The sequence below is a fragment of the Argiope bruennichi genome, chromosome 4 (assembly GCF_947563725.1).
Source record: "Argiope bruennichi chromosome 4, qqArgBrue1.1, whole genome shotgun sequence".
Lineage (NCBI taxonomy): Eukaryota > Metazoa > Arthropoda > Arachnida > Araneae > Araneidae > Argiope > Argiope bruennichi.
The window spans coordinates 64,919,027-65,063,205 of record NC_079154.1 but is presented as its reverse complement, the minus strand read 5'-3'; the positions used below and the strand labels follow the sequence as shown (position 1 = coordinate 65,063,205).

The window sequence follows — 144,179 nt, the reverse complement described above, 5'->3', positions numbered from 1 at the left end:
GCGCAAGAAAAACTGCTGAAAGAATAAGGTATTCTTTTTACTGGCATTCCATGCCAGTAAAAAGAATACCTTAGAGACAAGGTAATTGTTCTATTACCTGATTCTAGAAACAAGCTTTTAGCTAGATGGCAAGGTCCATGTACCATCGAATCACGAAAGAATGAACATTCATTTTTAGTGAAGATGCCTGATGGTAGTCTGAGGCATGTGCATCAAAATAAAATGAGAGAATTTATTGCTAGCTCCGGAAGTGTGAACGTCATATTTGAAGGGGAAGAAGAATTTGGTGACATCGAAAATACTCCATTGAAAGAAGACTCCTTTTGGCAGGAAGTAAAATCCGTAGCCTCACCTGACTTATCAACTACGCAGCAGACAGAATTGGAGAAATTATTAAAAGAATTTGAACCCTTATTCAAAAGACCAGTGCAACCAGTTGCAATCGGGGAGCACGTGATTGAACTTTTGCCCAATATTACTAGACGGAAACCGCATTCCTACAGTGTTCCAATGTCTTATAGAGCAGAGGTGGACAGACAAGTGAAAGAACTGTTGGACTTACACTTGATTGAACCTTCGAATGCAGACATTACATATCCTATAGTATGTGTGGCAAAGAAGGACGCATCCATTCGAATGTGTATTGACTATAGAGCTCTTAATGCTGTAACAAAAGTTCCTAATTACCCCATGAAAGATACACAAGAATTAGTTTTTACTGCGGGGATGGCTCAGTGGTTATCTTGTCTAGATTTGCTAAAGGGATATTACCAAATTAAAATGAATGATGAGAACAAAATTTTAACAGCTTTTTCTACTCATAACGGAGTATATCAGTAGAAGGTTATGCCTTTTGGTCTGTCGGGAGCATCGGGTACATTCCAAAAAATAATGAATAGTGTTCTTCGAAACCATTCTAGTTATGCTCAAGCTTACATTGACGATATAATAGTGTACTCCAAAACATGGAGCGAACATTTAATTCATCTGAGAAAGGTATTGCAGGAATTAGAAAAGACAGGGTTTTCTGTAAAATTTAAAAAATGCACTTTCGCGGCCCGAGAACTACAATTTTTAGGCCATAAGATAGGAGGAGGTAAGCATGCACCAGACGAGGGAAAAATTGCGGCAATAAAACGACTAGAAAGGCCAAAGACGAAAAAGGAAGTAAGATCTGTGTTAGGACTAATGGGGTTTTATCGATCATATATTCCTAATTATGCGGAAATTGCAACCCCTCTAACTGAACTAACCAAAGGGAAAAAATCAGGAGATGTAAATTGGGGAAAACGCGAAGAAGAATCGTTTTTTAGATTGAAGAAAGCTTTATGTGAGGCGACAGCATTAAATGCCCCTGATTTTGGTAAACCTTTCGAAATTCACTCAGACGCTTCTGACTATGCAGTTGGTTGTTGTCTAACCCAAAAAGATGGAAAGGGAAATTATAAACCCATCGCATTTGTAAGCCAAAAATTTAACAAAACTCAAAAAAATTGGTCAACCATTGAAAAGGAAGCTTATGCCATTTTGTTTGGATTAAAAAAATTTGATAAATGGTTGCATGGAACTACGGTAGAAATCGTAACTGATCATAATCCATTAAAATATTTAATTGAAAAAACTCCAAAAAGCCCTAAATTAACTAGGTGGGCATTGGCTTTGCAACGATGGAGTTACAAAATTACTCATCGTCCTGGAATCTTAAACAAAGACGCTGATGCTTTATCTCGTCTACAAACTAAACATTAGTTCTTTTTCTTGTTAAAATTAGCTCTCAATATCCATTGTGTTAATGTATGTTTTGTTCAGTTTTTATTTCAACATATGTACGCTATATTCTTATTGTGTTTAATTGTTTTCAATATATGTATTCATTTTTATTTAATATATGTATGCTATGTTCATATTTCGTTTAATTATTTTTCATATATATATATATATTCGGAGCTTTCATTGTTATTTCAATATGTGGATGAGATGTTCTTATTTAGTTTAGTTATTTTTCCTTATATGTTATTAACTTTGGCCAAAGGAATCAGAGAAAAACTTTTGCCGTTTGAAGACCAGTTTTTCTCTTAGGGGCGGCGTGTGAGGGCGCTGCGGATGTTTAGAACCAGAAAACGAACTGAAGGGAAGAGGGTGGAGAAGAAGAACGGCGGGAGAGACGCGGCCGAGAGAGAAGAGGGATGGATGTTGGAAAGTTCTATGATGTTAACGTACTAAATTTTGTAATAGTGTTCTTATATGTTATGTTTCGTCCTACGTCAATTAAATGTTATCAAAAAATTTAAATATGGTGTCAGGCCAATTATTTTCGTTTACATTTATTTACTAAAAGGGCAGTCTTTGCCTTATTAATTTTTCTGATGAGAAATAAGAATTAATAAAAAAGCTCGGCAGCGCCGACACTAATACTATTCAGAGTTTACTTAAAGCGAAGAAGTAGGAAAGAGCAGTTGTTGGACTAAATATCAGAAAAATGAGACAATAAAATTTTTTAATCTAAAATGAAAGTTTTTCAAATTAGTAAGTAATAACAAGATTTCTTGAAATGGGAAGGTATCTAAATTACCAATCAACTGTTAGCAAATTTAAAGATATTAAAGTAATGTTAGCTTAAAAACTTTTTTTTATCCTTCAATATGAAGACCATTGATCGTCCTCGGAGAATTTTCTATTTGCAAAAGACATACATACAGAAGAATCTTAGTTCGATTCAACCTTCGAAACTGCAATCGGTCATCTTGGTCTCAGTTAAAACCAAAGAAGGAAATGTCTTTGAATCGGATTAAAAATACATTCATTAGGAGATGGAGAATTTGCTAGATCCAAATTTTAAATCAAACTTAGATTAAAGATCAAAGTAAAGTTGCAACTTTCTATTCTTTTTTAACTATTCGGATATATCTCAAAAAGTCATTTACAAGCATTAAACGTTGATCAGGAATACAAGGGATTTTTTGCAACATAAGATGGGATCAGAAGCTCACAGAAAGGGGAAGGGTGCTTTATAAGTGAATTATGTAAAAGAAACTGATATACAAGGTGATCAAAATTAAAACAATCCTACTCTGAGCATTCTATATAGCGATCTACTCAGTGTAAAGCCTCCAAAATTGGTAATCATACTATTCAAGACATGGAGGGAATGGATTGCACATACACACACACACACACAAAAAAAGGTTTTAGAAACTTCGATAGATGGCGTTGTTCAAAAGAAAGCATGCTAAAAAGATGCAAATAATCAGGGGAGGGATTTTTTCTTTCCAATTTTTATTGCTAAAAAAAAAAAATGAAGAAACTGAAACTGAAATAATTGCAATTTCGCAGTGTAAGCACAAAAATTTGCATAAACCCTTGGTTTGCTGCTACTGTTCTAGGGATAAAGCTGGGAAAATGATGTCATCCTTATCAACGATTGCTTCGCGCTTTGCTTGTGAAGTTGTTTTATGAAAACAAAGGAAATGCTGCAGCTGCACTTCGAGAGCTTCGTCGACTTGAGAATTTACGAAAAGGACCAGCAGGTGCCACAATATGCTCGAAAACTTTTCTGAACCCCAAATGCAACAGCGCCAATGTCTTGATTCACTTACCTTTCTGCAACAGGAAGCGCCTCCACACATTGGACTCTGTGCATAGCAGTTTCTTCGGCAACATTTTAGATAGAGTAATTAGTCGTGCGTTTCCGGTAATCTAACTATCTCGTTCATCTTTACATCTTTTCAGCATTCTATATGGTTTGTGTTCGAACTATAGTAAATTCTTGCTGTGCGCCGCGCTTATTCGCCTCGGATTCGAAATACATCCGAATTCCTGCTCGTTGTTGCAACTCATAAAAATTATTTTAGGTAAAGAAGAAAAAAAAATCGATTTTTGCGGGAACATCGAGTATTTTTAAAATTTATTGTATTGGATTTCTGAAAACTTTCTTTTATAAAACTTCCTTAATTTAGTTTCTTTCTACATTCATTTTATATAGCTTCCATGGTAAGAGTATACATTTGTCCGTTTAACATGATATGGCATTCTAGCGCAATCTGTGTTTTTATTTTAATAATACAATCTAGAAGGAAATATAACTATATTTTCCCCAAAATTAGATCTCAGAGCGAGTAAATATCAAGAGTCTTATAAAAAAAAACACTAAAATATTGACAATCTTTGGATGGTCAGCAAAAGAAACTGATAATTTTTTACAAATAACTTTGTAAATTTTAAATAATGAAAGAAGAGCTTAGTATCCGAATTAAAAAGCTAAATAATACTTAATTTTCTTTAATTGAATGTAAAAATTAATTATTATGAATTCCTTCCAAGCCAAATTAGAGAAATTGTGCTCGCCCCCTGTCGGATTTGTCTTGTCCCTCGTCGGCAAACCTCTGCCGCCGCCTCTGCAAGAGAGCATTACTAGTCATGTGCAGTATGACAGATACTGTTGCGAAATTCCCCGGTGTTCGTTTGGATAGTGGGAGGTATATGGTGTGGAGAACGCTCAATCAGCAGGCGGCAGTAGAAAATAAAACAACGGCGTTTATTTACACGAAGACACACAGGACAGCACAAGGACGACAACTATATACAGCACAGAAAACGGTAATCTTCAGCCGAGACGTGCAGCATACAACAGACAGTAGCACACAGCTCAGTTCAGCACTAGCTTGACTCCGTCGCTGCTACACTTACCTCTGGAAGGCCAATTCTTCACCGTCGCTTCCGACTACTCTTCGACTCCACTGGTTCACGACAACTCTTCTCTGTCTCTTCCGACTACTCAATTCACCACCGGTTCACAACTACTCGGCAGCTACGGCTGCTTCCTTTTATAGGTCTCATGAGGCGGGGATAGAAGCCTCTCAACCAATCAGGAACGTTCGAGGCGTATCTCCGTTCCTACTGGTACGGATCGGGAAAATTCTCGATGTTTCGGGTATAATCTATTTTGGCGCCAAAGTCGCCAAATTAGTCGCCAAGTTGCCAAATGGTCGCCAAGTTTGTCGCCAAGCTCTGGAACCTCCCATGGAACCAACTATGCTGGAAAGCCGCATCACAGATTCGTAACAATACTATAATAGGCAGAAGAGTACTGAATTAACAACAGATCATTGGAGTATTTATTCAATGGATAAACGGCACACATTTCTTATGTTATTATTCATGGAACTGAATTGCTCTGCTAGGGTAAATTTGTATTCCAATTAATCGGCATTGTACATTTTATCAAGTACAAAATGATCAAAATTATAAAACCCCTACTCTGAGCTCTCTATAAAGCGAACTACTCAGTGTAAAGGCTCCAAAATTGGTGAACATACTATTCAAGACATGAGAAAATGGATTACGCAAACAAAAAAAAAAAAATAGTTCTAGAAACACCGATAGATGGCACTGAACAACTAAAATAGGTTGAAAAGACTCAAAGTACACGTTTGTAACATATTGTTACGAAATTTCCCGGGTTCGTTCGGATAGTGAGAGTTATATGATGTGGAGAACGCTCAATCAGCAGGCGGCAGTAGAAAATAAAACAACGACGTTTATTTACACGAAGACACACAGGACAACACAAAGACGACAACTATATACAGCACAGAATACGATTATCTTCAGCCGAGACATGCAGCAACAACAGCATACACAGCAGCATACAAGACAGCATAAACAGCAGCATACAACAGATTCTACTGCAGACAGTAGCACACAGCTTAGTTCAACACTAGCTTCACTCCGTCGCTGCTCCGCTTATCTGTGGAAGGCCAGTTCTTTACCGTCGGTTCCGACTACGACGACCCTGGCAATAATGATATGTTTGACGGAGCGCCTAGCCCCTAGGGTTTAAAAGACCTGGCTTTCAGTAGTTCACGTGATCATCTTCGCAAAAAAGTCCGATGAACTGGGTTACAGGAACAGACAGGAGATGAGAAGTGAGGTGCATGACGAAGCTAAGGTTACTAATGACTGTCAGGATGTGATAAGAAGTGCAACATGGATTGGGAAAACGCTGCCGAGCAGTTTATGAAAAATAAAGTTAAGTAAAAATGAGAAGTAATTAATATGGAAAAAACAATTAGATTAGGGAGGGCTAAATCAAAATATTACGAGGTATTTTAATACGGAGATTAGGAATATATTTAGGAATATCTAGAACTTCTTTGTTATCATGATTGTCAATATTTTTGAAGAATTTTTCAGCAAGTTTTTTAATAAATTTTTTAAGTGGAGGGTAATCAAGTTCTTTACACATGTTGGTGTTTGGCATAAACCAATGGCAGTTACAAAATCTTCTGATAAGGTTGTTTTGTTGAATTTCAATTATTCTTAGATTAGATTTAGCAGCGTATCCCCAAACCGGACATGCGTAAATTAAAACTGGACGCAGATAGGCAGTGTAAATAAGTATTTTGTTGTCCCTGCTCATTTTGGAGTTTCGAGAAATTAAGGGAAAGAATTTACGAGTTAGGTCTCGAAACTTATTTTTAACATAAATAAAATGGGGTTTCCATGTTAGTTTATTGTCAAGAATGACACCTAATTATTTGCATTCCTTAGACCACGGGATGTTTTGATTTTTAATTTTAATTGGGCGGAATTCTTTAAAAACTTGATTTTTAGTGTACAAACATGATAGCTTCAGTTTTACTAGGATTAATTTCGATTTTCCATTTATTGAACCAGTCTTCAAGAGTTTTGAGATGTCTAGTGAGTGCTATTGAGATGAAATTTGGATTTTTATTTCTGGCTAGTATTGCAGTGTCGTCGGCATACATGCAGAGCATGGTATTAAATTGTCTTGGTATGTACGAAGACCCTGGCAGCCGCGGCCTCCTCCTTTTATAGGTCTCAGGGGGCGGGGCTAGAAGCCTCTCAACCAATCAGGAACGTTCGAGGCGTAACTCGGTTCCTACTGGACGGATCGGGAAAATTCTCGATGTTTCGGGTATAATCTATTTTGGCACCAAATTCGCTAATTTCGTCGCCAAGTTGCCAAATGGTTGCCAAGTTTTTCGCCAAGCTCCGGGACCTCCGACGCGACACACGGACTCCGTCCAGTATAGATGACTGTAAAACCTTCTTTCCGATGGTTTAACCAACTATGCTGGGAAGCAGCATTACAGATTCGTAACAATATTTTATTCGAACGTATCAAACATTCAATCACAAGGACCTTATCGATGCTTACCAGCTTGTTCAACTGCGGATTCTAATGGGTCGATTGAGATGCTTCTCACATACAGAGTGATACTGTCTTTAAAATACGCCAATGTTACCAGACGTCCTCGATAAACAAGATTTTTCAAACGTCTCCAAAGTCAAAAATCGCAGGCTTGACAGAAGACAATTTTTTTTATTAATTTTAATTTACTGAAAGAGCGCTCAGCATTTATTATAGTAATTGGCGATGTAAAATTTTTTTTAACACAGTTAATACATTTATAATTATTAATTAATATATATTGCAATATGTGTTCAGGCGTTATTTACATGCCTTTTATTCAAAATCAAATCCTGATTTTCAATTTGGATTAGATTTTCATCTCCATCGATATTATAAATGTTACCAAGTTTTTGGTATATTTTTCTAATTCATGCTTTTCTAAAGTTTTTATATCAGTGATGAATTTAAAATACTTTTAAATTTATCTTCTATCTACAGAATAACAATATCAGTTACAGAGTTAAAAAAAATAGCACTTAAATTCCTCAACCGGGTTTGTTATAATTTCATCTTCTGCTCGAAATTTAATTTCTCTTTCTTTCTTTTTTCCAATTCGTTTTTCAGGAAAATGTTCTGAACGATTCAAATTACACGCTATCGGGTTTGTGTCGTCTAAAAATAAATTAAATTTTATTCCTAAATTTTAGATTTCAGTTTTAATTTTATTGATCAAATTAAAAGCCCAGTAGAGAACAATTGTTTTCATTTTAAATAGTTTATTGATAGCGTTAATTTCTGACAGTATTGTATGTTTAGCAGTATGGTTGTATACTGTTAAGCATAAAATGTCATTTCTTCTATTGAATCCAATAGGCTTTCAGCTTCAGATACCGCCATTATTTGCATTAATAAATTCTTCGAGGGTAACAAGTTTGTTTAAATTGTATATGCACTGCTTTAACCGTATCTATTTTGGTTTCCCAATGAGTGTGGCATAATGATTTAAGAGTAATGTTTAAACACCTTTGTAGAATTTCTCAATCTTTTTGTAGATACAGAAAATAAACAATATAAACGTTGAAACATCCAAACAAAATTACAATACATACTGCTGGAGTGGTGCCACAACAAATTAAAAAAGTGTCACAGACAAGGCACATAAATTGCATGAGGGTATAGAGCAATTATTTTAGAGTCTTGACACCCAGAGGATAGTTCCTTGGCATGAACATGATTAGATCTAACAATATTATATAGTATGGATTATAGCAATTATAGTATGAATTATCAAGATAATATATGCAATTTAATCTAGTAAGGGAGCTAAATGATGGCATCTTATGTTTATAATATGTTGCACACTTGCACTAAACTGTAATATATCTGTAAAATTCGTATATTTCCAAACCCATCGATTGCTCCAATTAAATTTCTTCTTCTATCCTTTTCATCCCGCTATTACTGTTCAGAACTTTATTTTGGAAATAAATAAACACAATTTTTATGGAAATCACACATGAAAGATCAAATTTTACAAGCAAAGACTTACCATTTCGGCAATCATTTATTTTTCTTCAGCCTTTATAACTCTGCACTTCTTGATTTATTTGAAGTTCAAAATAGTTTTCTTAGAATGAATCGAAAAAGGCGTCTTCTTTTCAAACAGTATTTTGAAACTCTGAATGGAAACGTTTCAATATTTAGCAAATAGTACTTCTCTAGTATTTATTATTTGCTCAATATTAAAAATCAAAACTTCTTTTAGAGATTAACTATATTTGTTTGTCATTTCTTGATAATAAGACGAAATTCTTGCACGGAAAAAATATTTTGGGTCCTTGCAGTCAATTGGCTAAAATAAAACAAGAAACTCTTTACAAATACATTTACAATAATCCTTTAAAAGTATATGTATTTAAAATGTCATTATTACTTTAAGGAACAATAAAGAAAAAAAAAAACTATACCATGTTACATTGCTGTTAATCATTAAGCTTCGAATTCATTCTGTTTGCTTATATGTGGATCGTATTCAATATCTGTTTCTTTATACTGTCACATTGAAATAATAATCAAATTATCATGCAATTGTTATGCAACCCTATCGTTATTGCATATTCAGTTGACAATCTGAAGCCAAGAAATGTGCATGCACTTGTTTTTACACATGCTGGGGAATAATTGGCTAAATAAAAATATTCTGTTACATCATTATGTATCATGTGACCAACCGAAATACTGACGCCCCCCCCCCAAAAAAAAATGTGCATGCATATATTCTTATCTAAGGAGAAAAATCATCAGATAGGAAGTTTTATTTCTTTATGAGGCCACATTGGAATAGTTAAATGGAATTGGAAATATAGTTGGAATAGTTAATAGGAATTGGAAATGCATGACATCATCATGCATTTATCATGTAACCCTATCGTTATTGCATGGCCAGTTGACAATCTGAAGCCAAGAAATGTGCATACATATGCTTTTACAATGGTGGAAAATAATTGGCTAAATACAAACTTCTGTTACACCATCGTGTACCATGTGACCAACCGAAATTATCTGATGCAAAAAAAGAAAAAGAAAAAAATGTGCATGCAGATATTCTTAACACTTTCATCTCGGCAACGACCACGACCTTCGTAAAACAAGGCCTCACAAATTATTTGTGACGTCACACTGGTAGGATGATTGGCTGCTATGAGCAGAATCCCGCCTTGATGTTTAAATATATTTTAAATTCACTTAAAAATAACTTATTAATATTAAGACATTTACCTTGCATAAAATTCAAAATTATTTATTTTTTCCCTGTGTGAATAAAAGAAACAGCATGGTAGAAAATCTTAAGGTACTCTATAGCTTATTGACCATTTAATAACATTCAAACTTCATTTAATAACATCTAAATCACAATGTAAATTTATTAGATATATACATTGGGGTATTATTGTTAGTTTTCTTGTTTTAATGGAGATTTTTTTTTATTTTATTAAAAATCGTTTTGTTTTTTCCCTCGAAATATTTTTAAAGCTTAAAATTAAATTAATCTAATACTTTTTAAAGCTTTTGATGATTTTTTTTATTGTAGTGACAGGTAATACTTGTATTTTATAAGTTAACATAAAATTGTTTACTTCTCAAATTACTTATGAACTTTCAAATAAAATATTAATGTATTTAATATAAAATTTAAATTTTACACCAACTTATTCTGCTGATAAAAAAGAATTACTTTCACATCTTGTTTTTTCACATTAAGAATTGTTTTCATTTTATATATTAGTAATTCATACAATTTAATAAACTAACTTTTATTATATCTGATTTTACATTTCAATGCATTTATAATCAATTTCAATTCAATCTGTAGAAACAGTAAAAGAAAACACAAATAAAAAAATCACACACTATTTGAATCACAACAATTTATTTACAGAGAGACAATAACAAAATACATTTTGTTTTCCAACTTTATTATAAATTTCACATAGACAAATGAAAATAATTATAATATTAAATAAAATTAAAATACAAACTTACAAATTACTTCTAATTTGAAAGAAATTAATAAAGAAGGACTTACCTTAGGAGCTTGAGAAGTGCCTAGACAAATAAAAATTATTTTGTTTTCTTTTTGAATTATACTTCATGTATTTGATTTAAAGTTTTTAAATTTTAAAATTAAATCAGAAAAAGTGTTGATTTTTTTCTATCTCCCCTCTTTTTGCTATGTCCTGGAGACTGCTATTTAAAGCTGCTTTTAAGTTTTCTCATTTTTTTTATGTGTTACCCTATCCATTGGAGTTTCTCTTCTTGCTTTTGATTCTGAGGAAAGTATGAGGGTAAATTAGGGAAAATTGAAGGTACAGCATCAGGTACAAGCCTAGAAAAAAAAAAAAAAAAAGTGGAATTCTTTAGATAAAAAAAATTAGTAATTTATTAAAACTTAAAATCAAAAACAGAATAGATATTTTCTTAATACATAAACTAAAAGCTAACGTATGTTGGACAGTATTAACCCTTAACTGGGGACGTGCGGTCTGTGAGACCACTAGCGATGGATTTTCTGTCACCCCTTATTCTATTTTTAGCTCAATTGAATGGGCTGACCCTGTAGCTTCCTGTTTTGTGACCTTCAATACGCGTGCACTTTTTCAACCGATTTGAGCAGATGCTTTTAAAAAAAATTTAGTTATTTCTTCGAGCGCGGTCTCTAAGACCGCATCTCCCTGTTAGTGTCCCAGTGATAAACAAGGCTTAGCAGATGGCGCTAAAACTTGGGCCCTGGAATATGATCCAGTTTACTGATCCTATTATGAAGGTTTATACTAGTTATAACCTATATGTTTAAAATGCCCTAGAAAACCGTGCTATGAAAGTCACACAAGCCAATAAAAAAAAGGCCAATTTTACCTATTGTCATTTTTTTATTTTTCATATAATTGTTGAATTTTACATTATATTGTCTTCTATATACCTTCATATACTATAAAACTATATATGATTTAAAATGTAAAAAGTAAAATGCATTTTCAAGAATATTATTTATTGTAACATGTAATTTGAGAAGAAAATGTATGTTCCAACGCATTTACTTTTTTCAATGATAATATATTTTGAAAAATTTCTAAAACCTATCTATATATCAAGAAAAATGTCTGCAAAATATATTGGCAGTTTTTCATACTAATACATTCATTAGAAAATTTAGTTTGAATGTAAATGAAATGCGGTCTCGTAGACCGCACCTCCCCAGTTAAGTCCTAAAATTGCACCTCCCCAGTTAAGGGTTGAATAAAATCATATTGAGTATTAAATCATATTGAGAATAAAATTTAAAATCAACAGAAACATTCATTCATCCAAAATAAATACCTAGTTCAATATTATGTTGGAATATCTATAGTAATTATTTATACTACCATTCAAGTAATACAATATTCTACATGAATTAATCAATTAATTTTACACGGTATGAAAAATTAATTAACAGTAACTTTTCATTACTTTTTTTAAAAAAAGTTTCAAATATTTTGTAAAAGTTGCATTCATTTATAATTAAAGATTGTGTATAACTAATGATATTTAAAAATAATAATAAATATTAATTGTTTTATATATAATCTGATGATTTATAGATAAACAAATAAAAACTACATTTTCTAAACCTATATGAGCATGCAATTCATATTTTATTACAACTATATCTTACTACTTACTTATTATATCTTACTACTTACAAATATCATTCATATTGTTTTTACAACTATATCTAACTTTTTTACATAATATTTTAGAATAAAATATAAGTTTAATCTGCTACAACCTATAGTCATGATATATATAATTAAAAATTAAGTTTTATTATTCATTAGATGATTTTAAACTTTTTTTATAAGAGCATAATAACAATAAATCACTTAAGTACTTTATAAGATTTTGGTGATAATTATAAAAAATTTCTAAAAAAATTGCCTTTTACACTCTAGTGGTACTTGAATAAGTTCTCCTGTACTGGTATTAAACGCTTCTCTAACTGTTAAAAACTGATTTTCTTGAAAATGTTTAGCACAGACCTAAATGTTAGCGACAAATATTAGACCTAAATCAGATTTTAAAAAATATGTATGAAGTATAATTAAAAAGATACAGAAACAAAACATTTTAAATATTAGGAACAAATAAACAAAAGACTATGAGAAGTAACAATAAAACAAAGAAGTTTTTTATTTAGCTGAAGCAAACAATACCAAAGTAATTGGAAGCATAAGCAACTAAATGTAGAGCAAACAAAAATGACAGAAGATAAATGAAAGTTATACATAATTTTAAATGTTTCGCATTTCAAAAAAATTAATTAACTAAAAATTGTACCAAAAAAATCAAACTTACCTTACTATACTTAGTTGGTACGAAATCGCCCCGCTTTATTGCAGAGATCCATGCTCTTCTAGTGTTTTCATCGCTTGGAAACGAAAATACAGAAACATTGGAGCTATTTTTTGTGTAATTACTTTTACAATTGGGAACACAGCACGCACTAGGCATCTTCATTACGATAAATTAAAAATAATATGCAAAAAGATCAGAAAACTTTCAAATAAGCCAATAACACATTTCCCGTTCTTCACTACGATAACGACTACCGTTTTCTACAGAATTCATCCAACCTCATGACGTCACGGACTGAAAGCGTTGGGAGTTGTGAGGCCTTGTATTACGAAGGTCGTGCAACGACGCGCCTTTGTCCCACCTTCTGCGCTAAGAGTCTGAGCCCCAGTGTCTTATATAATAATTAATACTCTGCAGCGTCTTATGTAATAATTATATATAAGACGCTGCAATAATACATAAAAACCTTAAGTAGAAGGTGAGTTATTTCATCCCTCGCGCATAGCGAATATTTGTGGAAGACGAGTTATCTTGTCCGTCGCGATGTAAGTGTTAAACAAGGAGAAAAATTGTCAAACACGAAGTCTGCCTCCCCATCGATATCACATGGAAAATCGGCTATATGACGCCAAAGAATGGGCTTGCACAAGTCTTTACACACGGAGAAAAATCGCCAAATACGAAGTCTTGTAAACATGAATCATGAAGGTAAAGAATTCGTAGGTAAAGAATTTGAAGAAACATTTCACAAGGTCAGTGATTAAAATTCTTGAGACAAAACCTAACGATAGCTATACAAACACCTTCAATAGCTCTCAATCTTTTACTTAGAAGAAATTTCAATTTTTCTGACGTCTTGTGGTTTCTAAGGGTTTAAGACTGAATTCAGGTATAAAGCTTAAAGGGTAATTGTAGGAAGAAGGTATACAAATTATTTATATCAGCATTTTTCAAAATATTAATTTTTTAATGTACAGAACAGATTCCTAGTTAAAGATTAGTTTAACAGGACATGAAAAAAGCTACAAAATACTAATTATATTAAATTAATACATTCTATATTATTAAGTTTTAATAAAATGTATAATTACATTTAATTTCCCAGGTTTTGAACATTATTTGTGATATTTGAAGATTCAATTCCGTTTCTGAATTCTTTTTACAGTGTTGTTGCATATGGCACTTGTCATGGGCAAGCCAGCTGACGAAGTCAACGATTTTAAGTCGAGTTTTAGCGTCTCTGGTTTCAGTAGCGCCATCTAGGTCCAAGGATATGCCTTAGCTACTCATGCGTCACAGCCCTTTTCACGGGGCGTGCTTCATTCATGCATTTCATTCACAGGTCGTAATTTAGACCTGAATCAAAGAACAATCACCTCTAATCCAGTACCTCCAGTGATATTATCTCTACTTGGAGAACTTTGTGGCTACGAAAAACTTATGCCATGTACACGAAGTTACATGGGTTACAGTTTATACCATGCACATGGATTACATAGTTATTACACCGGTCACACGACAAAATCAAACATGACAAAATCGTGCCAACTTATTGAAAAGTCAACAGTCAATCAAATAAAAATGAGTTGACGGGGTGTCTAGCCCTGACTTGTAATAGTTTAAAAATATAGTTTATATATAATAGTTTAAATATAATTTTATAGTTTGCATTTATAATAGTTTTTTTTTTAAATCGAACTCCATATTTTACTACGTTTTAGATCGCCCAAAATTCGAGAAACATATTTTTCTAAAAAATTACGCCTATGAGTGAGTACAATTATTCAAAAGCATTTTCATCTTGATGGGTGAAATTTTGTATATGGTCTCTACTTCAGATTTTTAAATTTCTATCAAATTTTGAACGAAATGCATTCAGAGGAAATATGTCAATCCGGTGGTCCGAATATAATTTAACACGATTACAACAAAACGAAGAACACTAAATGAATAATAATTGATGCACAGATTTAACATCTAAAGTATAGATATGTTTCAAATTTGGAGCCAAATCCGCTAAAGGATTAGCCGTCTGTCGGTCTGCACGTTCACAAACGTCTAAACATGGTAACAGCCACTTAGATAAGTTAAATCTAATAATTGATCTTATTAATAAAATAGTTTGGTGTGGAGTTTCATTTGGTTGACAAGTGAGCGTCCAAAATGCAGACTTGTTTTTCGCCATTATACAACGAAGGACTAAACGCTCATGTACCAGACTTTAAAAATTTGCAGCTTTTCGTGCATTAGTTACGCGTGTATTTTATTTTTCAGTATATTTTTGTGCTTTTCTTCTTTTTACTTTAATTTTTCTTTTACCTTTCCATTTATTTTGCTTAACTAATTATTATACTTCTAATATGAAATGATAATTTGCCTGTAAAACAGCATAGAGCAGAGAATTATTTCTTAATTTATTAAGTGAAAAGGAAATATTGTTTTCAAATTTTACTCAATACATTTTTTACAAATTTTATTTAATTTCAATCTCGATCGATAGTATTCGTTTTCAATCCCACATGAAAAATCTAGTTAATATTTGAAAAAATATATATATAAATTAAAACCCACATAATTTAATAAAATATTAACTCCCCTCTTTGCCCCCTTCTAGTATTCTATGCTTGATTATTAAATTTATTCCATTGTTAACTTAGTAATAATCATTGGTTAATATTCAATTGTTATTGGATTTAGAAGGTTTCAACAATCACTCTTATTATTGTTGTTAGCAGAAATATTACTGTTTAATGTTAAACAAATGCACAAAATACAAACAATCTAATAGATGAAACAATGAATCCACCTTCTGCTGCTCTGTTAAGAATCATTTCTCTTTTTGCAACTGATCGTTGTGTGACTTTTTTTGCTGAGCTATGCTTAGTGCGTTTTTCGAATATTTCAATGAGGCTACGGCCGTCATTGGATGGATCGTCTTTTGGACGATCTGGGAACTGTTGAAATATTACATGTTCCCTCACTTACCCTCTATCGGAGATCTGTTTTTCGATCCCGATTTGGATCAAGATGTTTATATACCATCTGATCCACCTGCGACTAGAGTGGAATCCGTTCCAGTGGTTCGCTCCTACATGGTATTTAGGATTTGCCAGGCTTTAGAACTTCCAGCAAAACTGGCTCCATCTGCAACCCAGAAGTCTGATATCCCAGTTGTAGAATCCTATATGGTCTACAAGCTGTGTTCTGCTCTGGGTTTGCCTGCACGGATGGCTCCTGTCGGAGTGCCAGTGGTAGAATCCTTTGAGATCTACCAGTTCTGCTTAGCCTTGGATATTCCAGTGAGATACCGGTCGCAGAAGGACGCAGTTTAACATTCAAACTGTTGTCGGCTGCCCGATGCAGTTTTCTCATCAGAACTGTCTTCGGATGCAGCGGTGGAGGGTGGGTGGGCGGGGAACGAAAGTAGCCCACCTCCACGTGGGTTCCCTGGGCAACGGTGCAGTTCTCTGGAATTGCATCAGCTAAGCGGCTACTTAAGAGTGAAAATAAATAAATAATGAGCTTATTTTCGAATCTTTTCAATTCTCGGAATTCCCACATGCACGAGGATCCAGCATAAAATAATTTAAAAGCCCTTCTAGATAAGTTTGTCATACAAATTAAAATGTTGAAAAGCAAAAGATGGCTACGAGCTGGTAAAGATGATAGGGATTCCAGAGTGATGAGTGAATCATTGAGTATTTTATAGCTATCTTCAGAACAATCCCAAATAAACGATAAAACTTTTAATATAGCAGTTACTTCTGCTGTAAAAAATGGAACAAAATGAATGGATTCTATTAGCTATTTTAGAATTTGAAATAATACAAGCGAAAGAAGTATGATCGAAATCTCTAGAGCCATTTGTAAAAATAGGTTTAAATTGACGATATTTTTGACGATGATCAGCTAAGATTTGCTGATAAATGATATCGTCAGTATTTTCTTCACCAAAATGTTGAAAGGAATTAAGCATTTTGCTATCATTAGATTTCCAGGGTGATAAGAGAAATGATTGTTCAGTAACTATTTGTTCCTTCTCTAGATGCAGTTCTGAAACTCAGCCGGCCTTCTCTACGAAGGGGCCCAGGTGCAAGAAACCATTTGAGGCCCTAAATTTTTTGTTAAATAATAAAAAAAAACACGCACGAACAAATATTACTATTGTATGTTTATTTAATTCGTGATTTTGTTTTTGCTATTATTTCCGGAAAATTACAATTTTTTGCAATTTTTTTTTCGATGCTTAGTGTGGCAAGTGCATTTAAGCATTGTGCACACATGCTTGATTGAAGGCAATTCTTTATTAATTTTAATTTGTTGAAAAATCGCTCAGAATTTATTATAGTAATTGGCAATGTAAAAAAAAAAGATTTTACACAGTTAGTCCATTTAGAAACGAAACATTATAATTATTAATTAGTCCATATTGCAATATGTGTTAAGCGTTATTTAAATCTCTTTCATTCAAAATCAAATACCGTAGCAAAGCAATTATTTGGATTAGGTTTTCATCTACATTGTTATCATAAAAACGTTACAAAATTTTTGGGTCATTTTTCTAATTTATGTTTTTCTAGAGTGTTTATATCAATGATTAACTTAAATATTTTAAAATCTCTCTTTTATATGTACAATAACAGTATCATTTACAGAGTTAAAATATAGCATCAAAATTTCTCAACCGGGTTTTCTATAATTTCATTTTCTGCTGTTTCGAAAAATAATTTTTCCCTTTTTCAAATTCGTTTTTCAGAAAAACGTTCTGAAAGATTCAAATTACATGCTATCGTTTTTGCTTCGTCTGAAAATGAGGTAAATTTTGAGGTAATTTTTGTTCTTAAATCTTGGATTTTAATTTTAATTTTTTTGGCTAAATTAAAAGCCCAGTTAAGAACAATTATCTTTACTTGAAATAGTTTATTGATAGTGCTATTTTGGAAAATATTGCAGACGATACTGTTAAACATAAAATAAATGTCATTTCTTGTATTGAATCCATTAGACTTTTAGCTTCGGATACCGCTGTATTATTGCCATTTGCATCAATAAATCCATTACAAGTTTGTTCAAACTGTATATACACTGCTTTAACCGAATCTATCCTATGTGTGTCACATAACTTTCCTATGTGTATCACATAATGGTTTAAGAGTAATATTTAAATCCTTTGTATAATTTCCTGTCTTTTTGACGAAGCATAAAATAAGCAATATAAAAGTTGCAATATCCATAAAAATTACAATATTTACAGCTGGAAGAGGTATCATAGATTAATAAATTAAAAGAGTGTCATAGGCAAGGCACATAAATTTCATGAGGGTTTAGAGCAATTATTTTAGATAGTACACCTTTATATTTCCTTTTCATGTTACTACCGTTGTCGTATGCCTGTAAACTACAATCCATAATTTCTAAATAAAACTCACCTAATATTTCTAATAGAAATTTCGCTAGTCCTTCTCCAGTCACATCAGTAACTTCAACAAAACCTATAAATGTCTCATTTATACTTAATCTTTTCTCTTAAAAATTTACATACCTACTAAAACCGAAGTTTGTTTTTTGTGGGAAAAATCCTGTAGAATCCACCTGGATACTGTAATATGTGGCTATTTTTGTATAGTCTTTCATTTTGTTAGGATCTTCATTTCTTAACGTAGGAATAATTTTTTCTTATAACGTATGTGCTAAATCATGCACAATTCTATTTAACTAGAATTGTGCATGATTTAGCACAATTCTATTAACTAGATTTTTCATGTGGGATTTAAAACGAATACTATCGATCGAGATTGAAATTGAATAAAATTTGTAAAAAATATATTGAGTAAAATTTAGGAACAATATTTTCTTTTCACTTTATAAGTTAAGAAATAATTTTCTGTTCTATGCTGTTTTACAGGCAAATTATCATTTCATATTAGAAATAGAGTAATTCTTTTTTTTGTTTGTTTTTATTGTTTTTGTATATGATCCATAAGCACAGAGTCGTATTTACTCAATAATTCGAATGAAAAATTTCCTTCATTAGACGTTACTATTGGATACTATTCATGGTTTCCTGGAAGAGGAAGATTATTGCATGCTAAAAATAGAATCACATCTACAATTCTTTGAGATAACAATTAAAGTCTTCAGATTCCTTATTTATAATGATTTGTTTTATTAATAGTCGAGCGTAAATTTAGTAGTTTCAATAATTATTTCCAAGCAGTAAATGAATTAAGTGACAAATAGAACACTCATGATATTCAATTGCAATTGATAGCTGTCTCCAGTTGTTATAGACACCTATAAATCGTGGAACCTATAATTAGAGGAATTTTATTTCCTCTGGAAAATAATGTACAGAAAAAACAAAATACCTCTTCTTGCGTTTTTGAATAAATCAACCAGCTGCGAAACTGCATTTCACCATTTGGCATTTAAAAAAAAAAATAGCAAGTAGTTGAAAATAATCTACCGTCAGCATTCTTAACAACTCATTTGTGTCGCACAGGTTTGTTTATAGCAGAAAACCTTTTAAACTTAGCAGTTATAATCCTTGGTCATAAACCTGAATTACTTATATGCACTTGATCACATTAGTTAATGTCATTTTCGTCGTTATTTTCTGATTCAATCATATTTGTATAAATATATGGTTCTTCAAAGGTTTTCACAGTTTCTACTCTTTCATTGCAAGATTGTGTAGTTTGTGAGGAATATTCTTTGCCAGTTGAAGCTTGAATTGTAACTTCTGAAGTCGAAGTAATTTCATTGCCAGAATTACTTTGTAGATAAGAAAAGAGACATACTCATGACTTTTTGAAATTTAGCCTTTCTTCTTTTTTTTCTTTTTTTGAAGTCAAGTCTCGACAACTTGAGGGATACTTCCTTGGCATGGACATGATTATATCTAACAATATTAAATATTTTATACTATGAATTATCAATTTATAAATGCAATTTAATTCACCCTATAGGTGAGGTAAATGACCGTACTTTAAGTTTATACTATGTTGCACACATGCACTAAACTGTATTATATCTGTAAACTTCGTATATTTCAAAACCCGTCTAATGTTCCATTTAAATTTCGTCCTCCTTTCTTTCCATCTCGCTATTACCGTTCAGAACATTATTTTAATTCTTGATTATGTTGGGGGCCTCTCAATCGCGGGGCCCCGGTGCATAGCATCCGCCGCACCCCCCAGATGGCCGGCCCTGGTCTTACCCAAGGCCCACTTTTTTTTGAGGAAGAAGACCTTTATTGGAGATTATTGAATTTATGAAATTATTGAAAAGGCAAGTTGAAATTCATGAATCATTGGACCACATATGCAACAGATGGCTTTACAGTTCTTGGTCTTACCAAGGTCTACAGTTATTTGTGGAAGAAGCGATATAAGACCTTTATTGGAGAATATGCGAGAAAGTTTCGAAGAGACCACTCCACTGGTGCGAAATTTTTGCTGCAAACCTGTTGTATAGTATACACAAATCATTGTAATTTTAATATAAATTGTCAATAAATTATTGTTATGGGTAACCTATTCACCATTAAATGTAAGTTTGGACATTTTATCCAATGCTTTTATTTTTAAATTTTTTTATTTATTTATTTATTTTACTTAATTCATTAGCAAATAATCTCTTTTTTTAGGTACATTGTATTTCCATTCTCAAATTCTATTGAAAGAACGAGTTGCTTCTGCATAACTGAATTAATCATAAATTTTATAAACTCCCTTTCAAATATTCTATAATCTTCCCAAAGAAACTCATAAGATAAATAATGATAAAAAGGAATAACTAATTTGTATTTAATTCTGGATATGTGCTACAAATTTTATAGTAATTATTTAGAACAAGATAAATATTCTCAATTTTTTTAGTCATTACATTTCGCAATTTTATCCTAATAATTTATAAATAATTAGCTTAACTTAGCTTTTCATGTCTTACATCGAAACGTTTGTTGCTTCGAAATCAGTATAATATATCAAAAGTTTTTTATCATAAAGAAATCTATATATTCCATAGTCTAAGTTCCACTTACGCGGTCACTGGCTTTTTCTCTTAAATTCGGTACAAAAGTTTGTTTACAGAATATTGCCACTTAAGTTCACGTGATGACAAATTGTTTTTATAAACTGAAATTCACGGAGAAATGACAGAAAACTTTATCAATTTCATCATGTCTGAGAGTTTGTTTAAGGAATGCAGTAATGTTTAAACGCATATTGATCATACTCTGGTTAATTTTTTGATGCCACTTTTTTTTTCTTCTTTTCAGTTTACTGAGAGTCTTGCTTCAAATTTATTAAATAAGTTTGAAGTAACCTTTTTTATGAATTAATAGACAATTTTTACTTTCACGTACGCCAAATATGCAAACAGACCTTTCTGAATTCAAAAACTCCATTTTTGGAATTAACCAGAATTTAACCATGATAATTCAAAATCTGTTTGAGATATATGGATGAAATTTGATATGTAATTTTTAAACCAAATTTGAAGAATTTGGTCAAATTTTGAACGAAGTTCTTTCAGAGGAAGTCTGTCTGTCCAGATGTCTGAAAATAAAATAATACTGTATCTAAAAAATGAAAAGAGTTTGATGAATAAAATTTGGTATACTGGTTTAACATTTAAAGTGTATTATTGTATCGAATTTGGTACTAATTTCATCAATAATTTGATCGTCTCATACTTTCACAAGCATATATATATATATATTGTTACGAATCTGTGAAGCGGCTTCTCAGCATAGTTGGTTCCTTAATCAGAAAGACAGTTTTACAGTCATCTGTATTAGACGGAGTCCGGGTGTCGTGTCGAAGGTCCATGAGCTTGGCGACGAATTTGGCGACTTTGGCGCCAAAATAGATTATACCCGAAACATCGAGAATTTTCCCGACCCGTCCATTAGGAACCGAGATACGCCTCGAACGTTCCTGATTGGTTGAGAGGCTTCTAGCCCCGCCTCCTGAGACCTTCAAAAGGAGTGAGCCGCAGCTGCGATCGGGGAGTAGACGAGGTAGAGTAGTCGGAATCGAAGGTGAAGAGTAGTCAGGATCTACAGAGAAGAGTAGTCGGAAGCGACAGAGAAGGGTAATCGGAATCGACGGTGAAGAGTAGTCGGAAGCGACAGAGAAGAGTAGTCGGAATCGACGGTGAAGAACTGGTCTTCCAGGGATTAGAAGAGCAGCGACGGAGTCAAGCTAGAGCTGGACTAAGCTATGCGCTACTGTCTGCAGTAGAGTCTTGTTGTGTACTGCTGTTTGCACGTCTCGTAGCTGAAGATAATTGTTATATATATATATATATATATATATATATATATATATATATATATATATATATATATTGAGACATAGACATAGAAGATAGATTCGAAGACATAGACGAAATGCTGTATTTTTAATTCTCTTCAATATCCATTCCGGTAAAGCAATTTATTTACAAGCAGACGCAGCGCGGCACAAAAGCAGAAGTAAGAAAGAAGAGCCGAAACAAATGATCACTTCTTATATAACATAGGATTTCCGGTCACGTGCCGATGGAATGACCTTTGACAAGGGAAAAAGTATCACTTTCATTTGATACATAGTACTGATTATAGCATTATTTTTACAAAGGGATTAATTAACCGAAAGTGGAATTGGATCACGAAATAAGAGAATATTTTTAGAATGAAGTTACTAGTACTTTATTCTAAAAATTACTAAATTAAGATAAAATCTTGTAATGAATTAAATTACACACACACACACACACACACACACACACACACACACACACACACACACACACACACACACACACACACACACACACACACACACACACACACACACACACACACACACACACACACACACATATATATATATATAAAGTGTCAGACATTAAGGCTCTGTTATTTTAATTTTGCATGGTGTCCAGCCCCATACATAACTGATTCGAAAGTGTCTACTATAATATAAAACTCTTCGAATTGATAAGTAGGCGTTTACTATGTTACTCAAAAAATTATCAAAAAAAAAAGTAATGAGTTAATATAATTTTTATTCCCATTTTCTCATTTATATAAGAAGTGTTCTTTAAATCTCTACTAATAATAAAAATGAAAATCTCTCTCTTTGTGTGTGAGAGTTTGTGTCAGAGCGGACCATTTGTCTTATAGCTATCCAATTTGGCTCATATATATTGGAGGATGGAAGAGTGCATCTAGGAGCGATATTTTGAAATTGTAATCCATTAAAAATTAATGTGAATATTGGCATTTTTCGTCATAATTTCCCAAAATATAATTACATAAAATAAATTTTACACCTTTTTAATTTTTTAAAAAAATTGGCCTTTTAATTATATTAATTTAATAATCGCATAAAATTTTCCTGAATTTCGGCGATTTAATTTTTTTTAAAAAATTGCCTTTTTAATTATATTAATTTGATAATCACATAAATGTTTTCCTAAATTTCGGCGATTTAATTTTTTTTTACCTAATGTCCATTAATAGATTACATTGTTATCCTGAAATTTAAAATGTGTTTATTGTTTCATAAAATATTTAATAACGGAATTTTCTTCCCTTGTGGGAAGCTAAAAAAAGATTATATTTAATTTGTATAATTTAATCTGTATAATTAAAATCTGTATAATTTACAAAATGAATAAAAACAATAGCTTTACAGTTATAAAATAGATCACCGGACGTTTATACCTTTAATAAAGCTGCGATGTCATGGTAGTAGTCTCCATTAAAAAGGTTCACAATAAATAAATAAGACAAAATAACATGGTCTTAATATAAGACAATTTGGCAGAATCATGGGCATGAAGTTAAACTTAAACGATTGACCGGAAATTAAATATAATTAATATACTTGGCAAATCAGCTGGTCACCTATGGTAACTAATAACTAAATAGAAAAAAAAACATTACACTTTCACTAAGTTATAAAAATAAATCATTTGCATTAAGCAAATAATGCGCTTTAATGTGAAAATAAAATATGCCTCGGACCGGAAAATGATTAAATTCACTTTTGAATTGCTGGTGATAAGAGGAATTAGGATTTTATTTTTTCAAAAACACATTTTAAACTGATTTTCTACGCGCTTATTTTCTAGAGATAACAAATTCTGAATTTCCGCGAATCTAGATGAATTTTTTCCAAGGAAAAAAGTAATGTTTATCAAAAAAACGGCAAGTCATGCACTTTGTAAAAATGAAGAAAATATTTATTCCAACAAGTTTTTACTTAAGTTACAAACCTCTTTCGAATTCATTCAAAAGAAATATTTGTGTTGAAAGCGACGACAGATATCATTCGAAGATTATCGCTGAATCATGAAGAGCTTATAAAAACTCGATTGATTTTTTAAGCTACTTACACTGATGGGATGAAATGCATGGGAAGACTTCAGATAAGTAAGCTATGGCCAGTACTTTTTTTTATTTTCTTATAAAAATGAGTGAAACCTATGAAATTTTTAAAATGCTTCTTTAATCATGAAAAACGTTTTAAGAGGCATTTTTTTCATATGCAAATTTCATTGGTTTAAGTCATTGCGCTTATGATTTATTACATTTATATGCATGTGACACTATAGACAGACAGACGATCAACCATTTGAAAAATTTGCTTCAAAATTTTAGTAGTATGTCAAATTTGTGTACTAAATTTTTATTTACTGAACCTTTTGCGTTTTGTAATTACGAGTTCACTTGCATTCGAACTGAGAAACAGTGAATCGATTTCGTCCAAAATTTGTTAGAAAAAAAGTAGAATTCTAATTTTTTTTAATTGAAAGTCATGATATAATTTCATAATTATGTTAAATTGTTAAAAGTGTAAAATATTATTCTTGGATTTTTTTTCATTTTTAATTTTTGTGTTTTCGAACTTTAAATACCTTTAATCAATTCTCCTCAAATGAAAGAAACAACTCAATTTAACCTTTTTGAAACGTGCAGCATAGAATTTGTGTTTCACTTATTTCGTACACGTCGTTATTGTAGTGTATTTGGTATACGGCGTTATTGTAGTGTTGCTTATAAACAATAAATAATAATTATTTTGATTTATTCCCATGGGTTTCGTATAAATAATTAAAGATAATTTTTCTATGGACTTTATGTTGAAAAATAAAAATGCCCAATTTTGGAAGACTGGCAACATAATATAATGTTAAAATTATTGAAGCGAGTCTCAAAATATATCATCATTTCGTTTCCAAAATGGAAACAATTTATTTAAAATATTTTATTTATATTATTTTTAATATAGTTGCCACCCGATAAAATACAGAGCGTTTATTTGATTATATGCAGCAAGATAAAGATTTAATTCTTTTTAACCATTTTGAATGCGATACAATTCAATCTTTTTTATGTTTGTTGGCTATTAAGTCAAAATTTGAAATTGCCTCTTCAAGAATTAGTCAAACCATATAACTGATTATTTTTTTTAAATCTTGTAAATGCTGTTTTGTCATTTTGTTTTTATACGTAATTTAAATTTTGCTAATTTCTTTCTGGACTACCATTAGTTGAAAAGAATTTTAATCCATTTCATTCGATTTCTTTCAAATTATTCTGTTTAAAACATTTCCCCCTTTTTTCCCCTTTCAAGATCGAATTCTCAATTATATGGATGTTATATTTCATTTTTGTATTAAATATCTCACAGATGTTATCTTTATCATGCATTATTTTTTCAATTCCTTGTTAAAAAAATTTAGATATTTTGGCAAAACATTTGAAAACTGAAAAAAAAAAAAACCATAATTATTTGTTTGCTATAATCTATACTCACGAAAGAAGCATTTTTGTACGTGCATATTTATGCTGTTCAGACAAAGTCATTATAATATATTACAGTCATAAAAGATGGCCATGTGGTAGTACCATATCGTAGTATCATAATGGTGACTCAATGCACCTCAAAGCCCAAATTTTTACCGAAAAACCATCAGGTGTGATTTTACCGAAACTTTCTAGCATATTTTCCAATAGAAATATTTTACCTCTTCCTTGTATAAAATTGGATAAAGCCGCGAATGCTTTACATGGTATTGGCAAAGAATAATGGAACAAATTATAGATCTCTGATGTTCATTTAATATTTTATTGAATTTAGAATGTGAATATGCAATTTTTTCTCCCAATCAATTGAAATCAAAATTTGACACCAAACCAGTTGTGATTATTATGAATTATTTCGTTTGCATTGGTATGGAAGTGCCAGACTTGTGCAATAAATATTAATTGTATAGCTCTTTTCGTTTTGTTGTTATCAAGATTATTTGAGCTTGAAAAGTCAGACAGACAGAGACTTCTTCTCAATGGAATGGAAAATACGAAAGAAATGTACAATTTTGGTGTAAAGCTCATACACCAAATTTAATACATCTAGCTTAAAGCCTTTTTCAATTATTGTGTTCTCAGATAGATATACATTATGTTCAAACTATGGTTTTCGGTCTCAGAGTGGTCTTCGGTCTCAAAGTTTCTTTATATTTCATATAGAAGACAGCAAAAAAAAGATAAGACTAGAATTAAAAAAAGATAGAACTAGATTATTTTTATTCTAATAATAATATAATTATTGTTATCCTATAATGAATAATAATATAATAATAAATATTATGTAATAATTTTTACCCTAAGACAACAGATCTCTATGACTGTGAGGGATATTGTTGCCACCATTGCGGTTGGAAAATACAATGTGTCTATCCGAAGTGTTACCAGGACTATTTAGCGGCAAAATTAGTTTAGAACATTTTTTTTTCTTCATAACGGAAGAGTAAATTCGGGCGCAAAAGTAAGATAACGGATAGGCAGTTTTTTTTTTTTTATACAAAATAGAAAAATTCATTCTTACAAGACAAGTAAAGATCTTCAGAGAACATTATTAGCTGCTAGTATTAAGGTTGATTCATTAACAGTACGACTAAAGCGCATAGAAACAGGGAAAAAAATAATAATTTTAAAATAAATATTAACACCTGAAATAAAAAGAAACGTTTATATTAGACCAGTAAAAATCGATATCGGAAGTTTTATTCTAAATTATTGAAATCTATTCAGAAATGTGTACAGAATATCATTAACGTTAGAAGAGGATAGATTTTTATCTAAATTGCTATACCATCCATGTAAGTGGCCTTATATTAATTAAATTGCATATGTGAAAATTATTGTATTGTCCTTATTAATTTACATAGTGTTGTATTGTATTGTCCTTATTAAATTACATAGTGTATTCGAGACATCCTTATAAATGAGGTTAAAAATGACTATAAGCCATAAAATAGTCTTGACATGCTGCATTTTCAATACAAGAAAACCGCCCCTCCTCTGTACTCAAAACTGAGCCATTTATACAAATTTGAATGTCCTTATTGTCTAATTATGTATCTGAAAGGTGCGATATGCTTATCTTTTCTAACAAGGGGAGGGCACGAGGTTGAAATCTGAGCTCGAGTTGATATTTAGTGTGACGATAGTATACATTTAGAATGTTCATTCATGAAAATATTAAAACGCAATGGCCAGTCAATTTGTAGAAAATGGTCCTCAAACTTTTGGAAAAGCTTATATACTGATAACTTGACTCCCATCCGGATGATCCCAATGGCGTAGTTGTCTAGGTAACAGTCTCGTATGCGGAGGATCAGGGTTCGAACCTGGTTGAGAATTTTTTCTTTTTTTCTATTTTTTTAATAATTCTTATTCAATTAAAAATTTACCAATACTTTTAATTAATATGTTTTAATTTTTTTAATTCAAAAATAAATATTTATTATCAAAATACATAATAATAAAATTAAAATTTTAAAAGAAAAAATTATAAATATATATGCATTTAAAAAATAATAAAATTATTTAAATTTAGTTAACGATTTACATATAGTTTTGATCAATATGCTACTAATTTTTATGCAAGGATAAATGTTTATTATTTTCATACTTAAACTGTAATTTAATATTTAAAAATAGTAATAAACATAACATAAATAGTGATAATTATTAATTATAAATATTTACATCTTAAAAAAATTATTCAATATTTCTGAAAAATTATCATACATACATTTATTTTCGATTATATACAAGAACCAGAACGATAATTATAGTAAAAACATTTGAAACAAAATATGTTTCGACATCTTGCACAACTGATCAATGATGATTGTCTACAAGAGCAAGATCTCTTTAAGAGATCAATGGGAAAACAAACTTCATTTACATTTAAAAATATCTCTCTTTCATCAGAAAGTTGGGCAGCGTACCATGCATACTTTATCATCTGATTATAAATTGGTGATGACAATTGATAGTGTACAACTGATTGAATTTTTATACTATCTCCGCGAGAATTATATCTTGATTATGTTCGATTTAATAAGAATTTTGTATACGCTTCATACTCTTTGAACCACCTGCCTACGCATTCAATAAATTAACACCTGCTCTCTACTATTTATTTTGATTACTGCAGTTGAGGACGTTTGCTTACACATTTAAGAAATATCAGCTGCTCTCTTCGATTTTTGATATACTAAATACAACTACGTTGAGTTAGAATTGATATATTATTATTATTAAAATACAAGAATTTGAAAATTAATTGTTTGAAAATGATGCAAGCAGGTTAAATTATCTGCAGCCATTTATGTTACGTTTTTAATTATTTTCCTTTTAAACATCAAATTATAATTTAAGCATTAAAAGAATACGCATTTATCCTTGCATAAAAATAAGTAGCATGTTAATTAAAACTATCTGTAAATCGTTAATTAAACTTAAATAATTTTTTTAAATGTATCTGCATTTATATATTTTTTTAATTTTATTATTTTGTATTTCGATAATAATTATTTATTTTTGGATAAAAAAAATTAAAAATATGTTAATTAAAAGTATTTGTAAATTTTTAATTGAATAAGAATCATTGAAAAAAAGAAGAAATTCCCAGCCAGATTCGAACCCTGAACTTCCGCATATGAAGCATTAGACAAACACGCCACTGGGATAATGCGGAAGGGAGTCAAGTTATTAGTATATAAGCTTTGCCAAAAGTTTGAGGACCGTTTTCTCGAAATTGACTGGCCATTGCGTTTTAATATTTTCATGAATGAATATTCTAAATGTATACCATCATTATACTAAATCTCATCCTGATCTCAGATTTCAACCCCGTGCCCTCCCCTTGTAAGGCAAGAACTGAAATGATCTAAAAAAGTCTTATTCAAAACTCGGACATTTTAAAACGCAGAAACATTACATTTAAAAAAATATTTAAGATATAATCTGCCTAAATTATTTTATTAAATATAATTAATAACAATGAGAAAAAATCTTTAAAAAAAATTAGATTTCGTAATTTTTTTTCATACTGCGGTTATTGACTAAAGCATAAAGAAATGATTCTTTCTAAAAAGCGTTTTCTAACAAAAAATATTTCTCTGTTTCAAACAGCTTAAAAATTAATTTCCTGGACACAATTATTTTAAAAGATATTTAAAGTTTAGCCATTCATAATCGTATAACGGTATAAGAAAGCACTGTTTTGAACAGAAAATTCAGTTTTTCATTTAGTTATTATTTTTGTATCACATCAGAAAGAAAAATATCGTTTGGCAACAAAATATATTTGCAGCTTGATTCTTGTGAAAAAAGGTTTTCCTTTCTCAAGTTCAGACTTTTCTCCTTTTGGTTTAAATAAACTATTATGCTTTTTTAATTTTTAAAATGATCTGATTCAGCTAGTTTTGCTATTTATTTAAAAATAAGTGTTACTTGTACTCTTTTTGTATTGATCATCATAAAAAATTTTTACTGATACATTGCAAAAAAATAAATAAATAAAAGTGCAACATTCAATTACATTTTTAGATGATATAACAATCATGTTTATCAAAATTTATGACGTATTAATTGACTTTATTATGTATGATAGCTGGTGAACTATTTGAATTTAAATGCACTTATAAAACATTTAAGTCTATTTTGAAAGTATTCTAACAATATAATTTATACAACATAATTGAACAAATGAAAAAAAAATCAACTAAACAATATGAGAAACATTTTGATTTCAATTTAACATTTTAACTTTAGTAGAAACATATAAATATCACTTTTATACTACAAAAATTTGAATGTCATATTGCTATTATGAAAATTCTAATATAATTTTAACATTGTCAAAAGAATTAAATATTAATTTTTACTGCCAAAAAACTGAAAAAGCAGTTTGTGAACTTTAAAAAGAATTTTGAATTTTGATTTAACTTTATCAGAATTAAGGAAGCATGAAAAGAAAAAAAAAATCTAAATGTTTGGAGAATTAGAACTTTTTCTCCCTTTTTGTTTTTAATCAGTTGTTACATCTCTGAAGAATGAATTTTAAAAAGTCCTTCTCAACAAAACCTTGACATTACTTAGATATTCCATTTAACTCAATCAGTCATCAAGACTACTTCATCAGTGCTGTTTCAAATTTCTTAGCCAGTTTACAAAATCAGATTGTTGCATTCAACGCATTTAAAATAAAAATACGACGTGTGGTCCAGAAATAGGTCAATCAAATAAACAATTTCTATACTTTTCCATATTAACCATTGAAAAGAGGTCATCACTGATTTGATTCTGGTGATGCAATTCTTTTTTGCAAGTACTTAAAACGAATTCTTTAAGAACTTCAACTTTTTTAACTTTATATAATCAGCAGTTTGATTGCTTTCTTTCTTTCTTGATCTCGCTTTTTTTTTTTTTTTTTTCATTAAGGCTTTCTACTTATCTATATAGGATACATGAACCAGAGACATTGAAGAAAGATGTAATCGAGCATTTATTAGCAGCATGAAACGTAGGATATTAAAAAAGCAATTAAGAAATAAGAATTGTTTGTTCTAAATTCCAATCCTTATAAGGATAGTGATATATCGTTTTTAATTTTAGTCAAAAGGAGACTATATTTTAAAAAGTAGTACACTTGGTGCGTGAATTTAAAATAAAATAAAAATTTGAGAATATTAATGCATTTTATTTTGTTTTAAAAATATTGTCAAGTTTTGAATAGTGAAAAGGAAATCTAAAAATAAGATTTTTTTTTTTTTTTGCAATATTTGTCAAGTATTTATTCCACATCATTATTCAGCATATGTTAGCTTTCATAATACGAAAATTCGATCATGGAAAATATTTCAAAACTTTTTAGTATGTTACTTACAATAGAATATTATACTTTCTAATTGATTGTAAAAATAAAAAATAAATATTGTAACAAATAGAAAGATAGCACTCTAGCGGCTATAGAGAGACGGCTGGGTTGTCACCGGAAATATAACGTCGTTACGATTTGTCTACATTTTTTATGTGTTAATAATGTTGTATCTAATTATTTGTGACTGTAGCTCATTAGATTGTAGTGGATTGTTATGAGCGAGGATAGAACCTGGGACCTTGTGATTCGCAGCCGAGTAACAAGACCACAAGACAAAAGTAATACTCATGTCTCGTGGCTGTAATCTGGCTTGTAACTATTTCACCACAGTACTCTCCCTCCAGTAAGACGAACGATATGGCTATTGAGGGGTGATGTATTGCTGTTGAGTCTAATGCGCCTGTACCCATTTGAGTAGCGCCAAACGTTATGGCGAGCGTGTGTGGGTGAGTAGTTGCTGTTGCTGATGCAGTTACGCCAAGTGAGTCTGACGACTTTGTGTTGCTGCGTCACGCGAGTCTGACGACTTTGGGTTGCTGTGGGTAGATGGCGGCACAACAGCTGTACGAAGATTGAAGGTTCATCGTCCGAGGTCACCAATGTAGTAGATTGTTATGAGCGAGGATAGTACTTGGGACCTTGTGGTTCGTAGCCGAGTAACAAGACCATAAGACAAAAGTAATACTCATGTCTCGTGGCTGTTATCTGGCTTATAAGCTTTTCACCACACGATCCTAAATATAATTTTATTTGAGTTAGAACTCGCCTTCCATTCTTATATAAATATAAATATATATAAAACATGCGGCGAAATGTCATTGTCTATTCTAATAAATGCATTTATTAAATACATTTAATATTTTTTTACAAAAATATTTTTATAATAAAAATAAATTTATATTATGCCAAAAATTATTATCATTCAGTAAAGTCAAAAAATATTTTTTTTTTATAAACGGAAGAGAATTTTTGAGAAATAATACAAAGTCTAATTAAATATTACGAATGGCCCTCCGAGGCAAATAATTAAAATGATTTAATATATCTATCATATTTTCCTCCTTTAGAAAAGATAATAATAATGATAAAATAAACTTTTCTGTATATGGGCATATAGTTTTTTTATTAATGAAAAATTAACTATCCAATTCCTTATCATGAAATGTTTAATAATTTTTTTTTTATGTTTTAAATTATTTGTGAATAAAATTTGAAAAGAATCCATTCAATAATTCAAATTTCTATCATGCATATAAACTATTTATGAATGTCATTCATATTTAATCAGAGTAGTTCGCATTACATTCTAATATTAAACCAGTTGAGGAGTCTCCGTGAAACTTTTTCGCATACCCATTCGATAAAGATTTATCCCCTTCTTATCGCTTAAAATTTTAGATTTTAGGTAAGGCGCGAAAATTAGCATAACATTGGCGGAAAATAGTTCCAAAAAATGATCTTTGGAGTGTATATAGAATTTTCACTGAATCTATCACATGAATATGCATTTTTCACGCCCTTTTGCTGTCAGAATGAAAAGAAAATCCCACACGGAACTACAATTGTGTAAAACAACACCGAACTACTAAAAGATCACACACCGAATTTCATTGATTTAAACCAAAAAATGTATGAATTGCTGTATTTACATGCATACGAAAGTACAAACCGGTTGACAATCACTCCTTTTTTGACAAATTTAGTTCAAAACTTAATAAAAATCTATATTTCAGATGTGAAACCTATGTACCAAATATCTATCTAGCTCTTTACATTTTGTAGTTATCGAGTTCATTTAAACTGCACGTCAGGCAAGCATCTTCTGAATGGATTTCATTTAGGATTTGACAGAAATCTACAAATTTAGTTCTAAGTACATATACAAATTTCATCCAACTAGCTCGAGGATTTTTGAGTTATCGCGTTCACAGACAGAGAGAGACATAATGCCGAAATATCCGTCAAAATCTCGAATTTGGACATTTTGGTGATTACCTTCTCGTTTTGAAAAAAATTATCCGTGAAATATATTTAGTCATGAATACATATCAATACATATCAACTAAATAAAAATAATGTCTGCTTAGCAGTCATTCTATTGTATTCTTCTTCAGCTGATTAATAATCTAATATTCTCAATAATGATTTCATTTCCAATTTATTTAGAAATAAATTTGATATTCCACTATCTTCGCTTAGATATGTTGTTGTTGTTTATAATGGCACTTGCCATGGACAAGCTCGCTGACGAAGTCAGTGATTTTAAGCCAAGGGAGCGTCTCTTGTTTTGGTAGCGCCAACTAGGACCAAGAGTACGTCTTAGCTACTCACGCATCACATTCGCTTGCACAAACCCTTTTTACAGGGGGGCATATTCACACCTCTCACAGATAGAACAGGAAGAACAACCATGCCCGAACCGAGACTCGAACCCAGGACGCCCAGGTCACGGGGAAGACGCGCTAGCCCTATGCCAGGACGCCGGCACGCTTGGATATTAACTTGTGTACCAATGCATTTTGCCTGAAAATCGGTATTCCTTATTTTCATTCTGTCTTCAATATCCGTTTTGAGCAGTTACACTCTATTTTAAGTAGGAAGTGTACAGATCTCAATGTTTGATCGTTGGTCATGTTGAAAATTATTCTATTAAGATGAAAGAGTAAATTTAATTCACGTAATGCGGATGAATTGAATCAATTTTAAAAATCGAAGGAAAACGGGAAGTATATGAAGGATATGAAACATTATACGTTTTATCTTATTTGGTTGAATGTTCCAAATAAAAGTGTGTTAAAGGTCCGAATAACTTATTCTATGCAGTTTCTGGAATGGTGAGTACTATTAGAAAGAAATCTATCCTTAAGTATTTATTCTTTTTGAAAGAAAATATCCTCTCTTTTCATTACCTAACGTTTAAAGGAAATAATACGATTAACAACACAGACAGAATATTAAAACATTTCAAGTAATGCTAATATAGAAGTTTGTTTAAAAAATCTTTTTTTTTTTTTGCTATATCAAATATACATATAAAGTATACATAGAATATAGTATAAAACTATTATCCGCAGTTATAATTACTTTATTCCTATTACGGCCGAAGTGAATGCCTTTTTCTCGTTTGGCATAACTTAAATACCGTATTTATTCTTCCACATGATCTGTAAAGAGAAACCGCAAATGTTTTATAACTTGCGTTAGAATTTTTTTTGTATCACGATAACTGTAACTTATTAATAATTTATTTATAAATTAGAATGATTAGTTAATTTTAAAACATAAAAAGGGTTATAAAGCAAAATTTACTTTTTAAAACTTTGATTTGCATAAAAAATACTTTGATTTTACTTTTCAACTTAAACAGATGCATACATTTATAAAATATTTTGTTTTCACTGTTTGTATTTTATCATTTTCAATAAAGTATGTGTGTGATGCTATATATATATCAGCGCTGTGAGTACCCAAAAGTTTCTTAAAGGGCTTTTAGCTATCAGTTTGAAGAAATATATGAATTCTTAAAAAAGAGATTTATTAGCGTATTAGTATCTACGGATGAAGCATCTGGCATTCAAAATTGTTGGCTGTGCATTAGAATTGAGGAGATTACATACTAATTTTGATGAATTGGACATAATTGTATATACAGAATGTGCTCGCTTTTCTCTTTTTGTTGTATAAATTGCCTGCAGAGAGACTGATATTGTCTTTTATGGAGAAAGAGTATTATTTGTATGCTGCAGACTATTTGTTAAATGCAAGGTTTACTGGATATATATGCAAGAGTTATTTATTACATTGAGATGTAAATCCAAGTCTTTTGTATATGCAGAAGAGTTTTTTCTCAAACTGATATATAATCCTGCAATAACTTTTGATAGCAAACAGGACTTCCAAGAAAAAAAAAGTCCTCTATCTTGAATTCCGATTTCATTTTGGTAAAAATAATGTAGTTTATTTTAAGATCGGTGGCTACGTTAAAAAGTCCATTTTTGTGAAAATATCAATTTTTTATTTTCTTAATCTTAATCAATTCTTAATTTTTGAGCAGTCTTCTTCATAAAACGGTTTGAACTGCGTTTTTAAATTCATTTATTGGTAGTTACATTAATTTTCATATTTGTATAATACTTATTTTAATGCTGTTCCCTATCTTCAAATACTATTTTCTCAAATTCTAAATTATGATTGAATTTTGTTATGAAAATCTTCTTAAATTAAAATCTAATGCATTTTTTTTAAATTCAAATTCAGACAATTTTTTAAAACAATATTTTCTCAATATGTTTTGCAGTTGCTGAACTAGAGAATAAGCAATCTGTTCAGTCAGAAATATTTCATAACTAGCCGCCTTTGGCGACCAACCGATTCGCCAGTATTAATGAACGCTAAAATTCAATTAGATATTTTATGTAACTTGGTCTCTTAATAGCTATTTCTTTAAGCATCAGATTTTGATAGTTATATAATTCAGTCCTATTATTATGTAGGCTTTAAATAGTTCTGTTCACTTATTTGTACTTTGTTCTGTGTTTTGTACTACCTATCTCTCTCTCTCTCTCTCTCTAATTTTCCATCAGCCCCCATACAATTACTATTTTAAATTAAAATGGAAATGTTAAACTGTAATTAATATAAAAACAATTTTTTACTGAAACCAACCATGTTTAAAAAAAATATGAGAATTGAAAGCAGAGTCGTTCGACATTAAAGTTGTATGTACACTGCAGAATAATATTCGTAATTTATATAATATCTCAAAGAATTATTCAACAGAAATATCCCTTATTCAATGCAAAATTCAGTTTTAGTTTTACTTTCAAAAGATTTAAATGATGTAAATAAAAATATTGTATTTTATTTTAGTCAATAAATGTACTTATTAAAAATTATGAAGGTTAAATTTTACACAGTTCTTTTGTCCTAAGGAATCATATTTTGTGAAACATTCTTGACACTTCAACTGTTATATAAATAAATAAGTGTTTCTATCTTCTGCGATCAAATATGATCGATGAGGTTTCTAGATATCAGTTTTAGAAGAATCAACATGTTCATGGTCATCTGTCGAGAAACCCTGGGAGAAAGTTGGCGTATCTTTTTTCAGACGGTCAATGAAATGGTCTAAAATCGCCATTTTGTATAGAAGAGTGATATTAAAATTTCATAAATAAGTCAATGTGATGGCAATACATTGATAAAAGCTAAGTTTTTCCCATTGACGTGCTCGTGCAGATTAAATATTGTTTTTATTTTGGGCGAAATATATTGTTGAAAAATATAGTTAAAATATTTCTTCAAAAATTTGTTAAAAATCGAATTACTTAATTTATAGTTTAAAGTATTGATATCATTAAAAAGGTAATGTTTTGAGCTTTAACTTGATGAAAAAATCAATTTTTGTGCTGTAATATTTTTGGTAGTTATAGCGAATAAACACCGAAATTTCTCTTCATTTTTAATTAAATAAAATTCTAATTAAAAATTCAAAAAAATCACGACGCGCACATTCCCGGCATCCAAGATATACATGCCCTAAATTTGGTAGTTGTAGGCAGGACTGTCTGGCCTGTAGAGCGCCAACGCGCACACACACACACATTGAGCTTTATTATAATTGTAGATATAGATATAGATTGTTTAAATGCTTTACAATACGAAAAAAAATCTGGAATTTTATGTCATTTATAAATCGAAACACAATTCTTAAAGATTGGATTGAAATAAGCTATTTCTTAGCTCAGGAACTAGACAATGTGTGTCTTAAGCAATTTTCAAAATTTCGATCTAATCATTTGATAAACTTCTAATCTTGAAAGCTTTTGTTTTATGTCTCTGTTTACTCAGTCATCATTTTTTCCAATTAAAAAAAACATTTGTTTTCTAATGGGCACATTCTGGATTCATAGATTTTTTTAAAAATCTATTTTTTCTAAAAATTCAAAATTATAACTATTTTACATTATTTTTCAAAAAAATACACCCTGAATATGATCACAGCAGGAAAAATATATTATCAAAACCTTATTTTATCAAACACTTTAAAGAAAATATTTACTTTAAAAAAGTTTTTATGTAAAAAAAGAACAGAAAAATAAAAAAAGGCACTTTGATAAGTCTCTCCAAAATTTTTTAGAATACCCTCTAATCAATGTACTTGTGTATTATCAATCAATCACTAACGACAAAAACTAATCACGAAAGAGTTTATTAACCTTCGATCCTTTGTAATCATCGATTTCTTAGAAAGATCAATCGCTGGGATCTGGAAAATACATAAGAATCTGAAAACTGAATGTGTATTTTGGACATCTTTTGTCCTGATGATAGAAACCAAAATTTGACACAGAATTATAATTGTAATCAGAAGATCACATACCAAGTTTAATTTATTTAATTTATTACGTTTTTGAGTTATTCGTTTACATGCTTATGAAATGCTTATGCTTATCTCCGTAATGATTATTCGTAAATGCTTATTATTCGTTTACATGCTTATGTTTACACGACTGACTGTCAACCACTTAAATGATCTGAATCTAAATTCATTACATATCTTCATTTTAGATGCGAAATCTGCATGCCAAATTTTATTCATTTAGCACTCTTCATTTTATATTTATCATTTTAGTTTCTATACGGATAGCAGGGTAAACAGATTTCCTCTTAATGTATTTCGTTCAAAATTTGATAGAAATGTACAAATTCAATGGAAAAATCATATTTTAAATTTCTTTCCTCTAACTCAAAGAACTTTTGAGTTATCATGCCAGACATAATTCCAAAATTACATTTTACGGACTCAAGGATGTCTGAAACGATAAGATTCGTCAAATCTTGATTTCGAATTGTTCGAAGATTAGAACACTTTGTCTCTGTATACTTCTCGTATGTGAATGCAAAAATATTTCTTGTTCGTATTTGAAATTTCACTTTGTATCTTTTTAGTTTTTTTTTTTTTAAATGTAAGTTGATTTTTTTTATTTACAAAAAATTTCACTCGCTTTCTGTTATGTTCGCATTTTGCAATTTGTACATTTTTTTTTACAATAACCATGTAACCATGCATTGTGTGAAAATTTTAATCGATTACATTGATTAAATTTTAATTATATGCTAATATATATACTATACTATCTCTCTTTCTCTCTCTCTCTCTCTCTCTATATATATATATATATAGAGAGAGAGAGAGAGCACAATTTGCATGCACATGATGATATGCGTCTGTTTACATTGCGACACACGAGAAATGTGTTTGAATACAGAGTCTGAGGATTAATTGATTGCAAGATTCCACAATATCTATGATAACGAACCATAAATTAAAAGTTAAAAGGTAGGAAATAATTAAAATAAAAAGTTCTTATTTATTATTATATTAATAAACGTGTGTTTTTGGTCATTTTAATATGTTTTTTTCATTATCATGGATATTATTAATTTCGCTATAGGAATAAATATAAATTCCTATAGCGAATATTTGATGTAGGAATTCGCTATAGGAAATAATATAAATCTTTAAATATAAATGTTTATTTTTCTATTAAGAGAGAAGTAAGCGATTGCATATTGCTTATGATACTTTCATTTAAAGTTTTAAAATATTGCTAACCCTATTTCTTGCGTTTAATACAAATACAATGGTAAGTTCAAAATCTAAATGAGTATGCGCTTTAATCATATATTTATTTTTCCCTGTAAAATCAATGTATATAAAACACTAACGTACGTGGCACAGAAATCGAGCTTATTACTAATTGTCGAACTATTACTAATTAATTTGGACGACTGGCAACAGTCAAATGTAAACAAATATCATACGACTTTTAGATTGCTTCATTCATTGGACGTTTTTACAGCTGTGCTAAATCAAATGCTTCACTTATCTAATTAATGGATTAAAATATTACTAGAAGTGTTCAGGAGATAGTTCGTCATGTCACCAAAAGGTGCATTGAGTCAGAGGAAAGAAGATATAAAAGAAATCAATAGGCTTCAAATAAAAAGTTTAATCCGGTGAAAAAATAGACTTAACTATTGCCAGATAAGTAATCGTGGTAAAATTTAGATTAAAGTATGGTTTATCGCCAAGCATGTCAAATTCATGCCAATCGTCAAAAAACTCTTCAAAGGTCTGCAAATTTGAATATATACCAGAAATGCCCATAAAGGACTTTTAAAGTTACAATAAAAAATTGCCACCATTATATTTGGAGAGAAATCGCTCCGAAAATTTTCAATTTTGATGCTCGTATATTAATCTTAAGTCTAGCTGCAATAGTTATGATTTGTCTACGGAAATTTATATTCATATTTAAAAAAAAAAAATTCTATAAAAGTTCTTTTTCTTAAAAATATTATCTTAAAAACTAAAAAATACTTTTTCAATTATATAAATTTCATTTTCGTACAATTTTTTATTTAACTTTAATAATATTTTTATATTCAGTTTCATACACTATCCGAAACAATGTTTTTAAATGCTGTGATGGAATTCCAACTCTCCAACAAAACATTCAAGCGAGTCTTTTTGTCTATCATTAAATCAGTAGTAGGATTTCCACTTCCGCTTTCGCAATACATACACTTTTAATTTGCAGTAAATTATTTTAATTGAATTCAGGTATTTTAGTAGTATCAAATTACAAGGCGAAATGTTTTTTTAAAGAAATGCATCTCATATTAATAATTAACAGCCTAAAAACTCAATAATTTTGGGGAACAAACTGGGCGCTGAAGGCGGCTAGTTCCTTATAATAAAACAGTAAGTTTTAGAAATAATAAATCTCACTGCTTCATTATGTTTTATTCTATCTTTTCTCGCTTCGAATCAAAATTTATTATTTTAAGATTTTGAATATTGCTTTATTTTTATTTATTAAAAAAAATTCCGTTTAATCTTTTAATTCATAAACAGCTTTTTATCTGTAGATACTCGTTTGATTGTTCCATTTCCATTATTAATTATTTAAAAGAGATAGCGGACATTAAACTGAATGTTAGAACACTAAACATAAGATTCCAAATTATATAACACAGCAGGTCAAACTAGTTTCCTCCTTTTTTTATTGTCTTTAGTAATAAAAATAGAATTGGATTCACACAATGTGAAAACAAGGTCAAAATAATCTGTTGTTTATTTTATTATCACTCTTCGCTATCCGTCAATTGCGGAATGCAAAATCAGTAGATTAATGTTTTTCTAGTAGTGTACACATGAAAACAAGATAGCTTTAATCAATTGTTTGATTTTAATCTCCATTCTTTGAAAAATTTCTTTTTATCCATATAAAAATGCACTGCTCTGAAAAATTAATCTTTATCATTCATTCTTGAGACAAATAGTAACGGATTAATTTGAAAAATCACTGTGCTTTACTTATAATTAGAGTATTATATTATAAAAAAATTTGAGTAGGAAAAACTTAGCTCAAGGTTTTTTTTGTTATCTTTTTATTAAAAAAGAAATTTGTCACTTCAGATTCGATAAGAAGAAATTTAATTTTCTTTGTAGTCTAGCAAGAGAGGTAAGTAAAATATTATATTTTTCTACAATCCATCTTAGTGATAAATATATATGTGATATATAAATCCTTTAATTTGGACAAGAAATAATATTTTTCACAAATGAAAACAACACAAAAAGGAAAATTTTACTAATTTTGTTTTAATTAGAAAGGATAGTATAATATATTTATGAGATTTTAAAAAAATCAAAAATTATCCTGGCAAGGATTTTTTTTCCAAATCTGGCTAATAGTGTTGAAAGCAAAGTTAAAAATAGAATTTAAATTTAGTATTTTAAGTTATTAAATTTAGTATTTTGAAGTTATGCTTAATATTAAAGTAAATAGTTTTATAAGCTCTGATAATCTGAATTTAAGAATTTTGTTGTTTGATATAAAGCTAAGTATATGTTCTTTACTCAATTTAAGTTACTATATTTAAGTCTAAGTTCTCATTTCTCAACATTTGTGGGTTTCATGTCGAATCTGAAAGTCGGAAAAAATGATTTACAAAAAAGAATTTCATTAAAAAAAAAAAAAAAAACTTGTGTTTTTTTTAGGTTGCCATGTGTGTGTGTGTTTGGCGGTTCGTTTAGTGGAGAATTTAAGAGTATTAAAATTTATTTTTAATAGTGTAGCTGCTTCAATCTTCCATTCACTATTATCTGTGATTTATGTTATTTATGGAAATCTATTTCTTGCTTAATTGCGTACAGTTATTCAGTTCTTATCAAAAACATTTTTATAGATAATGGTTCATTATTATAAATTGCATCTCTGTGTGTATATTTCATTATACAAATTTAATAAACCCTATCTTTTTTACATTAGACTTTTACTTAAATAACAATTTATATAAAAAAAATGCAAAATTAGAGCGTTCACATTTATCTAACAAAAACAGCTGTATTGCAGTACTTATACAGAAACGAATTATTTCCCAAATGATTTCTCCCTTTCATAACTGGTCCATATTAATTTTTTTATTAATGAAATTATTATTTTATCTCTATTTTTTATCTTTGCTACGTCTTCTTCGGTTTTCAAATATGTCCTAATTATTATCTCAGTAAAAAAATTTTGAGTGCAGAAAATAAAAGAAGGGATCTTTATAAATGACTATTTATTACTTTTTAAATCGCATTGCCCATTTTTTTATATATATATAACTTCTACTAATATACTTTTGTGTTCATTGAAAATGCATATGGAAAACTCCTTTAACGCAAAGTAAAAAGCCGGTTTGAAGTAATAAGCATTCCCTCCAGAGCTAATAACTCAGTGTTTAATGGCTATAATTTAATGAACAATTCAATTGCAAAAACAAATTACACATAAACAGATTCGTGCATTCACAGTAAAGAAGTTCAATCGGCGTTGCCTGAAGGCACATGCCTGCACGATACTCTCCACAAAGAATCATTAGCATAGTCACAGGATCACTGCACATTTAATGATTTATGAAATTGCAGGCATTAAGTTCTTTTCTGTATGTAGGCTGACGTCACAAGTCTTGAAGAAGAAAGAGATGCGATGTAGAAACGATTGTTCTATGACAATGCCACATTCACGCAAGCGGTCTTGTAGAAATATTTCCATGCATGTATAAATGGTGAGTGCTGTGATGTTTCAGTGTCATTTCAATATATTTTTAAAAATAAATAAAGCTCAAATGTAATTGAAGACTTTTAAAGCGATAACACCATTCCATTTCCGTAAACATGATTTGTCTTGTTACAGGAGGTGTTGATGTAAATTGGATTAAAAAAGAAATTTGAGAAGGAAAGCAGTTTATCTGGTGAGTAACATTATTTAAATTTTTTCTATTAAACGAAATAGTAGTATAAAAATTTTACAAAGTAATAACATATATATAATACTCGAAATTATTTAATCAACTTGTGTTATGCATTTTTTTATACCTTAAATAAAATAAAAAATAGTATAATGTTCGAAAATATGTTCTTTGAATTTATAATTTTTTTTTGAAAATTATTACATTTTGCTCTGATAACTCATTATTTTGGACATGTCCTTTGTTTTTTTTAGTACTTCGGTATTTTTTTTCCTTGTATAAAATACCACCCTCTTTTTTATTTGATAATAGAATAATTCAACATTTGAAGAAGAAAATTTTTTATCGCATTTTTATCAAAAAAAAATCAAGAAATATTTTTGCATTTAACATGATATCTTAATTGATTTTTCTTAAGTATTTCTCAAAAATAAATCATTTCTTCGATGTAAAATAAGCAGATTACAAATGTTTTAGATTTAAACAAGAATATCAATTGAATTTTATATTAAGGTTTTTAATTCCAGAAAACAAGTTTTGTAAAAATCTTGTGTATTTCTAATAATTTTCTAATTAAATATTTCTAGTTAAGAAAAACAGAAATCGTAACTTAAATATATAATTTTAACCATTCACCTTCATATAAAGGATGTTTCTACTTATATAATGAATATAAAAGATTTGTCAACATTATTTAAATCATACTGCATGCAATAATATATATAAATATATAGATGACTAAATACAATAAGTTCTTTTATTGTACAAAAACAAATTTTGAAAATACAAAAAGACTTATTGCATTTAGTCATTTTACTTCTTTACAAAAAAGACTTCATAAAATTTAAAACATGAAATTAGTAAATATATTTTGCCAGAATATTTCTCCGGACTGAATTGCAAATGAGATTAGATAATTGAATACTAGCAGATAGTATTTAATTATCTAATCTCTTGATTTGAAATCTTAGACGCCTTAGCACTATATTCAAAACCCAACAACTTTCTCTTAGTTTAGTTTCGCAATTAAATATTACAGCCAAGAATGTGCAAAGTTAAGGAATTAGTTTTTCAGCTTCAACTCTATATCAAAATATATTTTGGATATGGTTCCTAAATTCACAATTGAATCCATTTTAAATATTTTAATGCTAAATTCAGCAAAATTTTACTTTAATTACAAATAGATTATTAAAGCTATTCACTATTAATTTGCATAATTTATTAAATCGAAAAAAACATATTTAAATATTTTTTTGGAGAATTTTGACATTGTTTGCAGCAGGAGTGAATCTTTACCAATAACTTTTTACTATCAACAAAGTTTTTCCGCCCTACCTGCAATTTAATTGGCTAAAATTGACTTTACAGTTCTTTTTTTTATATTTGATATTTAAGAATCTAAGGTAGACAGAAAGTTGTGTGACTGTACAAAAAATATATCCTGTTTACCCAGATGCTTAAGTCTCATTACGTCTGTTTTGTGTACAAAATACTCACATATTTTTACTTACAAAATACTTATACATAATGCTCATACATAAATAATTTTTCGTTCATATATTTGCAATAGATATATAAAATATTTTTAACCTTAAATCTGTTCACAAATGAAAATCACCACATCGATGTAATAGTTATCTAATCTTTACCTACTTTCTCTTCCTTAGGAGTTATTATTAGTTTACTAAAAGGTGCGTGTTAGTCTTGATTAGTTAAAGTATAGTTAACAATATCTCAGATATGATAACAAATTTAACTAACAATAGTTATAGCATAATATAAGCGTACTACCAAAAATAATTATTATTGGTAGTACGCTTTAGAAGTAAATATTTAGTAACATTATTAGTTATGTTTTCTTACAGGGATTTTTTTCTTTCCATAATGTTAACGTACACACAAATAAAAAAATAACTATTAAAATCGGCTTGCAACAAATAGAGATCCACTGACAAAAAATAATCAGACATGACCCAACTTGGAACGAAAAAAAGAGCTGAACAAAAAAAAATGAATCCTGCCTAATATATCTAGAAGTAAAATAAGTATGATAAAATAAATAAGAAAATGAATTATTCAAAAGAAATAATCGATTTCAGGAATGATGAAATTCGTTTCCTAAAACTTTCAAATCCGCATTTCTGTGAAAATGTAATGCGAAATACAGAAAAAAAGCAGAAAGAAAATATTAATATATTAATAGTCCTCAACTCCATAACTTTTGCTACAATCCAGCATAAAAAATTTTCATAAAATTTTAAGTTTGTGAAGTTGGTTCATAAATACCTCTGATTTGTTCGCATTCATTATTCGAACGCATAAATAAAAGGCTCAGACTCCAAAACAGAAGTTGACTAGATGCCAGAAAAGTGTTATGGACATCGCTAGACGATTCTATTATAAAGAGAAATTTAAAGAGAATTTTCGAAATATTAATATCTGCTAATTTTGCAACAGGTGTAAGTTAACGATCAAGAAGTATGGATGATTGAATTTTTGGGGCACACAGTTTAATTAAGAAATATTATCTTTGACATCTGAAATAAAGAGGAACATAAGGAGGAAAACAGGGGAAGCATTATGAAATGTGGCAGAATCTCTCGCTTTTGATTTAATAAAGACCAATATTTGAGAGAGAGTTATATACCAGTCGATAATGAGTGGGTATGAATTTACTTGATATTCACTCAGCCTGCTACAAATTATAATTTACTGAAAATGAACATCTCCATGCTCCTTTTTTTAATTCCTACTATTAGCTCACACTCTCTCTCTGTATATATATCTTGTTCAAATTTTAAATCGTTAATAAAATACTTTTTATTCATCCACTCAAGTTCAAATACATTATTTTAAACTTGTAGTGGATGACACTTGATGTTATTACAATTTTTTTAATATTATTTAATTAATTAATTAAATTTGTTCAGTAATTTCTATTCGGTCGCCAAAGGCACCAAATCCGTCGTCATGTCGCCAAATAGTCCACAAGTTTGTGGCCAAGCTCTATTTTGCCACTTAATATTGTAATTCTGTCATATGTATATACATATTTATATTAATCGTAATTATTTAATGAAAAATAACTAAAATAAATTTTTTTGTTGATCTAAGTAGAAATTGACAAATTTTTTTTTATATATTACTTGTTATAAAGTAACTTTCAAAAATCATTTATCCATGTCAAATTATCAATTCATTTAATTTTCAGTTATTGTTCTGCAATGTAAGGAGAATTACTGAGGAGACAGAAAGCAGCTAATTAAGTTCAGATAATGGGAGCGAATGTTAAACGGTTAATCCTCAATTAACAATAATAAATTACTCGTCAAACGACCATATGCGATGTAATTTCATCTTTAGAAAAATCGAAACTCCAAAGGCAAAATTATGAGATAGTACCACAATCTTCCTAAATATTTCATTGAAATCTGTATTCATCTCTTTTAATTTCCGCCATTATAGATCTTATTACTTTTTCTCTATAATGCATAATCGCTAAGTTAGTATTTTTAAGTATATTACAAATTCTATAAGTGCTCTTTGTCAACGACCCTGACGAGCCACAAAACCATACAAGACGGCAATATAATTTTTTTTACCAAAACCGACTCAACTGTCAAGAGGAACTAAGTGACCTTCATACATGTTAGAATTTTTTATTAGCTGAAAAAAGAATTCGTGCGGCAGTATTGTTTCGATCAAGGAAGACGAAGAACATTAAATGGAAAAATAATGTATCGAACGACTTTTTAGCGTGTAAAAAAACGAAAACATGAATTTTAGCGTGTCACTTCTGTCACAAAAACGCTTTCCTACGAAAAGATAGAAGGAAAAGAAGGAATATCTTACAAAATAATAACTATTAGGGTAACATTTTAGAAATTCTTTTTCATCGGTAATTTCAACAAATCTTACCAGAAAAAAATAAATAAAAAAAAATGCAATTTACTAAATCGTTTGAAATAATCGCATTCAAACGATTTTCTATTTAAAAGCAGGTGATTTTAATGTTATCTTTTTCTTGATTTATTTTTTACAACTAATTTAGATTAAATGACAAATCTATTTTGTTAAAATTACATATGAAAATGAAAAGCAGAAATTAATACTTCTCTGATGGCAACGGTAATGAATGATTACAATTTTTGAAAGTAAGAATCCATTATTCGTTGAGGAATAGTTAAAATTTGCGACAGCGAATGATGTTTCTGTATTAGAATTTGTTTTAGTTCATCTTAAATCAAACGTAGCAACAAAACATTACGTTATTTAGTAGCTCGACATCATTCATTCAGCTACTAATTTTGCCGATATGCGGTAAGAGTTGTCGGAGTTTTTGAACTCGACCTTTCTAAACCTTCGAACCTTTTATCCTGACATGACAAATTCGGACAAATACATGACGGATTCAGTTATATAATCAATGAAGCTTACTGTTAAAGTTAAATACAATTTACGTAACAGGAATGAAAAGAATTAAAATAATATAACATTATATAAAATTATCAACAATATCTATTTGAAAAAAGAAACAAAGCCTGGTCGTAACAACGCAATAAAAAAGGAAACCAATCAGAATACTAATTTAGCTTTAATTTAATTAGCTACTACTACTTGTACTATATATAAATTTGTATTTCAGAGAATTGTTATAAAAGTGTTTTTTTTAAGTATTCATTGATTAAATATTATGATAATCAAAGCTGGAGGAATATTTTGTAAAAAAACAGTGAAATCATCAATATGGGTATTTACATATATTGGTCGTTCATACTTCTTATAAAAGACGGTTTTCGTATATTTTGTGGATTTATTTCAAAATATTTGCTATATTAATTGACTGCTACATTAAACGAGATTCTTGCTTTAGCGATTTTATATTCGAATTACGGATGTATCACCTTTTGGCTATAGCTCATGATCCAGTGTCTTTAATAAAAATATTTTCGAGTTACAAGTGATTTCTTTGGATACATATCTAATGACTTTTGAGTTCCATTGCATAATATCTTTGCGAACAGAACTAGAAATGTTAATATCACTGTAAAAAATGTTTATGATATTCCTTCTTAACTTTAATATTTTTTCATGGATATTTTATTAGGAAAGATTTATACCAGTGTCAGTTATAATATATTTTTTTCGTAAAGTTAATATCCAATGTATAAAAAACGCTTCTCTGTTTAAAAAAGGAGAGATTTAAAAGCTCATATTTTTTCTTGAAGACAAATGATTTAATTAATATAATATTCTAATACTATTCATTTTTCTTCACAAAATTAAAAAAGCCTATTTTTAAATAGGGCTAATTTGATAATGGAATGTATTTATTATTTTTGTACCTGTTTGTCAAAGACTGGCATATGTCGATAGGAACGTTTTAATAAATTTAATTGTTTAAGATTTGTCTTGCAATTTTTGTTACGAATTATTTTCTAACTCAACTATAAATATTATATAAATTAAGATTTGTTCCCGATAATAATAAAATATGATATTTTTCTACTTGGTTATCACAGCTATATCAGAAAATTCGTCATCTATTCATCTTAATTGTTTCTATTCTTTAAAAATATGTTAATTAATGACTCTTAAAATATATTTTTGTGTTAAAATTGTCTTGTAGGTGAAACATTAATCAATTCAAAATAACCAAATTAGAAATAACATATTATATGCAAAAATGAATTAAATAGAATAAAAAAGGAGAGAAATGATGAATTCGGTCTGAAGACTTTATCAAGGGACACTCTCAGGCAGGATTCAAAACAGGGATTTTTTTCTGTGAGGAGTGAACCCTTGGACGGAAGTCAGACCCGTCACAGAAAAAAATCCCTGCCTGAGAGTCACCCTTGATAAAGTCTTCAGGCCGAATTCATCATTTCCTTCCTTTTTATAATATATAATTCATTTTTGCAGTAAAAGATAATATTGATTTCTAATTTGGTTAATTTCATTTGTGTTTTAGATGTAGCAGCATTAGCGCTCTCTATAATACAATGTATCTTTCTTTTATTAGTTTTATTTAGGATATATTTACTTTTAAGTTACTTTCATGAAGATTGTTTTATTTTTTGATATCGATAATCTCAATTCAAAGTAAATCATACTAAACCAATGTTACGAATGTAGTCAAAACAATTTATTTCTGAAGGGAGCTCATATATTCGCTTACAAAATCGATTATTGTTTTAAATTCATTGAAAGAATTATTTTCAAGATCTGAAATTTTTATTTGACCAACAAGGTCAAGGATAGAGGTAAACTGATCAGCATCTGTCAAGAATTATCTGTTTGGGACGTTGCAGCCAAGCATTTTCTTAAGTATCAAAATCAGTAACAAGAATAAGTAATTTAATATGAAATAAATTTCTTTCATGGATGGTTACAAACCCTGCAAATAACACTTAAGAAGGAATTTTTATTTATTCCCTAAACACTTAAAACATATGCAACAATACCAGCAACAATGCCACCACTTGAAATTTGAATAATCGGAAGGTGACACTTAAAATGACTACACAGAATAATTATTATTTCATTTTGGCACATTCTTGATACCGTGTTTTTATATTCCATGTATGCATACACACTTGCTATGCAAATCAACGTGCTTAGAATATTTAAAAAGAAATTAAGAGTTCACCCTGTGTCATGTGACTGCAAAATGAAGAGATTAGTTGGAAAAAGTAGTTGAGTATCCGATGTTCATTTTCAGTTATGTAACAAACAAATAAGCTCTGTGAAGAAAAGACTTGACTGCAGAACGTTAATATCTTCTGAGTTCTTATTAAGTTTAAGAAGTTCTTTAATAGTTTGATCCAATGGGGCGAAATGCATATAAGGTAAGAATGTTGCTACATTAGTTTTGATCCATGCTTTTCTGTCAAAATTATTGAAAATTTTATCGTTTTATAATGATGATCTTTATAGTATCTGTAAATTATGCCATGTGACAATCGTGATTAAACATTCTACGGAATGCCGTGAAAAGTTGATCGCTGAATAACAGTTACCAAATTTAATAGGTAGTTATTTCTTGGATAGGAAGTGCTCACCATAAACGGATTTTTCAAAATTTTATTTAAATTTCTTTATTAGAATTAATTAAAATCATAGTATTTTTTCCCAATTTTTGTGTCATATCAAGACACAAAAAATCAACTTTACGCTCCTTCAGTATGCAAAAAAAAAAAAAAAAAAAAATAATTTTTAGTAATATCGATTTTTTTAAAACGATTTTTTAAAATTTAAATATATTTTTAAATTATATCACAGGACATTTTATTGATTAGAAATTGTATTTGCGCATACGCGATCCACTCTAAATGAGAATACATTTTAAAATTCTATAAAAATAGGCTAATTAATTTTAAAACATCGATTCAAGTTCCGAACTTGAAATTTGAATCGCTTTAAACTCCAATTTAAATCAAGTGGTGTTAATTCTAAGTAGGCCTTTATGTTAAATTTTCACATAATCAATTATTTGGAAATGATACTTCTAATTTGCACAGCTGCTACCTTTTGGGAAAAAGTTCGTAAATTTTTCAACGCTGGACTCTCATTGAAAATGTAGATTAATAATGAGTATTATCTATGTTATGTGTTTCTGAGTGTAGAACGTTTGCTAATAAAAATGGCTTTCTTAAAGATAAAATTTCTATTTGCCATTTTTTATTAAATATAAGAATATAAAATACTCTGCTGATTTAAAAAGTTTGTAAGGCGTTTGATATCATACATTTTCTTTCCAATAAACTGTATTAATCTACTAAACCTTAAATTGTACTAATACACAATTAACATGTGAAAATTAATTTTCCCAGTTTGAAGTACATCTAACCAATCAGAGTACTTTCTCATTATTGTTATTATCTCTCGAAAATGGGAATGAAAATGGGACAAAAACTTTCATATGAAATAAAAAATAAGTGAAATCGATGCATTAGTGGGGCAGGGGAATTGCTTATTCTTTTTTGTCAATTATTTTAAACACCTGCATGGTGTGTGAACTCGTCGCCAACGGTAGCTGGTAGTAGCTTTCAACCTAAACGATATCTTTTGAAATAAGACAACTATTGTCAATAATTATTACCCATCTTAACTTTTTAATTTAAATAGTAATAATAAAATAATAAATTCCCTAAAAACAGCTTTCAAATCAATTTTTTTATTGCTGAGCTAAAAATGCATTTTTTTTTATTTTAATATATTTCGACTTTTAAATTTTTAATTTATTCTACATTGTCATGGATATTATATAATCTTAAAGTCTTATTTTTCTTGCATTCTCTAATACACTTCGAGTTTCTTATGGGATCAAAATTTAATCCTTTTAATGATTTAATTGATAATTAAGGTCCGGAAACAGTGAAAAAGTATGTTTTAATCGAGGAAGTATAAATGAATTTCAAAATTCTAGCATATCAGTTAATGAAACAGAAATCGATTGCAAAATTCCCTACATTACAAGCACATGGAAAATCAAATTAAATGAAAGTGTTTAAAAAAATAAAAAAAGTCAGTCGCAAAAAAATAAAAGGTAGAATATCGGAAACAACAAGACAAAACCGAAGGAATTGGATAAATACTGAAAGGAAGGCGGATTAAAAATTTCTAGAAACTGCCCAGGAGAGACAATTCAGTCTGAAAGCAAATTCTTAAAAAAAAAAAAAGTAAGGAACGAAGATATCAAATAACTACTGAAGAACGAAACTGCAGGTGTGTGGAGAATAATGAACGAGAAGTCAACAAAGGACATGATATATCTATCAGGATGACATGATATATCTATTAGGAGAAACTTAAGAACATAATATATCTATCAGGATGAAAAAAAAAAAAAAACAGTCTGAAGGAAAGTATTTTACCTTGAATTTTACGCAATATAGTAAAAATATCTACAATTTCAATTGTGCTTATAAATCTGAACACATTATGAGCACAGGGATCGATGTTGAGTATTTATACACTTATTGACAGAAGAAAGCTGCCTTGAGGATAATCTGGAATGTGTTGCAGCAATGTAAAAATGGAATTTCTTCTGCTTCTAGAACACCTAAACTTCCGAACAGTATTTACAGGCGAGATTAAAAAAATTACTTCAACAAGAAGAGGTTCAGAAAATGTATAATTGTTGAAGAAATTTAATACTTTATTTGTGAAAAAAGGAACAAAGAGGCATATCAAAAAGCTGGATCCCGAGCTACGCCGAATTATCAACTGGCTTGATATAGATATGCAATTTTAATGTAATGGCATTATACTAAATTTCATTTATCTTGTCTATCATATGATTAAGTTATTGCGTTTTCATATGAAGGAATAAAGAAATGAAAAAAGACAGACTCTTTTACTGATTTAGGTCAAAATTAAGTACATATGCATGCAGTGACAAATTTCTGAATAAGCAACTGTCTAGGGCCGCTAGATTCAAATTGACTTCGCACATGAAGATTAAAAGATTTTATTACCCTAGTTGCCTTATAAATAAATTTGTAAAAAAATAAAATTAGTATAACATTAACATTTCCCCAATGGCGATTAATCAGATTTGAATGAGATTAATTTTTGTTATAAATGTATGCATAAACCTCGAACATTTGTTTTAATATTATTTTATATAAAAGTGACTGCTTCTTAATCATATAACATAATAAATAAATAAATGAAATATTCAAAGGAATAATAAACAAAAAAAAACCTTTAATAAATCACTAGCAAGTTGTTTAAATTAAAAAATATGATGAAATGTGAAAATAAATAATCAACAGATGATTAAAAAATGACCTGTTAGTACGTATTGCTTAAAGCTTCAAACTATCTAAATCTACCATTGGAGCTGTGTAAAGAACATTCATTAAAATCCAGTCATACATCTTACTTTAATACGCATGAATATACAAATTGACAGACAATCAATCCGTTGAAAAATCTGGTTCAGATCTGCAATTCTAATAATAAATATCTACCTAATTCCATTATCCTAATATTCCATACCTAATTCCATTAACTGTACTTTTTAGTTATCATGTTAGTATGCAAAGGACCAGACAGACTAACTGACTTAAAATGGATATATAGCATTAAAATTAAAATCCACAATTTTAGAGTAAAGGATGCAGGTCGAATTTCATCCCATCATTCCCTGATCATCTTCCCATAGACATATTTACTGAAATGTTTTTCTTCCCTCTTTCTCTTTCAGAGAGATTTGAAAACGTGGATATTCATCAAATATTTGAGGCTAATTTCTTGCTTCTCATTATTAATATTTTTTTGTAAAAAACTTATAAACCTGCACGAGTGATTTTTCAGAATCTTTTAAGTATATTCTCCAATAACGGATTTATCTCTCTCTCTTCGCATAAAATTGTAGACTTTGAGAGTGGCACGAATGTCTTCCATGTCGTTGACAAACAATAGCAGGGAAATATAGATAGATCTTTAGCTGTCTTGGGAATATGCATTTTTGATGCCTTTTTTTTCTGACCGACTGAAGCTAAACATTGATACGAATTTACAGTTGTAGTTGAGGAAATACATAACTAATTTCATTGATTTAAACCATTGGGTTTATAAGTTACAGTGTTTACGTGCACTTAGAAGTAGAGACCAGCAAACAGTGAACCAGGAGACAAATTTTGCCCAAAATTTAATAAGAATTCACATTTTAGATGCTAAATCTGAGTTTAATATATCTAGTTCTTTATGTTTTGTTGTTATCAAACTCACTTGTAAGCCAACAGCCAAGTAGTTGGGCATCCTCTGAATGATTTTCACACAAAACTGATAGAATCCTACAAATTTAGTCTAAATTCTATACACCAAATCTCATCCATTTTTTTCTAGCTGAAAGCGTTTTTGAGTTTTCGCTTTCACAGACAAACAGACAGACATGTGGCCAAAAATATGTTTCTCGGACTCATTGGGTTTTGAAACGTAAAGATTTGTCAAGGTCTCAAATTCATTTTTTTTTTGTAATACTTTATATTTCGAATATGATAAAATAAAAATGGATATAAACCTGTCTTCGTTAAACTTACTCTTGTTTCCCTCTTCCCTTGTTGTATGATCCATGATGATAATTTCATAACGTGTAAAATTCAGTTCGGTGCGCTTTTTATTTATCACTTAATAAATCTTCAGCTTCGTTTTTCTTTTCTTCAAATCCTCCCTTTTTATGTGTTAAATTTATTGAGATTTTACGATATCCCCTTCCTGTATAGCGCACAGGCGACTAAACAGTGCTGTCCAGCGTCGGATCGTATATAAGCACCAACTTAACTGAAGAACAATTTTTTTCAGAGTATGAATCCGTACATAGGAGGAAACTATTGTAAGTTACAATTTTAATATTTTAAAAGAGAACAAAAGCAATTTCCAAGACGTAATGTATAGCAAGCTGAATTTTATCATTTGAGAAAAGTTTCTTCTTCTTCCCTTTTTTTTATATGTTTGCAGTAACTTATTTATCCGAAAGGGCAGTCGAATGAATACAAATACGATAAAAGCACACCAAAAACAATAACTGTATCCACTTAACGATAGTTGATCCCTGAGGTGCCTAAAATTAGACCTAAGAAGGAATAAAATGACTAAGAATTCAAAGAAAGCAGAATTGCAAACCGTAATTTTTTTTTAAGTTTTGCACATGTTTAAATTTAGTAAATAATCTAATGTCAGTCCTTTTTTGAACTTTCACTCTTTGAGGATAAGCGCAGTCGAAAATAATATCCTTCTTTGCTCTGAATGATAAAATTTCTAAAATAATACCTCTTATTTTAGTATATATTTCCTAATGAATTTGTTTCTGTTGAATGGTTTGTAAAGCGCACAAAAAAAAAAAGTTGCAGAAATGTTAGAAACCAGTATCAAATATTTTTCCTCCATGGAATAATTTTCTGAGAGCTTAAAATTAAAAATAATAATATTAAATGAATGCAAATTAATGATAAATAACATTTTGATGAACTACACTATGCTTAAATTTTTTTCGTAATTGATAATCTTCACCAAATTTTAATATTACAGATTATTTTTGCTGCTGATATTTGCAGTTGTTATTGATTTTAATCTTACCTTACCATTTGTGCAGCTGCGTTAAAGAGGAATACAGAAAAATAACTAATAAAAATATTAGTACAATTTTTATTTCAAATTGCTTCAAAATACTCATATTTCCTAGTTAAAATTTCTTTCTTAAACCAATCTACTTTATTTCGAAAATATAATCATTAATTTTCATAAACTAATAATTAAATAATTTGAAATTAATTCCAAAATGAAAATTTTAATTTATATCGAAATACATCATTGTACAATGTTAGTAAAAGTTACAATTCCGCTTACAATACTAGAGTCATCATTGCTGTGTTCACAGAAAATTTTCTGTTTCTTTTGTTTACTTAAAAAAGATGATTGCGAAATGTTATAAGAAGAACAGGTATAATTCTTAATTCAAATAGGGGATATTATCTCATAGCCAAAAACTGCCATGTAATGTTTTTGAGTATAACGTTAAATTTTGCTATAACTCCTAAATAAACAGATTACAATGGAACGTACCCTATTTGAATTATTCATTAAGCATACAAAGCAGAAAGGAAATCTTTGTGATTTTGCCTCCAGGAATTTAAGAAACATCGGAACTTAATTCCTTCAACAGACGATTTGGGAGAAATCATGCAATGATTCGCTCAGTTAATCAACAAATTCGCCACTCGTGTTTATCTCGAAAAATAAGAACTGTTGAAGAATGATGTGAACTAATGGGACAATTGAGTGTGAAATATGAAAATGATTCATGATCTTTCACAGGGCCTATTAGAATGAAGTTATATCTGTCTCAAACACTGTAAAAATGCAAATAAAAATTTTAATGTGTTTAAAAATACACTTTTATTTACATGCTAAAAAGTGATTTATTTTATCAAAATATAAACGCATCTAAACGATAATGTAAAAAATGCAAGCCACTGATAGGAATACTATACACAAACTGGAGTTTTACTGACAATAATTTTTTTAATGAATATTTCTGAACTATTTACTTATATTAAATGTGGCCGAATTTCTTTAGCGTATTATTTTTAGCGTTTCACCTTTTTAAAAGTCCATTCATACACCCATATTTTTTTAACTACTTAGCATTTAATAACAGCGGCCTTTACAACAGGCTAGCCTATGTTTACATTATTTGTCGATTGCTTTTGATTATTTTTCCTATATTTATTGTTGATTATAAAAGAAAACTGAATAAATTTTTTTGATATTTATTTTTTACTGTTAGCTGTATTTTCATGATCATGATGTTCCTGCATTATAATTTTTTGTAGTTACTAAATATAGGTAAATATACCTCAGATTTGAAAAAAAAATTCGGAATGCACTTGTGTTCGTGATATTACTTTCCTCTCTGCTTTGAGTAGAATTTATTTTTCTAACTTTTCATTGCTTTTTTTCTTCCAAATTTTATTAAAGCTGAGTCCTTAAGTTTTTTTTAAAAACCACACGTGATTGCAAATGCCACAACTGATAATCAATAACGAATTCGTGGAAAGAAGTGTTTGCTAAAATCCGTACTATCTCAAAGTCTATCAAATTTTTCCTTAGTGAGCTTTCGACTAATTCATTCTAAAATCTGAGTTTCAATCATAGAAATCATTAATTGTTTGCAAAAATAACAATTCGAAATCGAAGAGACCAAACTCATTTTCTTAATCAGATTTATCTTGCAGGATGCAAACTACGGTCATTAGATTAGTTCTATTCTCCACACGATATATGGCGTGATCCGTTGTTGTGAAACAATTTTATTTAGAAGCAAATAACATATTCTATTGACATTCAGTTAAGCCAGTGTATATTTATCTACGAATAACATTTTTCCTTGAAAAATATATTTCCTATGAACTGCAAAAGCAGTATACAGTGATGAATGTAATTGTACAGGATCATAGAAAATTTCCTGTTCGTTAATTCCACTCTTTCACTCGCAGAATGTTATTCTACAGGTAATATTGATGTTAAAATATTTTATTTATATTTATTAATTAAATTACTAATTTTAGATTGCTACTAAAGAGAATTTTGATTTATATTTTACACCATCGGTATCTGAAGAAATTTCAGTACTCTTATCTATTTCCAAATATTAACAAAATCCATATTATTAAAGGAGAAATTTTGACAGACAAGCATAATTTATTGTTAAATTATCCTCTATTTATACCAGCCGCATTTCATAAATTATAGCTACACAGAAATTTCTTAATCAGCAATTCAGAAATTTCAAATAGACAGAAAAAACAAGTAATGCTGAAATTATGTAATTATTTTACTAAAAACAAAATATTTTTCTATATTCGTCTGTTTAGAATGAAAGTACATACAATTATTAATCACTATGCTCCTTATTTCTTTTTTTTTACTTGTTTTTGATCGAAACTGTTTACTATCTTATGTATGTAGTGTGATTCAAAGAACGTCCCTTTTAAAGAACTGTTGACCCTTATCAGTAAAAAAAGTAAGGAAGTAAGCAAAAGTAAGGAATCATATATATATATATATATATATATATATATATATATATATATATATATATATATATATATATATATATATATATATATATATATATATATATATATATATATATATGATTTTTCCATTTAAAGAATTTTATGAAAGCGTCATCAGCTCTTTTTTGCAGCATATAGCCAAGGATTCTGGATGGATGTTCTTTCTAATTAAACTTCAATAATTTTTTTTCATTGTCTTTAAACATATAAATAAATTTATTATAGCTTCAGAGAAACATGATTCTAAACCGATTTTTCAGTTCAAGACATTTTTTTTATCCAAGCTTATTAGTTTTTTTATAACTGTGAGTGAAAATAAACAATACCTTTGTAAACCACCAAATTAATGCTATCATTCAAGTATTCAACTTTCGTTCTGATTTGTGCTGATTCATGAGTTTTCCCGGAAATTTGTAAAGTAAAATAGGATCAAAACACTCTTTAATTCATTTTAAGATAAAATTAACTCAATACAAAAAACTATGCATAAAATTATAATTTATTTTAAAAGTAAGATTAATTGACATCATTTTAATAACTAACGATAAAAACAAAGTAAGATAACTGACAACGTAAATATAAAAAAAAGTAAAATGATTAACATTACCGGAGCCAATTTAATAACATGTTGACCTTTCATTGAACTTTTTATCTTTTAAAATCAGTTCAGTCCGTGAAACTGCTTCTAGAGTTCATTGATCGCTTGTTGTTGTTCCGTATTTTCTGAACTCTGATGAAAGTAAACCATTATCAGTCTTGGGGAACATTCTCGCATTGTTCAACGATTGTCAAACGATTCAATGACTCAATCTTGACATTTTGTTGAATCTCTATGCTTTAAATCTCGAGAAAAAAACTTTGTTGGGATTATGCATACATAAATGTTGGCTAACACTAACATTCATGTAAGCAAGATATATCTTAAGCTCTAAGTTGACATTTTGTTTGTGATAATTAGATCAAAAAGTTTGATTTCTATTAAATTTTTTAAGAAATCCTCGAAGTGAAGACAATGCTTGTTCATCACCCCAGAACTTTCTATCATACACTCTAATAAAGGCACATCCTCCCTCCTTTAACACAAAATTGTGAACTTTAGGTAGAGCTGAGAATGCTTTGCATGGCATTGGAAAATAATAGTTATGAAATATAGATAACTTAAATTTCGTCTACGACTACAAGTTCCATAGCCGTAGACGAAAGTCAAATGACGACAGGATTTGTTCTAAATGGAACAAATCCTGTCTATTATATTCTTCTATCCGTGTACGTGAGAAAGCAATAAATAAAAAAAAGCAACATGCAAGATATGTAAAATTTATCACGTGATCTTAACAGAAAAGTTGTAGGTATTTATCAGTGTTGGATATGCAAGGCCGATGGGAAGAGTTGTATTTGTACATATATTTCATTTTCTTTACTGTATTTCATTTAAGTTTATAAAAATATTTTAAGCCCACCAAAAGTATTCGATTACTTGTACAAAAATTGGAGAACGTCAAGAGGACAACACTCATTTTTTAATCAAGATAAATAAATAATAATTCAACATATCTATACTTATAATAAAGCTCAATGTGTGTGTGTGTGTGTTGGCGCTCTACAGGCCAGGTCATTTGACATACAGCTATCAAATTTGGTACATATATACCTTAGAGGTTGGGAATGTGCACCTGGGGTCCCTTTTCTTGAAATTTTAATTAGAATTTTAATTATTAATTAAAAACTAACTTTCCCGCCAAAAAAATCTTCCATTTTCCCCACCGCCAACTTTTCCGCCAAAAAAAATCTTCCATTTTCCCCACCGCCAAATGAGTAAGGCTTTAGATTTTTTTTTCTCCCAACAGTAATGAGGCTAGGGTTAACATTTTTCGGCGGATAATTTCAAACGATTCTATTTATTTTCTTAATGTTTTATGCATTTAAACATTAAGCATTTAAACATTGTTAATGAATCGATCCTTCAGATTCATTCTGAAGTACTTTTGAATTAAAATAACACAGAATAAAGGAAATTAAAAATGTATAATCTGCATAGCGTTACCCCAACTGGCGTAGAAAAATTCACGCATTTGCGTTCCCTTACTGGCGAAGAAAATTCACGCATGCGCATTGTTCTGATTGTTGTCATGACAACCACTATCAACGGATGATTTAAATTATTTTTAGGTTAGTTGCATGCTTTTGTAAGTAAATTGTATTTATGTTATATATTTTTTTATATGCTTATAGTTTTAAGTACATCGTTTTTTAAGTAGTTTTTTTAACCAGTTTTCAATGATTTAAATTATTTTTAGGTTAGTTGCATGCTTTTGTAATTAAATTGTATTTTTGTTAGTTATATATATTTTTTGTATATGCTTATAGTTTTCAGTACATCGTTTTTTAAGTAGTTTTTTTAAACCTGTTTTCGACCGATTATTTTAAACGATTCATTTTATTTTCTTAATGTTTGATGCATTTAAAATGAAACATTGTAATGAATCGATCTGTTCATGATGAATCTGAGAAAATTTTGTTGACAAATTCTTGAGATATTACATAAATTAAGAAAGATATTCTTTAGTGCCCATAAAGTTTAAACGCTCAGTGACTCTATTATCAGTAATCATATTATAAAAAAAAATGCTTTGTTCCAGTAAAAAATATTATTATATTAATTGCAGATTAATCATTTACACTTTAATTTAAAGCATAAATTCTACGAGGGGTAACAGAAAATTAGGGAGATACATATCACGTTATGACTGAAGGCCTTTATAATATTATGGGTGAATTATATGACTATCAAAACTTGAAGTTTTAAAATATTTTGCTGAAGAATCTATTAAAGTTGGAATTGCATAAAATATTTAATTATTAAAATTTTAACGAACATTAAGATTGGCGAACAGGCTGGTCGCCAAAGGCTACTAGTTATTAAATAAAAACTAAATTAAATTAAAATTCAATTATTATAATAAATTCAACATATTGTCATATATGAGCCACTAAAAACCGCTACAATCGATCAGATGTCGATGAAATTTTTGAAAACCTGTTGTGAGTATAATTCAATTTTTGAAATAGGATCAAAACAAAGTATTGAATGTTGCTTATTTATAATAAAAAAAACTTACAGTTATTTATTTGTAATAAGTGTTTATAAAAAAGTGTCTGGACTGAGAGAAGACTAGTGTTTAATTTCTCCATTTCTAGTTCCTGGATATGGCATGGCCTTAAATTTTGCTACTGATATATATACAGTGGCTCAAACAATTGAAAGTACACCTTACTTTTACTTGATAAATCCGACTTTCAATAAAAATAACACACTACCGAGAAGTGCAAGCATGTTTTTACTTTTACACATAACAAATGGTTTAATTTAAACTAAAAATAAAGAAAAATCAACGAAAAACCTCTAAACTGAAAGATTTCAGAAGCATTTTAAATAAACATACGCAGATTTTTGCCTCAAAAAATTGAGAATACACCAGTGAAATTTTAGTAATATCTCGCAAAGAATAAAAGTGTCAATATTTAATTGCATGTCTTTTGGCTTTTATAATGGCCTTTAAACGTCCTGGTACCGATTCGACAAATTTTTTTAGGTATCTGATGTTATTTTACTCCATTCTTCTTGCAAACTTGTTTTAAATGGTTTTGTTTCTAATTTTGTGTTTTTGAACCACTATTTCGAGTGTGGCCCACAGATATTCAATGGCATTGTTGTCGGGGTACTGTGGTGGTATGTGTAAATGTTGTTTACAATAAATAGTTAACCGCATTTTGACATTACGTACTTTCTGTTTGGATCGTTGTCCTGCTGAAAAATGAAATATCCCTCCCTCTAAACCTAAATTTTTAGTACTTTCCTTTAGATTGCTGCGAAGTATATCCAAGTAAGTCATATGACTCCTAATGCCATTTTTAAAAACTAAATTTCCTACCCCGGATGAAACGATACAGCCCCAAATCACGACGGAGTCACCAACATGTTTAACTGTAGGGTGTAAATTTTTTGGATCCAAAATAGTATTAGGCTTTCTCCAAATGGTGCAACTGGTGTTACTGTCAAAAATGTTGATTTCTTTTTTTCATCACTAAATATAACTTTAACTATTAAACTTATTGGTCTTCAATTGATGAGTATTTGTATATTATAAACGCTTTTTCTGAATTTGCAACCTGATGAACGGTTTCTCCCTAACAATTCGATTTTTATTGCCAGCTTGTCTAATTACATTTCACGCAGTTTCAGCACTTACACTTCTGCCTATGATTTGAGAAATACCTGCAGCAAGTTGAATGAACTATACGATCTCAGTAATCTAAAGGAAAGTGCTAAAAATTGAGATTAGAAAATTTCATTTTCCAGCAGGACAACAACTCCAAACAGAACGCACGTAACGTCAAAATGCGATGTTTTTTTCATTGTAAACAGCATGTACACATACCACCACAGTACCCCGACAACAATGCTATTGAATACCTGGGGACCACACTCAAAATAGGGGTTCAAAAACACAAAATTAGAAATAAAACGCATTTAAAACAAGTTTGCAAGAAGAATGGGGTAAAATATCTTCAGATACCACCAAAAATTTGTCGAATCGGTACCAGGACGTTTAAAGGCCATTATAAAAGCCAAAAGACATGCAATTAAATATTGACACTTTTATTCTTTGTGAGATATTACTAAAATTTCACTGGTGTATTCTCAATTTTTTGAGGCAAAAATCTGCGTATGTTTATTTAAAATGCTTCTGAAATCTTTCAGTTTCGAGGTTTTTCGTTGATTTTTCTTTATTTTTAGTTTAAATTAAACCATTTGTTATGTGTAAAAGTAAAAACATGCTTGCACTTCTCTGTAGTGTGTTATTTTTATTGAAAGTCGGATTTATCAAGTAAAAGTAAGGTGTACTCTCAATTGTTTGAGCCACTGTATATATATTGCCCATGAATTTTTTCAATATTTCTTATATTAATTCATTTCTTATCATTATCTGTGTGTACATCAATTATTTTAATAAATCTTAAAATGGCATATTATCAAAGACTGTGTTCTGGATAATGCCTGCAAATAAATAGAAATACGAAATGCGCATTCTTCAACCAATTTTAAACTTTCCATAAACAAATTTGACCTAATTAAATTGACTCCATATGAATATGAATTGACTTCGAAGTTATATAACGAAGTCAAAGAGGAAAAAAAGATAACTAGTAACACTATCATTCGAGACTTACCTCTTTAACATTCTATATGTTCTGTAGTTGTATTGCAGTAATTAAAACTCACAAATAAGTAGTAGCTAGTAATTCCATCACAAGTTCGTCGTTGCTGGAATATTCTGGAAGCTGTTGTATGTGGGGTAAAATCCAATTAATTTACTGCATCTTGATTTTAAAATGATATCCCTTACCTTATGAATACAGTTTTTTTGAGAAACATTTACAATTTTTAACAGTGTAGTTAAAATCACTAAAGTGCGATTACAAAATATACAAAAAGTCGTTAAAGAATAAATTTTAAGTTGTGTATTACAAGAGTGCGATATTTAAACTGAAAACGAGTTTGAAAAAAACCAAACGATATTTTTGCAACGTTTTGAAGAGTAAGATTAATTATTTAAAAGAAAAAGAAGAAGAAAAAGGAAAAAAAAAAACAGCGTCATCTGAAAGTGATCTCATTTTATAAAATAGCCGATTATACTGGTTGTTCATAAAAAAAATGATTATTTATTCCATTTATTACTGCAACTGCCCAATATTCATTACTTACGAAAACTATCACATTTAATTTTAAGAAAAAAGAGAAAAAATATTTTTAACCTTCAAAATTAGCATTAAAAATAGCTATAACAAAAATTAAACTGTAAAGAATACATAGATTAAATTCTATGTTTGATGCAATTTGTGTTTGCTAACAATTCATTAAGTAAGTTTTTCATTCATTCTTTTAAGCAAGGTGCTTTGTTTCTTTTCCCATTATCGCTGCTTTTACTGTCGATTGATAATATGAGCTAAATTAATTTTTCAATTCGAATTTCTCTATTAAATATTTTAATCCTCCTTCTCATATATATATTAAAATATTTTCTTTACATTTTTTTTTCTTTTACAAATCTGAAGTCTGCAAGGGTTTATTTTCTGTATTTAAGCGATTGTCTTACCTTCTTTCCATCTTTTCTCGTTTTATTTTCTATCCCTGTGAAAACAGCTGCGATTTCGTTTTGCATGCGTAGAATAACAACAGTGCTGCTGCAATGGGCTCAATTTCTGATGATGTAATGATGTTGAAAAGCCCGTGCTGAAAGTTTTAAGCATTCTAGTTAGAAGAGGTGGCATACAATTATTTAACGATTCCATATCGTTGGTAAGACTTTTAGAAATTTCATTTAAATTAAAATTTTTATTTTGTTTAATTTTCTGAACTTTGTTAATCAGTATAAATACTAGTGATTATTTAAATATATATTTTTACCGATTCCAGTTTTGGTAACATAATATCAAGCTTTTTGGTTCAGTTTGGAGTTTCAATGTTACTAAAAATAAAAAGATATATTCTTTTCATTTTTATTTAATTTTGAAAATTTTATATATTTATATATTGAAAAGGTATTGGGGATATTTTTTTATTACGCTGGTATTTATTATTAAAATGATATTAAGAACAGCAATTATATTTATTTAAAGATATATTTTAACGATGTATAGAGAAATTAAATACCAGGGTAAAAATGTCATATAAAACCCATTGTTTAATGATAAATTATTCCAAAAATAATAATTTTCAAAGAACCTTGTATTTTTATTTATTCTAAATAGTTTTTAGACATTCTAACATTTTTCAATTTAATTTAATAATATATCAATAAGAAAGAAATGAATTAATAGATTTTTATCAGCGGTTCATAGAAAAAAAACGGTGAAAATTTTATTTATTTATTATTATTTTAAAATTTTAAATTTTCAAAAAAACGAACAAAACGAAGGGTTTTTTTTCTATTTTCATTAGAGCTTATAATAAACCTACCGTTTCCAGGTGAAAATTCTATAGTATCTCCATACTGATATATTTGGGAAGCTTTAATATCTGTATTTTATGAGAAATAATGAATTTTAGTAATTAATAAAATTATATTTGCCCCGAATATCTTCATTATCACTTTTTAGAAAAATATTAAAATATTTTAAAATCCGCAAATTCATCCATCTCTCTCAGTAAAAAAAAATTCTGTCTTTTTCGACTTAAAATTAAATAATCCGTGTTGTGTATATGTAAAATAGAAAAGATTGTCTCTGTGAACGTATTTACAATTCACAATATCTCTTTATATAGAATATTTTACGACAGAAATAAATCATTTTTTTTTCTTACCACTTTTGGTAAATGATACAAAAGTATAGACATCCAGATAAAAAATTTTCTGATTAAACATAGAATTTGAAAAGTTTAATTCAGCTCTTTCAAACTTCCGTCCCTGAGATTTATTAGCATTCTTTGCATAGACAATTTTCAGAAAGGGATATATTCTGGTGATTTCGAAAATCATGGTTGAATCGATGGTGAAAGGTTAACTTCTAGTATGAAAATATTTTTCTTAGAATTTATTAGCCGCAGCGACATTGCATTTATAGAAGTACGTGACGATTATTCTTTCTCCACTGATTGAATTAAAATTCTGATCGACATAACAATAAATTCGAAATTAATTTATGTATTGGTATGATAAATGAATTTAAAATTATTTAAAATTCTAGAGGAAATCATTGATTTACTTTGTCTTTATTAGATTGTATGGATTCACAACTATTCTAAATTATACAATCTCAATTTACAATGCTTTGAACAATAAATTCGTAGATTTTTTTGCGCAGTCTTTATTTTTCGAGTACAGTTCTGTTGAGGTGATAAAGTTTTTGATTTTTTTAGCGTAAGGTAACTAGCGTTGTTGTTTTTCTTTTAATTTAAATCATGAATAAAAAAATATTTTTAAGGAAACTGAGTATGCTATGCCGAAACTTGATAAAAACTTTTATTCATTGATACCTTTATCATCATTTTTTCTTATTTTTCAACTTACTTTGCAAACTTTTCATATTTAGTTGAGAGAAGGGATGTTTACAACTGAAATAATATGCAAGACTAAAAAGAAACTGAAATGATTTATACAACTCTGCCAAAGAGATAAATTTTAATAAAATTTATCTCTTTGGCAGAGCTGTGTAATCATTTCAGTTTCTTTTTAGTCTTTGTGTCTTGTTAAAGTTAAAAATTGTTTAAATTCTAGAATGAATGCTTTGTACATGGGATTATATTGTAACTATTTAGAATATTTTATATCATTAGCATATTACTCACATGTATGATCCATGGCAGAGAAACAGCATTCAAGTGAAGATTCCTGTTATACTTTTATATCAATATTTCTGTTTTGTTAAATTTTCAATCTAAATGGTACACATAAAAGATTTCTATATTCGAAAATAACAATTTTTTTTACCTCATTTAATTTTTAGAAAAACAATAGCACTTTATTTAAAGTTTATAATGCAACTGCATAAAATTATGTTTCTTCTAAGTGAAATTGATTGTGAGCTCATTTATTTGAATTTCCCAAGGTAGGCGCATTACAGATTAGTTTTTAAAAAAATCATAAAAAATGGTTTATAAAACTGCTGTTAAAACCTTTTTAATTAAAAAAAATCATTATTGATTTTTTTAAAAAATATCGAGTAAATATGAAAGATTCATAAAAAATTACCAAAAAAATTTCTAACAGAAAATATTTTAATTGAAGAAAACTAAAATCCTTTCTAAATCGACAAAATTTCTACAGAATAAAATTGTTGATATGGTGAATTGAAAAACATACAAGGATTTTTAAAATTACATGCCAAAATAAGGATTAGCTGATGTAGTTATACGTTCAATTAAATGTTACGTTGGAGTTTTTTATAATTTAGCATTGTTTGTACTAGTTTTTGTGAATGTGATTTTTTAAAAGTATTTTAGAATTGTTTCAACAAAAACGCTCTATTAGTCGAAGCAAAGAAGTAGTTTTGATATCTGCAAAAATAAGTATATTGATGCTAGATTACAATTTTTATTACTTTGTTTTTATTTACTAGCTATTACTGACAACCAGCTCGTTTTCTTGGAATATGATTTTCCAAGTTGTTAACTATTAATGAACAATACTAAGCACTTAAAATTGAATCGTTGTTGTTTGATAAGAGAGAAAAAATATTAACTTAACGAAAATGGAAACGCACGCGAAAATGAATTAATTTTTCTATCCACGTTTCCGAAATAAAACGAGGAATTGGAAATAACAGCTAGATTTTAATCGCGTTACATTTTCTGTCAAATTTTGCAAGTTGAAAAAAAATTCAAATTTGGCAGCTGTGCCATGCTTATAAATTTAATCAAAATATCATTTGAAAACAGCTAGCTATTTAAATTTCTAAATAAATTTTGTGATCAATTTATTTTTCTTCCTAAATTTCTAAATCAAATACATTAAAAGAGAAAATATAATTGAATTATAATTATTAAAAATTTTAGAAAATATAAAGCACATAGAAAGTAAAGCGTTTAGTAAACAGAAAACACAACAAAAGACGAATGTTCCATATCACAGTTTAAAAAAATTATCAATTTGCTGCTTAATAGGTATTTTACTATACAAAATATAGAGAAGCCAGGAAAATTCAATTTTGTTCATTTATTTTATTTATAAAGAGCATTTGCTCTAACTTATTCAAATTAAAATCAAACATCGAAACATAGTCATAGTCTTTTTTTTCCAGATTCCTTTATAATGTGATCCTTTTCTTACATTTCCCAAAATAGCTTTAGTGTTGCATTAAAATGGGACATTAATAAAACTAAAACTAAAAAAATTAATACTTTCCTTACATTTGGCGAACTAAATTACACGTCAACCGTTCTGACAAACTTTGTTCTGATCATAACGTTAAAAAGATTTTGTAAAAACTTTAACATTTTGTTAAAATTACTTTTAAATTTAATCTCTATTTATATTCGAAACACGAAAACATCTCTCTTGAAATGGAAGCTTTAAATTAAAGTTTTTTTTTATTTATTTAAGCTTGTTATAACATTTGATACATAAACACTTCTGATATAGAGATTAAATTAAAATTATTAAAAGAAAAATGCATAGTTTTGGAAGTTAAGGAGGAGAAAGAGGTGTCCCAAAACCTAAAGGGCCTAATGAATCCTACAAGGTTTAAGTCAACCATTTTAATTAAAATTGTAATAAAAACTTTAAACAAATTCCTCTTAGATTTTATGGTGTAATTTAAGGATATTTTCATCTAAAAGTTTGAAAATGCAAATGTTGATTATAACATGATCATCATTAGGTATCTCGAAAACATTTGTGGGATTTGCTTCTTTCACATTCAGACATCATTTTTCCTGTAATATGAACTAAAAATGTTTTGTTAATAACAATATAGAATAATTAGAATAGTTATAAATATGCAATTCCTTCATAATTTTAAAATGAGATTTTTATGAAATTTTGTAATTCCATGATTAACACATTGATCGCCCTGTGAGTCATTAGCTGTTGGCTATTTCAATAGTGCCATAAGCATCATAGGTAACCGATGATACTCACGGTTATAGATAGCACAATGAACGTTGAGCTATCTTTCAGAGCTGCCGCTCACATTTTTTGTGCATTTCATTATAAAAAATGGCCGACAGAGTCTTTCAGTATATTCCTGCAATTTGAGCCAGGAATATTATTTGAAAAAAATATGATATATATTTACAATTATTGTGTTACAATTATCCCATTAGCATTGTGATGGGTATTGGCGATAAAAAAGCATACATAAAAATGCACCAAAATAATAAAATATGAATTATTTTTATATATTATCATAAAATAAGCCTCATAAAGGTTTCATCCAATTTATATGAAATTCTATGGCAATACTTGGACACATTTGGATTTAATCATTTATTACATCAGTTATTCCATAAATTAATCTAACATTATTTATTTTCATTAATTTTCCATCTTCTCGCCATTCTAATATCGCATTCTTTCCTTTCAGAATCCAGAAGATGGCCGAACCTCCTCCGAATGACGACGCGCCACCCGAAATGGGTAAAAGGGCTGGAAACGATTCTCGGGTCGCTCAGGGCTCCCGACTTGACAATGAAACTTCAGGGAACAACAGAGGGGAAAAGAACTCTGAGTCTTCTGTAAGTCGAAACAATTCTCAGACTCATTGTATCATCTTGATGCAGAAGCGAATTCCGGTATTTTGTGTCCGTAAAGATTACACGCTATAAGATTCCTCTTTTAATATTTTGATCAGTTTGGTTTCACATTTCAACATATTTTTAGTTTAACATCATGTTTTTATTTTTAATAACTTTTTGAAACGTGCGTATATTTTTATTTATTTATTTTGATTCATGACTACACTGCATTCACATTTCTACACACTATTATTTAATTAGACGCAGAGCGTTGCTGTACGTTATAAATAATACATACTTAATGAAACAATTGGAATCTGACTGTTTATCATCATGTAACACAGTCCGAATGCTGTCATTCCCTCAAATGGCTAAATCTACTTTGTTGTTTCTGTTTGAAACAAACTCTTTCAAACAGAAATTTATTCACTCAGCATTACTTAAGTGCTGTACAATCCTCCCCCTGCAACAAATAACCTAAAACCAAAAATTTGAATTATGCTTAAGAAGTCTGTTTAAATTCAAACATCTGCGCCCAGCAAATTATGCTTATCCTAACATTTATATTATTGTATTATTTTATAATTTATAATATTTGTAAATTTTACAAGTTTATTCGACACCTAATCTAATAACATCGTTTCAATTCATTTCCATGTTGCTCATCCTATGCAAGGACTTGATTTTGGAAACCAAGCCTAATAGAATACGATTTATACGATTTTCTAGTTCAAGTTTTAGTCTTTTTATACATATTTTTTTGAAAAAAAGAGGGAATTGTGGTCTTATCAAAAAATAAAATTTATCACCCACCTCAAATATACGCTCAAATATAAGAAAAGAAAATACCGCGACCATTTTTTCTCAAGCTCCAGTAAACCATAAAAAAAAGGTAAAAATCAATTTATTACCAATTGTTAAGAAAAATCATGATTAATTTTCGACTTAATCGCCGTAAAGATTAAAACATTTTTCATAGATTATGTTTGACATCCGCTTTGACGAAAGGTACCGCCAGTGGCGTGAGATGGGCCTTAATGTTCCTCTGAATCTCCTCATTAGCCTTCTAGCTTTGATTTCTTAACCTGTCCTTTAATTCAGAGAAGAGGTTAAAATCACTCGGCTCTAAGGCACGTTCTTGATGAAGAGGTATAAAGTCACGAATCTGTAGCAATATATCTTGTTCATCGATTTGTAGTTCGAAAGAAATGGAGAATGCTAGAATCCCAAGCAACAATCTGACCGATCAGGGTGGGAAAATTGGGACTTTGGAGTTTGTTGAGAATTAAATAACGATTTATTTTGTAAAAGTGAAGTCTAAAATTTTTTGCAGCAATGGGTTTCAGGAGACAATACAGTATTTTAAGAACTAAATTAATAAGCGAATTTTGGTAATATTCGATTTTGCATGATGATTCCATCTGTTAATGAATATGAAAAAAGTATAATTATAAAATTATATTTATAATAATGAATTGCAAAATATTATATTAAAGTCTATTATTATATAAAATAATATATTAAAGTCTAAAAATTAGAAAATAAATAAAAAGGAAAAAAAATTAAAGCATCCTAGCATTAAATGCAATAAAAATAGTAGAAAATAATTTGTATAAAAATTATGGGAGTAAAAAAAAATCTCAAAAATATCAGGCGCTGAAAACAAAGCTGTTTAGGCTAGTTATGATTATGCTCGTTTTGAAACACCACTGAAACTTTTTTGAGACTTAATCATTTTGAACTTTGTCAAATGACGAGGACATTATATGCGTTGATGCGTCCCTTCACTCTGTTGAAGAATTGAAAGCTGCCTTTATTGTTTGATTCGAAAAGTTAATTCTCTTTTCGTCATCAATACTGTATTCATTCTGCTGGGAATTGTGCTTGGTGGCAATATTGTTAGACCAAGTATCAAATATAATTATTTTGTCTGTAAGAACACATGCTACACTCAACTGTCTATATGTATAGAAACAAAACCAATAAACAAGTATATGTCTAAATATGATTGCAATTCATTAAATCATGGAATAATTCATAGCTTTCCGCGCTTATTCCATTTAATGCGTTTGTGTTATTAATGAATCTCTGTTATAAGTTTTCAAAGTTATTTCGATTAGTTTATGATATTACCGTATGTTTTCATTTCAGAAACTTACAATTTTTAATTCTTTGACAGGACTCGACTCACTTCATTATCAGGCTGTGTAAAGATTACAAAATTAGCATCAACAAACCTTTAATTCCTTTGAAACTCGCCCTCTTTACCTATTATGGAGGTAAGAAAATTTAAAATTTATTTTATAGGGTATAAGTATTTAAATTCATTCTAAACTCTTTTTTTAATAATATTTACCGTTTGATTACGAATTGCATTAACCAGTTAACTGTGTTTGACGAGTATACTTTTCATGGAAAAAATAATTATGACGAGTTATGATGAACGTTCAACGTAATTATGAACGTTATGACGAGTTTATTCAATTACAATTATTATATTTATTATTAGTTATTAATTATATATATATATATATATATATATATATATATATATATATATATATGTGTGTGTGTGTGTGTGTGTGTGTGTGTGTGTGTGTGTGTGTGCGTTTATGACAATTAAGATATACTCTTTCCGAAGGATCGAAACAGTTAACTGGTAAATAAAAAACGAATATTTAATTAATGCAATATGCTAACTATTCATTTTCAAAATTTTAGATCATTTTTGCAACTATTGTACTAAATCTCCATTGTTTTATATAAAAGATTTTATTTTCATTTGAACTTTCTTTATAATGTTAAAGCAATGTAACAATTATTAGTTTAAAAAAATAAAAATTAATATTAAATAACTATGATTTTCTCATCCACGCTTTCTTTTTTACTGAAATCAGTCTGACGAATTGTTTTGCCTCATGATACTTTTTAAATTTGAAGTATTATTATTCTTCAAATGAAACCAAGGATGAATTTAGGACAAAATTAGCATTTATTCTTATGGCATTTAACCAAATATTACCATAACGAATATACTTTCTTACATATAGTTAGTTACGCGGCACTATATTAGTATTGCAAATATTGTATAGGCCTTTTGAAGCAAATTTTTAGTTATTCTTCTTTATAAAGGCAAAGTAATCTTCTTCATAAAGGCAATGTAATCTTCTTCCTATTATCGTCTGATAAAACATTTCATTCATACTTAAGAAACTTTTTTTATTTATTTACGAAACCAATAGCCGTTAACATGTTACTATTTTCGACGAATATCAGCACATAACTGTCCATACTTATTTATAATGATGAGACTTTTCAGGCATTTTTTAAATAAACAATGAATAAAACAGATGATATTTTAAAGAATTCAGGCAACGGAAAAAATATATACCAGTTTATTCTAAAAAATATGAAAGTACATTTTTTTCCTTATCTCATGAAATTAAGAATTAGCATATTAGACAATTTAAAAAAAAAATAATTAATTATGCCAACTCCAATTTATAAATAATGAGGTATCTCAATTTTGTAAAAGGACTTTTACCTCTTTCAAAATAAACGACCCATATGTAATATTATTAATTTTTTTAATCTGCTTTCTCTCAAAGTTGTGCCATTTTTTTCAGATATTTCATTGTCCCTTTGTTGATAAAAATTCATATCCCTTTTTTTTCACAGCTGGGTCTTTCATGCCGTCTTTCATCACCGTCCTCTACAAGCAACGAGGAGTTTCTCTTGCTGAACTCTCCACCTTCACTATTATTGCACCAATATTCCAATTCATCGGAAGCGCACTGTCTGGAATCGTGGCTGATAAAATTGGAAGATCAAAACCAGTGTTGGTTACCAACCTTCTGTTGGTGACACTCACAGTACTGTGTATTCTGCTATCACCCAAAATGGACCGCACAAACTGTACAGCACCTAAAATAAACTTATTTTGCAATGCTCAACAAACTGTTGCTCAAACTGAATACAATTTGCAGGAAAGTAGAATTGATGTGAGAGACTGTAAAGCAAAATGTTCTAGAAATGATTCTCTAACTTGCAATGACACAGATTCTGTTTGTAGAATTTTTGATGGGAGGGATTTAAGTAATATATCACTCGCCATTTATATCGATAAGTCTCATAATAACAACAGGACAGAAGGTAACTTCGTATATAATGTCAGTGCTTTAGAATTTCAGAATGTAAATACCTCCTGGTGCTACTCAGATCAAACAAAAAATTGCTCAACGTCCTGTGAAATAAATTCAAATATTATGCAATGTCGGCAAGAAAATACAAATTACTTATTATTTGTTTATGGTGGCCTTTTCATTTTATTTTTGACCACTTACTCTAATACTTACCGTTGCATGGATGTAACCGCCATGTTTTTGGCAAAGGAACACAACTCAGATTTTGGTCGTGAACGATTCTTTGCTATTTCTGGCAACTTGCTTATATCTCCTCTCGCTGGCTATATTGCAGAAGTAACATCGCCAGTAGTTGGCGAAAAAAATTACGCAGGAGCATTGTATCTTTTTATAGGTATGACATGCTTTTTGTTCCTTGTCATTTATAAACTCCCAGTGCGGGTTGTTTCCCCTGGTGAACAGATGTGGAAGAAAACCTTAATTTTGCTCAAGAACATCGACGTTGTAGTATTTTTTATTGTGATTTTTATCCTGGGCACGTCGTGGAATTTCACCAAATATTTTCTCTTCTGGTATCTCGAAGACATGCAGGCACCCAGTTTGCTCATCGGTTTGATCACATCTGTAAGTGCTCTGTATGGGCTGCCGTTTCTGTTGACTTCCAAATGGTGGGTGAAGAAGATAGGTCCGAAAGGAATCATAATTTTGGCATTTGTGGCATATATCGTCAATTCCACTGGATATTCATTTCTAAGAAATCCCTGGCTCGCTTTGGTCCTTGAAGCAACTGGAATATTAAACTACTATCTTCTTTGGGTGGCTGTTGTTGTTTATAGCCATGATATTGCTCCAGAAGGATTAACATCTACCATTATAACGATTTCAGGAGCGATACATTACAGCATAGGTGGGTACATCCTTAATAAATCGTAGCAATAATATTGTTGGCATAGAGCTGAATCACAATTCTATTAAATCAGATTTGTATTAACCATTAAATTTAATACAGATAAAAAAAAGCACTCGTAATATATAATTTGTTTAAGGGGGCAATGGACTTTGAAATAAGTAAAAATTTTCAAAAAAGCACAATTTTCTTTTTATCATTTCATCAATAAAATACATGTTTATATTTATCTGAAATAATATTATAAAATATATTGTTGAACAAAATGACTATTTGGAGAACCCAAAGATTTTAATGGTTTTTCTCAAAATGATATTGTAGTTAGATTTAAATATATGTAAAATGTTCCAAGTGTCTTAATTTTTGAAGAAATTAAATGAAATTGATAATAAAGATTGCGGTCAAACATTAAAAGAAAATAGGATATTCATTTTATGTTTCAATTTTTTTAGATAGTTAAAAATCAATTTTAGTTTAATAAAACATAAAATTCCAAGACAAATTCAGTGTGCTTAAAACTATTTCTAAAAAAATAGCATTTAATTGGAATTATAAAATCATACACAGTTTTGTTCCAGATAAATTTACATTAAGCAATAAGAAAAAAAAATGAAAAAATTAAAAATTAAGTCGCCTGGAATGAATGTTTTAAAATTTTTAAAAATTGTATCTTTAATTTTTTAAAAAATAATATATTTTATTTGGAATTGTTTTGTAAGAAATTTGACGTATTTATTTTTTAATACATAGGCATAAAAATATTCATAGCCCTAAGTGAACCCCTGAAATAAGGTGAATTTATTTAAATAAAATTACTTTGATTTTAAATCATTTTTTAACAAAATTTCCTGCCCATCATTTTCATATTATTAACTTTATATTATATCCTTGTTCAACGTTATATTAGTATCTTCTATTTATAATTTTCTTTCCTTTTTCATTGATAAAAGATTCCGGTTTTGCGATAAAATTCCCATAAATTATAATAGGTTCGTTAATGTCCATTTCCTATTATTTATCCACTTTTTAAAGAAATAGATTCATAATTAGTACCTATAATATTTCTGTGATTTCACTGTAAATGTTATAAGATAATAACTAAATTTTGAAGATTTTCGTAATACGAAAAAAATTATTTCAGCGAAAGTTGAATGAAAAAGATATAAAATGAATTTGTGAACCAGCTTTACAATATTATATGTCATGACTTATATAGCTATAGAAATTAATTTATCTATTATTTAATGTACTTCTATTGTTTGCTAATGTTTCATGGTAGAAGGCTTAAGGTATTCGCTTATTTGTGGAGATTTCTCCTTTTTTTTAAATCTATATTCGACTCCATCCTGTAGCATAAAATATTTTACAATATTATCATCCGGTATTGTAAAATATTCTCGCAACGCTTGCATATAAACACGACAATTGATTTCTTACGAAATATATCTTTTGTCGAAACTCACACATATAGATTGTTGCATTAATGAATCTGAAAAAGAAGTGCTTAATCTTTAGAAGTCTTTCTTTTTATATTTACGAATCATACTATTCTTGTAATCTAATATTTTATGTACGTTCTACTCTGTAGGCAAGGCCTCTTCGGGTTTGACTGGTGGCTTGATCATGAATGCATTTGGTGGTAGGGTGGCCTTCCGTTTCAATGCCTTGCTCTGTCTGTCGTGTGTCGTGCTCTATGGCTTCTACATCTTTTTCAGAAATCGGTACACGAGCATGAAGCACAAGATAGATCCATCGCCTCAGAATATGAAAGTTTTTCACATCGAAAAGGCCGAAAATGGACTCAAGTAAGTCTGTTCTATATAATTGTTTATTTCAATTTGTTGGGCAAATTAGTTAAAATCTCTTGCTATATATATATATATTTATTTAAGTAACCAATCTAAAGTAAGAAATAGTTTGAAAACGAAGCTAAAATAAAAACGAAACAAAACAGTTTCGAAATCGCAACTAAAAATTATTTCCTATTCAAACCACAACAAAAAAAGGAACAGGAAAAAACTTCATATATTTAGAGAGCGCAAATGCCGCTACTTCTAAAACACAGATAAATTGATACAAAAGTATTAAAATCAAGTTAATAGGAAAAGGGTCACCCTCAGGCAGGGATCCAGAAAAAGGGATTTTTTCTGTGAAGGAAATCCAGACAAAGGTCTAATAATGATTCCTCGTGACCCGAAAATCCCCTGAAATTAGGCCCAAGAGATATACCATTTTAACAGAAAGGAAAATACAAAACAACAAATTAGAAGAAAATAACCACTAATAAGTAAAAATACAATAACAATAAAAGCAAATAAAACATAAAATAACACTTAAATCATTAAAGAAAAACAAAAGGGTAAGAATACACAGCAGCAGTCAAGGAAATTTTAAGCTATCGATTGTGATCCGCGCTTTTTAAAAACACAAAGCTAACGTTAATTTAGGTAAAAAATTGTAGACTTCCTGCGCCATCTATTGAGTAATCTAATATGCAAGGAAAGTTCTATTTTTATTTTAATCAAAGGATTAATCCCAATCCATACCTTGTTTAATTAAAAAAATTGACATTACAGTAATTTCTAGGATATTCATTTTTAATTAATTTTTTAATGAGGTCATTTGATGCTTCAATGTATGAATTTTCGAAATTAAAAGTATGAAGTTTATTAATGTTGTTATCTTTAAGAAAATTCATGTTGTTATCTTTAAGAAAATTCATTAATAAACTTAATACTTTTGATTTCGAAAATTCATACATTGAAGCATCAAATAACCTCATTAAAAATTAATTAAAAATGAATATCCTAGAAATTACTGTAATTTCAATTTTTCAATTAAACAAGGTATGGATTGGGATTAATCCTTTGGCTAAAATAAAAATTGAACTTTCCTTGCATATTAGATCACTCAATAGATGGCGCTGGGAGCCTACAATTTTTTACCTAAATTACCGTTAGCTTTGTTTGATTAAATTGATAATTTCCTTCTATTTTTATCTTTCTCTGTACAATAAATATAGAAAAAGTGTTGTAATGATCAAAAAATACGAACTTGAAATTTTGGCAAATCTCCTAGAGTTCAAGAAACATATTTTTTTGTACTATGTCTGTCTCTCTGTGAGCGCAGTAACTCAATAACGCTTTGAATGAGATGAATGAAATTAAGTATATAAACTTAGACCTAATTTGTAAATTTTTATTAAATTTTTGAACTAAGTCTATTCAAATGATTCAAAGTCTATCTGCCACGGGCAAAGTCTACCAATCTGTCTGTTCAGATATGTTCAAAACGTAATGTGGGAAACAAGTTTTGACCGTCTGTCGCTCGGTGCTTTCGCATGCATTTGAACGCAATGACTTAAATCAAAGAAATTCGGTATGCAATCTTCGGATTACAATTGTATTTTAGTGTCAGATTTTGGTTAAAACTAGTAGAGAAACAAAGCGTCCAAAACACATGTTAAGACGTTAGATTCCGTGAAAAGGGCAGTTTTACGCCAAAGATCGTTATTTCGTTACAAATGTTCGTCTTTGCCATGCATAGCATTAGTGGTCTTATTCAAGGTCCGCAATTTTATGAGGAAAAATGGGGATGAAACCTTTATTGAGTAAACGCAAAAAAGATTTGGGAAGATCCCCAATGTATTATTGTATGTATTTTGTACATACAATGTGTACATTTGTGTAATGTATGTATTTTGTGTACCCGGATGTGTACACTAAGAGATATAGAATTTAAAAAAAATTGCTTGGTCTTTAAAACTATATATTAAATTAAAACAGATTTATAACACCAGACATATTTAATTAAAGCAGTTATTAAAATTAACAATATGTTTTTCGTTTATAATGCACCTATGTATAAAAAAAGAACAAAGTTTAATGGCTGCCATAATTTTCTGCCTTTGAAATAAAATAATTCGCGTATTATTTATAAGAGGTTCTTTGGAATTCCTGTTTCTCTATGAGTTGATTTAAAATTCAACCTACAAATTTATATGGGAGACAAGGTACACAAGAATAGAGCAAAATAAAATAGAAAAGTATTTCTATAATGGATGAGCTAGAGGGCGCTGTTCTTCGGTGTTTTAATAGGAATTCAGTGTTAAACAATTAATTTTCCGCCTGGATACGGAGAACGTTCAACAATTTATGAATGTTGATATGGAGGATTTATTAACTTTATCGCAAAAATTCTGCATAGCCCTTTCAAAAGTCCGTGAAATACTGAATGTTCTCGAAAAGTTTTTTATAATTTTCTCAGCAGCAACTAAAAGTTTGTCTAAAACACCAAATGAAAATGACAACTCTAAATCACATTTATTTTAAAATTTCTAAAAAACTGAACATCATCAAAATTCAATTCAGAATACTGTAATTTTTTTTTCAAAAGAGACGTTGCCAATAAAATTAACAAGACGAGAAATAAAATATAATAAATATTTACGAAAAAAAAATGTCAAATACTGTATGGTCTGTAATTCATGTATTATAACACCTACTATCAATCTGTTTGGAGTTTTAAATTTACTTTTCATTTTTTATGAAATGCTCTTACTAGACTGGAAATATTATCGAAAGGAATTCTTCAGTCCAACGGAAGATATATCGGTGCAACTTAAAAAGCAAACGTTCTCTTCGGGTGGACGAAGTGGACTATGGAGATCCATATGAGCATTATAAAATCTTCCTGGGGGCATTTCATGCTCTCTCAGTTCTGTTTTGCGGATTGCATTAGAGTTTTGGCAAGATATAGAGGCTTGAATTGACAATCGTACATCTTTTTTAATTTTACGCCAAATGGAATTTGAAGTTTTTAATTTTATAATTGATTTAATTCCTTGGTGGGGTAGTATGTGAATATGTTGGCGCATTTTTTCTTCAAAAAAAATCTACGGCTGTTTTTTTTTTTTTTTTTTTTTTTTTTTTTATCTTGCCGAATCTGTAGTTAAATATATTATCATATCAAAAATATTTCCTTGAAGGTACAGGGTACTACTTTAAATTCCAATATAATTTTTTCTAATGTTTAATTCATCATCTTGATTTTGTTCAGGAGCTAATTGATTATAATTTATTGAGAAAATTTCCTTAATTTTGAAAAACGTATTGACTGCAGCATTATTTTCATCATTTATATATTTAATGTCAGTGGAAAATTGAAAGATGTAATTAAGTTGACAAGCCTGCATATGTGCTACTTTGTCTTGATAAATCTGTGGATGCCAAGTCCGGGTTGTAGGATGAATGATCCAAAACTTCTAAATGAATTCTAAAAGTTTTGCAAGAAAGGAGAGGAGGGAGACTGAGACGATCAAAAATTTAAATCTGAATGAAAATTACTCAGTAAGAATAAAAATATAATAAGCTGATAATACTTTCATTTCAGTTTTCGTATTGTCATTCATCGCTTTTTTTTATTTATTCATTATCCAATTCAAGATTATACGTATTACTTAATTATACTCCCTCGTATTTGTAGGGGTGTTTTTTTTTTTTTTTTTTTTTTTAAGTTTTGGTAGTTTGTTTCTCACATCCTTGCTTTCAGATTATGAGTGAAACCAATTAATCAGATTTCTTTTTTTGTTTTGTTTCTTTCTAGAACAAATTAAAAGAATCAAAACGAGCCGTAGATGTAATGGAAGAATGGAATGCTGTAGCCTTCATGAAGCATCAAAACAATTTCCATCTCCTGATTGTTCATCGCGATACTATAAAAAGCATAGTCGATTTTATAAAATATTTATTCGTATATTTGTTACATTCATTTGATATATTTTTGTTATATTGAGCTATATTTATTGTTTTACTTCCATACTAATAAACGATTTTACTTATTTTTTACATCCTAATTCTTTATTTCATAATTCATGATTTCTAATGTTTCATTTGCGCAAATATATGATATTCAAACAAATTACATTAAATATTTGATAGAAAAAAATATTATATTTTGTATCATGGATATTCAACCCTATTTACTAACTTTTTAATTCTTGAACATTTGCTGTGTAAATCTTAAAAATCGGTTCAATTAAAAAAGAAAGGAAAAAGAAAAAAAGAAAAAAAATAGAAAGTTAATTTTAGATGAAATAATTTATGAAAAATTTTAATCTTTTAATTAAAATGTCTTTATTAAAAATCTCTTATTAAAAAGTCAAAAATTAAAAAGTGAAATTAAAAAGTCAAGCATTAATTATTTCATTCAATATTTAAATTATAGAAAAAGATTTTTAAAACGCATTCCCGAATAGCACTGCATTAAGAAGACTTTTATAAACAGCATTTTTCTGATAAATAATCTGACTGCCTGTTTGGATATTTTGTATTCATGGCACATTTTAAAATATTTTAACAGAGGAAATGAGAACAGAAATGAGTGTGGAAAATTGAAAATAGCGTCATGATGATCGACTTTATGATGATTTTTAGACTTAATATGAAATACAAATTGAAATTACTAGCAAATTTCTTTATCACATGTTTATATTCTGATTAATACTAGAAGATAAAAGTGCATTCTATTCAAACCTTTATAAAAATTTAAATTATTTTCTTTCATTGCATTTGTACAAAATAATGAACTGTGTTTGGTTAGGAAAAAAATGCTAGGAACTTGTTATAGGCTTTTCTTATTGACGAACACTTTTTTTTCTCGTACTTAATTGACCACCCTGCCATTACTGAAAGAAGCGGTATCGACATGAGTTATTGTAGCCTGTCTTTAACGTAAACCGTCCATAACACCGATTCGCTGAACTGATATCCTCTTCGAGGTAGTTGGCCCCCAACTAACACAAAGTGGTCAATCTCTGACCTTTCTTCTCATTTTCCCCAACCACCATCATCCTGTTAACATCCTGTACACAGATCAAACGCATTAAAATAAGTGATAAATTATTCCAAGCGAAGCGTTCTTCTAGGAAGCCATCACGGTGGAATCTCTGTCGTTCGTGAATTTTATTAAAACATGATATTGTACCTCTTCACGTTTTTGACCAGTATTTTGAATGCCGTACAGTAGTGTAAATATTTTGCACAAACATCGCAAAAAAGCACTTAGTGCCTTTAGGAAGTGTTCCTCAAGCATCTCTCCTTCCCTGATTCGCACTGACATTCAATTACTTATAATCTTATTCGGCCACCAGATGGCGGCACTACCCCAGTAACTTTAAAATGGAAACTTCAATATCTAATTCATTTCCAGTCACACAGAACAGTATGTTATTGTTAAAAGCTTCGCCGTCAAAACCCAATGACTGCTCATTAATATTAATTTAATGCGTTATGTTAATATATTCTTAAACTTTGATATAGTAAGTAATGCCTTTTTGGAAACTATACAACAGAATATCACAAAATAAATTTTGTTCTTTCAACTACCAAATAAAAATAAAAATAAGATAAATGTAGGATAAAAAATAAAAATAATATATATATAGGATAAAAAAAATGTTAATAAAAGTAGGAAACGCAGAATAAATAGCAAAACATTTATCTTCTCAGTTTTTCCCTAGTGAGTATCCACTCTAGTACTTCCGACACTCCAGTCAAAAAGACACATTGCCACACATTGCCATCCCGTAAATATATATATATATATATATATATATATATATATATATATATATATATATATATATATATATATATATATATATATATATATATATATATATATATATATATATATATATATATATATATATATATATATATATATATATAATTTTAACTACAGGTAAAATCCTTTTAAATTATAATAAACACGTATATTTTCAAAGGGACTTGTAATAATAATAATTTACATAAATTTGATAATCAAGTAGTAGAAATTAATGAAGAAGTATCTGCATTAAGCCAGAAATTATTAACCACTGCAGACTTTACTTTTTTAATGCTATTGAAAAGAAATGTTCGACGGAATATCAGTTTCATTAACCACATTAAAGCACAAGAATTTTCTTCTCACATTTATTTCTACACATTTCTTTATCGCATGCCCCAAATTCTTTTTTTTTATACACACTTTCAGTTGAAAAAAATGGTCAAACCATCGACCGAATTTTTAATTTCCTTTTTAATCGACATTATTTTTTTACTTCTGCATTAAGAAATAACGAGTTGCCATCTGTTCATTTTTAAGACTGATTAAGATACTTTTGGTAATGGTAAATACATATAGATGTCAGCACAAGCAAGGTTTTTTTTTTAAACTTATTAATGGGGTAAATATGCTAGTAGTAAAATCTAAATTAAAATTTTCAAAAAAATGCCTTTTAGTTTATTTAAATAAAATTACAAATCGAAGATAATGTATAAAATATTTATAATAATGAGAAAGTAATTTTGCTAATCTAATATATTTTTATACTGAAAGGATTTTTTTTATACAATCTACATTTTTCCCAAGTTTTTATATTTTTATTTTGATCTTTTTCTTTTTGGAACACTAAAACGGGTATTACTACTTTAAGAAATTTTGTAAAATATTAGTGGAAATGATTAATATCGGCTAATTTTTATAAATGTGTTTAAAATTATTTTTTTAATCATTAATTTTTATGCTACAGCAATGTTAATTAAAAATTTTGCAAAATATTTCATAAGATTTTAAGGTTACTTAAAATTACTATTATGATATGATTTAAGCGGAAATGTAAGCAATTATCATTTAGTAATATTAGCAGGTTTATAAAAGAAAAAAAAACGGAAATAAATTATATTAAGTTGATGTGATATTAAATGATTTCCGCCATTTTAGTTTTAGAGTAATTTTCCAAATTATTTAATAAATTTTTAAGAAAAAACTGCCATAAATATATGTATCCATCTGAGTTGCAGCAGGAAGCATTCCTTCCTAATTGATGCTGTGAGTTATCTACGCAAGTATCGCATAACTTCTGTACAGTAAGTCATATCACTGACTCTCCGACCCTCCCGAATGCACAAGGATAACAAAAACTGAATGACTGGATCGCCACAACAACAACACTGGCGATAACTGTGATTGAGTCCTAAGGGCCGTCACCGGCCACGATACAAACCTTCCCGAAGTAAGTAAGTGCCGTCATAGATGGGAAAGAGAAAGATTCCCCACTTTTATGTATTTAATCTTTTTTAATAAGATTTACCGTTTCATTACGAATTGCGTTAACCAGTTAACTGTTTTTGACGAGTATACTTGTCATGAAAAAAGTAATTATGACGAGTTTTAACTAATGTTCAACGTAATTATGAACGTTATGACGAATTTTTTCAATGGCAATTATTTTATTTCTATAATATTTGTTTAATCATTATATTTATATTTATTTATTTATTATATTTAAATAATATATATATGTTTATGACAATTTAGACACGCACTTTCTGAAATGTCGAAACAGTTAACTGGTAAATAAAAAAACGAATATTTAATTCATGCAATATGTAAACTATTCATTTTCAAAATTTAGATAATTTGTGTAAATATTTTACTAAATCTCCAATATTTTATATAAAAGAACTTATTTTCATTTGAACTTTCTTTATAAAATTAAAGCAATGTAATAATTTTTAGTTAAGAAAATATTTATTCTTTAATAACTATGATTTTCTTATCCACGCTTTCCTTTTGACTGAAATCAGTCTGACGAATTGTTTTGTCTCATGACACGTATTAAATTTACGTATTATTATTATTCAAATGAAACCAAGGATGGATTTAGGACAAAACTATCATTTAATTTTATGGCATTTAACCAAATATTACTGTAACAAATATACTTTTTTACATATAGTTACACGGCACTATATATTTGTATTGCAAATATTGTATAAGCATTTTGAAGCACATTTTTAGTAATTATTCTTTATAAAGGCAATGTAATCTTCTTCCTATTTTCGTCTGATAAAACATTTCATTCATACATAAAAATATTTTTTAATTACTTGCAAAAACAAATAGCCCTTGACATCTTACTATTTTCGATGAATATCATCACATAACTGTTCATTCATTATTTATAATGATGAGAAATGACTTGTCGTATTTATTGATTTCCAGACATAATGCAACCTGTAGGCGAAAATACAGGCTTTGTTCGTATCCGTTTTCAAGCATTTTTTTAATAAACAGTGAATATAACAGATGATATATTGAAGAATTCAGGCAATGGAAGAAATATAAACCATTTTATTCTAAAAACGATGCAAGTCCATTTTTTTCTCTTATTTCAAGAAATTAAAGTTAGCATATTAGACAATTTTTAAAAAAATAATTAATTATGACAACTCCAATTTATAAATCATGGGGTATGTCATTTTTGTAAAAGGATTTTCACCTCTTTCAAAATAAATGACCCATATGTAATATTATTAAATTTTTACTCTGCTGTCTCTCAAAGTTGTGCCCTTTTTATCAGATATTTCAATGTTTCTTTGTTGATAAAAATTCGTATCCCTTTTGTTTTTACAGCTGGGTCTTTCATGCCGTCTTTCATCACCGTCCTCTACAAGACACGAGGAGTTTCTCTTGCTGAACTCTCCACCTTCACTATTATCGCACCAATATTTCAATTCATCGGCAGCGCACTGTCTGGAATCGTGGCTGATAAAATTGGAAGATCAAAACCAGTGTTGGTTACCAACCTTCTATTGGTGACACTCACAGTACTGTGTATTCTGCTATCACCCAAGATTGACCGCACAAACTGTACAGCACCTAAAATAAACTTATTTTGCAATGCTCAACAAAGTGTTGCTCAAACTGGATACAATTTGCAGGAAAGCAGAATTGATGTGAGAGACTGTAAAGCAAAATGTTCTAGAAATGATTCTCTAACTTGCAATGACACAGATTCTGTTTATAGAATTTTTTATGGGAGGGATTTAAGTAATATATCACTCACCATTTATATCGATAACTCTCATTATAACAACAGGACAGAAGGGAACTTCGTATATAATGTCAGTGCTTTAGAATTTCAGAATGTAAATACCTCCTGGTGCTACTCAGATCAAACAAAAAATTGCTCATCTTCCTGTGAAATAAATTCAAATATTATGCAATGTCGGCAAGAAAATACAAATTACTTATTATTTGTTTATGGTGGCCTTTTCATTTTATTTTTGACCACTTATTCCAATACTTACCGTTGCATGGATGTAACCGCCATGTTTTTGGCAAAGGAACAGAATTCAGATTTTGGTCGTGAACGATTCTTTGCTATTTCTGGTAACTTGCTTATATCTCCTCTCGCTGGCTATATTGCAGAAGTAACATCGCCAGTAGTTGGCGAAAAAAATTACGCAGGAGCATTATATCTTTTTATAGGTATGACATGCTTTTTGTTCCTTGTCATTTATAAACTCCCCGTGCGGGTTGTTTCCCCTGGTGAACAGATGTGGAAGAAAACCTTAATTTTGCTCAAGAACATCGACGTTGTAGTGTTTTTCATTGTGATTTTTATCCTGGGCACGTCGTGGAATTTCACCAAATATTTTCTCTTCTGGTATCTCGAAGACATGCAGGCACCCAGTTTGCTCATCGGTTTGATCACATCTGTAAGTGCTCTGTATGGACTGCCGTTTCTGTTGACTTCCAAATGGTGGGTGAAGAAGATAAGTCCAAAAGGAATCATAATTTTGGCTTTTGTGGCATATATCGTCAATTCCACTGGATACTCATTTCTGAGAAACCCCTGGTTCGCTTTGGCCCTTGAAGCCACTGGAATATTGAACTACTATCTTCTTTGGGTGGCTGTTGTGGTTCATAGCCATGATATTGCACCAGAAGGACTGACATCGACCGTTATTACGATTTCAGGAGCTATACATTATAGCATAGGTGGATACATTCTTTATAAATCGTAGCAATAATATTGTTGGCATAGAGCTGAATCACAATATTATTAAATCAGATTTGTATTAACCATTAAATTGAATACAGTTTTAAAAAAAAGTACTCGTAATACATAATTTGCTTATGGGGTCAGTGGACTTTATTTTTATCGTTTCATCACCAAAATATATGTTTATATTCTATTAAAATAACATTATAAAACATATTGTTGAATAAAATGAATATTTGAAGAACCCAAATAAAAAAAGAGCATTTTAATGGCTTTTCTCAAAAAGATATTGTAGTTAGATTTAAATATCTTTGAGACGTTCCAGGAGTCTTAATTTTTGAAGAAATTAAATGATATTCATAATAAAGCTTTTGGTCAAACATTAAAAGAAAATAGGATATGCATTTTATATTTAGATTTTTTTCCTGCCCATTCCTGTCCATCAATTTCATATTATTAACTTTATATTATAACCTTCTTCAACGTTATATTATTATCTTCTATTTATAATTTTCTTTCTTTTTCCATTGATAAAAGATTCCGGTTTTGGGAAAAAATTCCCATAAATTATTATAGGTTCGTTAATGTCCATTTCCTGTTATTTATCAAATTTTTAAAGAAATAGATTCATAATTAGTACCTATAATATTTCTATAATTTCACTGTAAAATTTATAAGATAATAAATAAATTCTGAAGATTTTGCTACTTTGAAAAAAAAAATTTTCCGCTAAAGTTGAATGAAAAAGATTTAAAATGAATTTGTGAACCAGCATTACAATATTACATGTCATGACTTCATTATATAGCTATAGAAATAAATTTATCTATTATTTAATGTACTTCTTCTGTTTGCTAATATTTCATGGCAGAAGGCTTAAGGCTTTCGTTTATTTGTGGAGTTTTCTCATTTTTTATATACATTCCACTCCATCCAGTGGTATAAAATATTTTACAATATTGTCGTCCAGTATTGTAACGTGTTCTCGCAATGCCTGAGTATAGACATGACAATTGATTCTTTAAGAAATATACATTTTGCCGAAATTCATACATAGGTATGATTTGATTGTTATATTAATAAATCTGAGATATGTATGCTTAATCTTTAGAAGATCTTGTTTTCATATTTGCGAATCATACTATTCTTGTAATATAATATTTTATGTACGTTCTACTCTGTAGGCAAGGCCTCTTCCGGTTTGACTGGTGGCTTGATCATGAATGCATTTGGTGGTAGGGTGGCCTTCCGTTTCAATGCCTTGCTCTGCCTGGCGTGTGTCGTGCTCTATGGCTTCTACATCTTTTTCAGAAATCGGTACACGAGCATGAAGCACAAGATAGATCCATCGCCTCAGAATATGAAAGTTTTTCACATCGAAAAGGCCGAAAATGGACTCAAGTAAGTCTGTTCTATATAATTGTTCATTCCATTTTGTTGGGCAAATTAATTAAAATCTCTTGCTAAGACTGTTAATTTTTGACTTCGTTCGTCTAAAAATTGACCCACGACGCAATGATGTTAAAGCGTTAAGAAAATTGTGTGTTTTCTTGGCTTGCAGAAATACGGTGGTGGCTAAGGAATGATTTATATATATATATATATATATATTATTTTAATTAAAAATTATCAGAATTATTTGGTTATATGCGTAAAAGAAAATTACAGATGATATTATTTAAAATATTAATAAATTTCAATATTAATAAAAATGATCATATGTCATTTTTTATATTCAATTGATATTTCAAATTGATAATTTAATTCTATTTTTATCTTTCTCTGTATAATAAATATAGAAAAAGTATTGTAATTATCAAAAAATACGAACTTGAAATTTTAGAGAGTTCAAAAAACATAACTCAAAAACGCTTTGAATGAGACGAATGAAATTAAGTATATAAACTTAGACCTAGTTTGTAAATTTTTATTAAATTTTTGAAGTAAGTCTATTCAAATGATTCAAAGTCTATCTACCACGGTCCAAGTCTACCGGTTTGGCTGTTCAGATATCTTCAAAATGTAATTTGGAAAACAAGTTTTGACCGTCTGTCGCTCTGTGCTTTCGCATGCTTTTGAACGCAATGACTTAAATCAATGAAATTCGGTATGCAATCTTCTGATTACAATTGTGTTTTAGTGTCCAATTTTGGCTACAACTAGTAGAGAAGAAAAATGATCCAAAATACAGATTAAGACATAAGATTCCGTGAAAAGGGCAGTTTTACGCCAAAGATCGTTATTTAGTTACTAATGTTCGTCTTCGCCATGCATAGCATTAGTGGTCTTATTCAAGGTCTGCAATTTTATGAGGAAAAATGGGGATGAAACCTTTATTGGGTAAATGCGAAAAAGATTTGGGGAGGTTTCTAATTATGGCATATTAGAATGCTGAACCAATAAAGTAATTTTGATTAAATATGTCAGTAGATTAGGATAAATTAATTAATTTCAATAATATTCACAAATAATTAAACCTTTTTCAAATTATATAAAGTAAAAATAGTAAAAAAAAAATCTTTTCCACTGACATATTTGCAGACGAACATTTAATATTTGATGATGAAATTTAAATATTTAAAAAATAAGTATTAAATTATTTGTTTTAATTTTTATAACAATTTTTTTATTTCATAAGAAAAAATGATGATATCACTATTTCTTAAAACTGGCTTTATATCAGACTAATTAAATATTGCGATAACATGAAAATAAATTAATCTTTTAAATCCTAATATACTTACACACTCACATGATTTTATGGTATAAGTGGGCAGAAGTAATTGGTGGTTCCGGAAGATTTGGAAAAATTTCTTTACTTTTCATTGAATTCGTTTTGAAAGAATAGGACTTTTACGTGGAATTCAAAAGACTGAAAATATTTTTAAATCATGTTGTTATGAAAAAAGTATAAAACGGCATAGATTTAATAAATGAATTCTTAATTTATTTAGTAATGAATTTTTTAAAAATAAAACAATCTAATTTTTAATTTTTTATATCATTATTTTATATTTAAGCACAAGAAATTAAATTTATTTTCTGATCTTTTTTTTCACCCAACAGATTTTAATTTTCATCTTTTGGAATATTTTTTATTTAAAGGAAAACTCAAAGTATGCATGTTATAAATTTTGAGGAGACCGAACCTTTCGCCATTAAGTTAAATAAATGTTTTGAAAAATTCATGTTTGAAAAAAAAGTCTATTAAGTTTCTAATATATTTTAATAATACGAGAAGAAATCGTCTTGAACCATTTTGATCAATATTATTCATTCCCGTTCTAACAGAAAGTATTTTGAAGAGATATTTGTTAACATAAAGTCTAGACATCTCTTCTAGACATCAACTTAATCCTTATACCATAGAGGTAATGGACAAATCAGTCTCGAAAAAATGAATAATAATGATTTTTTGATCATATTACAAATATTTCCTTGAAGGTAGAGGGTACTGCTTTAAATTCAAATAAAGTAGTTATTGCTAACTCTTTAATTCATCCTCTTGAGTTTGTTCAGAAGCTATTTGATTATGATTTATTGATGAAATTTCCTTAATTTTGAATAACGTATTGACTACAGCATTATTTTCATCATTTATATATTTAATGTCAGTGGAAATTGAAAGATGTAATTAAGTTGACAAGCCTGCATTTGTGCTGCTTTGTCATAAAAAATCTGTGGGTGCCAAGTCCGGGTTGTAGGAGGAATGATCCAAAACTTCTAAATGAATTCTAGAAATTTTGCAAGAAAGGAGAGGAGGGAGACTGAGACGATCACAAATTTAAATCTCAATGAAAATTACTCAGTAAGAATAAAAATATAATAAGCTGATAATACTTTCATTTCAGCTTTCGTACTGTCATTCGTCGCTTTTTTATTTATTTATTATCGAATTCAAGATTATGCGCATTACTTATTTATACTCCCTCGTATTTGTAGGGTTTTTTTTTGTTTTGTTTTTTTTTAAGTTTCGGTAGTTTGTTTTTCACATCCTTGCTTTCAGATTATGAGTGAAACCAATTAATCAGATTTCCTTTTTGTTTTGTTTCTTTCTAGAACAAATAAAAAGAATCAAAACCAGCCGTAGATATAATGGAAGAATGGAATGTTGTAGCCTTCATGAAGCCTCGAAACAATTTCCATCTCCTGATTGTTCATCGCGATACTATAAAAAGCATAATCTATTTTATAAAGTATTTATACGTATATTTGTTACATTTATTTGATTCATTTTTGTTATATTTGTAGCTATTTTTATTATTTTTCTTCCATCCTAATAAACGATTTTACTTATTATTTAGATCCTAATTCTTTATTTCATATTTCATGATTTCTAACGTTTCATTTGCGCAAATATATGATATTTACACAAATTACATTAAATATTAAAATATTAGAATAAATATTATATATTAAAATATTAGAATAAATATTATATATTAAAATATTAGAATAAATATTATATATTAAAATATTAGAATAAATATTATATATTAAAATATTACAAAAAACATTATATTTTGAATTATGGGTATTCAACCCTATATACATAATTTTTAATTCTTACATTTGTTGTGTAAATCTTAAAAAATCTTTTAATTAAAATGTCTTCATTAAAAATCTCTTATTTCAAATTAAAAAATCAAACAGTAATTATTTTATTCAATATTAAAATTATAGAAAAAGATTTTTAAAACGCATTCCCAAATAGTGCTACATTAAAAAGTCTTTCCATAAACAGCATTTTTCTGATAAATAATCTGACTGCCTGTTTGGATATTTTGTATTCATGGCACATTTTAAAATATTTTAACAGATAAAATGAGAATAGAAATGAGTGTGGAAAATTGGAAATAGCGTGGTATTGATCGACTTTATGAGGATTTTTAGACAATATGAAATACAAATTGAAATTCCTAACAAATTCCTTTTCTACATGTTTATATTCTGATTAATACTAGAAGATAAAAGTGTATTCTATTCAAACCTTCATAAAAATTTAAATTATTTTATTACGGTGTTTGGTTTATGGTGTATTTATTACGGTGTTTGGTTAGGGGAAAAAAATGCGAGGAACTTGTTATAGGCTTTTCTTATTGACGAACACTTTTTTTTCTTGTGCAAAATGGACCACCCTGCCATTACTGAAAGAAGCGGTATCGACATGAGTTATTGTAGCCTGTCTTTAAAGTAAACCGTCCATAACACCGATTCGCTGAACTGATATCCTCTTCTAGGTAGTTGGCCCACAGCCAACACAAAGTGTTCAATCTCTGACCTCATCTTCCCCAAACCCTATCTTCCTGTTAAACAAGGAGCAAGTCATCACTTAAAAAAGAAACATAAGGAAATCTCCTTAAAATTCTCCTCTAAATTCTCTCGTTCCATAACAAAAGAAACCCAAAGACTTTAAAACTTTCAAATCATTGGTAAAAATCTTTTTAAAGTCATGTCTTTCAGCGTTTTAAGATTATCTCGCACCGTCAGTACTGTACTTAAGTCAACATCCTCAACTTTTTTTATTTCTTTCTTAATTCCGAGATTTCTATGCATTTCTTTAAACAATGATAAACAATGATGGTATTTTTTTTATTTTTATTACTGGATTAGAAATAAATTTATGTTACTCTCTTTTTTTTTTCTTTTGGACATATACCATTTGTCAAACCATCGTAAGTTATTTCTTTTCTTAATTCCCATTTTAAGATACCATTTGATTTGGGGGACAATTATATCACCACTCTGTTTCTGTGCCACAGAATTAGTGGACTCTATAAACCTACACGGACAAGTAAAAATACACAGATCAATCGCATTAAAATAATTGATAAATTATTCCAAGCAAAGCGTTCTTCTAGGAAGCCATCATGGTGGAATCTCAGTCGTTCGTGAATTTTATTAAAATATGATATTGTAACTCTTCGCGTTATTTTGAATGCAGTACAGTATCCTAAAGATTTTGCACAAACATCGCAATAAAGCACTTTGTGCCATTAGGAAGTGTTCCTCAAGCATCTCTCCTTCCCTGATTCGCACTGACATTCAAATACTTATAGTCTTGTTCGGCCACTAGATGGCGTAATTATCCCAGTAGCTTTAAAATGGAAACATCAATTTCTAATTCATTTCCAGTCACACCGAACAGTATGCTGTTGTTAAAAGCTTTGCCATCAAAACCCAATGAGTGCTCATTAATATTAATTTAATGCGTTATGTTAATATATTCTTAAAGTTTGATATAGTAGGTAATGCCCTTTACCAAATAAAAATAAAAATAGAATAAAAAATAAAATAGTATAGATATAGGAAAAAAAATAAAAATGTTAATAAAAGTAGGAAACGCAGAATAAATAGCAAAACATTTATCTTCTCAGTTTTTCCCTAGTGAGTATCCACTCTAGTACTTCCGACACTCCAGGCAAAAGGACACATTGCCATCCCTTAAATGTATATATATATATATATATATATATATATATATATATATATATATATATATATATATATATATATATATATATATATATATATATATATTATTTTAACTACAGGTAAAATCATTTTAAATTATAATAAACACGTATATTATCAAAGGGACTTGTAATAACAATAATTTACATAAATTTGATAATCAAGTAGTACAAAATTGTAGAAATTAATGAAGAAGTATCTGCATAAAACCAGAAATTATTAATCACTGCAGACTTTACTTTTTTAATGCTATTGAAAAGAAATGTTCGACGGATTATAAGTTGCATAAACCACATTAAAGCACAGGATTTTTCTTCTCACATTTATTTCTACAAATTTCTTTATCACATGCCCCAAATTCTTTTTTTTTATCCACACTTGCAGTTGAAAAAAATGACCAAACCATCGACCGAATTTTTAATTTCCTTTTTAATTGACATCATTTTTTTACTTCTGCATTAAGAAATAACGTGCTGCCATCTGTTCATTTTTAAGACAGATTAAGATATCTTTGGTAATGGAAAATACATATAGATGTCAGCACAAGCAAGGGTATTTTTTAAAAAAATTATTAAGTAGTAGTAATGCTAGTAGTAAAATCTAAATTAAAATTTTCAAAAAAATGCTTTTTAGTTTATTTAAATAAAAATACAAATAGAAGATAATGTATAAAAAACATTTATATTAATAAGAAAGTAATTCTGCTAATCTAATATATTTTTATACTGAAAGCATTTTTTTTTATACAATTCATTTTTTCCCCCCAAGTTTTTATATTTTTATTTTGCTCTCTTTCGTTTTGAAACACTAAAACGGGTATTACTACTTTAAGAAGTTTTGTAAAATATTAGTGGAAATGATTAATATCGGCAAATTTTTATAAATGTATCTAAAATTATTTTTAAAAAAAATCATTTAATTTTTATATTACAGCAATCTTAATTCTAAATTTGCAAAATATTTCATCAGATGTTAAAGTTACTTAAAATTACTATCATGATATGATTTAAGCGGAAATTTAAGCAATTATCATTCAATTATATTAGTAGATTTATAAAAGAAAAAAAAGGAAATAAATTATATTAAGTTGATGTGATATTAAATGACTTCCACCATTTTAGTTTTAGTTTAATTTTCCAAATTATTTAATAAATTTTTAAGAAAAAACTGTCATAAATATATGTATCCATCTGAGTTGCAGCAGGAGGCATTCCTTCCTAATTGATGCTGTGAGTTATCTAATCAAGTAGCGCATAACTTCTTTACAGTAAGTCATATCACTGACTTTCCGACCCTCCCGAATGCACACGGATAACAAAAACTGAATGACTGGATCGCCACAACAACAACACTGGCGATAACTGTGATTGAGTCCTAAGGGCCGTCACCGGCCACGATACAAACCTTCCCGAAGTAAGTAAGTGCCGTCATAGATGGGAAAGAGAAAGATTCCCCACTTTTATGTATACCCTCAATGGTGGAGAGATCCAACCACCATACGGAAGAATCTGATCCTCATTTCGAGGTGCCCCCTTCCTGGGGTTACTTCTTTATTTTTTTAATTTCCAGATAGAATCAGAGATGTTGAAGAAGGAAAGATTTTGCCTAGATGATAAAAAGGAGAAGCAAAATGATGTTAGTTAAAAATAATAATAATTGGGGCTAGGCAGCACCCCATATGTAAAAAGGGTCAGCCAGTCAACCGACACCCGTCCTGCTCCACATCCCCCCACTTGTGTGGGTGTTCATAAGTCCGAACCGTCGGTGACACGCCATAGAGCCGATAATGGCGCGTGTTCCGAGGACGGATAAGTCACTTTACTTTATGACACCCAATCGCAGACTTAGTTAGTTAGACAGTTGTGCCGACTTAGGTGACCAGACGCCCCTCCAGTTTAGTGTTATGCTGGAGAATATTACTTTTTGGGTGCCTGTCTGCACTTTCACCGCCTGCTCCAAAGGCTTAATGGAGTATTTTAGGCATTTGGCGTTGTGGGCGGAGTCCAGCTCCACCCCGTCCCCTACAATTTGGGCATCGAGGACGAGTGCAGTATCGTTCTTGTTTGCCACCAAGTCGGGCTTAAGGGTACCAGCGGGCAGAGGAAAGATGGGCTCCTCTGCGACCTGGAACCCCTTCTGTTGAAGGGAGCGGCTTATATAATTTGATATAGCATTATGCCGCTTTATTCGCAGGCCATGTGTTCTAAAACACTGCTGGACCACATGATTGGGTGTCTCTAGGGCGGCGCACCCGGCCCGACAGTTCCTTGGTTTATTGGGGCGCCCCCTAGCTGTCCTTGTCCTAGTGGGGAGAGCATTAATGCGGGCCTTAATCATATTAATATAATCTCTCCCACTGACAAGGAATGTCCCATTCGAAACCCAGGTGTGCTGTCCAGCGGTCTTACTTGAAGCCCTCAGTGCACTACCATCCACTGAGGCATAGAGCCGCTCAGCCCACATCTGCCGCTGTTTATTTTTGGAATCATATATAATTCCGTCTTGGAGTAGACTTTGTTGAACATTTGACCGCTGTCGTTCAATGTAGCTAGAGGACACCTGTCCTGCAGGGTCCGTCGAAAAGTTAAAATTATTAAAAAGGGAACAACTAACATCCCTAAAAGCTAAAACATGATTTAAATAGTTTAAGCGGTCAAGGCGTAGTCTAACTCCAGACCAGCGGAGACAAGGCACACCCAGGCCCCCGTCCTCAACATCAGCATAATAAAACGGGACGGGGGTGTCGACCGGGAGGTCCAACCATTTTCTAATGAATCCCCTTACCACAGTGTTGGCCTTTTTGAATGAGGAGGGACAAGCCCTTCCTAAGGCCAGTAGATGATAGACACCGGGTAGGAGATGGCACCTCAAAAAGAATAATCTTTGCTGTGGCTTGAGAGGTGCCTTGGTCAGAACCTCCAATTTGGGTCGAAGGTGCTCTAGAATCTTAACTTTTGCTTTTCCAGTAGGCGTGAAGGGAACTCCCAGGTAGGTCCACTCCGCATCCACACCGAGGTGCGGAATTGGGGTGTTCCCAACCCAGAAGGAACCAGAAGTGATCTTGGTCTTCTTGTCACGCCCACTGGGGACTAAGGATAAAGTAAAGCTTTTCATAAAATTGATCCTTAGCCCAAGAGCACCTAGGGACATGTTTGAGCAATTCAAAAGTTCCTGCAATCCCCTAGCTGTGGAGGCAAATAAAATAATGTCGTCGGCAAATGCAACTGCATTTAACCGACTGCCATCCACCTGAGCTCCTATGTTGTCTGGGAGGCTCCGAAGAAACACGTCTAGGGCTATATTGAATAATAAGGGGGAAAGTGGATCCCCCTTCCTGACCCCCACTGTTGGACGAACAGTGGTGTGCCGTCCGTCATCGAACTCTAGAGTCGTGTACGAGTTTTTGTACACGTCCTCCACATAATTAATAAAAACTTGTGGCAGGTGGAGGTCCTCTAGAGCCCTCAGGAGGGCCTCTTGGGATATAGAGTCGAAGGCCTTCTGGAGGTCGATGGAAGCAATGTGTAGTTCTCTCCTCTCCGTGTAAAATTTAAAATTTGGAGAGGAGAAATTCAAGTACCGTCGTATTTTCCATCATACCATCCAGAGGCGCAAATCCCTTTTGGCGTGGATCAAGCTTAATTGCTGCCCTAAGAGGTTGGCCAATATCTTATGAAAGAGCCTCACCAAGACATTACCAATCGAAATTGGTCTGAGCTCGCCCGGACTTGTGGTTGAAGTACATTTTGGAATAAAAACAGTCCGGGCTGCCAATAGGGAGGCAGGAACCCTTCGGCACCAAAGGAACAAATTCATAACTTTGCATAAAAATTCCCAGGGTAGTTTGCGTAGTTGGTGCGGAGTCATCCGATCGGGTCCTGCAGCCGAATTCAGAGCGGGAATATTTCTCTGAATTTCTTCATAAAGAATCGGCCCCCATAACGTTGCTACCTTAACGTCAGGGGAGGGAGATGTTCGCCTTGCAGGAAGGGCGGGAAGGGAACATTTGCCAGGCGTCATTGTGTGAACCCAGAAGTCTTGAGCAAAGGCCTGAGTGACCTTAAACTCATAGCCCAGCGACCCGTTAATAAGGGCGTTATAACAACGGCCTCTATTTTTCTTATAGAGGTTCTGGGTTAGAGCATATTGGCGTTTGTGCTCTTGACGCCTGGTGAGCTGGTTGCTGTGGATTGCAGAGCGAAGATTCCTTTTTCGCTTCTGCGCCTCGGACGATGTTACTTCTCGCACGGCGCTCTCAATAACCGATGCGAGATGTCCGAGGAAGACCTCTTTTGGAAAGTCTTTATTTAGCTTCAATACAATATCCACAGCGGAGAAAACTCCATTACTGGGCGGTAGCTCATGTAACATTGCCCAGGTTAATACGTCCAGCTCTTGTTCCTCTGTCCTTTGTGGCCCACGATATAAAGCCACGATCGGGATTAAGTCACATTCGGGCTTGGCCTGGGGCCCTGTGGAGTGAGAGCTTACAGGTGGGCCCGCAGTGGGAGGAGCCATAGTTTCCCCAATTTCTATTATTTCCTGGGCCGAAGGAAAGGCGAGAGTGCGGTGTTCTGCACTCAGGGGAGGAAGAGCTGTGGAGATGGACCCGCCAGAGCCTCCATAAAGTTTTTGACCATTAATTTATAGGGCTGGGATTGTCTCTTCTTCTTAATCGCATCTACCGATCTCTCAGAGAACAATCCCGCCAGCTCTTTATTCATAAAACGTATACCTCCCCTTATGGTCAGTTCCGCCTCAGCCTTGGCCAACATCAAAGACTCCTCCTCACTCCACCTGCTTTTAGTTCTATCGACATTTATATTATTATTGGCCTCCACAGGGTGGGCTCGTCTAGAATGTACTTCCAGGCCAATTTTGGATCCTAACACTCGATCTCACACGTCACACCGAAACAACGGCGTGACCCCGACGGCAGGTTGAGCAGGGCTAGGAGCAGCGACTGGCTGAAAAGATGGTACCACTCCTTGGGAGGAGTGGGTTTTATTAGTTTTTCGGTTAGGGCCATCATTCTCTCCCTCGATGGGTTGGCAGCCCAAGGGGGGGGGTTGCGCCCCTGACTCGTTAGCTAGACGCCGGGACCGTTAAGCCATCCGACGCCCATTGCCCGGTGCTACCACGAGGAGGTGAGTCAGAGACTGTGACGGCCCACAAGGAGCCATCCCTGCCCATCACTGGGCCAGCACCAAAACTATAAAAAATTATATTAAGTTGATGTGATATTAAATGACTTCCACCACTTTAGTTTTAGTTTAATTTTCCAAATTATTTAATAAATTTTTAAGAAAAAACTGTCATAAATATATGTATCCATCTGAGTTGCAGCAGGAGGCATTCCTTCCTAATTGATGCTGTGAGTTATCTAATCAAGTAGCGCATAACTTCTTTACAGTAAGTCATATCACTGACTTTCCGACCCTCCCGAATGCACACGGATAACAAAAACTGAATGACCGGACCGGCGCAACAACAAAACTGACGGGAATTGTGGTTGAGTCCTAAGGGCTGTCACCGGCCACGATACAACCCTTCCCGAATGAAGTAAGTGCCGTCATAGATGGGAGGAGCCAGATTCCCCACCTTTTTGTGTAGCCTCCAGGGTGGCGAGATCCAACCACCATACGGAAGCATCTCATCCTCATTTCGAGGTCAGTATATATATATATATATAATTTTTTTTTCCAAACATTGCGACAGAGTTTTGTGAAACCGGTTACGGACATTTTTCTTTTGTTATTTCATCTAATTTTACTTGTTTGTAACAGTGATTAAAAATATAAAATATTTTTTAGTAATTAATCAAATTAATACTATAATTCAAGTGTCTAACTTTGGTCCTGATTTGTGCTGGCTCACGAGTTTCCCTTGGAGTTTTTTATTTGTTATTAAGGCATATAATTCCTTTTTCATTATCATACAGTGGGTAAAAAATGTTTCCGTACGGAAGACTAAAATAAAAATTAACTAGCATAATTTCTTACCTCTGCTTTTAATCTTTATAAACTACTTAATATTGTTAATGTGAGTCTTTAGAAGGGAGTTTCATAATAAATTTCTCTCTTTTACATAACTCAGCAAGTCCGTTTGCAATTTTTAAGATAAATGTCGAAGTATCATGCAAAAAAAAGTTTCCTTACGCAATATACAAATTCCTCCTGACGTGCTGTACAACTAATCCGTAGTAAATATTCGAAGTGCGAGGGTTTGTCAGAGTGAAGAATACGACTTCGGTGATCTTCACTCTGACTGAAGAACAGTTGTTTAATCCCACTGCTTCGCTGATCGTCTTAAAATGGAAATTCTGAAATCCATTCGTGAGTTAGTGATTCGGTTGCGAAAAAATAGATTATTTATGAAATAAATCGGTGAAATGACTTACAAGCCAAAGTCTACAGTGCAGTATATTATTGAAAGATACCGTGATGTGTAAACATTTGAGGATAGAGATCGATCCTGAAGAACTCCGAAGTTAAATCGCTTGCATAAAATGAATATCATGTGTAAGGTACAAGATAATCCCACGGATTAGTGCACCTCAACTTGCAGCTGACTTAACGGTTAGTTACAACATTAAATTCGCATCTTAAATTGTGAGAAATGTCATTTAAAAAAAAGATTACAATGGATGTGGTGCCCGTAAGAAGCCTGTTATAAGTCTCTGCTACAGAGAAAGCGTCTCGAGTTTACAAAGAAGCATATAAGCAAGAATCCATCTTTTTGAGAATCGGCCCTTTTTTAGTTATGAATCAAAATTGAATATCCGTGAGTCAGATGGTCGAGTTATGATATGGAGGGAATCAAAACAGCATATGTTACTTAAGAATTTATGTGGAACTGTGAACCACGGTGATGGTTGGAATATGGTATGGGGGTGTATAAGTGCTGCTGGTGTCGAATATTTATGTTTTATAAATGGAAATATAGATAGGTACATACATCTTGACATTCTAAAACAAAACGTTTTAACCAATGCAGATAAACTGTCCCTTGGAATGGACTTTACTTTTCAACAGTCCTAAGTACACCTCCACGATTTGTCAAGAGTAATGTCTCTATAATGTTAAAAAAACAGCTTCATAGCCCTCCCCAGTCTCCCGATTTAATTCTTATAGGACATTTATTGGAAGAAATCGGTCGTGAACTAAAAAATTATGACACAAAGAACAAGTATGAACTCAAAAGGGTCATTCAAGACATTTGGAGTAGTATTTCTCTAGAAACAACAAAAACTGATGGGGATTATGCCACAACATTTGAGAGAAGTGATAAACTCCAAAGGAAAGCCTACCGATCATTAAATGCAAGTTGGTCTGCATGAAAAAGGTCTTTCACGTAATATGTAAATTCCGTACGGAAAATTTTTTGTTCCTTCTTAGTGGCATTTTTTTATTCTTTCAATTTAAGTATTTAATTTTCTTCATAGTTTTTCCTTTATAATATTCATAAATAATAAATGAAATAGTGTTAAACCAATTTTAAAATTTCCAATTTCATAACAAAATATTTTGTGCCAAAAATTAAACTTTTATTAATAGTCATAGCTGCGTACGGAAACTTTTTTTACCCACTGAATACCATTCATTTCAAAAATGGATAATTTCAATATGCTTGCGGTGTGCATCAGCGTAACCTCCATGCATCTGTTTGTTATCATAAATAGCTATCTAATCTTTATAAAAATAAAAAAAGTAAAATGTGATCAAAACACTTTTTATCGAACTTTAAGATAAAATCAATGCAATATAACTATGAGTAAACTTATAACTTAAGAGTAAGAATAGTTAATGTCATAATAATAACTAATGATACAAACAAAGTAAGCTAACTGATAACATAAAGATGAAAAAGAAATAAGATGACAACGTTAGAGGAGCAAACCTATTAACATTATGAACTCTCATTGTAATTTTTATCTTGTAAAATCCGTTCAATTCATGAAACTGCTTCTAGAGTTTGATGATCGCTTTTCTGAGCTCTGATGAAATTAAATCATTATCGATTTTGGAACATTCTCACATATACGAAGCTATAGTTAAAAGAAATTATTGTAATTGTCAAACGATTCAAACTCGTCATTTCTTTGAATCTCCACGTTTTAAACCTCGAGAAAAAACTTTATTGGAATTATATTTCATAAGTGTTGGTTTACACGAAAACTCACGTGAGCAAAATATATCTTAAGGTAAAAAGATGGTATTTAGTCTCTGATCATTAGATCAAAATGTTTGAATTTTATTAAATTTTTCAAGAAATCCAGAAGTGAAGACAAATCTTGTTCAAGTGAGCATGACAAATAAATCAGCTGTGTAATCTCCCTGAAACTTTCAAGCATATTTTTTAATAAAGGTACATCTTCCATCCATCCGTACAAAATTGTTAAATTTGTTTATAGCCGCGAATGCTTTGTATGGCATTGGAGGACAATAGTTATGACAGATAGATAGATTCATCTATAAGTTCTGTAGTCAGGCGAAAATCAAATAGTTAGAGAACTTGTTCTAAACGAAATCTTATATTAAGCTCTTATTCTTGTTTACCCGTGAATATGAGAAAGCAATAATTAAATAAGCCAACATGCAAGATATATAAAATTTGTCGAATGGTCTTGACATCATAGTTATAAGTATTTATCAAATGTTGGATCAACAAGGCCGATGGGAAGAGTTCGATATGTATATTTCATTTTCTTCACTATATTTTAGTTAAGTTTACCAAAGTATTCGATTACTTATAAAAATATTCTAGAAAGTGAAAGGGAGAACACTCCCATTGTATAATCAAATGATAAATTCAGGCTGAAACATTTCTCCTATTTGGAACACTAAAATTCGCTTACGATTGATCAGATGTCGATGAAATCTTTGAAAAATGTTGTTGATATAATTAAATTTTTGAAAAACTTCAAAGATTTTCTAATTTTTCCATTTCTAGTTTCTGGATAAAACATGGCCTGAAATTTAGCAGTGTATATTGTGCATGAACTTTTCAGTATTTTTTTTATCTTAATTTATTTTTAACATTATCTGTTTGTATATCAATTATCTTAACAAATCTTAAAAATGGTGTGAGATAAACTGAGATATTAAAAATGAATCATTAGATTGAGAGTTGCTAAATTCCTGAATGCAGTTAGTCACCTTTTGCAATTATCACTTACAATCATAATTATCTATTCTCTGCAGCTGTATCTATAATTCCATTGTTAAAAATAACAATTCTCAATCTATTAATTCAGTTTAATCGAATTTAAGGGTATTTCATCCTGATATTAACAATGTGCTGTTAGATATTAGATCACAAACTCCCTGCAAATATCATCTGGCATGAAATATGCCTAAAATGTCTATGTTTGAAAATATGTCTAACCGTATATTTTGAAAGACTGTATTCTAGAAAATTCATACAAATGAAAGGAAATATAACTTTAAATAATTTTAAAGTATTCCATAAACAGATTTGTCCCACTTAAATTGACTATATATGAATATGAATTGACTCCAAGTTATATAAAGGACAAAAATGGGGGGAAAAAACTAGTCATACTAGTATTAGAAACTTACTTCTATAACATTCTATAATATGTTCTGTAGTTTTATGTTGCTTTGAAGCAATCGAAACTAACAAATACGTATTAGCAAGTAATTCGATCACAAATTCGCTGCTAGTGGAATATTTTTGAAGCTATTGTATGTGTGGTAAAATGCAACGAATATAATGCAGCTTGATTTTAAAATTATATTATTTATCTCATAAATAAATATTTTTTGAGGAACACTTACAGTTCATAAGAGTGCAGTTAAAATAGTTAAAACAAAATTATAAAATATTTACAAAGTCGTTCAAAAATCAAAATAAGTTGCGTATCATAAAAATATGATATTTAAACTGAAAATGAGTTCGAAAAAACGCAAACGATATTTTTACATTTATTTCCAGAGCGAGATTATTTATTTGAAAGAAAAAAAAAAAGAAAAAAAAACAATACGCAAACTGTAGCGCCATCTGTAGAGAACGTTATTTCATATAAACGCCGAATATACTGATTGTTCATAAAGTTGATTTTTTATTCTTTCTATTATGGTAACTTCCCAGTATTCAATAAATACATAAATTATCACATTTAATTTTAAAAGAGAAAAAGCAAGCTCTACAGCAACAGCTGCTATTTCGTTTTGCATGCGCAGAATACATTAGTGCTGCCGTAATGGCATCAATTTCTGATGATGTAATGATCTTAAAACCTCGCGCTGAAAGTTTTAAGCATTCTAGTTAGAAGTGGAATACGATTATTAAACGATTCCATATCACTGGTAAGACTTTTAAAAGTTTCATTCAGATTTAAATTTTTATTTTGTTTAATTTTTAAAATTTTATTAATGAATATAAATACTAATGATTATATAAATATATGTTTTCACATATTGAAGATTTGATAACATAATATCCACTTTTTTTGTTCAGTTTGGAGTTTCATTGTTAGTGAAATAAAAGGATATATATTCTTTCGAACTTAATTTAATTTTGAAAATTTATATATATTTATATATTGAAAAAGTATTGATGATATATTTTATTATGCTGGTATTTATTATTGGAATGATACTAAGAAAGACAATTATTTTTATTTAATGATCTATTGTATCGATGTGTAGAGAAATTACGTACTAGTATAAAACGGTCGTATAAAAAACACTTAATCCCATTATTTAATGAGAAATTATTCCAAAATACTAATTCTCAAAGAAACTTGTATTTTTATTTATTCTAAATAGTTTTTAGACATTCTAACATTTTTCAATTTAATTTAATAATATATCAATAAGAAGGAACTGAATTAATAGATATTTATCAGCGGTTCATATAAAAAGACGACGAAAATTTTATTTATTTATTATTATCTTTAAATTTAAATTTTATTTATCTTTAAAATTTAAATTTTCAAAAAATGAGCAAAATAAAGGTATTTTTTTTTCTATTTTTATTAGAGCTTATAAAATAACCTACCGTTTATAAGAGAAAATTCTGTAGTATCTCTATACTAATATATATGGGAAGCTTTAATATCTGTACTTTATGAGAATTAGTGAAGTGTAGTAGTTAATAAAATTATGTTTGCCCCGAATATATTCAATGCCACTTTTTAGAAAATATTAAAACATTTTGAAGTCCACAAATTCATCCATCTCTCTTAATAAAAAAATAATTATGCCTTTTGTCGTGTTAAATTAGATAATGCATGCCATGTATACGTAAAGGAGTAAAGATAGTTTCTGTGAATGTATTCACAATTTACTTTGAATATTTGACGACAGAAATAAGTCATCATGGATTTTTTAATTATCATTTTCGGTAAATGATGCAAAAGTTTAGACATATTTAATAACTTCTGAAATATCTAGATAAAATTTCTCATGATTAAATATAGAATTTGAAAAGTTTAATTCAGTTCTTCAAAACTTCCATATCTAGTCATATTAACAGTTTTTGTAAAAACAATTTTTCGTAAGAGCTATATTCTGGTAATTTCGAAAATGATGGTTGGATTGATGATGAAAGGTTAATTTTTGGAATGAAAATAGTTTTCTTAGAATCAATTAGCTGCAGTGACATTGCATTCATAGAAGTGCGTGACGATTATTCTTGCTCCACTAATTGAATTAAAATTCTAATCAACATGGTAATATCGTTTGATTTAAAATTAATTTATGCATTGGTATGATAGATGACTAATTTAAAATTATTAAAAATTTTAGAGAAAATAATTGGTTTTTCTCTCTTTTTATCAAATTGTATGGATTCACAACTGTTCTAAATTATGCAGTCTCCTTTTACGATGCTTTGTGCAATAAATTCGTGGATTTTTTTTTTTTTTGTACTGTCTTTATTTTTCGAGCATTAATTTGTTGAGTTGATAAGACGTTGCTTTTGTTGGCATAAGGTAATTGGCATTGTTCAATTTTTTTCATTTTCATTTAAATTTTAAATAAATACTTATTTTAACAGAAACTGAATCTACTATTCTAAATTTTGATTTAAAAAATTTTATTCATTGATACTGTTTTCATCATTGTAGGCTTTGAATTATTAGTTGAAAGAAAGAAATGTTGGCAAATTGAACAATATGTAGAACTAAAAAGAAACCAAAATGTTTTGTAAAATTTCACTAAAGAGATATTTTTCAATGAAAAGCATTGCGATGTAAATTTAAAAATCATTTAAATTCCAGAACGCATACATTGTACGTGGCATTATATTGTAACTATTTAGAATATTTTATAATAGTACCTACATTAAACTTAATTCTTACCACGATTACTTATCTGGCAACAGTTAAGCCTATGTTTGTGTTTGATTAATATTTTTGCCTGAAGCTTATTTCTTGATTTTCTTGTGCTTTTTTACCTCTGATTGAATGTCCTCTTTCGTGACATGGCGAACTATCTCCGGAACACTTCTAATGCTATTTTGCAGCTCCATTAATTAGATAAATTGAGCATTTCATTCAGTACAAATGTTCCATGAAGGAAACAGTTTGATATACGTATGATATTTTGTTCGTATTTGACTGTTGCCATTCGACAATTATTAATACGTTCGCATTTCTGTACCACATACGTTAGCGTTTTATATATATACTAGCCGCCTTTGGCGACCAGCCGGTTCGCCAATCTTAATGTTCGTTTAAATTTTAATAATTAAATAGGTTGAACCGGAGTTTAACCCCCTTCTTCGACAAGTTGCGATAACGCGCCAAAGCTGACAATCTTTATTATGCACTATAATTGAACATCTGCTCCTTTGCTTTCGAACATTTCGCAAGGCCATTGTTGGCGATTTTTAAAAATTATGCCAAGCAGGGGGTTAAACTCCGATCGTACCATTAAATATTTTACGCAATTCCAACTTTAATAGATTCTTCAGCAAATATTTTAAAACTTCAAATTTTAATAGTCATATAATTCACTCATAATATTATAAAGGCCTTCAGTCATAACGTGATATGTATCTCTCTAATTTTCTGTTACCCCTCGTAGAATTTATGCTTCAAATTAAAGTGTAAATGATTAATCTGCAATTAATATAATAATATTTTTTACTGAAAGAAAGCATTTTTTTTAATAATATGATTACTGATAATAGAGTCACTGAGCCTTTAAACTTTATGGGCACTAAAGAATATCTTTCTTAATTTATGTAATATCTCAAAAATTTGTCAACAAAATTTTCTCAGATTCATCATGAACAGATCGATTCATTAACAATGTTTCATTTTAAATGTATCAAACACTAAGAAAATAAAATGAATCGCTTAAAATAATCGGTCGAAAACATGTTTAAAAAAACTACTTAAAAAACGATGTACTTAAAACTATAAGCATATACAAAAAATATATAACTAACATAAATACAATTTACTTACAAAAGCATGCAACTGACCTAAAAATAATTTAAATCATCCGTTGGTTGCCATGTCAACAGTCAGAAAACAATGCGCATGCGTGAATTTTCTTCGCCAGTTACGTTAACGCAAGTGCGTGAATTTTTCTACGCCAGTTGGGGTAACGCTATGCAGATTATACATTTTTAATTTCCTTTATTCTGTGTTATTTTAATTCAAAAGTACTTCAGAATGAATCTGAAACATGGATTAATTAACAATGTTTAATTTTAAATGCATAAAACATTAAGAAAATAAACAGAATAGTTTGAAATAATCCGCCGAAAAATGTTAACCCTAGCCTCATTACTGTTGGGAGAGAAAAAACTGAAGCCTTACTCATTTGGCGGTGGAGAAAATGGAAGATTTTTTTGGCGGAAAAGTTGGCGGTGGGGAAAATGGAAGTTTTTTTTGGCGGTAAAGTTAGTTTTTAATTAATAATTAAAAGTCTAATTAAAATTTTAAAAAAAGGGACCCCAGGTGCACATTCCTGACTTCTAAGGTATACATGTACCAAATTTGATAGCTGTATGTCAAATGACCTGACCTGTAGAGCGCCAACACACACACACATTGAGCTTTATTATAAGTATAGATATAGATCTTTATATATTCTGACAAAATAAGCCTGATAAAAATAAAACTCATAGTAGTTTTTAGCTAATTTATAAAAAATTCTATCAATCAATATGTTAATATTTGGACACATTTGGACTTATTAATTTATCACCTCAGTAATTCCATAATTTTGTCTTTTATTATATACTTTCATAATTTTCATCAATTTTTATACTATCGTACCCTTATAATATTACATTCTTTTCTTTCGTAATTCAGAAGTGGCCGAGCCTCTTACTCCGACTGACGACTTGCCACCTAATATGGGTAAAAGGGCTGGAAACAATTCTCTGATCACTCAGGCCTCTCTACTCGACAATGAAACTTCAGGAAACAACAGAGATGAAAAGAACCTAGACCCTTCTGTAAGTCGAAACAATTTTTAAAGACTCATTTTATTATCTTGGTTCAAAAACGAATTTCGGTATTTTGCTATCTTACATGCTCAATACACGCTATAAGATCCCTCTTTTAATTGCACTTTGTAAGTGCACAATTGCACTTACAAATTGATTATGTAAAACCTTCGAGCGCATGGTCAATGCTCGCCTGATCTACGAATTGGAGAAACAAGGATGCATCTCCACGTTGCAAAGTGGTTTTCGAAAAGGTATATCTACTATAGATAACCTTGTTTTACTTGAAACTGAAATACGCAACACATTTGTTAGGAGAAATCACCTTGTCTCCATATTCTTCGATATTGAGAAAGCATATGACCGTGCCTGGCGCTATAGCATACTTTCAACAATTTTTAACTTTGGTTTTAGAGGAAACCTACCCATGTTTTTAATTAACTTTTTATCTTATCGAACATTTCGAGTTCGTGTTGGGAATTTTTACTCAAAATATTTTATACAAGCTGAGGGTGTCCCTCAGGGAAGTGTCCTCAGTGTCACTCTTTTTATCGTTCATTTGAGCCAAATCTTGAATCATCTGCCATCATCAGTTCATGGAAGCCTCTATGTTGATGACATGCAGATCTCCTGCCAGGGTAGTAGCATGAGTGTCATTGAGCGACAGTTGCAAAATGCTGTTAATAAGGTGGTAGATTGGTGCAATAATAACGGGCATAACATTTCTCCTGAGAAGAGTAGATGCGTGCACTTTTGCCGGAAGAAAAACTTGCATTTGGATCCTATTATCCAAATACACAATACGCCTATCCCAGTAGTTGATGAAATACGATTTTTGGGTGTGGTCTTTGATCGCAAACTAACATTCCTTCCTCATGTTCTTAACCTGCGAAAGAAGTGTGAGAGGGCCTTGAATATTTTAAAGGTGCTCTCCAGAAATTCTTGGGGCGCCGATCGAACTTCCCTTCTCCGTATTTATCAAGCGGTCATTCTTTCACGCATGGATTATGGTTGTATGGTGTATGGTGTATGGGTCTGCCCGTGCTTCCGTTTTACAAAGACTAGATACTGTGCACCACTCTGCTTTACGAATCTTCACAGGTGCATTTCGTACTTCTCCAGTTGAGAGTTTGTATGTTATTTGCCAACAACTGCCCCTTAATTTAAGGCGTAATAAATTGTTCGCTTTATATTACTTCCGAATTTTGTCAATGCCAGAGCATCCTGTGCGTCAAATCGCATTGCCAGTTGGTTTTCGCCGGTTGTATGATGCTCGTCCATTTAATATCCTTCCATTTAATGAAAGAATCAAAATTCTGCTACACGACTCGGACCTTGATAATATTGCTGTTAAATCACCCGATTTATTTTGCTTCCCACCTTGGGATGTACCGCAATTTTCCTTTTTGAATCCCTTCTTGAGATTCGATAAATCTTCAACTACACCGACTGTCTTGCAACAGCTGTTTCTACATCATCGCTATCGGTATTCTTCTTTTGCCCCAATTTTCACGGATAGCTCGAAATCAGACAACCATGTTGGTTGTGGAATTATACTTCCGTCTGATACATTGAGCCACAAGTCTTCACAATTTTTGTTCAGTTTTTACTGCCGAATTGGTGGCAATTCTGTTTGCCCTCCAAAAAATTTCACTATCCACTCAGCGGCAATTTGCCATTTACACCGACAGCATGAGTTCTTTGGAAAAATTTTCACACTATCACAATAGGATGCATCCTATAGCAATTAAAATTTTATTAACTTTGCGTTCCCTACAAAATAATGGGTTTCAGATAATTTTTTGTTGGGTGCCTAGTCATGTTGGTCTCTTTGGAAATGAAATGGCAGATTCAGTGGCAAAATCAGCAACAAACCTTTTGTCTCTAAAGCTTCCCTATTGCGATATTAAGAAGTCCTTGACAAAATACATTTTTTCTACTTGGCAATCACCGTGGGATCAGCGTACTGAAAATAAACTGCATTCCATCAAGCCTATTATTGGATTGTGGTCTGCTCTTTCTATACGTGAGGTTGACGTAAAATTGACTCGTCTCCGTATAGGACATACACGCTTCAAGCACAGATATCTTCTGTTTGGTGAAGCTGCACCGAAGTGCCCCAAATGTCATGTGTATTTTACTGTGAAACGTCTTTTAATTGAGTGCCCTGATTTTAACTGTCATCGTATTCGCTTTTTTCATTCAACTTCATTGACTCTTAAAGACTTGGTGGATTAAAAACACCACAAATATATTTAAATTTTTAAAAGCTATTAAATTTTATACTTATATTTAGTGTAATTAATACGTATTTTCTCTCAATTATCGTGCCCCCAGTAATCAACAATGATTCCATACCATATTCTTTGGATTTAAATTGATGGTTTTATTTTAAAACTCTGAACTTTTTTGATGCATTGTCACATTTCATAAGTTTTTTTAAGTTCTGAGTTTATATTATGTTTATTGCATTTTACCCCTGTTTTTATATTTTACCATTTGCATAGCGCAGCTTAGCCAAAGGTGGCTCTTGCGCCAAAAAACTTCACAAATCACCCTCTTTTAATATTTTGATCAGTCTGGTTTCACACTTCAACAAATTTTTAGTTTAACATCATGTTTTTATTTTTAATAACTTTTTGAAACGTGCATATATTTTTTGTATTTATTTTGACTCATGACTTCACTGCAGTCACATTTGTACACCCTATTATTTAATTAGACACAGAGCGTTGCTGTACGTTGTAAATAATACATACTTAATGAAACAATTGGAATCTGACTGTTTAGCATCATATAACACAGTCCGAATGCTGTAATTCCCTCAAATGGCTAAATCTACTTTGTTGTTTCTGTTTGAAATGCACTCTTTCAAACAGAAATTTATTCACTCAACATTACTTACGTGCTGTACAATCCTCCCCTTACAACAAATAACCTAAAACCAAAATTTTAAATTATGCTTCAGAAGTCTCTCTTAATTCAAACATCTGCGCCCACCCAATTATACTTATCCAAACACTTATATTATAGTATTATTTTATAATTTATAATATTTGCAAGTTTTACGAATTTATCCGACACCTTGTCTAATAACATCATTGTAATAGATTTCCATGTTTCTCATCCTATACAAGGACTTGAATTTGGAAACCAAACTTATTAGAATCAAATATACGATTTTCTAGTTCAAGTTTCCGTCTTTTGCACATTTTTTGAACAAAAAAAGAATTGCGGTCTTATCAAAAAATAAAATTTATCACCCAACTCAAATATACACGCAAATATAAGAAAAGAAAATACAGGGAACATTTTTTCTCAAGCTCCAATAAACCATAAAAGAAAAATGAAGAAAAAATAAATTTACCAATTGTTAAGCAAAATCATGATTAATTTTCGACTTAATCGCCTTAAAGATTAAAACATTTTTCATAGATTATGTTTGCCGTCCTCTTTGACGAAAGATACCGCCAGTGGCGTGAGATGGGCCTTAATGTTCCTTTGAATCTCCTCATTAGTCTTCTAGCTTTGATTCCTTAACCTGTCCTTTAATTCAGAGAAGAGGTTAATATCACTCGGCTCTAAGGCACGTTCTTGATGAAGAGGTATAAAGTCACGAATCTGTATCAATATATCTTGTTCAACGATTTGTTTAAGTAGTTCGAAAGAAATGGAGAATGCTAGAATCCCAAGCAACAATCTGACCGCTCAGCGTGGCAAAATTGGGACTTTAGAGAGTGAGTGTTCACATATTCCTGATATATATTCTTTTCCTAAAAAGAAAATTCAAAGAACTTCCAGACTTGTAAGAAATTCCAAAGTTACTTCAAGGAAGTTCATCGCACATCACTTGCGGTTCAGTGTTCTTTGAAAAACGGATCAGAAACTTGTCGACCAACATGACTAAATGCCTGGATCTTCTTGACAATTATGTCGAAAAGCAATCCTACTTTTGTTCTTTGTTCCTACTTTTTGGTCATACATAATTTTTTTTCTCTGCACTTGTTTTTTTTAAATGGCGAATCGAAGATTTAAAAAAAAATCTTGTAAGAAATCTTGACCAATAACGCATAAAGACACCTCAAATGTAATTTATTCATTTTTAAAGTTTTAGTGAAATTATTTGAAATTATATGTTATTTTTATAAAAAAAATCTATTCAACTTTATTTGTTTCATGTTTATAACGATGGAGCTTGTTGAGAATTGAATAACGATTTATTTTGTAAAAGTGGAGTCTAAAATTTTTTGCAGTCACGGGTTTCAAGAGACAATGCAGTATTTTAAAAACTAAATTAATAAGCTAATTGCAATAATATTTGATTTTGTATGATGATTCTATTTGTTAATGAATATGAAAAAATATAATTATAAGATTATATTTATAATAATGAATCGCAAAATATTATATTAAAGTTTATTATTATATAAAATAATATATTAATGTCTAAAAATTAGAAAATAAATAAAAAGGATAAAAATTAAAGTATTCTAGTATTAAAAACAATAAAAATAGTAGAAAATAATTTTTATAAAGATTATTGGAGTCAGAAAAATTTCAAAAATATCAAGCGCTGCAAACAAAGCTGTTTAGGCTAGTTATGTTTACGTCTTTTTTTGAAGAAACACTGAAAATTTCAGAGTTCATAATTTTGAACTTTGTTAGATGACGAGGGCATTATATGAACTGATGCGTGCCTTCATTCTGTTGAAGAATTGAAAGCTGCCTTTATTGTTTGATTCGAAAAGTTGATTCTCTTTTCGTCATCAATACTGTATTCATTCTGCTAGGAATTGTGCTTGGTGGCAATATTTTTAGACCAAGTATCAAATATTATTATTCTGTCCGTAAGAACACAAGTTACACTCAAATGTCTCTATGTATACAAGAAACAAAACCAATAAACAAATATATGTCTAAATATGTTTGCAATTTATTATATCATGGAATAACTCATCGCTTTCTGCGCTTATTCCATTTAATGCGTTTGTGTTAGTAATGAATCTCTATTATAAGTTTTCAAAGTTATTTCGTATAGTTTATGATATTACCGTATGTTTTAATTTCAGAAACTTACAATTTTTAATTCTTTGACAGGACCCGACTCACTTCATTATCAGGCTGTGTAAAGATTACAAAATTAGCATTAATAAACCCTTAATTCCTTTGAAACTCGCCCTCTTTACCTATTATGGAGGTAAGAAAATGTAAAATTTATAGTATAAAAGTTAAATGTTTGTATTTTGTATTTGAAGCATTCCTTCCTAATTGATGCTGTGAGTTATCTACGCAAGTATCGCATAACTTCTGTACAGTAAGTCATATCACTGACTCTCCGACCCTCCCGAATGCACAAGGATAACAAAAACTGAATGACTGGATCGCCACAACAACAACACTGGCGATAACTGTGATTGAGTCCTAAGGGCCGTCACCGGCCACGATACAAACCTTCCCGAAGTAAGTAAGTGCCGTCATAGATGGGAAAGAGAAAGATTCCCCACTTTTATGTATTTAATCTTTTTTAATAAGATTTACCGTTTCATTACGAATTGCGTTAACCAGTTAACTGTTTTTGACGAGTATACTTGTCATGAAAAAAGTAATTATGACGAGTTTTAACTAATGTTCAACGTAATTATGAACGTTATGACGAATTTTTTCAATGGCAATTATTTTATTTCTATAATATTTGTTTAATCATTATATTTATATTTATTTATTTATTATATTTAAATAATATATATATGTTTATGACAATTTAGACACGCACTTTCTAAAATGTCGAAACAGTTAACTGGTAAATAAAAAAACGAATATTTAATTCATGCAATATGTAAACTATTCATTTTCAAAATTTAGATAATTTGTGTAAATATTTTACTAAATCTCCAATATTTTATATAAAAGAACTTATTTTCATTTGAACTTTCTTTATAAAATTAAAGCAATGTAATAATTTTTAGTTAAGAAAATATTTATTCTTTAATAACTATGATTTTCTTATCCACGCTTTCCTTTTGACTGAAATCAGTCTGACGAATTGTTTTGTCTCATGACACGTATTAAATTTACGTATTATTATTATTCAAATGAAACCAAGGATGGATTTAGGACAAAACTATCATTTAATTTTATGGCATTTAACCAAATATTACTGTAACAAATATACTTTTTTACATATAGTTACACGGCACTATATATTTGTATTGCAAATATTGTATAAGCATTTTGAAGCACATTTTTAGTAATTATTCTTTATAAAGGCAATGTAATCTTCTTCCTATTTTCGTCTGATAAAACATTTCATTCATACATAAAAATATTTTTTAATTACTTGCGAAAACAAATAGCCCTTGACATCTTACTATTTTCGATGAATATCATCACATAACTGTTCATTCATTATTTATAATGATGAGAAATGACTTGTCGTATTTATTGATTTCCAGACATAATGCAACCTGTAGGCGAAAATACAGGCTTTGTCCGTATCCGTTTTCAAGCATTTTTTTAATAAACAGTGAATATAACAGATGATATATTGAAGAATTCAGGCAATGGAAGAAATATAAACCATTTTATTCTAAAAACGATGCAAGTCCATTTTTTTCTCTTATTTCAAGAAATTAAAGTTAGCATATTAGACAATTTTTAAAAAAATAATTAATTATGCCAACTCCAATTTATAAATCATGGGGTATGTCATTTTTGTAAAAGGATTTTCACCTCTTTCAAAATAAATGACCCATATGTAATATTATTAAATTTTTACTCTGCTGTCTCTCAAAGTTGTGCCCTTTTTATCAGATATTTCAATGTTTCTTTGTTGATAAAAATTCGTATCCCTTTTGTTTTTACAGCTGGGTCTTTCATGCCGTCTTTCATCACCGTCCTCTACAAGACACGAGGAGTTTCTCTTGCTGAACTCTCCACCTTCACTATTATCGCACCAATATTTCAATTCATCGGCAGCGCACTGTCTGGAATCGTGGCTGATAAAATTGGAAGATCAAAACCAGTGTTGGTTACCAACCTTCTATTGGTGACACTCACAGTACTGTGTATTCTGCTATCACCCAAGATTGACCGCACAAACTGTACAGCACCTAAAATAAACTTATTTTGCAATGCTCAACAAAGTGTTGCTCAAACTGGATACAATTTGCAGGAAAGCAGAATTGATGTGAGAGACTGTAAAGCAAAATGTTCTAGAAATGATTCTCTAACTTGCAATGACACAGATTCTGTTTATAGAATTTTTTATGGGAGGGATTTAAGTAATATATCACTCACCATTTATATCGATAACTCTCATTATAACAACAGGACAGAAGGGAACTTCGTATATAATGTCAGTGCTTTAGAATTTCAGAATGTAAATACCTCCTGGTGCTACTCAGATCAAACAAAAAATTGCTCATCTTCCTGTGAAATAAATTCAAATATTATGCAATGTCGGCAAGAAAATACAAATTACTTATTATTTGTTTATGGTGGCCTTTTCATTTTATTTTTGACCACTTATTCCAATACTTACCGTTGCATGGATGTAACCGCCATGTTTTTGGCAAAGGAACAGAATTCAGATTTTGGTCGTGAACGATTCTTTGCTATTTCTGGTAACTTGCTTATATCTCCTCTCGCTGGCTATATTGCAGAAGTAACATCGCCAGTAGTTGGCGAAAAAAATTACGCAGGAGCATTATATCTTTTTATAGGTATGACATGCTTTTTGTTCCTTGTCATTTATAAACTCCCCGTGCGGGTTGTTTCCCCTGGTGAACAGATGTGGAAGAAAACCTTAATTTTGCTCAAGAACATCGACGTTGTAGTGTTTTTCATTGTGATTTTTATCCTGGGCACGTCGTGGAATTTCACCAAATATTTTCTCTTCTGGTATCTCGAAGACATGCAGGCACCCAGTTTGCTCATCGGTTTGATCACATCTGTAAGTGCTCTGTATGGACTGCCGTTTCTGTTGACTTCCAAATGGTGGGTGAAGAAGATAAGTCCAAAAGGAATCATAATTTTGGCTTTTGTGGCATATATCGTCAATTCCACTGGATACTCATTTCTGAGAAACCCCTGGTTCGCTTTGGCCCTTGAAGCCACTGGAATATTGAACTACTATCTTCTTTGGGTGGCTGTTGTGGTTCATAGCCATGATATTGCACCAGAAGGACTGACATCGACCGTTATTACGATTTCAGGAGCTATACATTATAGCATAGGTGGGTACATTCTTTATAAATCGTAGCAATAATATTGTTGGCATAGAGCTGAATCACAATATTATTAAATCAGATTTGTATTAACCATTAAATTGAATACAGTTTTAAAAAAAAGTACTCGTAATACATAATTTGCTTATGGGGTCAGTGGACTTTATTTTTATCGTTTCATCACCAAAATATATGTTTATATTCTATTAAAATAACATTATAAAACATATTGTTGAATAAAATGAATATTTGAAGAACCCAAATAAAAAAAGAGCATTTTAATGGCTTTTCTCAAAAAGATATTGTAGTTAGATTTAAATATCTTTGAGACGTTCCAGGAGTCTTAATTTTTGAAGAAATTAAATGATATTCATAATAAAGCTTTTGGTCAAACATTAAAAGAAAATAGGATATGCATTTTATATTTAGATTTTTTTCCTGCCCATTCCTGTCCATCAATTTCATATTATTAACTTTATATTATAACCTTCTTCAACGTTATATTATTATCTTCTATTTATAATTTTCTTTCTTTTTCCATTGATAAAAGATTCCGGTTTTGGGAAAAAATTCCCATAAATTATTATAGGTTCGTTAATGTCCATTTCCTGTTATTTATCAAATTTTTAAAGAAATAGATTCATAATTAGTACCTATAATATTTCTATAATTTCACTGTAAAATTTATAAGATAATAAATAAATTCTGAAGATTTTGCTACTTTGAAAAAAAAAATTTTCCGCTAAAGTTGAATGAAAAAGATTTAAAATGAATTTGTGAACCAGCATTACAATATTACATGTCATGACTTCATTATATAGCTATAGAAATAAATTTATCTATTATTTAATGTACTTCTTCTGTTTGCTAATATTTCATGGCAGAAGGCTTAAGGCTTTCGTTTATTTGTGGAGTTTTCTCATTTTTTATATACATTCCACTCCATCCAGTGGTATAAAATATTTTACAATATTGTCGTCCAGTATTGTAACGTGTTCTCGCAATGCCTGAGTATAGACATGACAATTGATTCTTTAAGAAATATACATTTTGCCGAAATTCATACATAGGTATGATTTGATTGTTATATTAATAAATCTGAGATATGTATGCTTAATCTTTAGAAGATCTTGTTTTCATATTTGCGAATCATACTATTCTTGTAATATAATATTTTATGTACGTTCTACTCTGTAGGCAAGGCCTCTTCCGGTTTGACTGGTGGCTTGATCATGAATGCATTTGGTGGTAGGGTGGCCTTCCGTTTCAATGCCTTGCTCTGCCTGGCGTGTGTCGTGCTCTATGGCTTCTACATCTTTTTCAGAAATCGGTACACGAGCATGAAGCACAAGATAGATCCATCGCCTCAGAATATGAAAGTTTTTCACATCGAAAAGGCCGAAAATGGACTCAAGTAAGTCTGTTCTATATAATTGTTCATTCCATTTTGTTGGGCAAATTAATTAAAATCTCTTGCTAAGACTGTTAATTTTTGACTTCGTTCGTCTAAAAATTGACCCACGACGCAATGATGTTAAAGCGTTAAGAAAATTGTGTGTTTTCTTGGCTTGCAGAAATACGGTGGTGGCTAAGGAATGATTTATATATATATATATATATATATATATATATATATATATATATATATATATATATATTATTTTAATTAAAAATTATCAGAATTATTTGGTTATATGCGTAAAAGAAAATTACAGATGATATTATTTAAAATATTAATAAATTTCAATATTAATAAAAATGATCATATGTCATTTTTTATATTCAATTGATATTTCAAATTGATAATTTAATTCTATTTTTATCTTTCTCTGTATAATAAATATAGAAAAAGTATTGTAATTATCAAAAAATACGAACTTGAAATTTTAGAGAGTTCAAAAAACATAACTCAAAAACGCTTTGAATGAGACGAATGAAATTAAGTATATAAACTTAGACCTAGTTTGTAAATTTTTATTAAATTTTTGAAGTAAGTCTATTCAAATGATTCAAAGTCTATCTACCACGGTCCAAGTCTACCGGTTTGGCTGTTCAGATATCTTCAAAATGTAATTTGGAAAACAAGTTTTGACCGTCTGTCGCTCTGTGCTTTCGCATGCTTTTGAACGCAATGACTTAAATCAATGAAATTCGGTATGCAATCTTCTGATTACAATTGTGTTTTAGTGTCCAATTTTGGCTACAACTAGTAGAGAAGAAAAATGATCCAAAATACAGATTAAGACATAAGATTCCGTGAAAAGGGCAGTTTTACGCCAAAGATCGTTATTTAGTTACTAATGTTCGTCTTCGCCATGCATAGCATTAGTGGTCTTATTCAAGGTCTGCAATTTTATGAGGAAAAATGGGGATGAAACCTTTATTGGGTAAATGCGAAAAAGATTTGGGGAGGTTTCTAATTATGGCATATTAGAATGCTGAACCAATAAAGTAATTTTGATTAAATATGTCAGTAGATTAGGATAAATTAATTAATTTCAATAATATTCACAAATAATTAAACCTTTTTCAAATTATATAAAGTAAAAATAGTAAAAAAAAAATCTTTTCCACTGACATATTTGCAGACGAACATTTAATATTTGATGATGAAATTTAAATATTTAAAAAATAAGTATTAAATTATTTGTTTTAATTTTTATAACAATTTTTTTATTTCATAAGAAAAAATGATGATATCACTATTTCTTAAAACTGGCTTTATATCAGACTAATTAAATATTGCGATAACATGAAAATAAATTAATCTTTTAAATCCTAATATACTTACACACTCACATGATTTTATGGTATAAGTGGGCAGAAGTAATTGGTGGTTCCGGAAGATTTGGAAAAATTTCTTTACTTTTCATTGAATTCGTTTTGAAAGAATAGGACTTTTACGTGGAATTCAAAAGACTGAAAATATTTTTAAATCATGTTGTTATGAAAAAAGTATAAAACGGCGTAGATTTAATAAATGAATTCTTAATTTATTTAGTAATGAATTTTTTAAAAATAAAACAATCTAATTTTTAATTTTTTATATCATTATTTTATATTTAAGCACAAGAAATTAAATTTATTTTCTGATCTTTTTTTTCACCCAACAGATTTTAATTTTCATCTTTTGGAATATTTTTTATTTAAAGGAAAACTCAAAGTATGCATGTTATAAATTTTGAGGAGACCGAACCTTTCGCCATTAAGTTAAATAAATGTTTTGAAAAATTCATGTTTGAAAAAAAAGTCTATTAAGTTTCTAATATATTTTAATAATACGAGAAGAAATCGTCTTGAACCATTTTGATCAATATTATTCATTCCCGTTCTAACAGAAAGTATTTTGAAGAGATATTTGTTAACATAAAGTCTAGACATCTCTTCTAGACATCAACTTAATCCTTATACCATAGAGGTAATGGACAAATCAGTCTCGAAAAAATGAATAATAATGATTTTTTGATCATATTACAAATATTTCCTTGAAGGTAGAGGGTACTGCTTTAAATTCAAATAAAGTAGTTATTGCTAACTCTTTAATTCATCCTCTTGAGTTTGTTCAGAAGCTATTTGATTATGATTTATTGATGAAATTTCCTTAATTTTGAATAACGTATTGACTACAGCATTATTTTCATCATTTATATATTTAATGTCAGTGGAAATTGAAAGATGTAATTAAGTTGACAAGCCTGCATTTGTGCTGCTTTGTCATAAAAAATCTGTGGGTGCCAAGTCCGGGTTGTAGGAGGAATGATCCAAAACTTCTAAATGAATTCTAGAAATTTTGCAAGAAAGGAGAGGAGGGAGACTGAGACGATCACAAATTTAAATCTCAATGAAAATTACTCAGTAAGAATAAAAATATAATAAGCTGATAATACTTTCATTTCAGCTTTCGTACTGTCATTCGTCGCTTTTTTATTTATTTATTATCGAATTCAAGATTATGCGCATTACTTATTTATACTCCCTCGTATTTGTAGGGTTTTTTTTTTGTTGTTTTTTTTTAAGTTTCGGTAGTTTGTTTTTCACATCCTTGCTTTCAGATTATGAGTGAAACCAATTAATCAGATTTCCTTTTTGTTTTGTTTCTTTCTAGAACAAATAAAAAGAATCAAAACCAGCCGTAGATATAATGGAAGAATGGAATGTTGTAGCCTTCATGAAGCCTCGAAACAATTTCCATCTCCTGATTGTTCATCGCGATACTATAAAAAGCATAATCTATTTTATAAAGTATTTATTCGTATATTTGTTACATTTATTTGATATATTTTTGTTATATTTGTAGCTATTTTTATTATTTTTCTTCCATCCTAATAAACGATTTTACTTATTATTTAGATCCTAATTCTTTATTTCATATTTCATGATTTCTAACGTTTTATTTGCGCAAATATATGATATTTACACAAATTACATTAAATATTAAAATATTAGAATAAATATTATATATTAAAATATTAGAATAAATATTATATATTAAAATATTAGAATAAATATTATATATTAAAATATTAGAATAAATATTATATATTAAAATATTAGAATAAATATTATATATTAAAATATTAGAATAAATATTATATATTAAAATATTAGAATAAATATTATATATTAAAATATTACAAAAAACATTATATTTTGAATTATGGGTATTCAACCCTATATACATAATTTTTAATTCTTACATTTGTTGTGTAAATCTTAAAAAATCTTTTAATTAAAATGTCTTCATTAAAAATCTCTTATTTCAAATTAAAAAATCAAACAGTAATTATTTTATTCAATATTAAAATTATAGAAAAAGATTTTTAAAACGCATTCCCAAATAGTGCTACATTAAAAAGTCTTTCCATAAACAGCATTTTTCTGATAAATAATCTGACTGCCTGTTTGGATATTTTGTATTCATGGCACATTTTAAAATATTTTAACAGATAAAATGAGAATAGAAATGAGTGTGGAAAATTGGAAATAGCGTGGTATTGATCGACTTTATGAGGATTTTTAGACAATATGAAATACAAATTGAAATTCCTAACAAATTCCTTTTCTACATGTTTATATTCTGATTAATACTAGAAGATAAAAGTGTATTCTATTCAAACCTTCATAAAAATTTAAATTATTTTATTACGGTGTTTGGTTTATGGTGTATTTATTACGGTGTTTGGTTAGGGGAAAAAAATGCGAGGAACTTGTTATAGGCTTTTCTTATTGACGAACACTTTTTTTTCTTGTGCAAAATGGACCACCCTGCCATTACTGAAAGAAGCGGTATCGACATGAGTTATTGTAGCCTGTCTTTAAAGTAAACCGTCCATAACACCGATTCGCTGAACTGATATCCTCTTCTAGGTAGTTGGCCCACAGCCAACACAAAGTGTTCAATCTCTGACCTCATCTTCCCCAAACCCTATCTTCCTGTTAAACAAGGAGCAAGTCATCACTTAAAAAAGAAACATAAGGAAATCTCCTTAAAATTCTCCTCTAAATTCTCTCGTTCCATAACAAAAGAAACCCAAAGACTTTAAAACTTTCAAATCATTGGTAAAAATCTTTTTAAAGTCATGTCTTTCAGCGTTTTAAGATTATCTCGCACCGTCAGTACTGTACTTAAGTCAACATCCTCAACTTTTTTTATTTCTTTCTTAATTCCGAGATTTCTATGCATTTCTTTAAACAATGATAAACAATGATGGTATTTTTTTTATTTTTATTACTGGATTAGAAATAAATTTATGTTACTCTCTTTTTTTTTTCTTTTGGACATATACCATTTGTCAAACCATCGTAAGTTATTTCTTTTCTTAATTCCCATTTTAAGATACCATTTGATTTGGGGGACAATTATATCACCACTCTGTTTCTGTGCCACAGAATTAGTGGACTCTATAAACCTACACGGACAAGTAAAAATACACAGATCAATCGCATTAAAATAATTGATAAATTATTCCAAGCAAAGCGTTCTTCTAGGAAGCCATCATGGTGGAATCTCAGTCGTTCGTGAATTTTATTAAAATATGATATTGTAACTCTTCGCGTTATTTTGAATGCAGTACAGTATCCTAAAGATTTTGCACAAACATCGCAATAAAGCACTTTGTGCCATTAGGAAGTGTTCCTCAAGCATCTCTCCTTCCCTGATTCGCACTGACATTCAAATACTTATAGTCTTGTTCGGCCACTAGATGGCGTAATTATCCCAGTAGCTTTAAAATGGAAACATCAATTTCTAATTCATTTCCAGTCACACCGAACAGTATGCTGTTGTTAAAAGCTTTGCCATCAAAACCCAATGAGTGCTCATTAATATTAATTTAATGCGTTATGTTAATATATTCTTAAAGTTTGATATAGTAGGTAATGCCCTTTACCAAATAAAAATAAAAATAGAATAAAAAATAAAATAGTATAGATATAGGAAAAAAAAATAAAAATGTTAATAAAAGTAGGAAACGCAGAATAAATAGCAAAACATTTATCTTCTCAGTTTTTCCCTAGTGAGTATCCACTCTAGTACTTCCGACACTCCAGGCAAAAGGACACATTGCCATCCCTTAAATGTATATATATATATATATATATATATATATATATATATATATATATATATATATATATATATATATATATATATATATATATATATATATATATATATATATTATTTTAACTACAGGTAAAATCATTTTAAATTATAATAAACACGTATATTATCAAAGGGACTTGTAATAACAATAATTTACATAAATTTGATAATCAAGTAGTACAAAATTGTAGAAATTAATGAAGAAGTATCTGCATAAAACAAGAAATTATTAATCACTGCAGACTTTACTTTTTTAATGCTATTGAAAAGAAATGTTCGACGGATTATAAGTTGCATAAACCACATTAAAGCACAGGATTTTTCTTCTCACATTTATTTCTACAAATTTCTTTATCACATGCCCCAAATTCTTTTTTTTTATCCACACTTGCAGTTGAAAAAAATGACCAAACCATCGACCGAATTTTTAATTTCCTTTTTAATTGACATCATTTTTTTACTTCTGCATTAAGAAATAACGTGCTGCCATCTGTTCATTTTTAAGACAGATTAAGATATCTTTGGTAATGGAAAATACATATAGATGTCAGCACAAGCAAGGGTACTTTTTAAAAAAATTATTAAGTAGTAGTAATGCTAGTAGTAAAATCTAAATTAAAATTTTCAAAAAAATGCTTTTTAGTTTATTTAAATAAAAATACAAATAGAAGATAATGTATAAAAAACATTTATATTAATGAGAAAGTAATTCTGCTAATCTAATATATTTTTATACTGAAAGCATTTTTTTTTATACAATTCATTTTTTCCCCCCAAGTTTTTATATTTTTTTTTGCTCTCTTTCGTTTTGAAACACTAAAACGGGTATTACTACTTTAAGAAGTTTTGTAAAATATTAGTGGAAATGATTAATATCGGCAAATTTTTATAAATGTATCTAAAATTATTTTTAAAAAAAATCATTTAATTTTTATATTACAGCAATCTTAATTCTAAATTTGCAAAATATTTCATCAGATGTTAAAGTTACTTAAAATTACTATCATGATATGATTTAAGCGGAAATTTAAGCAATTATCATTCAATTATATTAGTAGATTTATAAAAGAAAAAAAAAAGGAAATAAATTATATTAAGTTGATGTGATATTAAATGACTTCCACCATTTTAGTTTTAGTTTAATTTTCCAAATTATTTAATAAATTTTTAAGAAAAAACTGTCATAAATATATGTATCCATCTGAGTTGCAGCAGGAGGCATTCCTTCCTAATTGATGCTGTGAGTTATCTAATCAAGTAGCGCATAACTTCTTTACAGTAAGTCATATCACTGACTTTCCGACCCTCCCGAATGCACACGGATAACAAAAACTGAATGACTGGATCGCCACAACAACAACACTGGCGATAACTGTGATTGAGTCCTAAGGGCCGTCACCGGCCACGATACAAACCTTCCCGAAGTAAGTAAGTGCCGTCATAGATGGGAAAGAGAAAGATTCCCCACTTTTATGTATACCCTCAATGGTGGAGAGATCCAACCACCATACGGAAGAATCTGATCCTCATTTCGAGGTGCCCCCTTCCTGGGGTTACTTCTTTATTTTTTTAATTTCCAGATAGAATCAGAGATGTTGAAGAAGGAAAGATTTTGCCTAGATGATAAAAAGGAGAAGCAAAATGATGTTAGTTAAAAATAATAATAATTGGGGCTAGGCAGCACCCCATATGTAAAAAGGGTCAGCCAGTCAACCGACACCCGTCCTGCTCCACATCCCCCCACTTGTGTGGGTGTTCATAAGTCCGAACCGTCGGTGACACGCCATAGAGCCGATAATGGCGCGTGTTCCGAGGACGGATAAGTCACTTTACTTTATGACACCCAATCGCAGACTTAGTTAGTTAGACAGTTGTGCCGACTTAGGTGACCAGACGCCCCTCCAGTTTAGTGTTATGCTGGAGAATATTACTTTTTGGGTGCCTGTCTGCACTTTCACCGCCTGCTCCAAAGGCTTAATGGAGTATTTTAGGCATTTGGCGTTGTGGGCGGAGTCCAGCTCCACCCCGTCCCCTACAATTTGGGCATCGAGGACGAGTGCAGTATCGTTCTTGTTTGCCACCAAGTCGGGCTTAAGGGTACCAGCGGGCAGAGGAAAGATGGGCTCCTCTGCGACCTGGAACCCCTTCTGTTGAAGGGAGCGGCTTATATAATTTGATATAGCATTATGCCGCTTTATTCGCAGGCCATGTGTTCTAAAACACTGCTGGACCACATGATTGGGTGTCTCTAGGGCGGCGCACCCGGCCCGACAGTTCCTTGGTTTATTGGGGCGCCCCCTAGCTGTCCTTGTCCTAGTGGGGAGAGCATTAATGCGGGCCTTAATCATATTAATATAATCTCTCCCACTGACAAGGAATGTCCCATTCGAAACCCAGGTGTGCTGTCCAGCGGTCTTACTTGAAGCCCTCAGTGCACTACCATCCACTGAGGCATAGAGCCGCTCAGCCCACATCTGCCGCTGTTTATTTTTGGAATCATATATAATTCCGTCTTGGAGTAGACTTTGTTGAACATTTGACCGCTGTCGTTCAATGTAGCTAGAGGACACCTGTCCTGCAGGGTCCGTCGAAAAGTTAAAATTATTAAAAAGGGAACAACTAACATCCCTAAAAGCTAAAACATGATTTAAATAGTTTAAGCGGTCAAGGCGTAGTCTAACTCCAGACCAGCGGAGACAAGGCACACCCAGGCCCCCGTCCTCAACATCAGCATAATAAAACGGGACGGGGGTGTCGACCGGGAGGTCCAACCATTTTCTAATGAATCCCCTTACCACAGTGTTGGCCTTTTTGAATGAGGAGGGACAAGCCCTTCCTAAGGCCAGTAGATGATAGACACCGGGTAGGAGATGGCACCTCAAAAAGAATAATCTTTGCTGTGGCTTGAGAGGTGCCTTGGTCAGAACCTCCAATTTGGGTCGAAGGTGCTCTAGAATCTTAACTTTTGCTTTTCCAGTAGGCGTGAAGGGAACTCCCAGGTAGGTCCACTCCGCATCCACACCGAGGTGCGGAATTGGGGTGTTCCCAACCCAGAAGGAACCAGAAGTGATCTTGGTCTTCTTGTCACGCCCACTGGGGACTAAGGATAAAGTAAAGCTTTTCATAAAATTGATCCTTAGCCCAAGAGCACCTAGGGACATGTTTGAGCAATTCAAAAGTTCCTGCAATCCCCTAGCTGTGGAGGCAAATAAAATAATGTCGTCGGCAAATGCAACTGCATTTAACCGACTGCCATCCACCTGAGCTCCTATGTTGTCTGGGAGGCTCCGAAGAAACACGTCTAGGGCTATATTGAATAATAAGGGGGAAAGTGGATCCCCCTTCCTGACCCCCACTGTTGGACGAACAGTGGTGTGCCGTCCGTCATCGAACTCTAGAGTCGTGTACGAGTTTTTGTACACGTCCTCCACATAATTAATATAAACTTGTGGCAGGTGGAGGTCCTCTAGAGCCCTCAGGAGGGCCTCTTGGGATATAGAGTCGAAGGCCTTCTGGAGGTCGATGGAAGCAATGTGTAGTTCTCTCCTCTCCGTGTAAAATTTAAAATTTGGAGAGGAGAAATTCAAGTACCGTCGTATTTTCCATCATACCATCCAGAGGCGCAAATCCCTTTTGGCGTGGATCAAGCTTAATTGCTGCCCTAAGACGGTTGGCCAATATCTTATGAAAGAGCCTCACCAAGACATTATCAATCGAAATTGGTCTGAGCTCGCCCGGACTTGTGGGTGAAGTACATTTTGGAATAAAAACAGTCCGGGCTGCCAATAGGGAGGCAGGAACCCTTCGGCACCAAAGGAACAAATTCATAACTTTGCATAAAAATTCCCAGGGTAGTTTGCGTAGTTGGTGCGGAGTCATCCGATCGGGTCCTGCAGCCGAATTCAGAGCGGGAATATTTCTCTGAATTTCTTCATAAAGAATCGGCCCCCATAACGTTGCTACCTTAACGTCAGGGGAGGGAGATGTTCGCCTTGCAGGAAGGGCGGGAAGGGAACATTTGCCAGGCGTCATTGTGTGAACCCAGAAGTCTTGAGCAAAGGCCTGAGTGACCTTAAACTCATAGCCCAGCGACCCGTTAATAAGGGCGTTATAACAACGGCCTCTATTTTTCTTATAGAGGTTCTAGGTTAGAGCATATTGGCGTTTGTGCTCTTGACGCCTGGTGAGCTGGTTGCTGTGGATTGCAGAGCGAAGGTTCCTTTTTCGCTTCTGCGCCTCGGACGATGTTACTTCTCGCACGGCGCTCTCAATAACCGATGCGAGATGTCCGAGGAAGACCTCTTTTGGAAAGTCTTTATTTAGCTTCAATACAATATCCACAGCGGAGAAAACTCCATTACTGGGCGGTAGCTCATGTAACATTGCCCAGGTTAATACGTCCAGCTCTTGTTCCTCTGTCCTTTGTGGCCCACGATATAAAGCCACGATCGGGATTAAGTCACATTCGGGCTTGGCCTGGGGCCCTGTGGAGTGAGAGCTTACAGGTGGGCCCGCAGTGGGAGGAGCCATAGTTTCCCCAATTTCTATTATTTCCTGGGCCGAAGGAAAGGCGAGAGTGCGGTGTTCTGCACTCAGGGGAGGAAGAGCTGTGGAGATGGACCCGCCAGAGCCTCCATAAAGTTTTTGACCATTAATTTATAGGGCTGGGATTGTCTCTTCTTCTTAATCGCATCTACCGATCTCTCAGAGAACAATCCCGCCAGCTCTTTATTCATAAAACGTATACCTCCCCTTATGGTCAGTTCCGCCTCAGCCTTGGCCAACATCAAAGACTCCTCCTCACTCCACCTGCTTTTAGTTCTATCGACATTTATATTATTATTGGCCTCCACAGGGTGGGCTCGTCTAGAATGTACTTCCAGGCCAATTTTGGATCCTAACACTCGATCACACACGTCACACCGAAACAACGGCGTGACCCCGACGGCTGGTTGAGCAGGGCTAGGAGCAGCGACTGGCTGAAAAGATGGTACCACTCCTTGGGAGGAGTGGGTTTTATTAGTTTTTCGGTTAGGGCCATCATTCTCTCCCTCGATGGGTTGGCAGCCCAAGGGGGGGGGTTGCGCCCCTGACTCGTTAGCTAGACGCCGGGACCGTTAAGCCATCCGACGCCCATTGCCCGGTGCTACCACGAGGAGGTGAGTCAGAGACTGTGACGGCCCACAAGGAGCCATCCCTGCCCATCACTGGGCCAGCACCAAAACTATAAAAAATTATATTAAGTTGATGTGATATTAAATGACTTCCACCACTTTAGTTTTAGTTTAATTTTCCAAATTATTTAATAAATTTTTAAGAAAAAACTGTCATAAATATATGTATCCATCTGAGTTGCAGCAGGAGGCATTCCTTCCTAATTGATGCTGTGAGTTATCTAATCAAGTAGCGCATAACTTCTTTACAGTAAGTCATATCACTGACTTTCCGACCCTCCCGAATGCACACGGATAACAAAAACTGAATGTCTGGATCGCCACAACAACAACACTGGCGATAACTGTGATTGAGTCCTAAGGGCCGTCACCGGCCACGATACAAACCTTCCCGAAGTAAGTAAGTGCCGTCATAGATGGGAAAGAGAAAGATTCCCCATTTTTATGTATACCCTCAATGGTGGAGAGATCCAACCACCATACGGAAGAATCTGATCCTCATTTCGAGGTGCCCCCTTCCTGGGGTTACTTCTTTACAGTAAGTCAACCATCTAACTCTCCGACTCGCCACGAAGGCACACGGATTTAAACCATAAAACTGAATGACCGAACCGCCGCAACAGCAACTTTGGCGGGAACTGTGGTTGAGTCCTAAGGGCCGTCACCGGCCACGGTACAACCCTCTCCGAAGGAAGTACGTCACGTCATCGATGGGAGGAGTCAGATCCCCCACTTATTAGTGTACCCTCCAGGGTGGCGAGATCCAACCACCATGCCGGAAGCATCTCATCCTCATTTCGAGGTGCCCCCCCCGGAGGACTCTTCTTTACAGTAAGCAGAAACAATGTTTACGACTATAAATCTCGTCATTCTGAAATTGGTGGGGCACACTCAGAATTATTCCAGGACCCATTATGCAGGCAAACATAAATGAGACATCTAAATTTTATGCTTTCGTGTTTTAGAGTAAATTATTATCAATTATTAATGAAAAAATATTTAGCAGTTATTATACTTGATTACAATTATACTTGATGGATGCAAAAACAATTGCTTTTTTATTTAAGAATTAAAACTCTAATCCTGAATTGAATGCATTTAAGTACTAATCGCACATTTTTTATCAATGGTATATTTTCCATTTTTGATCAAAACAATTCAGCAACTTTTTTGAAATTTAATTATCTTTAATTATCTATATATTGGAAATATGTATATATATATTTCCAAACATTGCGACAGAATTTTGTAAAATCGTTAGAAAATCTGTATTTGTGGCACGAAGTCAGGCCTTCATGATGGATGCACTTTCTAACTAAACAACAATTACTTTTTTAGTCTTTTAAGCATAATAGCCTTTTATTGTCATATAGATACATGATTCTTAACAAATGCCTACGTTACGGACATTTTTATATTTTTCTTTTGATATTTCATTTAATTTTACTAGTTTGTAACAGTGATTAAAAATATAAAATATTTTTTTGTAATTTATCAAATTAATACTATAATTCAAGTATCTAACTTTGGTCTTGATTTGTGCTGGCTCATGAGTTTTCCTAGAAGTTTTTTATTTGTTGTTAAGGCAAATAATTCCCTTTTCATTATCATAAATCATTCGTTTCAAAAATGGTTAATTTCAATACTCAATGAAGTATGCATTTCAAGTTTGATATGTTGTATTCATTAAATCTCTTTCAAATATTGTGTAAATTAAAACTCGAACCAGCCGTTTTATATGTATGGAGATGGTTGAAAAATGAGCTTCGAGAGTTTCAATAACCTCAAGAGCTGTTATAAGATGTTTCTAATCTTTTATGGCGAGCATTTGGTCATCATCAACTTGATATGGAGGCCCAAACATTGGTCATCTTTAGTAAAAAATTAGCAGAAAAAAATTCGATAATTAAGTTTTGACAAGCGAACCCCATCAATTTTTCATTCGCACCACCTCCTCTGTTTGTTATCATAAAAAGATTTCTAATCTTTATAAAAATAAAAATTAATAAAATGTGATCAAAACACTTTTTATCGAACTTTAAGATAAAATCAGTGTAATATAACTATGAGTAAACTTATAACTTAAGAGTAAAAATAGTTAATGTCATAATAATAAGTAATGATACTAAGTAAGATAACTGATAACATAAAGGTGATAACGTTAAAGGAGCAAACCTATTAACATTTTGAACTCTCATTGAAATTTTTATCTTGTAAAATCAGTTCAATCCATGAAACTGCTTCTAGAGTTTGTTGATCGTTTGTTGTTGTTCGTATTTTCTGAGCTCTGATGGAATTAAATCATTACCGATTTTGAAACATTTTCACATATACGAAGCTATAGTTAAAAGAAATTATTGTAATTGTCAAACGATTCAACCTCGTCATTTCTTTGAATCTCCACATTTTAAACATCGAGAAAAAACTTTATTGGAATTATATTTCATAAGTGTTGGTTTACACGAAAACTCACGTGAGCAAAATATATCTTAAGCTAAAAAGATAGTATTTAGTCTGTGGGCATTAGATCAAAATGTTTTATTTCTATAAAATTTTTCAAGAAATCCAGAACTGAAGACAAATCTTGTTCAAGTGAACATGCCAAGTAAACCAGCGGGCGTAATCTCCCTGAAACTTTCAAGCATATTATCTAATAAAGGTACATCTTCCCTCCATCCGTATAAAATTGTTAACTTTATTTATAGCCGCCAATGCTTTGTATGGCATTGTAGGATAGTAGTTATAACAAATAGATTCATCTGTTAGTTCTGTAGCCAGAAGAAAATCAAATAGTTCGAGAATTTGTTCTAAACGAAATCTTATATTAAGCTCGAAATGAGTTAAGTGAGCTAATGAGTTCGAAATAACGCAAACGATATTTTTACATTTATTTCCAGAGCGAGATTATTTATTTGAAAGAAAAAAAAAACAATACGCAAACTGTAGCGCCATCTGTAGAGAACGTTATTTCATATAAACGCCGAATATACTGATTGTTCATAAAGTTGATTTTTTATTCTTTCTATTATGGTAACTTCCCAGTATTCAATAAATACATAAATTATCACATTTAATTTTAAAAGAGAAAAAGCAAGCTCTACAGCAACAGCTGCTATTTCGTTTTGCATGCGCAGAATACATTAGTGCTGCCGTAATGGCATCAATTTCTGATGATGTAATGATCTTAAAACCTCGCGCTGAAAGTTTTAAGCATTCTAGTTAGAAGTGGAATACGATTATTAAACGATTCCATATCACTGGTAAGACTTTTAAAAGTTTCATTCAGATTTAAATTTTTATTTTGTTTAATTTTTAAAATTTTATTAATGAATATAAATACTAATGATTATATAAATATATGTTTTCACATATTGAAGATTTGATAACATAATATCCACTTTTTTTGTTCAGTTTGGAGTTTCATTGTTAGTGAAATAAAAGGATATATATTCTTTCGAACTTAATTTAATTTTGAAAATTTATATATATTTATATATTGAAAAAGTATTGATGATATATTTTATTATGCTGGTATTTATTATTGGAATGATACTAAGAAAGACAATTATTTTTATTTAATGATCTATTGTATCGATGTGTAGAGAAATTACGTACTAGTATAAAACGGTCGTATAAAAAACACTTAATCCCATTATTTAATGAGAAATTATTCCAAAATACTAATTCTCAAAGAAACTTGTATTTTTATTTATTCTAAATAGTTTTTAGACATTCTAACATTTTTCAATTTAATTTAATAATATATCAATAAGAAGGAAATGAATTAATAGATTTTTATCAGCGGTTCATATAAAAAGACGACGAAAATTTTATTTATTTATTATTATCTTTAAATTTAAATTTTATTTATCTTTAAAATTTAAATTTTCAAAAAACGAGCAAAATAAAGGTATTTTTTTCTATTTTTATTAGAGCTTATAAAATAACCTACCGTTTATAAGAGAAAATTCTGTAGTATCTCTATACTAATATATATGGGAAGCTTTAATATCTGTACTTTATGAGAATTAGTGAAGTGTAGTAGTTAATAAAATTATGTTTGCCCCGAATATATTCAATGCCACTTTTTAGAAAATATTAAAACATTTTGAAGTCCACAAATTCATCCATCTCTCTTAATAAAAAAATAATTATGCCTTTTGTCGTGTTAAATTAGATAATTCATGCCATGTATACGTAAAGGAGTAAAGATAGTTTCTGTGAATGTATTCACAATTTACTTTGAATATTTGACGACAGAAATAAGTCATCATGGATTTTTTAATTATCATTTTCGGTAAATGATGCAAAAGTTTAGACATATTTAATAACTTCTGAAATATCTAGATAAAATTTCTCATGATTAAATATAGAATTTGAAAAGTTTAATTCAGTTCTTCAAAACTCTCATATCTAGTCATATTAACAGTTTCTGTAAAAACAATTTTTCGTAAGAGCTATATTCTGTTAATTTCGAAAATGATGGTTGGATTGATGATGAAAGGTTAATTTTTGGAATGAAAATAGTTTTCTTAGAATCAATTAGCTGCAGTGACATTGCATTTATAGAAGTGCGTGACGATTATTCTTGTTCCACTGATTCAGTTAAAATTTTAATCAATATGGCAATTACGTTTTGATGTAAAATTAATTTATGCATTGGTATGATAGATGACTAATTTAAAATTATTAAAAATTTTAGAGAAAATAACTGGTTTTCTCTCTTTTTATCAAATTGTATGGATTCACAACTGTTCTAAATTATGCAGTCTCCTTTTACGATGCTTTGTGCAATAAATTCGTGGATTTTTTTTTTTTGTACTGTCTTTATTTTTCGAGCATTAATTTGTTGAGTTGATAAGACGTTGCTTTTGTTGGCATAAGGTAATTGGCATTGTTTAATTTTTTTCATTTTCATTTAAATTTTAAATAAATACTTATTTTAACAGAAACTGAATCTACTATTCTAAATTTTGATTTAAAAAATTTTATTCATTGATACTGTTTTCATCATTGTAGGCTTTGAATTATTAGTTGAAAGAAAGAAATGTTGGCAAATTGAACAATATGTAGAACTAAAAAGAAACCAAAATGTTTTGTAAAATTTCACTAAAGAGATATTTTTCAATGAAAAGCATTGCGATGTAAATTTAAAAATCATTTAAATTCCAGAACGCATACATTGTACGTGGCATTATATTGTAACTATTTAGAATATTTTATAATAGTACCTACATTAAACTTAATTCTTACCACGATTACTTATCTGGCAACAGCTAAGCCTATGTTTCTGTTTGATTAATCTTTTTGCCTGAAGCTTATTTCTTGATTTTCTTGTGCTTTTTTACCTCTGATTGAATGTCCTCTTTCGTGACATGGCGAACTATCTCCGGAACACTTCTAATACTATTTTGCAGCTCCATTAATTAGATAAATGGAGCATTTCATTCAGTACAAATGTTCCATGAAGGAAACAGTTTGATATACGTATGATATTTTGTTCGTATTTGACTAACGTTGCCATTCGACAATTATTAATACGTTCGCATTTCTGTACCACATACGTTAGCGTTTTATATATATACTAGCCGCCTTTGGCGACCAGCCGGTTCGCCAATCTTAATGTTCGTTTAAATTTTAATAATTAAATAGGTTGAACCGGAGTTTAACCCCCTTCTTCGACAAGTTGCGATAACGCGCCAAAGCTGACAATCTTTATTATGCACTATAATTGAACATCTGCTCCTTTGCTTTCGAACATTTCGCAAGGCCTTTGTTGGCGATTTTTAAAAATTATGCCAAGCAGGGGGTTAAACTCCGATCGTACCATTAAATATTTTACGCAATTCCAACTTTAATAGATTCTTCAGCAAATATTTTAAAACTTCAAATTTTAATAGTCATATAATTCACTCATAATATTATAAAGGCCTTCAGTCATAACGTGATATGTATCTCTCTAATTTTCTGTTACCCCTCGTAGAATTTATGCTTCAAATTAAAGTGTAAATGATTAATCTGCAATTAATATAATAATATTTTTTACTGAAAGAAAGCATTTTTTTTAATAATATGATTACTGATAATAGAGTCACTGAGCCTTTAAACTTTATGGGCACTAAAGAATATCTTTCTTAATTTATGTAATATCTCAAAAATTTGTCAACAAAATTTTCTCAGATTCATCATGAACAGATCGATTCATTAACAATGTTTCATTTTAAATGTATCAAACACTAAGAAAATAAAATGAATCGCTTAAAATAATCGGTCGAAAACATGTTTAAAAAAACTACTTAAAAAACGATGTACTTAAAACTATAAGCATATACAAAAAATATATAACTAACATAAATACAATTTACTTACAAAAGCATGCAACTGACCTAAAAATAATTTAAATCATCCGTTGGTTGCCATGTCAACAGTCAGAAAACAATGCGCATGCGTGAATTTTCTTCGCCAGTTACGTTAACGCAAGTGCGTGAATTTTTCTACGCCAGTTGGGGTAACGCTATGCAGATTATACATTTTTAATTTCCTTTATTCTGTGTTATTTTAATTCAAAAGTACTTCAGAATGAATCTGAAACATGGATTAATTAACAATGTTTAATTTTAAATGCATAAAACATTAAGAAAATAAACAGAATAGTTTGAAATAATCCGCCGAAAAATGTTAACCCTAGCCTCATTACTGTTGGGAGAGAAAAAACTGAAGCCTTACTCATTTGGCGGTGGAGAAAATGGAAGATTTTTTTGGCGGAAAAGTTGGCGGTGGGGAAAATGGAAGTTTTTTTTGGCGGTAAAGTTAGTTTTTAATTAATAATTAAAATTCTAATTAAAATTTCAAAAAAAGGGACCCCAGGTGCACATTCCCGACCTCTAAGGTATACATGTACCAAATTTGATAGCTGTATGTCAAATGACCTGGCCTGTAGAGCGCCAACACACACACACATTGAGCTTTATTATAAGTATAGATATAGATCTTTATATATTCTGACAAAATAAGCCTGATAAAAATAAAACTCATAGTAGTTTTTAGCTAATTTATAAAAAATTCTATCAATCAATATGTTAATATTTGGACACATTTGGACTTATTAATTATCACCTCAGTAATACCATAATTTTGTCTTTTATTATATACTTTCATAATTTTCATCAATTTTTATACTATCGTACCCTTATAATATTACATTCTTTTCTTTCGTAATTCAGAAGTGGCCGAGCCTCTTACTCCGACTGACGACTTGCCACCTAATATGGGTAAAAGGGCTGGAAACGATTCTCTGATCACTCAGGCCTCCCTACTCGACAATGAAACTTCAGGAAACAACAGAGATGAAAAGAACCTTGACCCTTCTGTAAGTCGAAACAATTTTTAAAGACATTTTATTATCTTGGTTCAGAAGCGAATTTCGGTATTTTGCTATCTTACACGCTCAATACACGCTATAAGATCCCTCTTTTAATTGCGCTTTGTAAGTGTACAATTGCACTTACAAATTGTTTATGTAAAACCTTCGAGCGCATGGTCAATGCTCGCCTGATCAACGAATTGGAGAAACAAGGATGCATCTCCACGTTGCAAAGTGGTTTCCGAAAAGGTATATCTACTATATATAACCTTGTTTTACTTGAAACTGAAATACGCAACACATTTGTTAGGAGAAATCACCTTGTCTCCATATTCTTCGATATTGAGAAAGCATATGACCGTGCCTGGCGCTATGGCATACTTTCAACAATTTTTAACTTTGGTTTTAGAAGAAAACTACCCATGTTTTTAACTAACTTTTTATCTTATCGAAAATTTCGAGTTCGTGTTGGGAATTTTTACTCAAAATATTTTATACAAGATGAGGGTGTCCCTCAGGGAAGTGTCCTCAGTGTCACTCATTTTATCGTTCATTTGAGCCAAATCTTGAATCATCTGCCATCATCAGTTCATGGAAGCCTCTATGTTGAATACCTGCAGATCTCCTGCCAGGGTAATAGCATGAGTGTCATTAAGCGACAGTTTCAAAATGCTGTTGATAAGGTGGTAGATTGGTGCAATAATAACGGGCATAACATTTCTCCTGAGAAGAGTAGATGCGTGCCCTTTTGCCGGAAGCAAAACTGCATTTGGATCCTATTATCCAAATACACAATACGCCTATCCCAGTAGTTGATGAAATACGATTTTTGGGTGTGGTCTTTGATCGCAAACTAACATTCCTTCCTCATGTTCTTAACCTGCGAAAGAAGTGTGAGAGGGCCTTGAATATTTTAAAGGTGCTCTCTAGAACATCTTGGGGCGCCGATCGAACCTCCCTTCTCCGTATTTATCAAGCGGTCATTCTTTCACGCATCGATTATGGTTGTATGGTGTATGGGTCTGCCCGTGCTTCCGTTTTACAAAGACTAGATACTGTGCACCACTCTGCTTTACGAATCTGCTCAGGTGCATTTCGTACTTCTCCAGTTGAGAGTTTGTATGTTATTTGCCACCAACTGCCCCTTAATTTAAGGCGTAATAAATTGTCCACTTTATATTACTTCCGAATTTTGTCAATGCCAGAGCATCCTGTGCGTCAAATCGCATTGCCAGTTGGTTTTCGCCGGTTGTATGATGCTCGTCCATTTAATATCCTTCCATTTAATGAAAGAATCAAAATTCTGCTACACGACTCGGACCTTGATAATATTGCTGTTAAATCATCCGATTTATTTTGCTTCCCACCTTGGGATGAACCGCAATTTTCCTTTTTGAATCCCTTCTCGAGATTCGATAAATCTTCAACTACACCGACTGTCTTGCAACAGCTGTTTCTACATCATCGCTATCGGTATTCTTCTTTTGCCCCAATTTTCACGGATAGCTCGAAATCAGACAACCATGTTGGTTGTGGAATTATACTTCCGTCTGATACATTGAGCCACAAGTCTTCACAATTTTTGTTCAGTTTTTACTGCCGAATTGGTGGCAATTCTGTTTGCCCTCCAAAAAATTTCACTATCCACTCAGCGGCAATTTGCCATTTACACCAACAGCATGAGTTCTTTGGAAACACTTTCACACTATCACAATAGGATGCATCCTATAGCAATTAAAATTTTATTAACTTTGCGTTCCCTACAAAATAATGGGTTTCAGATAATTTTTTGTTGGGTGCCTAGTCATGTTGGTCTCTTTGGAAATGAAATGGCAGATTCAGCTGCAAAATCAGCAACAGACCTTTTGTCTCTAAAGCTTCCCTATTGCGATATTAAGAAGTCCTTGACAAAATACATTTTTTCTACTTGGCAATCAGCGTGGGATCAGCGTACTGAAAATAAACTGCATTCCATCAAGCCTATTATTGGATTGTGGTCTGCTCTTTCTATAAGTGAGGTTGACGTAAAATTGACTCGTCTCCGTATAGGACATACACGCTTCACGCACAGACATCTTCTGTTTGGTGAAGCTGCATCGAAGTGCCCCAAATATCATGTGGATTTTACTGTGAAACGTCTTTTAATTGAGTGCCCTGATTTTAACTCTCATCGTATTCACTTTTTTCATTCAACTTCATTGACTCTTAAAGTCTTGGTGGATGAAAAACACCACCCAAATATCTTTAAATTTTTAAAAGCTATTAAATTTTATACTTATATTTAGTGTAATAATTACGTATTTTCTCTCAATTATCGTGCCGACCGTGATCAACAATGATTTCATACCATATTCTTTAGATTTAAATTGATGGTTTTATTTTAAAACTCTGAACTTTTTTGATGCATTGTCACATTTCATAAGTTTTTTTAAGTTCTGAGTTTATATTATGTTTATTGCATTTTACCCCTGATATTATATTTTACCATTTGCATGGCGCAGCTTAGCCAAATGTGGCTCTTGCGCCAAAATCACAAATCACAATCACAAATCACCCTCTTTTAATATTTTGATCAGTTTGGTTTCACACTTCAACAAATTTTTAGTTTAACATCATGTTTTTATTTTTAATAACTTTTTGAAACGTGCATATATTTTTTTTATTTATTTTGACTCATGACTTCACTGCAGTCACATTTGTACACCCTATTATTTAATTATACACAGAGCGTTGCTGTACGTTGTAAATAATACATACTTAATGAAACAATTGGAATCTGACTGTTTATCATCATATAACACAGTCCGAATGCTGTAATTCCCTCAAATGGCTAAATCTACTTTGTTGTTTCTGTTTGAAATGCACTCTTTCAAACAGAAATTTATTCACTCAACATTACTTACGTGCTGTACAATCCTCCCCTTACAACAAATAACCTAAAACCAAAATTTTAAATTATGCTTCAGAAGTCTCTCTTAATTCAAACATCTGCGCCCACCCAATTATACTTATCCAAACATTTATATTATAGTATTATTTTATAATTTATAATATTTGTAAGTTTTACGAATTCATCCGACACCTTGTCTAATAACATCATTGTAATAGATTTCCATGTTTCTTATCCTATACAAGGACTTGAATTTGGAAACCAAACTTATTAGAATCAAATATACGATTTTCTAGTTCAAGTTTCCGTCTTTTGCACATTTTTTTGAACAAAAAAAGAATTGCGGTCTTATCAAAAAATAAAATTTATCACCCAACTCAAATATACACGCAAATATAAGAAAAGAAAATACCGGGAACATTTTTTCTCAAGCTCCAATAAACCATAAAAGAAAAATGACGAAAAAATAAATATACCAATATTTAAGCAAAATCATGATTAATTTTCGACTTAATCGCCTTAAAGATTAAAACATTTTTCATAGATTATGTTTGCCATCCTCTTTGACGAAAGGTACCGCCAGTGGCGTGATATGGGCCTTAATGTTCCTCCGAATCTCCTCATTAGCCTTCTAGCTTTGATTTCTTAACCTGTCCTTTAATTCAGGGAAGAGGTTAAAATCACTCGGCTTTAAGGTACGTTCTTGATGAAGAGGTATAAAGTCACGAATCTGTATCAATATATCTTGTTCAACGATTTGTTTAAGTAGTTCGAAAGAAACGGAGAATGCTAGAATCCCAAGCAACAATCTGACCGATCAGCGTGGGAAAATTGGAACTTTAGAGAGTGAATGTTCACATATTCCTGATCTATATTCTTTTCCTAAAAAGAAAATTCAAAGAACTTCCAGACTTGTAAGAAATTTCAAAGTTACTTCAAGGAAGTTCATCGCACATCACTTGTGGTTCAGAGTTCTTTGAAAAAGGGATCAGAAACTTGTCGACCAACTTGACTAAATGCCTGGATCTTCTTGACAATTATGTCGAAAAGCAATCCTACTTTTGTTCTTTGTTCCTACTTTTTGGTCATGCATAATTTTTTTTCTCTGCTCTTGTTTTTTTTAAATGGCGGATCGAAGATTTAAAAAAAAATCTTGTAAGAAATCTTGACCAATAACGCATAAAGACACCTCAAATGTAATTTATTCATTTTTAAAGTTTTAGTGAAATTATTTGAAATTATATGTTATTTTTATAAAAAAAATCTATTCAACTTTATTTGTTTCATGTTTATAACGATGGAGCTTGTTGAGAATTGAATAACGATTTATTTTGTAAAAGTGGAGTCTAAAATTTTTTGCAACCATGGGTTTCAAGAGATAATACAGTATTATAAGAACTAAATTAATAAGTGAATTTTAATAATATTCGATTTTGTATGATGATTCTATTTGTTAATGAATATGAAAAAAATATAATTATAAGATTATATTTATAATAATGAATCGCAAAATATTATATTAAAGTTTATTATTATATAAAATAATATATTAATGTCTAAAAATTAGAAAATAAATTAAAAGGATAAAAATTAAAGCATTCTAGTATTAAAAACCATAAAAATAGTAAAAATAATTTTTATAAAAATTATTGGAGTCAGAAAAATTTCAAAAATATCAAGCGCTGCAAACAAAGCTGTTTAGGCTAGTTATGTTTACGTCTTTTTTTGAAGAAACACTGAAACTTTCAGAGTTCATAATTTTGAACTTTGTTAGATGACGAGGGCATTATATGAACTGATGCGTGCCTTCATTCTGTTGAAGAATTGAAAGCTGCCTTTATTGATTGATTCGAAAAGTTGATTCTCTTTTCGTCATCAATACTGTATTCATTCTGCTGGGAATTGTGCTTGGTGGCAATATTTTTAGACCAAGTATCAAATATTATTATTCTGTCTGTAAGAACACATGTTACACTCAAATGTCTCTATGTATACAAGAAACAAAACCAATAAACAAATATATGTCTAAATATGTTTGCAATTTATTATATCATGGAATAACTCATCGCTTTCTGCGCTTATTCCATTTAATGCGTTTGTGTTAGTAATGAATCTCTATTATAAGTTTTCAAAGTTATTTCGTATAGTTTATGATATTACCGTATGTTTTAATTTCAGAAACTTACAATTTTTAATTCTTTGACAGGACCCGACTCACTTCATTATCAGGCTGTGTAAAGATTACAAAATTAGCATTAATAAACCCTTAATTCCTTTGAAACTCGCCCTCTTTACCTATTATGGAGGTAAGAAAATGTAAAATTTATAGTATAAAAGTTAAATGTTTGTATTTTGTATTTGAAAATAATCAAATGATTCATTTTACATTCTTAACAATAGAGTTTTCCATACCTCTTTAAAAATGGATTACTCAAATGAAAGATCCACCGGACTCTTTCTTGGCGTTTGGCAATTTCCAAGAGCAGAATAATTGTTTTCTGTAATGCTTATACAAAATTTGTAAACATTTAAAAAAATAGTAAAAATTTGGGTAAATATTTTATATTTTATAAAGCGTAACATTTTGTAGGGTATAAGTATTTAAATGCATTTAATCTTTTTTAATAAGATTTACCGTTTCATTACGAATTGCGTTAACCAGTTAACTGTTTTTGACGAGTATACTTGTCATGAAAAAAGTAATTATGACGAGTTTTAACTAATGTTCAACGTAATTATGAACGTTATGACGAATTTTTTCAATGGCAATTATTTTATTTCTATAATATTTGTTTAATCATTATATTTATATTTATTTATTTATTATATTTAAATAATATATATATGTTTATGACAATTTAGACACGCACTTTCTGAAATGTCGAAACAGTTAACTGGTAAATAAAAAAACGAATATTTAATTCATGCAATATGTAAACTATTCATTTTCAAAATTTAGATAATTTGTGTAAATATTTTACTAAATCTCCAATATTTTATATAAAAGAACTTATTTTCATTTGAACTTTCTTTATAAAATTAAAGCAATGTAATAATTTTTAGTTAAGAAAATATTTATTCTTTAATAACTATGATTTTCTTATCCACGCTTTCCTTTTGACTGAAATCAGTCTGACGAATTGTTTTGTCTCATGACACGTATTAAATTTTCAGTATTATTATTATTCAAATGAAACCAAGGATGGATTTAGGACAAAACTATCATTTAATTTTATGGCATTTAACCAAATATTACTGTAACAAATATACTTTTTTACATATAGTTACACGGCACTATATATTTGTATTGCAAATATTGTATAAGCATTTTGAAGCACATTTTTAGTAATTATTCTTTATAAAGGCAATGTAATCTTCTTCCTATTTTCGTCTGATAAAACATTTCATTCATACATAAAAATATTTTTTAATTACTTGCGAAAACAAATAGCCCTTGACATCTTACTATTTTCGATGAATATCATCACATAACTGTTCATTCATTATTTATAATGATGAGAAATGACTTGTCGTATTTATTGATTTCCAGACATAATGCAACCTGTAGGCGAAAATACAGGCTTTGTTCGTATCCGTTTTCAAGCATTTTTTTTAATAAACAGTGAATATAACAGATGATATATTGAAGAATTCAGGCAATGGAAGAAATATAAATCATTTTATTCTAAAAACGATGCAAGTCCATTATTTTTTTCTTATTTCAAGAAATTAAAGATTTAAAAAAATTTAAGAAATTCTAAAAAATTAATTAATTATGCCAACTCCAATTTATTAATTATGGGATATATCATTTTTGTAAAAGGACTTTCACCTCTTTCAAAATAAGCGACCCGTAATGTAATATTATTAATTTTTTTTAATCTGCTTTCTCTCAAAGCTGTGCCCTTTTTTTTAGATATTTCACTGTCTCTTTGTTGATAAAAATTCATATCCCTTTTTTTTCACAGCTGGGTCTTTCATGCCATCTTTCATAGCCGTCCTCTACAAGCAACGAGGAGTTTCTCTTGCTGAATTGTCCACATTCACTATTATCGCGCCAATATTCCAATTCATCGGCAGTTCACTGTCTGGAATCGTGGCTGATAAAATTGGAAGATCAAAACCAGTGTTGGTTACCAACCTTCTGTTTTTAACCCTCACAGTACTGTGTATTCTGCTATCACCCAAGATTGACCGCACAAACTGTACAGAACCTAAAATAAACTTATTTTGCAATGCTCAACAAAGTGTTGCTCAAACTGGATACAATTTGCAGGAAAGCAGAATTGATGTGAGAGACTGTAAAGCAAACTGTTCTAGAAATGATTCTCTAACTTACAATGACCCAGATTCTGTTTGTAGAATTTTTGATGGGAGGGATTTGAGTAATATATCTTTCGCCATTTATATCGATAACTCTCATTATAACAACAGGTCAGAAGGTAACTTCGTATATAATGTCAGTGCTTTAGAATTTCAGAATGTAAATACCTCCTGGTGCTACTCAGATCAAACAAAAAATTGCTCATCTTCCTGTGAAATAAATTCAAATATTATGCAATGTCGGCAAGAAAATACAAATTACTTATTATTTGTTTATGGTGGCCTTTTCATTTTATTTTTGACCACTTATTCCAATACTTACCGTTGCATGGATGTAACCGCCATGTTTTTGGCAAAGGAACAGAATTCAGATTTTGGTCGTGAACGATTCTTTGCTATTTCTGGTAACTTGCTTATATCTCCTCTCGCTGGCTATATTGCAGAAGTAACATCGCCAGTAGTTGGCGAAAAAAATTACGCAGGAGCATTATATCTTTTTATAGGTATGACATGCTTTTTGTTCCTTGTCATTTATAAACTCCCCGTGCGGGTTGTTTCCCCTGGTGAACAGATGTGGAAGAAAACCTTAATTTTGCTCAAGAACATCGACGTTGTAGTGTTTTTCATTGTGATTTTTATCCTGGGCACGTCGTGGAATTTCACCAAATATTTTCTCTTCTGGTATCTCGAAGACATGCAGGCACCCAGTTTGCTCATCGGTTTGATCACATCTGTAAGTGCTCTGTATGGACTGCCGTTTCTGTTGACTTCCAAATGGTGGGTGAAGAAGATAAGTCCAAAAGGAATCATAATTTTGGCTTTTGTGGCATATATCGTCAATTCCACTGGATACTCATTTCTGAGAAACCCCTGGTTCGCTTTGGCCCTTGAAGCCACTGGAATATTGAACTACTATCTTCTTTGGGTGGCTGTTGTGGTTCATAGCCATGATATTGCACCAGAAGGACTGACATCGACCGTTATTACGATTTCAGGAGCTATACATTATAGCATAGGTGGGTACATTCTTTATAAATCGTAGCAATAATATTGTTGGCATAGAACTGAATCACAATACTATTAAATCAGATTTGTATTAATCATTAAATTTAATTCAGATAAAAAAAAGCACTCGTAATATATAATTTTTTTAAGTGGACAGTGGACTTTGAAATAAGTAAAAATGAACAAAAACGCACTATTTTATTTTCATCGTTTTATCACCAAAATATTTGTTTATATTCATCTCAAATAACATTATAAAATATATTGTTGAATAAAATGAATATTTGGAGAACCCAAATAAAAAATGAGCATTTTAATGGCTTTTCTCAAAATGATTTGAAGTTAGATTTAAATATCTTTAAAATGTTCCAGGTTTCTTAATTTTTGAAGAATTTAAATGTAATTGATAATAATGTTTTCGGTCAAACATTAAAATAAAATAGGATGAGCATTTTATGTTTCGATTTTTTTAGATAGTTAAAAATCAATTTTAGTTTAATAAAACATAAAATTCCAATACAAATTCAGGGTGCTTAAAATTATTTCGAAAAAAAAATAGCATTTAATTGGAATTACAAAATCATGTACAGTTTAGTTCCAGATAATTTTACAATGCGCAATAAAAATAAAAAATAAAAAGTAAAAAATTAAAAATTAATTCGCCTGGGATGTTTTAAAATTTTTAAAAATCGTACACTTTTAAATTTTTAAAAAATAATATTTTTTATTTGGAAACGTTTTTTAAGAAATTTGACGTAATTATTTTTTAATATATATGCATAAAAAATTTCATAGCCTTAAGTGAATAATTCACAAAGGTGTCTAATTGATTCCACCATCCCCTTAAATAAGGTAAATTTATTTAAATAAAATTACTTTCATTTTAAATCATCTTTTAACAAAATTCCCAGCCCATCATTTTCATATTATTAACTTTATATTATATCCTTCTTCAACGTTATATTATTATCTTCTATTTATAATTTTCTTTCTTTTTTCATTGATAAAAGATTCCGGTTTTGGGAAAAAATTCCCATAAATTATTATAGGTTCGTTAATGTCCATTTCCTGTTATTTATCAACTTTTTAAAGAAATAGATTCATAATTAGTACCTATAATATTTCTATAATTTCACTGTAAAATTTATAAGATAATAAATAAATTCTGAAGATTTTGGTAATATGAAAATAATTGTTTCCGCGAAAGTTGAATGAAAAAGATTTAAAATGAATTTGTGAACCAGCATTACAATATTACATGTCATGACTTAATTATATAGCTATAGAAATAAATTGATCTATTATTTAATGTACTTCTATTGTTTGCTAATATTTCATGGCAGAAGGCTTAAGGCTTTCGTTTATTTGTAGAGTTTTCTTATTTTTTATATACATTCCACTCCATCCAGTGGCATAAAATATTTTACAATATTGTCGTCCAGTATTGTAACGTGTTCTCGCAATGCCTGAATATAGACATGACAATTGATTCTTTAAGAAATATACATTTTGCCGAAATTCATACATAGGTATGATTTGATTGTTATATTAATAAATCTGAGATATGTATGCTTAATTTTTAGAAGATCTTGTTTTCATATTTGCGAATCATACTATTCTTGAAATATAATATTTTATGTACGTTCTACTCCGTAGGCAAGGCCTCTTCCGGTTTGACTGGTGGCTTGATCATGAATGCATTTGGTGGTAGGGTGGCCTTCCGTTTCAATGCTTTGCTCTGTCTGGCGTGTGTCGTGCTCTATGGCTTCTACATCTTTTTCAGAAATCGGTACACGAGCATGAAGCTCAAGATAGATCCATCGCCTCAGAATATGAAAGTTTTTCACATCGAAAAGGCCGAAAATGGGCTCAAGTAAGTCTGTTCTATATAATTATTTATTTCAATTTGTTGGGCAAATTAATTAAAATCTCTTGCTAAGACTGTTAATTTTTGACTTTGCTCGTCCAAAAATAGACCCATGATGCAATGGTATTAAAGCGTTAGGAAAATTTTGTGTTTTCTTTGTTTGCAGAAATACGGTGGTGGCAAAGGAAATATATTTGAAATTTTTAATTAAAAATTCGCAGAATTATTTGTGTATTTGCACAAATAAAAAATTAAAGAGGGTATTATTTAAAATATTAATAATTGTCAATATTAATAAAAAGAATCGTATTTCATTTTTTATATTCAGTTGATATTTCAAATTGATAATTTCCTTCTATTTTTATCTTTCTCTGTATAATAAATATAGAAAAAGTGCTGTAATTATCAAAAAATACGAACTTGAAATTTTAGAGAGTTCAAAAAACATAACTCAAAAATGCTTTGAATGAGACAGCAACACTGGCGGGAATGTGGTTGAGTCCTAACTGCCATCA

The 144,179-nt window shown here is 30.4% G+C and overlaps 3 protein-coding genes across 7 annotated transcripts in view; all 3 read left to right on the top strand.

The window, feature by feature from the left end:
- Window positions 1–24,372: 24,372 nt before the first annotated feature.
- Window positions 24,373–89,485, top strand: LOC129966656 (uncharacterized). Of its 5 annotated transcripts, XM_056081159.1 has the most exons (10): window positions 24,373–24,479; window positions 42,297–42,411; window positions 42,540–42,597; window positions 53,832–53,941; window positions 63,416–63,546; window positions 68,271–68,421; window positions 70,601–70,700; window positions 72,100–73,470; window positions 86,491–86,707; window positions 89,366–89,485. In XM_056081159.1, the coding sequence occupies exons 6-10, from the start codon at window positions 68,281–68,283 to the stop codon at window positions 89,394–89,396; spliced, it is 1,860 nt and encodes a 619-aa protein (XP_055937134.1). In that variant the 5' UTR covers window positions 24,373–24,479; window positions 42,297–42,411; window positions 42,540–42,597; window positions 53,832–53,941; window positions 63,416–63,546; window positions 68,271–68,280; the 3' UTR covers window positions 89,397–89,485. The 5 variants fall into 5 exon arrangements, with proteins under 5 accessions (XP_055937134.1, XP_055937135.1, XP_055937132.1 ...); XM_056081160.1 differs by lacking the exon at window positions 53,832–53,941 and having other exon boundaries at window positions 63,391–63,546; XM_056081157.1 differs by lacking the exons at window positions 53,832–53,941; window positions 63,416–63,546.
- A 7,038-nt stretch (window positions 89,486–96,523) lies between these two features.
- Window positions 96,524–118,663, top strand: LOC129966333 (uncharacterized). The gene is made up of 6 exons (XM_056080753.1): window positions 96,524–96,719; window positions 106,077–106,222; window positions 111,311–111,410; window positions 113,077–114,447; window positions 115,636–115,852; window positions 118,544–118,663. The coding sequence occupies exons 1-6, from the start codon at window positions 96,524–96,526 to the stop codon at window positions 118,572–118,574; spliced, it is 2,061 nt and encodes a 686-aa protein (XP_055936728.1). The 3' UTR covers window positions 118,575–118,663.
- Window positions 118,664–129,455: 10,792 nt separating this feature from the next.
- LOC129966332 (uncharacterized) overlaps window positions 129,456–144,179 on the top strand; it is an 18,843-nt gene continuing 4,119 nt past the window's right edge. Inside the window, exons 1-5 of the mRNA XM_056080752.1 lie at window positions 129,456–129,476; window positions 133,443–133,585; window positions 138,676–138,775; window positions 140,438–141,808; window positions 143,454–143,670. Of these exons, the coding sequence (XP_055936727.1) occupies window positions 133,484–133,585; window positions 138,676–138,775; window positions 140,438–141,808; window positions 143,454–143,670 (1,790 nt within the window). The 5' untranslated portion in view covers window positions 129,456–129,476; window positions 133,443–133,483. The remainder of the gene's footprint in view (window positions 129,477–133,442; window positions 133,586–138,675; window positions 138,776–140,437; window positions 141,809–143,453; window positions 143,671–144,179) is intronic.

Excerpts from the sequence above, each read along its gene's own strand:
- LOC129966656 (XM_056081157.1), top strand. The coding sequence starts at position 68,281 with ATGGCCGAACCTCCTCCGAATGACGACGCGCCACCCGAAATGGGTAAA. Across the intron at positions 68,422-70,600 it reads AAAAGAACTCTGAGTCTTCT|GACTCGACTCACTTCATTAT; the intron begins GTAAGTCGAAAC and ends ATTCTTTGACAG. Across the intron at positions 70,701-72,099 it reads CCTCTTTACCTATTATGGAG|CTGGGTCTTTCATGCCGTCT; the intron begins GTAAGAAAATTT and ends TTTTTTTCACAG.
- LOC129966333 (XM_056080753.1), top strand. The coding sequence starts at position 96,524 with ATGGTCAGTTCCGCCTCAGCCTTGGCCAACATCAAAGACTCCTCCTCA. Across the intron at positions 96,720-106,076 it reads CGGCGTGACCCCGACGGCAG|AAGTGGCCGAGCCTCTTACT; the intron begins GTTGAGCAGGGC and ends TTCGTAATTCAG. Across the intron at positions 115,853-118,543 it reads AAGGCCGAAAATGGACTCAA|AACAAATAAAAAGAATCAAA; the intron begins GTAAGTCTGTTC and ends GTTTCTTTCTAG.